This window comes from Polypterus senegalus, chromosome 4 (genome assembly GCF_016835505.1).
Source record: "Polypterus senegalus isolate Bchr_013 chromosome 4, ASM1683550v1, whole genome shotgun sequence".
Classification (NCBI taxonomy): Eukaryota; Metazoa; Chordata; class Cladistia; order Polypteriformes; family Polypteridae; genus Polypterus; species Polypterus senegalus.
Genome location: NC_053157.1, coordinates 78,579,948 through 78,724,126, shown reverse-complemented (window position 1 = coordinate 78,724,126; position 144,179 = coordinate 78,579,948). Strand labels below are relative to the sequence as shown.

General features: G+C 37.2%; 1 protein-coding gene across 2 annotated transcripts; it reads left to right on the top strand.

Annotated features, from left to right (window-relative positions):
- Positions 1–77,847: 77,847 nt before the first annotated feature.
- LOC120527471 (macrophage scavenger receptor types I and II-like) lies at positions 77,848–135,759 on the top strand. Of its 2 annotated transcripts, XM_039750911.1 has the most exons (12): positions 77,848–77,932; positions 89,272–89,399; positions 99,016–99,129; positions 100,125–100,264; positions 112,416–112,602; positions 116,176–116,247; positions 117,714–117,740; positions 119,846–119,890; positions 120,961–120,981; positions 127,062–127,082; positions 129,700–129,879; positions 135,264–135,759. In XM_039750911.1, exons 2-12 carry the CDS (start codon positions 89,285–89,287, stop codon positions 135,395–135,397), a joined length of 1,056 nt encoding a protein of 351 aa, XP_039606845.1. In that variant the 5' UTR covers positions 77,848–77,932; positions 89,272–89,284; the 3' UTR covers positions 135,398–135,759. The 2 variants fall into 2 exon arrangements, with proteins under 2 accessions (XP_039606845.1, XP_039606846.1); XM_039750912.1 differs by lacking the exon at positions 89,272–89,399 and having other exon boundaries at positions 77,891–77,932.
- The last annotated feature ends 8,420 nt before the right edge of the window (positions 135,760–144,179 follow it).

The following is a 144,179-nucleotide window of genomic DNA, read 5'->3' as shown; positions in this document are numbered from 1 at the left end:
AGCTTACAAGCCGTGGGACCTCTAAAAACAGGTAATATAACGTGTAAAAAGTATTTGCTATCTTTTGCCCTATGTGTACCTTCAACGCCTTTCCTCATATTTGCATGTGTGAACGTCTCTTAAATGGTGCTTCCTCTCTCGATGGTGTTCCAGTAAACCCTGCTTCTCAGACTCTGTCATCATTTTTGAGGCACCTTTCTCACCTCTTGTCAGGTTTTAAACTTTCTGTCTTTGAAAACAACTCTATCAGGAAGATATATCTTTACTCCTCCTCGTGCTTCTTACATTTGCAGTTCCTGTTTTGTCGTGTAACCAAAGCCAAATTGACCAATCAGATACCCTAGTGTTTTATTATATAGTAGATGTTCTGTATCCTTCAGGAGGCAACTCATCTGACCTCCAGGCATGGCTACATATTGCACTAATTAAAATAAGACTACAATCTATGACACTGTTGATTTCCAAATGAGAAATATCACCTCCAATTTTGAGATCATGGCATTCTACAAAGTCCCATGTACCTACCACTGAAGGTGAACAGTAGGCAGTTGCCCCAAGTGGAGGAAAACAAGAACTGTATGACTTATGCATGAATGAGAGTAGAAGAGTATGGTATTAAAATCCAAATATTTGCAATTTTACAAACATTGTACCAGTATGTGGGGGTTACACAGGAGCCAAATCAAAAGAACATGTGCTGATTTACAGTCTTCATTTTCACTTAACCATCCTGTATTGACTGTTGTGATCTGCTTGTGTCCATGAACACCAAACCTGCAAGATCATGAAGAGATTCCTTTAAAATTGAAGTGTTTATTTTTCAAAAAGGAAAATTCAAGAACAAGTAAGGAAAAATATCCCCAAAGGGTCTACCTAAAAGGAAACAACAAAATCAAATCTGTTAACCAGAGCCAAAATTTAAAAATTAGAAGGATCAGAACAAGTTCTTAAAAAAGTAAAAAAAAAAAAAAAGCAGTATTCAAATGGGAGTAACAAATAAGGACTTAGCAGTCTGACTTTCAGCTGCAGTATCAGTGATGCATCAACTGCCACCCAGTCTTCCTGAGGCTCAACATGCAGAGAATAAGATAAAACATAATGAAATACATAATTAACATAATACAATGTATTTTTATTTTTATTCAATGAGTATCATTTCAAAGAAAACCGCATATTCAGTAACATAAATTACAATATAATGCTTAAATACCACTAAATTAATTTAAAGAAAAGAAATTTGAGCCAGGAATAAAACCCTGGCCCTACCTTACTATTGATGAGCTTAAGACAGTAACTGAAAGAATGAAGTTACAATAACAAGTGCCAAAATGAGGTTCCTCCAAAGGATTCCCTGGCTCACACTGTGTACAGTGAGGAGCTCAGCAATACTGGATGACCTTGGAGTAAATTCACTAATTTTGTGGATCAACAGGATCACCTTGGTTTGCTTTTGGCATGCAGGAAGAATACTGCCTGGATACCTCCCTCAAGCGGTATATGTACACAGTACATCCCACTGGCAAATCCAGAGCACACTGTTGACAGAGAATGCCTGGGTATTCTTCAAGAAGGACACGAGGAAGTAGCTGGGGATATGGAGGCTTGGTCAACCCAGATTAGTATATATACAGCATTGTACTGTACATTAGCATCAGCAAGAAAAGCAGAATGAAAATAATGATAAAGATAAGTGATGTAATTACTCACTAAAGCCAAAACATGCCTTTGATTAAAAAATAAGAAACTTTGCCTTACTAAAATATCCCATCAAATAGTATAGTGAAAACAAGAAATGGCTTCCCGTAGTGCATAATGAGTTCTAATGAGTATTCTAGTAATTTTTTAAAAGCCAGTTAGCAAATGACGGATTTGAAGGAGATTTCTATACAACCTGCAATACAGTATATGGTTGCGTTTACATCTTCATTGCAGTATTTCTGAAAAAAACATGTTTTGACGTTTCCCACTGCGCATTCAGATGGACTGCATCATTAACGTGCGCAGTAGGCTTTTCAATTTGGAGGCCAGTATGTTGAACAGTTCAATCAGAATGGCAACATAATTGTGATAATTAGAATATACTACTAAATAGTTTTACCTGTGTTATGAATGTATTTTAACAAAAAGGCTCCTTATTAACATTTTTAAAAGCATTGTTAATTCTTAGTAAAAAGGATCCTTTCAAAAGAACTCAAGCCAATGTATATAATTAATTTGTGTAAAAACTGATGTTAAAAAATCAATATATTCTTAAACAGCGTTCTACAGTTTTAAGTACAATTGTTATGCAATGTAATTATACACTACTTATTTAATTGTGCAAAAATGTATTTTAATGTTGTCTCATTTGATATTCTATGAACATTTCTTTTCAAGTTGCTTATAATAATCATCTGGCACCAAGAATGAAAGCAACAAAAGGGAGTAATGTCAAATCAGCAGGTATGGAGAGAGTAACAGAAGGAGCAGATGATATCAACACTGTGTGAATGGCACAATCACAGGTACAACAGATGGTGTATGAACAGCGGGTACATGGCCTTGCAGCATGTTGGTCAGAAGACGTCACAGCAGTACAGAGAGGAAAATCTAAAGCACGGAGACCACATTTTTAACACCTGATGCCTAACCCATTGTGACTTGAAATTTTAATAAAGTATTACTTATACAATCTGATTATATCAGAAATAAAAGGATTGTGTTTCAAGTTTTTTTTTATACTTGACATTTAGTTAGATATGATAATTTGCAAGATAATGAATTCTTTATAGTAAAAAATTGCATTTGGTGTTAAAGCCCAGTGAGGAAAAAATAATTAAAAATGTCCTGCTGGGTTTATTAAAGAATAAGTCCAACATGGGTCCAACTGCTGTTAATGAACAATTTAAATTACTTTTTGATGCCTTAATTTTTCTCCCTTGAACAGTTATACAAAATGCTAGAATATCAGGTCATAAAATGCTTTCAGGATCTTTTAGAAAACACCAGAACAGATCATTCAGCCCAATGTATGTTATTAAGTCATGTTAAGCATACTATCTCTGAAAAATATTAATTTTCAGTTTTGCACTAAACAGTTATGTATATATATAAAACAGAGCTTTACATATGTATTTATTTTGGAAAGCTCTGTAATTTCTTCCACATTTATATTTGCCTAATTTTCAGCTCTGCACTTTATCCTCATCCTATAAATTATTTTAAAGTAACCACCGACATAAAGGCACTGATATAATTCTGTCATTTATTCTCATACTCTGCAGTTTCTTTCACTGAAATTAACCCATTTGTTCAGTTTTTTTTTCTCCTACCTCATGCACTTCATTTCCAGAGTATGGCCAACTGCCTTATTTCTTAGTTGTTTTTACATTATGGTCATTCTGCCTTATGAAGTTACACAATTAGCATAACTATTCCAGGCAAGTTATTCACAAATTAAGATATATTTGACATAGTGGTGAAATGTTTAGAATTATATTAATTTCTGCATTAATCTGACCAAAAGAACACACCCTGGGTAATTTGTGATATGTTCTTTACCAGAGTACTAATTGGTGTTTCTGGTTAAAAAGAAAATACACACACACACACACACACACAAACATATCTAAGTGTGTGTTTTATTGAACATATTGATCAAATAAAAAGTGTCACAATATCTAGGATAATATGCTTAATAAAAGAAGTATGTTGTGTCAAATAGTGCAGTTAATGACATGACAATCAGATGTGAATCTGAGGAGACTCTCCCATAAAAAATTACCCGCTTGTCAACATCAGTGCCAGTTCAACGCCCACAAAGGTTTGTGGCTGTGAAGTACATCCCAATTAAAGGAGGTTCTTAAGGATCTTTGAAACTGAGCTGTCAGTGTCATGAGACTTGAAAGGGTTATAATGCCGTTTACAAAGCTTTTGGCCTCCATTGATCCATTGCCAAGCAGACAATAAAGAAATGGAGGAAATTTAGCCTCATTGCTGCTCTTCCCAGAGGTTGTTATCCATCATAACCATCCCCAAAGGCAAAGTGTTCAATAATCCATGAGTTCACAAAGAACCCTATAGGGTGATGAATAAAGACATGCTTTTATGATTTACTTCTGGTGAGTAGGCAAAATATAAAAGTAAAATAAACTATTAACTAAGACATTTAGCTATTAAAAATAGATTAAATGCAGAAGACATTTCCAAACAAATCAATCAACTAGATAAACTTAACAAAGCAAGTGTTGATAATAATTTAACAGAGAAGGAACATAATTACAAACAATAAATGATAACTAATGTAATACTAAATAAATTAAACAACACTAAAATCTATCTAAAATTAATAGGAAAACTGAACAAAAACTACCTAAACTGTAATACAAAATTTATCACAAAAGCACCAAAACCACTATACAAAAGGAGTTTCACAACAAAATTAATTATTAGCTACAATATGAAGTTTTAAGGGGAGCAGGATAAAAAAAATACCTTAGAAATATGATAACCATGTGTTATGATTTTCTGTTATGACTTGAACTTCTTTCTATTTTTTCTTGGGTTTCTTGAAGCTGGAAAACAAATCTTGATATCATTTTTGGGGTTGTGACACTCTCAGAAATTAAATCAAATCACAATACATTAGCAAAAACAAGTTTCCCCTTCCAATGATCACTTCTTAATCAAGTGACAGGCTTCACCAAATATTGTAGAGTGTGAGGTTTGATGTAAAGCAAAATTCTCTCCATGTGGGTTTATTACAACCTATTCCTGGCCCTTGATTTCCATAGAAGACTCTCTCAAGTTCATTATAAATCTCTCTTCCTCACAAGGGTATATAACTATTTAATTGATAATCGATTGCTTCTCTAAGTATGTACATTTCATTCTGTTTAAGAAAACCTCTGTCAGCTGAATTAGCAAAATTTTCTCTTACCAATATTGTATGTTTATATGAATTTCCAACCTTTATTACTAAACATTGAGTTCCTTAGTTTCTCATATATAAACGTCTATGCATTAAAGTGTGTGTGTCTATCTGTCTGGCCCGGAAGTGTGAGGCAGCCAGGAAGTGCAAGACTACAGCATAAAGCTCAAACAGCCGGCAAGGTGGCGCCAAGTTAACAAGTCAGAAGAAGAAAGAAGTATGAGGCTACAGCATGAAGCTGAAAGAAAGCAACTCCATCTCCAAAGTGAAACTGCTGATGAAAGACAAACGAGAGAGAAACTTGCTTAGCCTCTGATAGACAAGTGGTGGGGGAGGGGGTGTGTGTGAGCACATCCACAAAACGAAACCGCAGACTCTGCATTTCAATTTTTTTTCTAAGGATTTCAATAGTTTCTAGGAGCTCTGGCTTTTTGCAGTCCGTTTTCTGGCACAACATTATATCCTTCAGCATGTAAGCAGATGGCGAGCGGGACCAGTTTCCAAGTTTTATAGTCCATGTTACTCTAAGAAAACTCCTCTTCCAGGGTTTTAATGGATGGGTGTAAGGAATACTGAATTCGGTCCACTTTGTATTATCTGAGCTGGGGTTTAGGGGTTGAGTATCTTTTACATTGGAAGGGGTAAGACTCTGACAGCTGCTCATGGGTCCATTGCAGTGACATTCATGTGTCTTATTTAGTTTCATGATTTCATTAATGATACCCCAGCAAGCCTGATGGGTGTATTCAGAGACCACACCATAGAGAGAAGTGTGTACATTGTAACAGGTACACACTATGTAAATGTAGGTAGGATGATCCTTGTGTGTGTGTGAACTGTTAACATTTGAATCTGATGATTGCATACAGCACTGAACTTACTGCTCTATATTATTCTTTCCTCTGCATGTCCTGGAGTACAAAAGAAACAGCACACAGCAACATGTGGGGACTGGCAAGATCGAGGGAAAAAAACATGTGGCCACTGATTACAAACCACAAGATGTTATGTGAATGAATATGAATAATATGAATAATGTTGCATCCGTACCACAAAGTTTTCTGAAATGTACTATACAGGTCATAAAACAAATAATTCCAAATATCATATATACCTATGTCTCTGGTTTTTTTTTGACATCATAGACCATAAGGTGCATACTAATTCAGCGTGAGCAGGAATACTCAAAACTGAATAAAAAAAATCAAGTGATAGTGAGATACGAAGAAGGCAGCTTTTATCCCTCCAGATGAAAGAATGTCCAGTTCCATTGTCTCAAAACACCACTCACATCTGCAGTTATTCCCAGTTTCAAATACAAACTAACAGTGTCAGGTCCCTTAGTATGTATCGTGATCGTGATTTAGAAAGAATAAGAGTGAAAAAAAACAGTAACTTTTACAAGTCCTATAAATGTACACCGTGTGCAAACCAAGCGTATGTGTGTACTGTATAATATTAACAATAAGAGCAACGCACTACTGAAAACGGCAAAGAGTGAGTCGAGATCGAACTGGGGACTCTTGATTACAAGTCAGCCAATCTTACTGCTAGGCCACAAAAGCTGTTGTCTTTTCCTTGAACCTTTTGTGAAAGTGTTTACTTGATCTTTCAGGCTTCATACATTATATAGTTTATGCCTACATTTTGTCATTTACTACTAAAATATGAAAAATTTTTCTGTTTTACAAATGTGTTTACACAGATTACTGTAGAAACGGAACACACATGAAATGAGTGTGTTCCAAATAACGATCTATTATTTCCACTCTAAAACCCCACTTCACTCCCAGATAACCAATCAAGGCATGAGCTGGGAGAAGTTTGTGCACGTACTAAGTCAGTGGGGGGATGGAACAGCTGGCTGTTTACAGCTTGTCTTTATCGGCACATTTAGAGGACAAAAGACACTTGCGGAGAGGTGTGAACGGATTTAAGGTGGGCTGGATCTACAAGTTTTTTCGTAGACTCTGGTAATTCTAGTGTTAATGCATTCTCATCTAGGCATTAGTTCCATGTTTTTTCAATTACTGTACATTCTGATGGTAGCCAGTTATATGCTGTGACACTCAAGTTTTTGCCTACTTGTAACCCTTGCCATTACTTTTTTTAAAATATTATTATATAAATCTACTTGCCTGACTCTGTTATCCTCTACATGCAAGGTATTATTTTGTTTCCTACTAAGATTTGTCATTTAAAGTTAATATCTAACAGTTGCTATTTAAAAAATTAAAATGACAAAAATTAAACCAAATCACAATATAGCTTTCAAATACATAAATATAAGGGTTCTCCCAATATAATAAATAATCTTCATGTTAAGCATTTGAGTATTATTTTTTTTCTTATATAAAAAAATTACAACCTTAAAGCTAATATACTTGCATAGAGATATTTATCCCAAATGATCCATTAAGCATCATGGATGGAATATGGCACATTTCTCTATTATTGAAAATAATTTTCTTAAATTTAATGTATTTTTTTTTCTTAACATGTGGCAAAAAATCTATTAGACCATTAGATACACTGCCATCTACACATTTAATAAGGCTTAGTGTAATTTAAAGTTGACAAGAAATAAAGAACATGAGAAATGAGTTCACATGCCAGCTTACCCTTGTCTTAATTATCATGCTATGTGTTGTATCTTTTTTCCAATATTCTGACAGCATATTCATTTTAAAATAAATCAATATCTTTTGTCACATATAACTGAAAAAGCACTGAAGATAAAACAATATATACAGTATACACATTTTATTTAGTAATGACATGTGCTTTGCTTGAATTTCAGATACTCATTCCATGATGATATTCCATGATATCTACTAAAAATATTTTTGATAATTGTTTGCATTACTAATGGCAGGTTTTGGTAGGTGATTTTGTTTTGCATAAAGTAAAATGTTACAAACATGAACATTACATCTTTTCATCTTGAACAAGGAAGTCTAAAATTCAGATCCAATCTTGAAGGTCTTAACCATGAGCTTTAAAGGAAACATGTGCATTCATGACTCAACTCCTTGAGATCAGATATACTGTAATAATAATAATGATAATAACAATAATACATTTTATTTATTTGTAGGCGCCTTTCTAAACTCTCAAGGACACCGAACAATAGATAAAACACAGATTTAAAACAAAAATAAAATACAAAATTTAAAGCTAGACAGAGCAACTATAATCAAAGAGAAAAAGCAGTCTTAAACAAATGAGTTTTAAGTTTAGATTTGAAAGGTGAAAATGATTCAATATTTCTAAGTTCAGATAGTAGTGAGTTCCAGAGCTGGGGAGTAGAGCAACTGAATGCTCTGCTCCCCATAGTGGTAAGTCGGACGAAGGGGACAGTCAGGTGGATGGAGGAAGAAAATCTGAGGGTGCGGGAGGGAATGACAACATGGAGGAGGTCGGACAGATAAGAAGGGGCAAGTCTGTGGATAGCATTAAAAGTTAACAGGAGAATTTTGAATTGAATGTGGAACTTAACTGGAAGCCAGTGAAGCTGCTGCAAGACAGGAGTGATAGGGTTCTAGTAATAATGCTTGCAGCTGAATTCTGGACCAGTTGAAGCTTATAGAGGGATTTGCGAGAAAGACCAAAGAAGAGGGAATTGCAATAATGCAGACGAGAAGTGACAAGGTTATGAACAAGGATAGCAGCTGTGTGTGGGGAGTGAGGGAGGGGCGAATACAATTAATGTTACGCAAGTGGAAATATGCAGACCGGGAGATGTTATTGATGTGGGAATGAAAGGATAAAGTACTGTCAAGGATGACACCCAGACTCTTAACCTGTGGGGAAGGGGAGACAGAGGAATTATCAATCACAAATGAAAAATGATCAGTTTTGGATAATGTTGATTTTGTACCAATGAGGAGAACCTAAGTTTTGTCACTATGTAATTTAAGAAAATTTGAAGAAAACCATGATTTGATTTCTGCTATGCAATCAGTAAGTGAGGAGGGTGGAAAGGAAGCAGTAGGTTTGCTAGTGAGATAGAGCTGGGTGTCATCAACATAACAGTGGAAGCTAATGTTATATTTATGAAAGATATTGTAAAGGGGAAGGAGGTAAATAATGAAAAGGAGGGGCCCCAGGACCGAGCCATGGGGCATACCTGATATAACAGCGGTGGGTTGGGATATGAAAGTTTTAAGCTGAACAAACTGAGTGCGGCCTGAGAGGTAGGATCTGAACCAATCGAGTGGAGTGTGGGTAATGCCAATCGAACATAATCTATAGAGAAGAGTAGTGTGACAAATAGTGTCAAAGGCTGCACTCAGATCAAGGAGGATGAAAATAGTAATTAAACTAAAATCAGCTGCCATAAGGAGGTCATTAGTAATTTTTACAAGTGCCATTTCTGTACTGTTGAGGGGACGAAACTGTTCATACAGATTATTTTGAGATAAATGAGAATGGAGTTGAATAGTTACTATTTTTCAAGAATTTTGGAAATGAAGGGTAGGTTAGAAATAGGACGAAAATTACTGAAATTATTCGGATCGGCACCATGACTTTTCAGTATTGGGGTTATTGCAGCAGTTTTAAAAGATGAAGGAACAGTACCAGTAGTGAAAGAAGAGTGGATTATAGCAGAAATAAGAGGCACCAGAGAGGGGAGGCAGGCTTTGACCAGAACTGTAGGGAGGGGATCCAGTTGACAGTTGACATCTGAGATTTCTGAAAAAGCAGGAAGCTGAAAAGAGGACAATGAGTGAGTTGGTGGGTGAAATTCAAATTAAGTACTGGAGGAATCTGTACAGAGAGATTGATGAATCTTTTGGATTTTTTCTTTAAAAAAGGACATAAGGGAATTGCAAGATTCAGTTGAGTAAAGGTGAGAAGGTAAAGAATCCTGGGGTTTTGTGATATTATTAAGTAGTAAAAACAATGACTTGGTGTTGCCTGTATTGGAAGAAGTAATGTGAGTGTAATAGTTAGATTTAGTTTGGGCAATACAGACCTTGTAATAATGGCTTTTGTACATCTCTTTGTGAAGATAGAGTCCAGTTTTTTTATATAACCATTCAAGCTGCCGGCCTTTGGCTTTCAAAAGCTGAAGTTCAGGTGTGAACCAGGGAGCAGTAAAGGAGAAAGAAACAGATCTAGTTTTTAATGGAGCAACAGAATTAAGAATACCATTAAGTCCAGTGTTATAGTGTGAGACCAGTTCTTCAGTAGTGGATACATTATGAATATCCATAAGAGAATCAATACTAGAGGAAAGAGAGTTTAAGTTAATATTCTTAATATTATGGAAAGACATGAGATGGGAAAGCTTAGTGTTGGACATTGTTTAACATTGAATGAAATAAGAAAATGATCAGTTATGGGGAGTTCATCTGCAGTACAATCAAGCGGGCTAACTGCAGAACAGCAAATTAAGTCCAAGATGCTGGGGACTCACTTAAGGTAGTAAAGGTCGGAAAGGAGTTGGAGAGTCGACTTAAGGGTGTGGTTGAAAAGGAGCCTTTGTAGCTACTGAGATTATACTGGACCCTGAAGAGTACTATATTATTATTAGACTGTTTAATATTTGTCTTATAGTAATATGTATTTGGCTCTATTATAATTCTTATATTGCTGGGCACTATCTAAGCAAAGGGAGTTTGGTTATGTAATATTTATTTGTAAGTTCTCTTTAAGAAGTATCATTAAAGAGTCACTCAAAACACCTCATTCTTTGAGGAGAAGTCATGTCCATGTAAAATCAAATTGATGTTTTGCTTTAGGCAGCTTGCATATTCTAATAATTCATTTTCTATTCTATCCCATCTTTATCAATTCAGTTATACCACATTTTCCACGTAACACCCCTCAGTAAGAAGAGAGAGTGTTTAGTGATTTTCAAATCTGTAGTTCATACGCATTGTCAATTTCTAAATATAATGTGAATAAAAGCATGTACTGCATAGTTGATTATACTTTCTTTCAAATAGAATTAGAGCCATCTACAGTCTGCATGAGTCTCGAGACGTCTGTGTTTGTTAGTGAGACACAAAATATCTACAGTCCAACTGCTTGTTTCACCATGGAGGTGAAAAGATACTTTGTGGGTTTATACAGAGGTTCACATGAAGTGAAGTACTGGCAAGAAGTCTGTTGTATTTTACAGTAAATCCATGCATTAATAAAGACAGATACCAATGCAGCAATTGATCAAACTTGCATTTTTCCTTTTTTTATTTACTGGTGATTTACAAGTCCTAGCAAAAATGTGTGCCTTAATACCAAGATGCAAGCACATCACATATTCTATGCAATTGTTTTGTAACATAAAATAGTCCTTATATGTAGTCTTGTAACATATACATAGCAAAGTCACAGCTGGATGAGCACATCTGGACCCAAACTTTTCAAAAAAGCAACTGACTTTTCCAGCAACTTTGACTCCTTATGAATTATCTTCTCAAATATGTTGGACACAACAGAATAAATGATTTCTGTAAATATAATTAATGAAATACTGAGCTGTTTTCCTTTCTGCATTCCAAACCCATCTTCCAGTCACAGAAGCACAATCCTAGTTACTAACACATTTAACGTTTCCCCTGCCTATAATGAATCAACTGTATATTGAATCATTTCAAAGTCAAACATAAATCTCCAAAGCATAATGTTTGAGACAATAACTTTTTATTTGTTGTTTTTTTTGATAAAACTAACCATAACTATTACAAATTTTGTTCCTTTTTCTGTTTTCTCACCAAAACCTTTCATAACTATACAAACAATACACATAAATAATGCATATAAAATTAAGTTAAAATAAAAACAGTGTCAAAATGTATTAACACACAAACTGAGAAGCACTTGATTTTAATTGCGATCAAAAAAAGCTCGTACTTAGTGACAGAACGTATTGTTAAAGGCACACACTCTCCATCCTGAGAGAAAGAAAACTTATAGCACAGTCCTCACAATTTTACATCTTCCTTGATTTTTGACCTTTTATTTAATTGTCAATGGCAGAGAAATTAAGTAATTTAAAGCAAATGAAAAGTATATAGTAGTCATTCAATAATTAAAAGTTCCCTTAAAAATGTTTGAACATACAATGTATGTGGTAAAAACTCAATGAAGTTGGATTCATGAAAACTGATGAAAAGTAACATGACACTGAGGAATTATAATTCAAAACAACAGAAAAAAATAATTATGATTTTCTAAAATTACACCATAAATGTAGACATTTCAGTATATAATTTATGAGAGCATGTGAATGCATTATATCAAGCTAAGAATGAACTAAACCTTATGTTATACCAAACGGCACCTCAAATGCCTAACAAATAATGTAATGAAATGTCTTACTGTCGTGCTGTATGTTTGAAAAGCACAAATTGGCTGAAATTATTTCTAGTGCCTAAACAAAGGCTCATTATTCCTATCAGTAATCAGTCAACCTTCTTATGAAACCCTTTCTCCTATCGTCATGTCGTCCTCTGACCAGGTCCACAAAAATTAACGTGACACGTGCGCGAGTTGCAGTACCAGCAAAAAGTCGGTGGGCACAATGTGATAAAAGTTGGAATGTGACGTCAGAGTCTCTGTTTACTATCTACATGTGACAGAAAGTCACTATGCAGATCCTATGGAATCAATATGCGCACTTTGATGTTTGATGAATGGTTCTATGTGGTGAAGCAAAATGCTGACATACAGATGCATTCGTGGTGCTTTTATATTCAAGTGTTGCATATTCCCGATCGTAATGGCACGATATATTTTTAAAGTCTCACAAACCATCTTTTGTGTCTTCTTTTTTTTCTGGGGCTTCCTCCTTACCTGACAGTCGCGGCAAGCAGCAATAGATCACCACACAGAACACATTAAATGTATGGTATTCCAACTCTCTGCACATTTAGAATCCTTAGATTTATACTTGACATCACTTTAAAGATGAAATGCATTAAAGTATGTATATTACTTTTGACAGATAAATCGTTAACTTTGTTTAAATAATGAATACTGTTAAATTACACATATGGTTGTGGCACGGTAGTTTGCATGTTTTCCTGCTGGGTTTCCACAGTGTGCTCCAGTTTCCTTCCAAAGATATGCAGATTTGGTGACACTAAAATGACGCCAGTGTATGTGAGTGCTTGTATTCACCTTGTGATGAGCTGATGCCCTGTCCAGGGATTGTTTCTGCTTCGTGCCCAATGCTTGCTGGAATGGACACATCCCTGGATTGATGGATTTAATCATTAAACATCCTTTTCAAAAATATTATTGTAAGGTGTCATCAGAATTTAATGGGTGTTCCAGGCAATTCACAACGTAGCAAATCCAAACCTGTTCTCACCGTGATAATATCTTGCACTGCCACCTGGTGGATTCTTCCAGATTTACGTAAAGTACGTGTGCAAGTATAAACAGTAAAATGTTTGCGTAACAGGAGTGCCCGCTGCAGCATGCGTCGCGTGAAGTATAAACCCGGCCTTATTCATTAGCTAATCCTGATTGTAACCACCACATAGTTAATCAAAGTGTATGTATAAATATTTATTCTTTGTCTTGCTGCTAGACTGGCCAATAGAGTTCTCTTTATCAATGCACTATTATCCCTGTGAACAATTGCCAACTATTAGTAGCACACACACTGTCATCCCTGAGTTTATGTGCATCTAGTGATGGAGGGCAGTTGTTTAAACAGTGAGATAGGAGAGTTGAATATGGACTATCATATTATAATGTGTGTGATGAAGAAAGCAATTTATTGTGTGATAATAGTGACAGGACAACAACACCAAGAATCAAAAAGCACATGCAACTCCAGCTCCACATAATTCAATACAGTTAAAATCATATTTGCTAAGGACAGCATTTTGAGGAACAAACTTGGTCAAACACAGAAAACATGAAGAATCCCACGTTGTTTTGTCCATTGAAACTGGCATGTCTGCAAGACTATATGATGCACAATTATTCAGATAATTTCACAGCCTCAAATTTAACATGTGCTACACCAGTACATTTAATGGTGGGACTAAAGTAAAGTGAACTGTGCAATAGACAAAGTTCTTTTTTTTTTTTTTCCTGAATTAGGCTACTTCAGCCATTTATTATCTGCTGTATTCCAGTTAAAAGGAAAATGTTTTCCAGAACAGAAATAATGTAGAAATAAACACTTGTATAAAAAGACATAACTATAATAACCATTGTACAATGATATCTTCTACAAAAAGTCTGTGGTTACAAAGAAAAGGAAAAGTTTTTTTGCTGCAAGAGAAACATGATGACTGTTATTACAAGAGGGAGAATAGGCTAATATGATTTTAGCTTAACAAATACACAAAAAAGAAAGTTTGTAACACAACAGAATTTAACAATGCAGTTGAAATTCAAGTTATCAAACATAGTGAAATAATCTAATAAGATATTTAAAGAATACTATGTCTTCACAAACATTGGAGTGCAACAATGGTTAGGTTCATGCGAAAGAGTATTATGATAAAGTAGAAATGATGCTGCGCAAACCAAAGTTCATAGAAAAGCTGTACAAACTATTAAGTTTTAACAAAACACAAGATGGTCTAAATTCCTTACAAAGTTGTAAAAAAATCTCAGATTCCTGTCCATTGGAATTTTATAAATAGCTGTCTGTTACATTAACTCAGTTAAGCTAGCTATGCTTACATCCATTATCAAAACATCTTTAGTGTAATATATGCCTGTCCAGTATGTGAGCATTTAGAGGTTTAGACAGAGTTGAGTGGGGATATCTCTATACTGTACTACACAATATGTTTTGATATAATAATTATAGCTAAACCTCTGTTCATTAAATGAATAAATTCTGAATATTTCACTTAAGAACATGGAACCCTACTGGGCTGCCCATTATCACCAATGCCTCTTGCAACTGCTATTGAAATCCTAGCAATCTGTCTCTCCAACAGTCAGAGATAAAGGAGATATGAAGGAGAAGACTTGAGCAAAAAGTATCTGTCTGTCTATGCAAGTAATGGTGAACCTATGTCATTCGCGTCAAATCTGGCATGCCATGACATTTTGGGTCACATGCCAGCATTCATCAAGACCCAAGTTACCAAGGAAGCTGAACAAACAAAAATATAAGAAATTTGAGACCCTGCACCACCCAGAGTTTAAAATGGATTCTCACCATCCATATCAGCACATCATATGTCAATCAGCAACTTCAGTCTCCAAAATGAGCGCACTATCAGCGTTTGGGTGAAATCAGCTTTTACATTTGTTGCTCATATAAAGTGCATTGAATTATTTTGAGCCAGGAACCAGTTCAACAACTACGGAAGTTCTGAATCACACAATGAAAAAACAATATGAGATAACCCTTATTTCACACGTATCCAGTACATATTATGTTTGTGATATTTTCACATACCTACAGGATATGTACGAGATAAGGGTTATCCCATAATGTTTTTTCATTGTGTGGTTCAGAGCTTCTGTAAATAACACTGCTGCAGAATGTAAGGAAGTTATTAACCTCAAAGACCATTTCGGTATACTGTCTCGATAAGAGTCTGCAAAGGGCAGTGCTGACATTGTTTTCCCTCCATGGTTACACTTTTGCATAGGGCAAGTAGTCTTCATTTCTAGGCATGTGCTGTTTTTTGCATTTACATTTTAACTGTCCTTCTTAATCCCTCCTAAAACTGGCCTATTTTCCACATTATACTTTTGCAAGACCTTATTTTGAGTCCTAAACAAAATTAAAATGGACAAAAAAAAACGACTGACAGATGAAGTTAGTGCTGCTTGCTTTGGCTTGAAGTGCACAAAGTATCTTCCATCAATGTCAAACTTATCTATTAAAACTCAGCAACAGGCCCATCATTAAGTGATGTCAAATTAAATGCAATTTGTTCAATTTTTTCAGTTCACTTCAAAATTACTATTAAAAATAGGGTAATATTTTAGTGCACTATTATAAGAACAATTATCAGAGTGCTTATGATTTTCTCTTTTGTAAGTCACTGATTTTTCTTTTACTTTTATAATATCAAGCACCACAGATGATTAGGCTGTATTTCTTTAAGTAAATGAATATGTAAAGAATTGTTTCTATTTTGTTTAGCAGAGCAACACACCAGCAGATTCAAGTTATGCATTTTCAGAATTTTTGATACACGATCTCAAAAGGTTCACCATCACTGGTCTATGCTCTTAATATTACAGATCCATATTCATCTTTGTCACTTTTATTAGGTTTATGGGACAAACTTCCCAGTGAATTATTGAGCAGACTAAACTAAATAGTCTAAAGTAAATTATTTTTGCTTATCTTTTGAGAACAGTTCAAATAACAAGGGATTATGTTGTAGTTACAAGAATTTTTTTTTTTATTTCTGCAATATGTTTATCGCTAGTGATAAGCAGATAAAGCTTTGTGAAACTTTTGTGGCTTCTTCCTGATTGTGCCCAAAAAAGATCCAAAGCTTTGGAGCTTCAAAGCCATGAGCACAGTGTTGGTTTGCAGAAACTATAGCACCATGAGTTTGAGACAGCGAAGTTGCAGGCATAGAGCCCTTTATTGATAGCATGGTTTCAGTTCGGTGGATGCACTAAAACCTAAGAACGCATTTTTGTTTGTATGATAATCAAGTTCTTATTAAATTGCGACAATAAGTGTACATTTCTATGTGTGACAATTTCCATCCATCCATTATCCAACCCGCTATATCCTAACTACAGTGTCACGGGGGTCAGCTGTAGCCAATCCCAGCCAACACAGGGCGCAAGGCAGGAAACAAACCCTGGGCAGGGCGCCAGCCCACCACAGGTGTGACAATTTTCTACAATAAAATAATTTTGTTGCCATGTGGAATATGACTATGTTTCATAATTGTGTGACAACTTCTTCATTTGAAAGAAGTTTTGCTTTGAGCCACAAGGTGAAATATGACCATTTTCTCATCAGAGTTTGGGAAATAATTGTAGGCAAAGAAAAATCATAAAAGGGTATAGGGATTTTTTTTTTTTTATGGAACAGGGAGAAGTCAAAGGAAGTGTAAAAAGGGGTTTATCAATTTTGCTTGTGAAATGGAGAAGATTTCTAATTATTTTAATTTAAATACAGTATTTGCTCCACTGAGCTGGGTTTGAAGCAACATCTTCTCTTGCTCACAATTTTGCCAAACATTCATATGATGCCAAGAATGCCTGGTGTACAGTGATATTGAATGGCATCCAGAAAAAGTTAGGGACAAACTGCCTTGTTGGAGACCTAGTAGTTTAGTGGTTCCTCTGACCATGCAAATACAGTATATGTGTATGGATCTTTTAAATACCTAGACAGACTGGAGGAAATATTGCAATTTAATTAGATCCACTGTTATTCAGCCACAGACAATAATCACTTAACATACTTTACCTCCAGACCACAGTGACACTAGCTGTTCTAATGGATACTAGGATTTTTGTCCTACTGATGAGCTGAGGACACTTGTGTTGTTGGTGGTACTACTGCCTGTGATTTTGCAGGTATGAAGTTGGCATATTCTCTCGTCAATGTTTCCCCTGCTACCTGTGCACAACTGACATTACATAAACCCAGTTCTTTAGATCTAAGGTCTATTTGTGTAGCCAAAGATGAGGCAGTCATATTCTCTATTGCTGAATACTTTTCAGTAAAATTGTTTTTGACATTATTGGCCTATTTGACACAAATTTCACATCTGATGACCATGCAATGTCTAGCTATATGATGTTTCGGCAAATTCACAAGAGTTATAACCTTTGACTCCAGTGCAAATTAAGCAGGTTTAGACTGGAGACTATATCTGCTGTACAGTTTATGACCAGGCTCCTCTCCTTGCCTTGTATTCCAAAAGCTTTAATTAGTCTGTTTCTGATGTGTGTGGTTTTGGGAGAGCTTTATCCCCCCAAAAGAAAAGTGAACAGTTTCACCTCCTCTATTATGAAGTGGCATGTCACAGTCAGGTAAGCATCTATGTTTAGGGAGGAAACTTAGGCTGACTGCTGAGACATTATGTACCTTGTTGAAGCTAATTAGACAGCATGGGGACCCTCAGCCCCAAAGAAGGCACTCGGAGTCTCAGGACAGGCATCAGAATCAAGCTTTATTATGTGATGCACACATGGTCCCAGTTCAGATGAACTGAGCCCCAAGTATTCAGTGAGCTTCAGATTTATTATAATTCTTATCACAAAATATCCCCTCTTCACACAATTTTCCATCATCTGCTTTACAGAGTTTCTAATAATAATGACCTTGTTCAGCACCTTTTTTCATACCACTCACCAGGTGTTGCAGACTTTCTCATTACAATGTACCCTTCACTATCTGTTTCATTAAAATCCCTTTGGCTCAAAGGATGTATTTGCCACCTGGAGGTCAGCATCACCTAATCACTCCTCCCTAATCCTGAGCCGTTAAAGATTGAGGGCCTTTGGTTAATTAGTTCTCACCACCACTTTGGACTCGGTAGAACCCACCTGTGAAAACTGGACTGTTTAATTAATAATTCAATTAATGTTTACTTGTTGACTAGCATCTCTTAAGGCTGACATAATAGACAGCCGTGCCAGTTAGGTAGCAGCACACAGCATCACAGATAGCTTGGCATGGTGCCTCCTGACTATGTGAAAAAAGTACAAGTCCTTAATAATTAATTCTTCCATGGTTTAAAACTGGTTTGATATAGTCTTCTGTATTATTATTATTATTATTCATAAAGAGGCAAAAACATATAAACTTAAATGTTGCGCCTTTAACCTACAGTATACAGTGGTGTGAAAAACTATTTGCCCCCTTTCTGATGTCTTATTCTTTTGTATGTTTGTCACACAAAATGTTTCTGATCATCAAACACATTTAACCATTAGTCAAATATAACACAAGTAAACACAAAATGCAGTTTTTAAATGATGGTTTTTATTATTTAAGGAGAAAAAAAATCCAAACCTACATGGCCCTGTGTGAAAAAGTAATTGCCCCCTTGTTAAAAAATAACCTAACTATGGTGTATCGCACCTGAGTTCAATTTCCGTAGCCACCCCCAGGCCTGATTACTGCCACACCTGTTTCAATCAAGAAATCACTTAAATAGGAGCTGCCTGACACAGAGAAGTAGACCAAAAGCACCTCAAAAGCTAGACATCATGCCAAGATCCAAAGAAATTCAGGAACAAATGAGAACAGAAGTAATTGAGATCTATCAGTCTGGTAAAGGTTATAAAGCCATTTCTAAAGCTTTGGGACTCCAGCGAACCACAGTGAGAGCCATTATCCACAAATGGCAAAAACATGGAACAGTGGTGAACCTTCCCAGGAGTGGCCGGCCGACCAAAATTACCCCAAGAGCGCAGACACGACACATCCGAGAGGTCACAAAAGACCCCAGGATAACATCTAAAGAACTGCAGGCCTCACTTGCCTCAATTAAGGTCAGTGTTCATGACTCCACCATAAGAAAGAGACTGGGCAAAAATTTCCAAGACGCAAACCACTGTTAAGCAAAAAGAACATTAGGGCTCGTCTCAATTTTGCTAAGAAACATCTCAATGATTGCCAAGACTTTTGGGAAAATACCTTGTGGACTGATGAGACAAAAGTTGAACTTTTTGGAAGGCAAATGTCCCGTTACATCTGGCTTAAAAGGAACACAGCATTTCAGAAAAAGAACATCATACCAACAGTAAAATATGGTGGTGGTAGTGTGATGGTCTGGGGTTGTTTTGCTGCTTCAGGACCTGGAAGGCTTGCTGTGATAGATGGAACCATGAATTCTACTGTCTACCAAAAAATCCTGAAGGAGAATGTCCGGCCATCTGTTCGTCAACTCAAGCTGAAGCGATCTTGGGTGCTGCAACAGGACAATGACCCAAAACACACCAGCAAATCCACCTCTGAATGGCTGAAGAAAAACAAAATGAAGACTTTGGAGTGGCCTAGTCAAAGTCCTGACCTGAATCCAATTGAGATGCTATGGCATGACCTTAAAAAGGCGGTTCATGCTAGAAAACCCTCAAATAAAGCTGAATTACAACAATTCTGCAAAGATGAGTGGGCCAAAATTCCTCCAGAGCGCTGTAAAAGACTCATTGCAAGTTATCGCAAACGCTTGATTGCAGTTATTGCTGCTAAGGGTGGCCCAACCAGTTATTAGGATCAGGGGGCAATTACTTTTTCACACAGGGCCATGTAGGTTTGGATTTTCTTTTCTCCCTAAATAATAAAAACCATCATTTAAAAACTGCATTTTGTGTTTACTTGTGTTATATTTGACTAATGATTAAATGTATTTGATAATCAGAAACATTTTGTGTGACAAACATGCAAAAGAATAAGAAATCAGGAAGGGGGCAAATAGTTTTTCACACCACTGTATGTATATGCGCTAATAAGAAAGCTTGCCTATAATGTTCCCATAATTAAGCCTTGAATGCTAAGAGAAGCTTGTTTAATCTATATCAGGCAGAAGACCCAGCACCTGTGTTACCAAAACAAAATCTAGCTGCATGTTTGCTCACTTCCTTCAAAGAGCACAACATCCTCGATTCACAGAAATTCAAAACAGAGCAGGTAAAGGAGCAGGTAAGCCACTCTTTTATACCAAAATCAATTGTGGCCTTTCTTAATTAACTCCTTCATGGTCTAAGACTAACTGTAACTCTTACTATATTACCATGCACCAGGTTATAATGCTCATTTTCACATATGCTCTTGATTCTCTATGAATATATCTAAATAATCAAATTTAAGAATATTCTTTTCTATAAACTCAGCCATGGCTTTCTCTTTGGTGGCATGTGCTTCTGCCATATCACTGTCTTCATGACTTTTTTTACGAGAGATGGTGTAAGTCTTGCCCAATTGCTTAGCAAATGCCATTGAAACCTTAATTTTCCACTATTAACAATAGCTGGGAGTTCATTACAATTATATTCAGTAAGCTGTTGTTTCCTGAATACTGTAAGAGATGTCACTATATAATCCTGTAACATATAATGTATTTATGACAGTGCTATTATGCATACTGACACGAGAAGAGAATAATAAGAATAATACAAAATAAAACAAACAGAAAAATTAAAGCTTGTACAAAGTTGCTGTAACCCAAGTAAAGGTATTGCTATAAAGTACAAAGGAAAGATTACAGAAATAAATAAATAAGCCAGAAGTTAAAAAAGGTTTAAAATTAAAGTACTTGAAAATATTTTAGAAATGGAGAATGTGTCAGAGTCTCTCATGACTTAGAGACAGAGTTTCATAGATAAAAAGGGCAGCTTTTGAGAATCCCTGTAAGCCAAAATTTGGTGCTTAGGACTGAGTGAAACAGGACAGAAGGTTAGCACCCACTTGTTGAAGAAAGCATAGAATAATGATAACAATAAAAACATAATTATAACGGTCAACTGACAGAGGTCCTGCACACCCTTCATCATTGTCTTTGGGTTAGGAAGTTACTTGATTATCATTTCTGGCATGAAGATGCCTCAAGATTGATGAGATGTTATTATTGTTTGCCAATTCATGAAGACACTGAACCATAAAATAATAGCAATCAATGAAATGTGACCCTGAACAGGATAAAACAGATAAGAATTCAAAATACCCTACTACTATTAATGGAAAGTTGTAGGATCCACAAAAAAATTGTATAGTATTTACCTTACTGGGGAAAACAGTTTGAAATATCCCAACACTCTTGATCACTTCTTTCAACCTTGGGACTCCATGTTCATTTAGTATTGGCTATGTGTAAAATACAACCAGTGGTTTCACATCCCCTTTTATATGTTGTGGGGTATGGATTAGCCCAAAACTTCAGAACATTCAGGTAGTTTCCGATGATGCAGTGAAGTTTGAAGAATTGGATTTAATTAGTCACGTGATAACGGGAATTTGATACAAGTTTCAACATACAGTACTATGTCAAGGCAGTGTGCTTCACAAAAGTGATAATGAGCCTTGATACCTCAGTGTCAAGCATCCTAATCCCTAAATATTACTTCATCTGGATATACTGTATCTTTGAGAAATAGGGTCGGTTTTTCGATAGCAAACAGTGAATCTTACTTGTGTTCTTTTCATTAGTCTCTCACCAAGCTCATCTATTTTTCAAAGGCTTGGTAGAATATTGGGGAAAAGCAGGAATCTATGACCCGTGAAAGAAAACTCCACTTCAAAAAGCCTTCTCTTTAAGAGGTATGATTAACTCACATTTTGGTGAAAGCAGAATTTTAAAACATTAGAAACAATGATAATTAAAGTATAAAATGCTGAATTTTTGGAAATTGTAGTAAATGAAGTAGCATAAAGTGCACAAGAAAATTAAGGTGCAGTCTGTAGACACAAAACTTAATGGAACTAAAAAGTAAAAAGACCACTGCATTTGATTAAATTGTTGATGGTAACAATGGACGATAATTGCAGAGTAGTCAGTACTCATTATGGCAGTCCGATTAGTTGGTGTCAGGGAAAATGAACTGACTGCAGCAGAGCTGTCTCATATTTGTAATCAGTCAGTGCTACCACCTGACTGATAAACACTTGTGATGCATCTTGTGTAGCTCCTGGCCACTTCCAAACATCAATCAATTCTCCTATGATTTGCACATTAAGGGAAGGAAAGCCATCTATTTTCCAGACCCACGTATCCAGAACAGGAACACGATAAAATCTCAGAAAACTTAAGGCCCAAGGCATGGAAAATTCATGGACAAGGTGTCAATTTGTTGCAGGGAAAGAAATTCTTTCCTTCAATCAAAAAATCAAGGTTCATCAGTAAGGGTTCTAATCCCAATTCAACTGGGATTCGAGCAGACTACTTTAGTGTTAAAGTAACCATTTAAGAGTTGGCCCATATTTATACTTGAAATATTTATTTTCTACTATTTCATTGTGTACAAAAACATTCCTTGACAGATGGCCATGTTATATTACAGATGATATAGGTTAGTGGCACATAAAACCTCAGCAGGTCCTCTCAGCAATTTATTATCGCAGCTGCATGTTCACCTTAAAACCCCAAAAAACTCCAGAGTTCATTTTGAGTGTCCTCTATTCTCCTGCATCCCTCACACAGATTATTACAGCACTGTTAAGCTAAATTTAGCTGTAACCTTAAAGCACAAAGAATGTCAATGAATTCCAAATGTATAATCACTGCATTTTTTAATTAAATTAATGTTTATCCATAAAATATGATTCTATAATATGGTGCGTTGCCGCTCAGGGCATTTGAAAGCTCTGATATCTGAGTGGCTTATACAAGAACTACTCATTCCTAGTGTACCTCATAGTATTGTTAAAAGAATAGGCAGAGAATTAAATGGTAGTGACATGGAAAGAACTGTACAGATTAAGATATAAATGATTGTGTGTGAATATCCCAGTTGATCAGGAGTTTATGTAATACTCAAACCAGCCCATCTGTCACCAACAACCATGCCACGTTCAAAGTCACTTAAATCACCTTTCTTACCCATTCTGATACTTCAGCAGGTTGTCTTGACAATGTGATTGGCTGATTGCTGCCATGTGATTGGCTGATTAGATATTTACATTAACAAACAGTTGAACAGGTGTACCTAATAAAGTGGTGGGTGAGTGTACAGTTTATGCATATACTGTATGTCTGAATCCCTTCATATATTTTTTGAGAATGGAGAATTAAACAAGCAAGGCAGAAACAAACTATGAATGAAACACCATCATGTTCACTTAAAAATATTTTCATGTAAATCTTGTCAACTTAAACCCACCAAGCATGTGAAAATAAAATGGAGTAATGTGTCATGAACAACACATCCCGTCCTCCACAGAGAGTGAACAAGTCAGACAAAGCAAAAAAAAAAGTTATTTCCGTTATCTAACTGTTTTGTCTGTTTACTGTATATTGTAATAGATTTAATACAATCCCAGTTTGAAATTGTATTTTGTTCATGACACCTGTTAATTTCATGGTGCTTAGGGTTAGGCAGTATCTTTGTTCAGGTCAGATCACTGATTTCATTGAGTAACAACAAATTTCATCCCAGTCATATGACCAGACCACAAATGTCTAAACCCACAAAGATCTGATGCTATAATTCTACTAAAAGAAGAAAGCAGAATTAAAGAGACTTCTACTTTATAAAAGTAAACCTCTTTGGTCTAACAGTTTTAACTGTGTGATAGCAAAGCTGAATATTGGACCAAACTGCCTTTTCAGTGACCTGCATGTACAGTTTACCATACCACACTTTGCATATAGTTTGCTGAGAACTGTGTAACTGGGAAGACTTTAAGTAATACATTTAATGACTCAGTCAGCATACAGTTCACTGTTACTGCTGTTTAAATTATGTGCACACAACCTTTTAATAATGATACCCTCCACTCGCACGCCTGTTCATTTAGGCTCCTGCTGTTTAACTTTTGGTAACACTGTAGTGTACAGTATGTATGGTTGGTTTGACAAAACTTTTTAAACAAAATAGGACAGGTTCACTACAACTTGGCTCAAGAAAAGAGTCACATGTTAGGTTTATTTATTACCATACCAAGTAATAACTTGTTGATAAAATGAAAGCAATTTTCCACAGATATATTTGTTTCAAAGGATCTATTGTTATTAGATCCTGTACTGGACAATAGAAATCCATATATATTAACAAGGGTATATACTATATCAGTCCCTAGTATCTATCGATGGAAGGAGAAATGATGGGGCACCAATCCAGTCATCCCCATTTAACTGAAACAGATGAACAAACACGATGGCACCAAAATAAGTGAAAAAATATGTTTGTTGGCTTTGGAACCTTCATTGCTATACAGCCTCTTAATTTCACAGTGAGAAGGATCTCCATTCTGTGGTGCATTCTCATATCAAGTGATGCCTCCTTCCGGGAACCGCAGGATATGTAGTGTAGGGTCTGGAAAGGGTGTAGTCAATTGTCCTCACTAGGTGTCTTCTCGGCACTATGGAGGGAATAAAATAGGATAAGGATAGCGCCAGCACCCACTTTTGGCCCAGACTGGTGGTATTTACTTCAGAAGTACCTGGAGGATGATCCACAAATACAAATGTATGACCTGTAAAAACGATCTATACTATGGTACACACAGACATCAGCTATGAACTCCTCTATGGCTTTCCACAAAGGTAAGCCAAATAGTTAAGAAAGCATCATAATTTATTTAGACTTTCAAAAAGCATTTGATACGCTCCTACACTGAAGATTAATTATGAACCAAGAAGCTGTTGACATCAGACATAACTTACAAGACTGGATCTCAAGTTGACTAACCAGCAGGAGGAAAAGAACACAGATAAGAATGCTCTGCTCGAAGTGTGGTCATCAGTGGAATTCTTTTAGGGATCTGTTCTTGAACTACTACTTATTCTCATTTACATTAATGACATAGATGCTACTGTAGTTAGTAAACTTGTGAAACTGGCAGGTAATACTAAAACTGAAGTGACAGCAGATACTGAGGAGGCAACAAAAATAATTGAAAAATATGCTGACAGTCTTCAGAACTGGATAAACACTTAAAACATGCAGTTTAACATAAAGAAATGCAAAATGTTGTTTATTGGATGAAGGAACGTCACTTTTAAATACAAGATCAGAGTTACTATTATACAAGAGGCACCCTCTAAATGGGAAGTAGGGGTTGATATTGAAAAAACAGTTTTATTGTTTAAGAAACATGCAAAAACGGTTAAAAAAGCAAATAAAATGTTAGGTTATATCATAAAAACATTTGCATATAAATTGAAGGATATTATGCTTAGACTACTCAATGCACTAACAAAACCACACCTAGAGTATTGTGTGCTGTTCTGGTCACCACACTGCAAAGAAGACATTAGCAGCACTTGAAGCTGTGCAGAGGAGAGCAACAAACTACAGAGTCCCTGACTCAAAACCTTTAAGAAGTATCTGGGTGAGATACTGAAGCAGCGTAGCTACAGTATTTGTTAAACATACAAGCTTCCCATCTCTTCTTGTCATATTTCCTGTCTCCCTGCAACACCTATGGTCCCCATCAGGGCTGTGTTGCCGGACTACATCTCCCAGTATTCCCTGCTGATTCCCAAATGGGCAACAATACAGAGGCTCCTGCCATCTAGCATTCTGGGGGAATAACACATCCCCTGCAGTGTCTTCTGGTGGGCTCTCCATCCATTCACCCCAGCCATCACTTTCGGGCCTGGCTCCTTCCTTTCTCCTGGTCAGGATACCCATCTGTCTGCTCGGAGACTCCGGTACAGGTAAGGAACCATTCTCTTCTCTTGTCAGGATGCCTGTTCAACCCCTGTAGCAATTAGAACACATTGTGTGGTGCATGCTATTAATGGTGCTGTATAAAATAAAACTGATTTATTTATAGATACAGAAGGAAGAACAACACATTTTACTTGATACCAGATTGGTTAGGATTAGAAATAAAATGTGCTATATATAGCTCCATGATCTACCTTATTTGCATGTTTTTGTACCTTATTGTCTGTTGTTAGCAATGTAATTAACTGTAAAAGGGTGGCTTCGTTATGAATACTTCTAAAGTTATTATTATTTCTGGGCTGACATCTTTATCCAACGCAACTTACAACATATGAGACTTACAATTGGTTACATTTCTTCTGTTTTTCAAGTCAAAGGCCAGGCAGGTGACAGGACTTGCTCATGGTTACACAGTGTCACTATTCGGATTTAAACCTACAACCTAATGCTTTGAAGTCTTATGCCTTAACCACTATGCCGCACTGCATGATTGTTTAAATTAAAATTGTATCATGATTGTATTTCTTTGGCATCCACTTAACACATTCTTCATCAGTATACTCTGACTAAAATAAATATGACTGTCCTTGGGGAAAAATTCCTCTAACTCGTAACAGAAGTCACAAACAGATTTTGTTTATCTGTGCTACAATAAAAGAGTTCTTAGAGAACTTAAAGACTTGCTTCACATAACCTGTTGGTCATTTTAATGATATGTCAGGTGGTGTCATCCTCATAATGTTTTCATTTTGTTATTTAAAAGCACAGGGGTAAATTAACAAAGCTAAATTTATGTACACTGTTATTTTGGGTTTACCCAAGTTTTAGGACTTGCATTAATGAATGATACTGTATGTCTTTGAAAGTGATATACTGTGGCATGTATAGATTTTCCAGTTCTGTTAACATTATTCAGCTATAGACCATTGGGTTACATTATGCACCCTTTAAGTCTCAACACAACATACAACTAAATAACTGGATTCAAAACTGCATGTACAGTAACTATCAATTACAAAAATTCCTCAAGGTAAGAAAATATCTATGAATTTGAGTAAACTGTTTCTTTAAGGAAGTTTAACTTTAAAAAAAACCAAACTTTTTAGTATTAAGTTCCTTTTTCAATTCCTTATTTTGCCTTGTGGTAATATGTCCTTACAGCTATTTGCAGTTATTTACAAAACTGAGGTTTTAGTCAATAATGCAGATATTATGCGGTATAACATCACAGAACAAATCATATTAAAGAGCATGGTGGTAGTGTGGCACAGATCTTAAGCTTTTGGACTGCAAATTGCGAGAATTCAAATCCTGCTACTGATACTGTGTGATTACTGTGTGGGGAAGCTCTCCTAACAGAGCTGAACACAATCAGATACAGTGGCAACATTTGACTTTGGAACGTACCTACCTTCTGCTTGGCCTGAGATACCTTTTAAACTTTTTACATTTTGGAAAAAAATTAATAACAGCTACATCCTCGCTCCTGATAGCAAAACCAAAAAATATTGTATATGAAGAGGCTCTTGGATATGATATGAAAGCTATCAATATAAATTCTTCTCAATACAAATTTTTTTTTTTTAATAGATTTTTAAAGTTTCACCTGTTTCACTACTATGCGGGCAGAGCCGCAGGGGACAGGTAGTATTATATACTTTACCTTGGGTGCTCAGTGCTGTATTGGTATCCACAAACTTGTAATTGAATGATTTCAGAAAGGTGACAAATGGACAAATAATGATGTTGAATTAGGCTTTTCAGTGGCCATGTTCATTTTTTATACACCACTGATGTTGGACAAAGTGGCCATTGTCCCATTTTGCTAAGCAAATGAACCTTGATCCAATCACCAGACGCTACAGCTTTCTTTAAAATTGATTGTATGCATATCTTTTGTCTCTTTTGTGCAGAATGTTGGCCACCATTTGCTGCGGAGCAAAATGCTCCTAAACCGTCTTTAACCTTAAAGCTATTCTCCATAGGACCTTAGACCTGGATGTCCTGAACATGACGTATGAGCTACTTTTCCAAGCCAAACTCTGTGCCAGTGGCTGAGCCCAGTCTGGAGAGACTGAGAAGCAGCATTACCCCAAAAGCTGTGTTTATGTGTGACATGTTGATTATCAACTCTTAAAATGCTCAGCATGAATGAGGTTTCCCAGTAATGTATTGTACCTAGTGCTTCAATGTCAGACTCTGTCTTCCACTGACCCAGTGGATGAAATAAGAGGATTTAAGAAACTAATGGACAGATGTATTAGCAGGTAGATGTTCTCCCACAATAAGAGACAAATAATGGTATCTACAGTGCCATAATAACCCTCATATTGCTTTTGCTTGAAACAAAATGTATGAAACATAGACAAATTATGTTTTGTATTTTATATGTGGATTCGATTAGTTCTTTGATTTTAATTGTGGGCAAGTTAGCAAAAACAAGCTTATGTTTAATTTATCCAGTTTCTCATTGTAAATATTTGTATGGCTTATCAAAATTATTATTTAAATTATGCATCTGTTCTCTTTCTCTTCTTTTGTCTCCTCTCTTTCCTTGTATAAGCACTGATACTAGTCCTTAATTAGTCAAGCATCTGTCCTAGTTATTAAATAACTGAATGAACACAATTTAAATAGAGGATGAAATGCATATTGGCAACATGACATCCACAGAAAAATATTTTGCTGTACATATAATACAACGAATATCCCTTGTTCAGCATAAGAAAGTTCAGAGAAAGTAAAAAACAGGGACTTCTCTTTTGGCAACATTTCATGTAAGGAAAACAAGAATAATGGGTGTGGTAAAGAAATGAAACTCTGCTAAGAATAATAAAAAAACTGTAGGTCCGTCTACTCAAAGGAAGAGTTGCTAGTCAAGGCGTTAAATATAGCAAACCCAAATTTGACCTATTCACGCACATTTTAATAATTTTGTTATCCATATTCATAATTTCTTTTATAAATTCCACATTCAATAATGTATCATTGGCTCTCAGCAACAATCTCATTCCATTCAACGCTTATAATCAATTGCAGAATAAGGAGGAAAACTCATAAGCAAGAATCAACCCTAGAAAAAGCTCAACAGTAAATGACACATTTTAAAATTAAATTTAAATTATTTTTTTCTTATTGTCAATATATACAATTGCACAATCTTGAGTCATTCAAAGTCATGCAGCTGGGCAGCCTGAGTCAGATTTCCTGGATCTGACCCAGCATTAAACACGCAAATGCTTTTCATGACTTCCCAGTTTTTCAGTGAAAAAATACATTGTAAGTTAAATCCATTAATTCACTTTTTAAACATTTTTTGCAAGATTGCCCAAAAGCATTTTTAACCTTATCGTGAACATTTTATTTCAACATTATGTGTAAATGTTTTACTAGTAATGAAATTCTAAACTGAGACAGCCTAAACCAAAGCATTAAGAGCTTTACACCAGAGTGTTAACAAATTGTTATTTCTGTATTTTAAAATGTCTTTATGGTTTATGACTTAAAAGATTTAGATATAGTATTTTTATATTTTTTTGTATAGTTGGAGTGCAAAAAAGTTAAATGAGTTGCTCAGAATAATAGTGCAAGCTGATAGCAGAAATTGAAGCAGTAACTTAAAATACACTGCCTTTACACTTTAGTGTCTGAGAAACATTCAATATGTAACAGTCTATCTCACGCTTACCTAAACAGTAAATATCTTGTCCTTCACCTCTTATTTATTGGTTGTTGTTGCTGTTTTCTTGCATTTCACATCTGGAATAAACAAAGTACATGCATACATTTTCATACTAGCTTCTTCCAGTGGGCACAATGCTTTTGCTGGTAGCCCTGGGTACAGGACACTCAACAGCCTAGGATAGGGCCCCATAGCTAGTCTCCCACACCAAACATACACCTAAGCCAATGTTTGTCAGCCACTTTTCGAAGGTGGCTATCTCTAGGTTGCAAGCACGTGAGACTTGTTCAGAGTATAATCCACCCTCTTCCATCAAAGGGATTTACAGAGCTGTGTGAGATTTTTCAATCCTGTTTGTAATCATGCTTGTTACCCCAAATGCTTGTGTCAACCTCCTCCACCCCCTCCTAAGACCTCTCTTTGATTTTATTTCTCATTTGTGATAGTACTTGTTTCTGTGTATATTGGTGATTGAAGCAAGTGGGATTAGAAATGGGATAAAAAATATTACAGTGCTGTCAATCCCTTTGGTAGATGGTGGGTCAGGGAGGATTATCCTAACAAGTCTGTTAGGAGGGGTTCCTAACTTGAAACTTCGAGAGACACTGATACACATAAGAAATGTTGGCGGTACTCTTAAGTTGCAATTGAAAGAGCACTGCTCAGAAAACTAGCTTTGGGTGAACGTGCAGCAGACAATCGACCAGGTATGGTAATTGAACCCTTGAGACTTGAACTGTAAAAACTGCCATTTGGTAGTTATGTAAGTCATATTAAATGCTTGCCTATATATTAGTGCATAGTCTATGGGAGGTTCTTATAACCACCGCAAGTTGAGCTGAACTGGTATATTCTAACTATTCCTTGACTCTCTGACTATAGATTAGTCTCAGTTAGTGACCTGCCTTGCTGTGTGTAATGCATGGAGGGCACACAAATTTAGAGAAGAGACATTTGTTCCATTTTTTTTTTGTCTTTTACTCTACATGTGTAACAACCTTTTTCTCTTTTCTTGTATGGACTGTTTGCTTTGAATTTTCACTAAATCTTTTAAAACGAACTTTGATTTGACCCGTACTTGATCCTGCCTTACACACCAGCAGCTACAGTTATACTATGAGCAGTTCTTACAAATCAAGCATACAACAACAACAACAACATTTATTTATATAGCACATTTTCATACAAACAGTAGCTCAAAGTGCTTTACATAATAAAGAATAGAAAAATAAAAGACACAATAAGAAAACAAAATGAATCAACATTAATTAACATCGAATAAGAGTAAGGTTCAATGGCCAGGGGGGACAGAAAAAACAAAAACTCCAGATGGCTGGAGAAAAAATAAAAGCATAGTATCAAGTCCTTCAGCAAACATGTCATTCTTTAATAGAGTCAAAACAGTGATCAGAATCTTGACCCAGGGTTTTCATATTTCTTATCACTAGAATTCTGTAACTTTTCTAGGACATCCTTGACCATATATATACATTCTTTTTGAAAAGGAAAATATTTCCCTAGCATAAACTTCAAGTTTTATTGTGCATTAACCAAAAAATCCCAATGGACTCTCACAGAAGCTTGTGCATAATGGAGCATAAAGATGAGCAGTCCTACACCCAATTTATTTCTTGCCTTTAACACACAGCAATGACTTGTAGTATGAATGACCAATAATAGACAACTATACATCATTGAAATGCCCTGAACCTCAACTATCCAGAGGTAATAATCCTTTCACTTCTGTGACGTGCTGCTCAACTCAGCATATAAGAATACAAATCACATATTTCTCTAATGAGAGCTGCAAACATGGTAATCCATGATTTAATTGAAGAAGACACCCTTCTGTGCATAGATATACCATTATTGCTTTTAATTGACTTGTGGGATTGTTGAAACACAAACAAATAATTTTGAAATATGGCAGTGTCCCACTGATTGGACACCTCGTACATAAGTGGCAACTTAATGTGACTTATTTTTCTTATTTATTATTTCAGAAGTTGGATAAGATTGCTCTGATGATTCTTTCCAGCAGTATGGGATCTTTGACTGCATTGTGAGGAGGAACAACCAGCACTCCATACGGTTAGCATACCTTTTTAAATATGTCCCTTCTTACCTGTCTGATGCAGTTCTGTCTGTAGACCATAACAACAGTGAGCTCAGAAACCAAACTGGCAGGAGGTCTGGTAGTTTTTCAGGTTTTGCATATATATATTTAGCTCAATGTGAGTCCCTGAGGGTGTAAGGAGCAGTTCTCCTACACATATAGCAATATTAATTAATTATAAAATCAAGGGGGGAACTTGATAAATTGAGGAACAGTTTTCCTAATTAAATTGGTATTAGATAAGGGAGACTAGGTCAAAAACAAAGTGCAGGTCAAAATAATGTATTAGGCATTGGTAAGTCATGTCCTGCTGAACAGATGGCTAAAAAATATGGGCCAGATGTTTATGATTTTAATAAGAAATGGCACAAAAAGACTGCAGGACCAATGAGGTGGCTGGTGAAAGGTAGTTTTAACTGGGACAGATGGAGTAATTTACAAGATATATTGTCCAAAGATAAAAAGTCTTGAATTAAACAAAGTGAATATAATGCTTGGAAAAGTGAATTGAATTGCAAACATGAAAAATCAATTATGGCTAGTAAATTGCAAAATCAAAAGAAGGAAATGCAAAAGATAGAACAAAATGTTTGGGAACAGGAGCATAAGCAGTTGGAGAAGCTCCCCAATACAAATTATGTGGCAGTTCCACAGGCAAAATCTTTATACCCTCAAATCCCTAATTCTTCCAGCAAAACTGGAATTCGAATTGCAACCAGGAAGATGATGAATGACCACCTGATCTGTCACCTTTTCCTCATTATCAAAATCAGTAGGCCGCTGCTGCCATCCATGTCCCAGCACAACCTTTTGTTAGCCAGTATGCAGTTGCAGATAAAGTTACTTCCACTACGGAAGATCAAGATTTATTAGGGGAAGGTGAAATAGCACTTAAGTGTTCAGAGATGATAAAGGTTCAGGTACTTGCAGATTAGGCAGGGAATTTTCCAATCAGAAGATTTACTACTGGGTGAGTTTTACAATACTGGCGAGAATGTGGTGGTTGAAGTGCACAAACCAAAGAACAATGTAATAGCATTTTTAGAGGTACTAGAAGTAGTTATGCTGTCTCATAGGCCAACACGGGCAGATATGGCAGAATTATTAATAGCTGTTCTAAAACGCGGTGGTTGGAATCAATTAAAGGCAAAATTAGATGAATGGCCAACAGATGCCAAATTGCGGGAATTATTTACTAATGAGAGGTTTACTGAAACCTCTTAAATGTCCGATGAAGATTGACTGACTAACTTCTGTAAGATTTTAGTGAAAGTCCTACATTGTTTTTACAAATTTTAAAATGAAACTCCTTAATGGAGTGGACTCTACTCCACTGATTCAACACTAATTCAGTATACTAAATACTGAATCAAACGTAGCAACAATAATCATATGACTCCGTTTCACCAATCAGACGTAGTCATGCAGTCACATGACCACACAAACTGTGGCAGCATAGCGGCACAAACACTTCACAGACAGCGGAAAGGGAAAGAAAGAATACTTGAAAAATGGCAGAGTCAGCTGGCTCCAATGCTAAAACTGAATAGGATGACTTTTTAGTCATGCAGGGCTCCTGTTCACTGCTAAACAGTCACAGCTTCACTGCCAGAACCTTGACAGCCAACTCCTGCTGAAGCTTAACCATCACTTCACAGAGTGAAGAACAAGCATGCTTTAAGCAAACATGCACAGACATAGACAGTCATGGTAAAGTGAGACTTCTTGTATGTGCACAAACTGCCTTGTTCTAATGTTATTTTCTGCAAGCTGTGCTATCTGGAGGGCAAGTGAATATGCAGTATTATACTGTCAGGGTACAGGATATCTTATCACTGTAAGTACTTTGCACTGTTCAGACATACATGTTACCTACTGTAGGTATCGGCTTCAATAGCTTTGTTGTGAAAAACTGAGATTTTGAATTTTGAGTTATTTGTGCATCTTTATTTTGTAAAGATGATATTTATTTTTACTCTTTTTTATTTTATTATTCGGAAATAGCAGAATTTTCATGTTATTTTATATTTTTGTCTGTCTTATTACAGTTCTAGAAAATAAATAATTTATTATGATCAAACAGTTACTCAGTACTTGAGTAGTTTTTTCACCACATACTTTTTTACTCTTACTTGAGTCATTTTTTGGATGACTACTTTTTACTTGTATTTGAGTAATATTATTTTGAAGTAACGCTCCTCTTACCTGAGTACAATTTTTGGCTACTCTACCCACCTCTGCCAGAGTGTATTGCCACTTTTCTAAACATACCTCAGCCAATAACTCATAAACAAATGTGTAAGTTTTAGGGGATGTATAGTTACTGCAAACAGTGGGCAGTTAGAATATTGTCAAGCTTCAATGGCAGAGTTGCATGAGAGAAAGGAAGACAAGACCAGGTTTCCAAAAATAACTTTATTGATGAGAAGGCTGGAACAGTTCCATGGCTTTCTTCAGAGTAGTTTTTACTTCAGCACACAAGAAAAGAGCAATGACTAGGGCATTTGACCTGCTTTAGCTCTGTTCCTCAGATTAAAAGAGCACAAGGTCTTCTACCTTGAACATGTTCAGTAGCCTAGAAACACTGGCTAAGGCAGACACAGTCTAGAGAAGAGAGGAAGGAGCAAAAGGGCAGGGGCAGTTCAGGTGTTCTAAACATCGTGCGACATACATGTTACACATTGAAAGGTGTAGCTGATATTGCCGAGGGCAAGTTAAGAGAGTATTTGTTTCCCATTGAAATACTGTCTGAAAGAGTGTCAGCGCGCAGCTAAAAGAGTGTCAGCATGCAGCCGATATCAGGGAGGAATGCGTAACAGACCAGCTACCGAGCTGTCTTTGCATAGCTGCCACCGTTAGAGACAGCAAATAGGCAGTGACAGTGGTCACAATATACATTAATAGTATGGCTGTATGACATTGCTAAACATTCCACTCCTGACCCTATACAATGTCACAGGAAAGGTTTTGTTAAATAAAACTGCTTCTTCCTCAAGCTCCTGCCTTTGGTCTTCCTAACTTTCAAAAACAATTCTTTTCATTTTGGCACAAGACACAGAGATTTTCAGAAGCTTTACTTGCTCAGGAACTAATTCAAGGTCATCCACTTGCTAACTACTCAAAATTGTTAGATCTAGTAGCAGCAGCACCTCCGGCCTTATAGCCTGCACAGCTCTTACTGTTTGTGTATAATGTCACATGTTTGGTTCCCCATGGTGTGACTAAAGCACTTGACAGCTTCTAATTAAATATAAATAGTCCATTTTAGGCGCTCCTAATGTTAAGGTCCAGCATTGTTCTCAGTTAAATTTTACTACACTTTTACATTCAGCACTTGAAGGAGAGGTGGACTGAAGACTCTAATGAATGTAACTAAGTGATTTTTCAGATTGCTTCCCCTCATGCAGATCACTGAGAAACACCATTGTTGGATGTTCAGCCCTGATTGTTCCAAATTTATCATGGGACATCTATAAAAAGAGAGAAAGCTTACCCCTATTAAGCAAACCTAGTTTATCCCTGATTTTGCTACAAAGGCCTGCAAAACGTTTACTAAGTGTGTAATGGCACTATTACAAATAAAGTGGCCAAGATCTAGGAACAGACTTGAAATGGCAATATGTTTTATGTTAAAATTTTAACATTTTAAGAATTTGGCTCTTATCAAAGTCATTTAGGTCTTTACACCTGTCTATATCTTCAGCATTCAACACATCGTCTACTAGTTTCTAATGTCAGCTTACTCTTTAATACAGTATATCTCTGCCATTAATATTTGCCACTGTTATGAGAGAGTCATCGTAATTTGCTTGATAAGGGAGTGGTCATAAGGTTTTGTCTGATCAGTGTAGTACTTAATGAACATATATAAGATATGTAACATTACTGTTGTTATGTCAAGGTGCAGTTGGGAAGTCAAAAAAGAATAAAAGACAACCTAAACTGACAGAATTGCAATATGCATGAATCTCCAGGGTCAGAATACACTAAAAAGGATCATCTAATCATTACTGGTAGTGCTTTGGAATCTCACAAGATGTATTTTGGTAGTTAGTGAACTCAAATGGTGGGAGTCAAAGCAACCTCAGATACAAAGTTAAATGTTTATTTTTAGACTGTATCATAGAACATATGTTTTTACAACAATGAGACCTCTTCTTTTCTGTCCCAGGTGGGCCTTGACCCTACTATTTCCCCGACTTCATCTAGGAGAGTACCCCAGGTTAAGTCAAGTCAGTTTATTCTCATATTGTACATATGTAATAGAGAGATATGTCGATAGACAAAAAAGAACAATTACACTTTTTTTTAAATGTTATTTATAGTTAGTTTTGTGTTTACTTAGTGAATCTTTAAGTTAGGATTGTTAATGGAATGAATTTGAGTGTTCAGATCACTTTTGCAAAACAAACTTAACAGGTTATATTAATGTCAAATGCTTATAAGATAAATTTTCATGCCATTATGTTTTTTAAGTAATTCAATTTACAGTTCCTTGGTTCCACAGGCTTGCGGTTGAATAGCAGGCCAAACAGATAACCAGGGAATTCTGGACTGTTATAGAAATATGGGATATACAGCTGGAATGTTTTCGTATGTATTTTAAGTTTGCTGTTGTTATTATTTGTAATAATAAATATATTTTGTGTTGATTATTGCATATTGTTTGTTATTTGTCTATTTATGAATTTAAGTTTATTAAATGAAGTTTTTGAAATATAACAGATTATGGTTAAAAGAAGGTCATATTTAAACCCTGTGTCTCCTCCATTTAAGGAGGACTGTTGCGTAGCAGAAGAACAATAAAATTATGGATTGGGATTCTAGAATAGCTTGACATATATATATATATATATATATATATATATATATATATATATACTGTATGTGTATATATACAATTTCTTTAGATTAAAAGTTGTGTAAATAAGTAAATAAATATTAAAATATATTTAAGTGTTCAGTACATATTCAATGGAAACTAATTGATAGCAACAAATACATGGAATGTTTATTAATAATTAAATATCTAAAAATTGTTTTTCAGTTTGTATAGACTACTATAGCTAAGCTGGTAATTTTGTAGTGTTCTGTGAGAGAAGAAAACACACCAGGCAATGTTTACTTGATGCAGGGGAACAAAACAACTGAACTTCATTAAACACAACATACTATATACACAACTCTAGGACATCTGACCTCATCACCCCGCTACCTGCCATCTATCATAATGCAGTGCGTGTGAATTATTTTCTTCCTCCAGTCAGTATATAGCCCCCACAGAATTCACATGCACAGGCATTGTTAGCTTGATTGAGTGCTATAGGCAGGGTTGGGACAGGACCTGGAGAACTAACATCCACATGCTCAGTAAGTACATAAGTGTGTCAGGGGCAGCAGGAGTCAGGTCACAAGCAGTGTCCAGAACTGAGTTGAAATCCTGAGTCAGATCTGTGTGCACAGGCTTGAGGCGATCAACTGAGACTGTCTGCTTTTTGCCCATATGTCAAGCATGAAAGTTGTCTTCTCTTTTCCAGGACTCAGAAAGGACTGTCATAAGGTGGTTTCAGAAGCTTGGCAGCACTGTCATCCAATTGCATCTCTGACAACTGCAGATTGGTTTCTGCTGATTTAAGGGCCTGGATGTCCGAGTCCTTAGCTTGGTCAGCCATCATCTGGCACCAATGTGTATGACAGCAACTGTGTCCCGGGAGAGATAGTCAGTAGAAATGTAGTGTTCAACACCATGCTTGGTTTCTGTTGTGGAAAAAGTGGATTTGTATAGCTGGGGGAAATAGTTGAGTAGGCGGCAAACTTACAACCTGCAGTCATCACATTGTACAGGGAAGAGGTTGTGACACTGCTGAGTGTGCAGGAGAGAGTGGCAAAGTCCTTTACATCCATAAGGCAACTATTCTTAACATCAACCAACAACTCTTTCCCTTACACAGGAAGTCGGCACCCAGCAGTGGCCTGGCCACCTTGGCCAAGACAAATATCCAACAAAAAATCTTCCATTGAAAGGTAAATTGGCACATCTTGTTGCAAAGGTGGTGATTTTAGTGCCATTAGCAGCCTCCAGAATGGGCCCTTCTCTCCCTGAGTCTACAATGGTAGGCAATGTAGGTAGTACCTTCTCTTGTGCACCAGTATCACACTAAAACGTCGGCCAGACTGCGCATCTGTTATGAAGATCAGTTGGCCTGCAGGGTCCAATAAGATAGTGTTTACTGACCCAAGTGGCTGAACTTACAAGGTGGACAGCGTTTCTTTGTTTTCTTGCCAAATTGGGTGTGATAAAAACACAGACCAGTTGTTGGGATCGAGGTAGGAGGAGGATGAGCAGATTGAGCTGTGGGCTTGCTAAGAGTACTGATGAGTTTTGCAGGAGACAGACAGCTCTGCGAAGCAGAGTTCAGGCTTTCGGTCGTTTTGGCAAACTCTCAGTAGTTAGTTCCAGACACATTGGCTAGGGTGGTGTGCATTTGTTCCAGCATCTGTTGCAGAAGTTGTTCTCTAAATATATACACAAGGTTGTGGCTGCCTAGCAAAGCTAACATATGGTCCATCAATGTGGAGGGTTTCACATCTCTGAGGCCTGGCATTGAAAGCAGTCACTATTCCCACTCTGACACCATGAGGCCGTACATCTGTAAAAAGGTATTTCTTTAAAGTTACATATTTGTATGCGTCTAGGGGATTTTCAAGCAGACTCAACACCCAGGACACTGCTGACCTGCTGAATGCTGCAACAATGTAGTAATATTTTGTGCCATCTGCAGTAATATCCTGTATCACGAACTGTGCCTCTTGAGTGAACCATGCCACGGCTTGTTGTTTCCAAAGCTGTCGCAACTTTAACTCCACTGCGTTGGTAGACATGTCTAGTGTAACTCTGGATTTGTTCGAGAGCGTTGGGGTCACCACTGTAGTACTCTGTGAGAGACAAAAAAATGCCGGGCAATGTTTTCTTGATGCAGGGTAACAAAACTAGAGAGCCTTATTGAACACAATACACTATATACAGAACTGTCGCACCTCTGCCCTCATCATGCAGCTACCTCCCACCCTGCAGTGCGTGTGAATTATGTAACACCTCCAGCCACTACAAATTTCATAATTCCAGACCAATTTAACTCGTCATAAAAAAATCTGAAAATGTTTCTCAATGCTTTTTATGTACTTTTGACAAAGAGTGTATGACTGCTTCAGGTTTTTTTAGAGGTTTCAGTTTAATCGTACTGGGTGGGTCAGGGTACTAAAGGGAAGAGCAAGTGCAAATATTGTTCAGTGTTCCATGACTTCATTTCTCCCACTTTAAACAGTGGATATAACTCAGTTTACATGGCTTATATACACATCATGCTCCATCCTGAAGCAGAATAGTGTTAAGTGTCAAAATGACACAGTTAGTGGCTAATGCTTTAAAGTTTCGAAATCATGGGCATGAATTCTAGCCCAATCAATTGTTTTTGTGGAGTAAACCCTTCCTGTGACATTATGGATGCCCTTGAGCTTTCACCCGCATTCATTGATGCTTACACTGATTAACTTAGCACATTTTTGGAAAATGTAAAGAAAGCTCATGTGGACAAAAAATGGAGACATCACTCAAGCAGCGATTCAGGTGGGAATTCAAACCTGACTTTCTGAGCTATGAAGCAGCAGCTTTAATTATAGCACCACAATGCCGCCCTTAATTATTCCTGGTCAGTTGATTTGTGGAGTGTGCACTCTTCCCAAGACATCAGTGGATGTCCTTGAACTCTCAGTGAGGCAACTTTAACGCAACCACATTATGGACATGCAAACTTCACTTATGCAGTGGTTTGGGCCAGTATTTAAGCCTGTCTTGAGCTGTGAAGCAGCAGCCCTAATCATGGTACCACAGTGTTCCCATTAATTCGGTTACAGAAAATACAGAATTCTTAATCCCTCAATAAGTAAGCAGCAATGAATTAAGTAAAAAAATAAATATTCTTAAACCTAAATTGGGCTAAAGGCTTTTCAAATATTTTGTATTTGAACAATTTTTCTCAATTAAAGAAGGACATTTTTCTGGAGTTAAAGTCAAGCGGATGCATTGAAAGTGCACATGTATCGGATCAATTCCCACCCTCTTTTCATGTAGGATACTTCTGCCTTGATTGACATTTACAGTGTCTGCCACCAATTTATCAATTTTACAGCCTTATTAAGACAGCATCATTTTAAAGACATGCTTGGTGAGCGGGCAACACATCAATTTCAGCAAATGTTCAATTCCTTGCTGGATGAGGGAAGCCTTAACTAGTAAATCCTTTTGAAAGTCAAATAATATGTAATCGGAGCAACTCTTTTCTGTGTATTCTATTGGATGGTCTTGTAGTTTTCTCTTAATTATAATTATTTACGGAAATTAAAATGATACCTTGAACCAATGAATTATTCATAATCCTTAAAAGTTAAATAATCTTGGCATGCTGCCTATGACCTCAAGTTTATATAGTTTCTTCAACCACTGCAGTGGTGATGGAGGTCATTCAGGGTAAAAGCATCCACTAAAGAAATAATAGAACAACAGCACTGCCTAATAGGTAGAAATATAGCCAAGACAGAATTCCAGTACACCCTTCTTTTTATTCAGTGTTGTTATCCATTTATCAGTTAAAGAGCATTGTGTCGAAAAAGAACACAAGACGAGCCAATACTAAGTAAGATACATTTCCCTTATTCACACAAATATGACACAATTGTACAGTTACCAATAAACCTATCATGCATATTTTTGCTATGTGGGGGGTAATCTGAGCAACTGTGCAGCACACAGGCAGTGATAGGGGCTGGAATGTACCAAGGTTTTAGGGTATATAAGGAACCAGAGCTAAACACTGCACCACTGTTTCACTTTCCATTATTGAAGTTTGGGTGAAGACATCCATCATTTATTCTTGGAAAAAAAATCAATATTTTATGTTGGAAGGTCACTGTATTTGATCCATCTATTGATTTCCAATTATCTCTATACAAGTATAGGTTCACGGGATTGGAGCATTTTCTAGCAAGATCAAAAGCAAGACAGGAACAAACCCTGAAGTGGCATTAGTCTGTATCAGTGTACTTTTATGCACATGCTCAAATTAGGCCAATATATAATTATCAAAGATTTAACGTGTCTTGGAAAAACTGGAAGAATGCAGAGAACAGCTTATGAAGATATTCACTCTCCACATAGTCAATGACTTGGCCAAGATTCAAAAGCAGGTAGCTTGATCTGTGAAGCAACTTTGTTAACCTCTGAGCAACCATGCCACAGCTACAAATGAGTTTGTGAATACATCTGCTGTTGCTACTAGACACATCATCAGTGGTGTCCCTTGAATTATTAGGTTTTTCAGGTCTTTGGACATCATGCACCATCATCCAGGTTACCCAACTGGGGCTGATTAGATCCCAGCTTGAGTCCAGTTGGTGTACTTGCTTCTTGACCCCAACTCTATCCTTTCTTGTGCCACAGCCATCAAGTGGCTCCCTCTGCCACTTTGGTGGGCTTATATATGGCTCTCCTTCTCTTGATCTCTACTATGTCCAGATGAATAAGTCAGGGAGTAGTCTGCAAAGCCCCGGCATCCAAACTCTACTGGGAGGCATCTGGCTTTCCACCCACCTAGTGGTATTGTCTGATTTGTCCCACATATTTAGTAAGCTTCCTCTCAGAGGCCTCTTCTAGATGTTTTTTCCTGTGGGACTGTGAGCTCTAACATCACCATTTGCTTGGCTGCCTCAGATAAGATGTCAAGGTCTGGTGGCAAGTTAGTGACAGTGATGTCGCTGGGGAACTTCAGCTTTTGTTTGAGGTCCTGCAGTGACTAACTGTCAGTCTCATCCTAAGCTCAAGAGGGATGCTGATGTTTTCTGTATGTTTTTTGGCTGCTCGCCTGCTCTCACAAATGCCATTTTCATCTTAGAAGAGTGGGCATGCTTGGCTGTAGCAATTCCTACACTGATAGTTTCAGCTACAGCCTTCAGAACTTAGTCATACTGCCATATATAACATCTCTTGCCGTGTGCTTTGGAGCAGCTGCTGAGAATGTGTTCCAGCGTCTTTTTCTTGGAGCAAAGTGGGCAGACAGGAGACTCTGCTTTGCCCCCTATATGAAAGTTTGACAAAGTGGGCAGAACATGACACACTGCCATGATGAGCAATTTTATTCTGTGTGGTTCAGATTGCCCTATCTCAGCACAGGCAACCCTCATCTTGACTGCTGTCTTCCATCTAGTCCACACTTCTTATTGTCTTATCATGACTGTCCTGTATGATCTTTCCTCCTCAACTGCTGCTTTCACTTTCTGCTCCACATGCTGCAGTTCCTCCCTCCCCTTGATAATTCTGATGTAGGTGGTCTCAAAGGAACATGGGCCAGCTTGACTTTGTCACTACCCCAGCTAGCTTCTGGTGCCTCATTTTTGCCTCAGCCTGCATAACTGCTTCTCCTCTGCCCTCCATTTGCTTCCTGTTTTTACTATTATTCTAGCTGTGACTACCTCTAGATGATTTGAGTGCCTCTACTAAAATACACAGTAATACTGTATATACACATAAAATGCTGAACACATATCAGAGTCTCCTTGATACTACTATCCAGGACACAGAGCTCCTTAAGACACCATATATGACTATTATACACAATCTATTGGTACATCTTCCTGGACTCTGGTTTACAATATTTTCAAGTATAGTAAAGTGGTCAAACTCAATCTAGTTGTGAGGTGATAAGTGAATATGTGCACTTCTAATGATTGTTGGCTGTAGGATTGGACATGTAAGAGATTTGTTTTTTTGTCAGCCAGTGGAAGTAGATCTTGGACAGCAGTTCTATTCAGCACTAGCAAAATACCTGCGCTTCACAGCGGCAAAGTACTGCCTTAAAAGTTTTATTAAGAAGAAATTTAAATCTTTTACCAATAATTATTTGTTAAGGATCTCTTTGTATACCACATTGTGAGTTCGGCCCTCCGGTTGTAATATGACCAAGCTGTGTGCTGAGCTTACTCTTAAGCATGCAATGTACAGTTGGCCATGTGAACAGTAATCTTGTTTCAAATCTCACAGCTTGGATTGCTGCTGTCATAATCGGTTTGAATTTCATGGTTTGTTTCAATTACGACAGTATTTATAGGACTTGTGTTGAAGAGACATTCGGCATCTGTCAAGCGCTGTAAGTATACACCCAGTTTTATCGATAACTTCACATCCAGCTTTTGAGAGTTTAAACATTCATAAACATCAAAGTGTCCACTATTGAAATTGTCACCTGTGAATCTAAGATGTTGAAGAGGCATTGGCGGTTGTCCAAAGGTGTAAAATATTTAGCCATTTCGGTACACCTGAAAGCGACAGCCATCAACTCACATGCAGATGCATAGGTGAAGGGCTTAACCATTTCATTCTTATAGTGCTCCTGTGTAGTATAATTATCTCCTGTACCGTCATCAGTCCACACCTTGAACCTGTCCCAGTCATTCAATACATAAGACACAAAGTTCCTCCAGATATCAAGAGTGAGCCTGATATGGCCGTGAAATATGTAACAAAGAGAATGGAAAAGGTAGGTGCCATCTCTAGGCATGGAAACCACTCGGTAAGTTACAGTTCTTTGATCGATGGTGATTACCTCGATAGACATGTTAATGCCTATGTAATGTTAATGTTAATACGGTTGGAATGGTAAAGGAAATGGGTACCTGAACAATGTAAAGTAAGTCTAAAATACCCACACAATAACTATAATCGTAATAAATGAACAATAAAACAGCGGAGAAGCCATGGATTAAATAAAAAGGCTGTAGTTATCAGCAGGGAGACGTGAATCCCGTGGCGAAGCAAGGAAGGGAATGTAGAGACTGGAGCGACGGACAGCCTTATATAGGCAGGCAGCCAATAACGTGGGAGGCGTTTGAATGGGGGACCCAACGCCGCCTCACACGGTGACCGAGCTGCAGGCTATGGACGTATATATGTATGTAAGTAGGAGTCAGTTAGCGTTGGGAACCCGCGTATCAAATTTCTTGAAGATGGGCCCATAAGTAACAAAGACCGTTGAAAAGTTCAATATGGCGGCCAACAGTGGCGTCATATCACCGAAATAAGTACGTATATCGATTTCGGTTAGTGCAGGGAAGCCGCCTACCAAATTTCGTGAAGATGGGGCCATGAATAAGAAAGTTCAACATGGCGGACGTTGTTAACCGTTATGACCGTTAACGCCTAGAATTTCAAAATGAAACCTGCTTAACTTTTGTAAGTAAGCTGTAAGGAATGAGCCTGCCAAATTTCAGCCTTCTACCTACACGGGAAGTTGGAGAATTAGTGACATTTGGAAAATTCAGTATGGCGGCCGACAGTGGCGTCATACCACCGAAATAAGTACGTATATCGATTTTGGTTAGTGCAGGGAAGCCGCCTACCAAATTTCGTGAAGATGGGGCCATGAATAAGAAAGTTCAACATGGCGGACGTAGTTGACCGTTATGTGTAGAATTTCAAAATGAAACCTGCTTAACTTTTGTAAGTAAGCTGTAAGGAATAAGCCTGCCAAATTTCAGCCTTTTACCTACACAGGAAGTTGGAGAATTAGTGATGAGTCAGTGAGTAAGTCAGTGAGGGCTTTGCCTTTTATTAGTATAGATTAGAATGTAAGATTACATTGCATGGCAAACAAAATGTACAAGTAGTAGCAATACCTAGAAATGCATGTCCCAGTCAAGCTAATTGTATCCTCCCAGAAAGTGAAAGATTAGGGTCGGGTATAATGTCATTTGGGCAACAAGCTTAGATCCAAACATACTACACCTTGGCAACTAAAATGGACTCTTGGAACATGCAACATGACATCTCTGGCAGGCAAGTAACTAAATCTCATGACTAGATATTCTAGGACTCCCATCTACAGTCAGCACTGGCTCTGTAACCAGAGTTCTTGATCAATGAAGATTTCTTTACTACTTTAGACTTTCCTAACAGGATGCTAGGTATGTATGGGGATACTCACAAGCTTGTGATAGGCTTGATCACAGGATTTTGGGAGTCTAATAACTAACTAGAGCAATTTGATCTTTGTATAGGATAGTTATAAAAAGAGAGCACTTACTTGCAGAAAAGGTGAGAAGGCTTCTGGAGCATATGGCTGTGGTGGTGGTATTGAGGCACACCACTGGTAGAAACGTTGTTGGCAGTTTTGACATGATTAAGGAGGCCCATCATTGATGTTAATACATAAGCACTGGCTTATGTAAGCACAGGGAAGAAGAAAAAAAATGAAAGCAATGTCAGGAAGCTGCCTGAATTTGAAGGTGCATACACGTGAAAGTGTATGTATGCCAGCAGCCATGCATGTACACGAGAGCGAATGAGATGCCCGAAATACAGGATGACTTCTGCCTAGATCAAGACTACAAGGGTTGGAATGTCCCAAGCGGTGTCACTGACAGGTTGGTGCCGGGCCGGAGTTAATGATTGGCCACGTAGTTCGACTTGGCAGATAAAACTGAGAAGTACCCTGTAGGGGTCGTCTTTTGACCATCTGGCTTTGGACAGGGAAGGTACCTTAGCGATTGTAATAGAGTGATTCTTTTGAGCAATCCTGTATATAGTTGCTTTTTTTTTTTCATAGATTTTCTTGTGTTTTGTGCTTGTGCCATTTTGTTCCCTTTGATTATGATGACTGCTTTGTCTGTCGTCTTGAATTTTGTCCTGGGAGAAGTAGGAAGAAGACAAGTTGTCTAATCGTGTGTTTTTGTTATTTTTCAAAAGAGCATAGACAACAAAGGAGATCATTGGAAAGGTCCATAGCAACCTGTTTATGGGGAGTGATATACAGGCAATGCACACATTTGAATTTTATGTGCTGATCATTCAGATTTCTAGGGACAAAAGTGATGTTCTTAAAAATCAGGTCCCAATCAAGAAGAACAAACAGTGATAAATCACATTCCCAGACTGACTAAATGGGTAAAGACTTGGAGATAGCCTTACATAAAAAGGAATAAGTAGCAAAGACAGTTTTGTTCTATGAGGACAGGGAATGAGAAAAAATTAAAAGAGGATGAGAGGAGAGTGGAAAAGATGGAGAAATTCCACAAGACCTGTCTGGAGTTAGAGATAGAAGAAACAATGAAGATGATGAAATAGAAAATATGGACCTCAGCTACTGAAACGTTCTAAGCCCTGAGCTATCAAAAATATCACCATGGGTGACAATGCCATGCTCTGCTAAGCCCGGGAACAAACAGAAACTTTCATTTTGCAGCTGGCTATGTTAAGAATCCCACAGTAAAGCAGCACAAAATTCATTGATCACTTTAATTTAGTATTTAAAAAAGTAACTATAGTGACATTACTAATGGCAATTCTTTTTAAAACCATACTAATTCAGTAATATTTAATAAACTGTTCAGAAACTTCCTTAATCCAGTTCAGCTGGTTGTCATATACTATCTGGTCAGCATCACATGCAAGACTGAAAATCACAGAGGACAAGGTCCTGGGGCCTGATGCATAACGCCGTACGAAGAATTCACACTATAACATTGCATACAAACAAAAAGCGGAAATGTGCTTACGCACAAAAAATTCCAGATGCATAAATCTGTGCATTCGCCAACTTCCATGTTCTTCTGCTACATAAATCCTGGTCAGCGTGAAAAGTACCTCATGTGCCTGCTGTTCCACCCCATCTCCTCCCAGAATTACACCTCTTTGAATATGCAAATCAATATAAATAGCCCTTAAGCTCAGCGTTCTTTGAAAAGGCAATGGCAAAAGCACGGGGAGGAAATAGAAGAATTTCAGCGAATACCAAGTGGAGGGAAGGAAAAACATACTATTTGTTGGTTTAAACAGTGGTTTAAAAGGGAGTTGATCGAGTGACATAGAGTGTCGGAGAAACTCGAAAGCTCAAGTTCACAAAGTCGCACAGTGCCCAAAATAAAAAAGAAGTTGTCAGATATCAAAGTCGGCGTGAAAAGTAGAGTCGTAGCTCACCGTCTGAGTGTCATATGAAAGCTTATTAGGGTACAGAGAAAAAAAAAAAGGCACACAGTGGGAAAAAATCACAAAATGTCAACTTTCCACTTCCACTTTCCAATTCGAAATTTCCACTTTAATCACGTAGTTCATTTTGTCATTAAAGTAGAACAGTTTCTACTTTAGTAGTAGTTTCTCAAATTCCATCGTAACTAAAGTAGTATGTTAAATGCTTTGTTTTGTATTTGATCTTCAATGTGGAAACGTTCATACGCAACATTTTTGTGCGTACACACTGTTTATACATGAGGCCCCTGGTTTGTCACAGAGCAATACTTATATATACACCATCATACAGGTCAGTTTATAAATGTAAATGAACCTAAACCACATGTTTTTGGAGCTGTTAAAATAAGTACCAAGAGGAAAACCCAAGTCGATGCAGGGTGAATATGTAATCTCCATATAGCTTGTTGTTATCAATGTGCGTTTACCTATGGAATTTCTTTGTTTGTAAACTCATATGCTTCAATGTAAGGGATAAACAGTCATAACTTATTGCTTTTTCATCTATTTCTTATCTTTGCACTGTTAGTTTGCAAAAACCAAGTCAGTGCTTGACTGTCTGAGTAAGCTTATAATTAACTTTTTTTTGGATATGCTATTAATAATAATGGTATGGCATTTTCATCACTTGGCAGTGTCTGTGTTCTCTGTATTCATAGCATTAGTACCATTCCAAAAACTCATTTTGACATCTTTTTATAATATACTGCATTTTATAGTTTGTTTTTTTATTGTATGATATTTAAATTGCAAATTAATATACTGCTTTATTATCGGTGGATATTATTTTATTTTAGATCTGACCCTAACACATTGCTTCAGTTGTAAAATAATTTTTCAGGGTTAGCTGATTAGCAATGAGACCAGCTGTTTCAGATTTTTTTTTAATATGCTGAAATCTGTAAAGCTTTTTCAAAACTTTTCAGTTTTCATGTTTCACATCTGTTCCTTCCTTTGACTGGAATTTGTCTTATTAATATCATGAGTTTGAATCCAAACTAATAACTTTTTTTAAGTTATAAATATATTATTTATAAGGAAACACAAATGGAAATGGGGATAGCAAGACTTTTGAGATGAAGGTGGGACTGCACCAGAGAGCCACTCTAGTGCATTGTGTTTTCTGAATGCGTAGGGAGTTCTTGACCAACCAGGATCCTGTATTGATAGCAAAAATGAACTAGAATTGAAAAAGTAGGTATTGAAATAGAGAGCTAGCTTGGAAGGTAAAAACCTCATAGTATATGCAGGAAAGACCAAAGTTATTGTTGAAGATGTTCAAGGCCATGTGGCATGTATGAAAAAGGTTTTGGGAGAAACTCAATACAGTGCACAAGTTATTGGAAGTGAATGCACAAAAGATGAAGTGGTTTGAAGTACCATCTACCAGCAGCAAGTACACCTTTTTTGTGCAAAGTGTGTAAGAGGGTGCTGACTTAGCAAGTGTAAATTAAGATATCAGCAATGGATCTCAAACAATGATAAGGGGTGAGGCAGGTCCTTGATTAAAAAGCTTGCATTTATTTGAGCACGCTTTTGTAATGCAATTTTTATGTATTTTGGGTACCAAATGGCAAGTTTTTTATACAGCAGAAATTGATATTAAGTTTTAAAGACACTGAAGAAGAGTTTTTATCTAGCATTTATCTAGCAGATTAGCCATTTTTCATATTTTAGATAAATACAACTTTTATGATCTGTAAGTATCACAAAGGCATGTTCTGCACCTTCTTTCTAGATTTGCCATTCTTTGTGTGCTGTACTTATGACAATCAACTCTTAAATCCCTGCATCATAGCTGTATTCTATTGTTGTGTGCTTTTTTTTTTTGAAAAGTAAACACATGGGTTATGTTTCCTTGTATTAGTGAACATTACTTTAGCCCAACCACAACATATGATATCACCACCTCTAAAATGTTTTAAAACTGTGCTGTAAGAAACACAGTAATTCTTTAAATTTCTAAAAGGCCATTTTATACTTCTGATGTCCATAAATATTATTTGAAAAGTCCTTTTGTGTGGGCAGTGATTAGAGCATATTTCTGCACAGGAATTCTTTATAAAACTAATATAACAGCAAATCCAATGGACCCTTGAAGTTGGTGTTTTCCAACTTCAGATTGCCTGGTGTGACAGATGTCCAGGGCCCTTGCCCCACTGGGACGCTGGAAGATGGGAAAGACCGGGAAAAGGGCAATATCTTCCCTGGACCTCCCTGGATTACACAGAGGGACGTGGCCACCACCAGGGGGTGCCTGGACAGCTCAGAAACTGTGGTCTGCAGCACTTCCGCCACACCCAGAAGTCCTGCCAGAAGAGAAGCTGAACTCGCTTGCAGCACTTCTGCCACAGTCGGAAGTGCTGCCAGATGTTAATTAGAGAGCACCTGGAGCACTTCCGGCTGCTGTATAAAAGAGACCGCCTTACTCCACTCAGGGGATAGAGTTGGGTGGAAGAGGACAGAGCTTGTGAGGGAGAGGCGGCAGAAGAGAGAGCGAGAAAGACCTTTATTATTGTGGTATTTATGTGCACTGTGGTGGGGGTTTTAAATAAATGTGTGTTTTGGGACATTCTGTGTCTGCCTGTTTGTGTCCGGGTCCAAATCCTCCACACTGGATTTCCGTTTGATGCATGCTCATGTCCATCTGAGTAATATATTATCTGAAAAATACTGAAAACTAATAACATATGTAAGTTATACTTTCCGGTTTTACAAAAAAATTATTTTGTCTAAAGATATAACAATACCTCATAAGCATATTGCACATGTATATCAAAATCTTTAGAAAATATCAGAAAGTCATCTAGGTAAATGAGGACATAAAGTCCTAAACAAATGACATGAAGAAAGCTGGGCTATAGCTTAACTATTATTCAAAATGCCCCGTTAAGGTTTTAAATGTTGCTCTCGACTTGTCTCCCTTTCTAATATGAATCACAACATAAACATTCCTTAAATTTAGCTTGGTGAAAGCTGTTGATCGTGTAGCCCCATCTACTGTAGTATAAATGAAATCAAGGGAGGGGATAATTATTCTTAACAGTTGTTTCATTCAGTTCCTTGTAGTCAATGCACAGCTGCAGGGAACCATCTATTTTCTTTGTATAGAAGAAACAAACCCCTATGGGACTGTTAAAAGGTTAAATAAATCAATTTTTCTGATTTTCTCTGATGTAATAGCCCTTAGCACTCTTGACAAACAATATGCAGCCAGCCCGCCTTATCCACAGGTTTGGCATCAGTGGTTTTGAACCACCTCTGATTCTAATTTATATTATAAAAAAATCTAGAATATTCTTGAAAAAAAAATTTTAATTTCCCACATGCAGTGCTGCATATGAAATATGCACAAGAAACAATATACATAGCCTGATGCTGCTGAGGCACAGCGTACTCAAGCTCAGCCAAATCTCAGTCCCACTGTATCAGCCCTTGTGTTCGCTTCGTGTGCACAATCATCTTTATGCTTTAATATAGTCTGAGCATTCATGGTTTCTGTACATTCACAGGGTGTTCTAGAACCATATACTGACAGATAAGGAGGAACAACCTGTATTCTTCCTGTAGGCAGGGAAGCTCCAAGTAAGGGGTTTATAATATAGTCAAAACTCAGTAGTTGAGCTAGTTAGTTGGAAGGTCTGAGAAGTTGCATTGGAGCCTCTGAGCACTCAGGGATACATACGCAGCGCAGGGCACCAATGATGGCCCTTCTTAGTTTCTGGAAAGTGATTTCAGAGTTTGGCAGGGAGTGTCTAGAGAAGCGTTTTTAAACCTGCTTCATGCCAGAGGGTTCAATGTATCTGAATTCAGGAGGAGAGTTTGAGATTAAGATGAATTGGTAAATGATGGAAAGGGTCATAACAGAGAGAGCAAGAGAGAAAAGTAAAAACAAAACTGGGCAGATAGGCCACATTACTCAGTAAGAGTTAGTTTTGTCTGTTTTTAGGTATTTGGAGTTCTTCATATTACTCTCTGCCTTAATGCTTTCTCGATGAGAGCAGATTATCCAAACCTAGTCACTCAGTATATAAACTGGATATTTTCAAGCATTCAATGAAACATTTCTTAGATAAAATTACACTATTTGACAAAAGCAACTTTTGAAAATACTACATTTACCTTGTTGCCTTACTCAGCCCAGGAAACATCCAAATACATCCCACTATCTACTATATGGAATACTTCATAAGCAAAATTAAGAGAAGCTACAACACCTTTAATAACATTACAGTGAAAAATCCAAAGCAAACATATTAAGAAGTTTAAATGGTAAATGTTTTAGATATTAGAGAAAGCATATATCAATTACAGTAATATTCTCACTCTGCATCCACTTTTGACAAAAAAGATTAATTTCTTTGACTTTCTTCATAGGTCACATCATTAATCGCTGTATTAGCATTGACTCCTTGCGCTGACTCACCTGCTGAAGGACAATACTGTATATGTAAGAAGAAACAGCAAAAGACCATCACAGGACACTTATGTTGAAAGTTATTAAAGTGTGATGATTCCATTTCAGGTGCCTTCAGTTGTATATTATGCTTAAAAATGTTACAGATTTATTTACAGTATAATATAGCTACAGTGTAATTCAAATAGCAGTACATCTATTGGTGTTCTAATCCTATTTACAGACAGTGCATTTAATATTCAGGATATGTAATACCACATTTACAGATTGACAAGCACAGGCAGATCAAATGAATCCTAACAGAAATTAATTTAGGACTTGCCATATAGAATATTAATTAAAAAACAGAAGACCTGTAATTATTCAAATGTGTTTCACTTCTTCTGTGGCATCTACTTTCAATTAAAATATAAAGGCACTTTCTCTGTAGTGCAGATTTTCTTATAATAATTACATGCCAGTTTTTGGAAAGCTGGAGAACAAAACCCTAAATGGGAAACAAATGGATAGTGAAAACAAATGGATTGTGGTTAAATTAGTTTTAAAAAAAAACTCCTGATACATGAGGGTCTTACTGAAAATCATTATTCATCCTTGTACTGAGCCTGCAGCTTTACAGTTGTTGGGAGCCTGCAGCATTGGATGCAAGGCAAGAACCATTCCAGTCCATTATGGGGTTTAAATATCATTATGTGATGTAAAATATTATAAACACTACTCTTAACCTTCTAAATTAATTTTAGGTGATCTACATCTACAGCTTTTATTATATAATATGTTAAACATTTATTCAGCTTTAAAAACAAGTGGTTTCTTACATCTGTAATCAATCATTGTTCTCTTCTGAGTTGAAGAAGGTATCATTTTAATAATATTTTTAATTGATGTCTTCCAGTGGTAGTGGCATTTGTTCTGACATTATTTAACTTGAAAATATTCTAAATTGGGTTTAGAAAATGGATGGAAGTATAGATGGCAAAACCATAAGAGAAATCATAAAACCTATTTATTTTGTAATTCTGCTAAATGTATTTTTTAATTCATATTTAAAAAAAGCCAATTCTAATACATTTCATAAACAATTACAGTATTGTAAGTGTAAAACCCTAACCCTACGCCTAATCCTAACACTTCAGATATGCACCACTGTTTTGTCTGGGTAGAGTATTATATTGCTCTTAATTTCCCCTATTGTATTATTAATATGTAGCCTCTGTCAGAACGCCTCAGATCTCACAGACTTACACCACTGTTTATAAGGTATTATAGTATACAACTTCTCACCTTCCCTCCTACATCTATAACCTCAGGCAATTTGGTTTAGTAAAAGACAAGCAGGAGTTAAGTTACAATTTAAACAATATATTATTAATAATATTTATAAATAGTAACAATATGCAAAGTACATTTGAATATTGGTAACCATACAACCTGATGAATGGTGATGTGTAGTTTCAGGCTGCACACAGACTTGTTAGTTTCTTAAAATGTCTTTAGTTAAGGCATCATTTGTGGTCAGCTTTCTTCAGAACAGCCCACATGCCTGCCTCAATATGGCTGCCGAGCGGTGCTCTTTATTGTTTTGTCCTTTTTAGTTCATGGTGTGAGATGGTCGTTCATCAGTTTGGTAAAAGAGAGAGAGAGAGCTGGGTACAACAAGCAAATTTATAGGTTTTCTGAATGCTTCTCACTAATGTAACCCTAATATTACATTGCTTTGCCTGAGTTACAAATAAAGACATACAAAATATTAATCTACTTGTATGCAAACTTTCACATCACAACAACCACATTCAAATACATCCTTCTTTCTTCTAAATAAGGTTACATCCATCCTACTATGTCTTAATTTAAAAATGGTGTTTTTAGATGAAAATAGTCTTGATCCATTCAGTGTTTCCCCGTTGTTTATGCAACTATCTGCTCCTGTGCTAAGATGGGTGAAAATGTATTACATTGATGTTTGCCTACACTGGGCATGCACGCATCGGTGAAAACAGAAAGAGGAAGTGCCCTCCTTGAAGTGACAGTTGCAACATTGGTCATGAGAATTATCATAAAATTGTAGTGACCAGTAAATTGTTTGCTTTTTGTTGCACATATGCATTTGCAGCATTCAAAGTGTACACAAAGCAATTCATGTGCATACATGTAAGAAACACAAGTGCCATGGAAAGCAACTGTTCTTTGTTTACTATGTTGTAACATGTTTTTCATTGTGAATGGTGAACAATCAGGAATGAGACATTATAATAAACAGGATCCAATCAGGGAAGGACTATTTTATAAGCACAAAACAATCAGAATGCAATTACAGTCTGCTTTTTCAAAATTCTATGATTTCACACATCCATACTGCAACACTGAGCTGGCACTTTCACAAGTATTTGGGTCTGGAAAGCATTTTCAAAAGTCTTCATTTTTGAGGGTTAAAAATATAGGGTTAGTGTTGTCAAAAGGTAAAAACTGAGACTAAATGTCTGCTTTTTTAAATGAAAACATAATAGTGTGCATATAGCATAATTCTGATCTGGGCCATGGACAGGAGAATTCAAAGGTCTACGCCATAGGTCTTTTATTTCAGTTAAGAAGTTTAACAAATAATAACTGCCATTTCCCTTGCCTTTAATGACAAGAGGAAATTAAGTCAATGATCATTTATCGTTTACCTATAGTTAGAATAAGTGTCATACAGGAAAACATACTGATGCATTAATAGAGCAAATGTGGGCTTATTGCAAAATATTTTTTGTAATAGTCTGGCAACAGCGAAGATAAATATCTTAAAAAAAGCCTAATATAGCCCTTAATTGTTCATTTGAAATATTAACATAACATCATTATACATCATTATTACATACCCCAATAAACTAAGGTGCTCCAAGGAGCTGCATGCTGGATTAACAGATAATGTTACACTCTTGTATGATGTTGTAATTGAAGAATACTACATATGATTCATGACTCCTGATTCTTTTAATTTATAATGACAACGGCAGTGCTAAATAAAAGATGATCTAATAATGAAATAATTAATACTAACATACAACTCAAATTAACAAAATTGAAATGAAGTATCAGCCTTTTTGCCTAATGCTTTTATCTGCTAGAGCAAGTGCTGCATCACTCAGAGACCTTCCTGAGCCATGCTGGACTCTCTGGGTTTCTAGGTTTCCTTTCCTGGGCATGTCCTGGGTGTTTGTACTGCCATTGCCTAACTGTGGACACAAAAGGATAAAGCTTGAGGGATCTGCTTTGTTTCTTTCATATAGGATTCCAGAAACATGTTAGAGGTGTACACTGTATATATTGAATTTAGGTCTCCATTAATGGTGATTGAGTGATTATGCAAATGAAAGTTTTCTCACGTGGCTCAAGGCTAAAATAGTAATTGTGAAACTGATGTTACTTATATAACAAGACTGGTTCTATTGAGTTGAAGTAATCCCCTATTATAGTTTAAAATTACTTTCACAATGTAGCCATGTTTTAATTCATCCACTAAGTTACAATTTATTTCCTCTTAATCTAATAGTTTATTTAAATTATTTGAAAAAGCTTAAACAATATTGAAGGTCTTATTTCATACCTGATAGTCTAATACTTTGTTGCACATCTTTGACAACTATTAGCTGTGTGGTGTATCAATAAACCATTAGCGGTTTCCACTTACTCATGACACATTTTCTCAAACATCTCAGAAAGTGAAACCTTTTGGAGATGATCAATTTCTGATTTTTGCATTAAAAGTGCACATATGGCAGTATCAAGAAATCTGTGTCATTTCTTTTCATACATTATATGTTCCACTTATTCTACATTCCTGTGGCATATTCTAATGTTCACCTATTTGTAAAATGGTCTGTTATATAACTTGCTACCGACCTTTAGACAATATGCTATGTGTAAACGACTGATAAGAGGTACTTTTTGATAATTTCAGCTCCATTTTGCATTTGTTTTAATCCATTTTCAAAGAAATGTAAAATAATTTCAGTAAATATGTGCTGTAAATTTGACATATTTCCCTTCTTTAAACTAACACCATGTCTTATCTGCGTTTGTTAGGGCTAGTATTCACTGCAGTGACAGTCTACGTTCAATTGTGACTGTGGACCTTTCAATTCTCAGATCCTTAAATTGTACAGTATGATCTTTTCCATCATGTAAATTGGCTAATTAACATTTACCACTTTAGTAATTTAATAAAAAAAAACACAGTTTTATTATACTGCTTTACATATTAGAAAGCAGAGCCTTTAATGCAAATTGCTTGTAGCTGTCCTACACAAGAGGTACTCAAACAGCAGGAGTCACTCTTAAGTGATACATTTAAATCAATTATGATTCACATTGACAAAAGAGCCCCAGGAGATAAATATTTGATTAAGTAAAGGCATAGCATGCCACATATTTAATTTTTTTTAAGCATTTATGAAGTGTAATTAAGAAAAATTATTTTTAATAGTAGCCCATGAAATATATTGGCTTAGGATCTCAAGTGATGAGGAAGCTGCTTGACAGAGTGTAATGCTAGATTAAATGTAAATCGGGTAGGCAAGACCCTCGTAATACGAATATAAGGTATAGCAAACAGTGTTTTTTGTTTGTTTTTTTTATGATCAAATGAAAAATAGAAATAATGACACCAATAGTTTTCTCAAAACTACAGTCAAAAGAAAACAATTGTAAAGGCAGTAATAACAATAATACTGTATTACATCCCCACCCATACACAATATTTTCCATGTTAAAAAGGTAAAAAGAAAATGGCCTGATCAAACATTTAAGAAGCAGGAAGAGGAAATCAACAGCAGCCACAGGCCACCAGCTTCACAGCATTTCTACCACAGCATGCCATTTTGTAACATACGAAGTGGATGACCCATTAATCGCCACCACTGAGAGTTCAAGGAGAGTAAGATTGTAAAATGAGGCTTACCAAGATGCAAAGCAGATAGAAACATCAGATTTCCAATGTGAAGGTATTTGCAGCTATTGAACATACAGTAGACAAAACATATTCTGTTGGACAGAAGTGAGATAGAGACACAAGAAAGACACAGGAGGTCCAGTAAAAGAAAAATCTCAGGAAGGGAAGTGATATTAAAGTAAACAATCAATGTAAGGAAAGACAACCACAACTTTAAGGCTGGGGGTCACTCTGAGAATATGTATTAAAAAGTACCCAGGATGTTTAGCAAGGACAATAGGAATCACTGGATAGACCAATGACAAAAAATTTTCAGGGAGTACTATAAGCATAGTGAAAAATCCTGAATTGAATGTTTTGAAGATTGGGGTGCTTAGATGTAAATAAACTACTACTAAAAATAGATTTCCAGGAAAGTGGGACTGTTAATGGAAGGTCCTGCTGCCAAACGGAAACAACTGGTTGACAGGAGGCCTTTCACAAACAAGTAAATAGAGATGCCACATCTCAACACAGAATGATAGAGAGTGAAGTAGAGCAACTATTAGGCTTAATTGAGAAAATAAAAGAAAAAACAAAAGATTAAGACCTGAAGGTGCACACACTTCAAATTTGTTTTCTTAGTTCAAAATATTATCTTATTTTTTGCATTTGACTTGATTTTTCTATCACACCCAATCCATACAATAATGCACTATGCAACACAAGGATAAAAGTTATTATCATTCTCCCAACAGCCCCAAACAATGAATTTAGCAAAAATACACTTACTGTAGATTGTCACACATGTGCACCTAGGAACCACCTTCCTAGCTCAGAAAAGGATTCCGGGGCAAGTAGGGGTGCTGTGGCTAACAATGTCTTCTCTTTTACCTCAGTCCAGATCCAAAGTCCAAAGAGGTTGCCTAGCACCCCCTATGCTTCTCCCAGACATGATACGCCCCTTCCAGCAGAGCTACCATAAAAGCAGATGCAACCCGAAGAATGATGTCAGAATATGCCAGAGAATCGCTGTGGACAGAGCACCCAACAGGGCTTTGTTTTCACTTTCCAGATAGCAATATTAGAAGAGCCCTTTTATGTTGTGCCTGTGACATTGCAACAACAACAACATTTATTTATATAGCAGATTTTCATACAAATGAAATGAAGAAAGAAAAGTTTTTTACAAAAATAAGATTAGACGATACTAAATAATAAAGAATAAAATAAGGTCCGATAACCAGGAGGACAGAGAAAACAAAACAAACAAAAAAAATCTACAGGGGTTCCAAGACATTTTATCTAACATAAATGATCTAAATCAGACTTTATGGTTTTCAGGCTTCATGTGAAATAATTTGATGATAGTGGTCATGTGGATCTCTGGCCTTCAATCCATCAATGTAGGGCCTGCATGGTGCCTTGATCAGGTGGTGGAGGTGGTGCAGATCGCTACCACAGAAAAACGGAAAAAAACAGGAGAGAAAAGTAAGGATTTCAAAGCCATGAAGAAAATGATAATTCACTGCATATATGGTTTGTCAAGGGTACACTAAAATGTAGCTATTAGAAAGCCATGTTAAAATAATGGATTTTTAGCAGTTTTTTTAAAATGCTCCACCGTATTAGCCTGGCGAATTTCTATCAGTAAGCTATTCCAGATTTTAGGTGCATAACAGCAGAAGGCTGCCTCACCACTTCTTTTAAATTTAGCTCTTGGAATTAAAAGCAGACCCTCATTTGAAGATCTAAGATTATGATTTGGAGTTTAATGTGAAAGGCATTCCAAAATATAGGACTGAGCGAGATTATTTAAGGCTTTGTAAGCCATAAGCAGTATTTTAAAGTCTGAATGGCACAGTTAACCAATGTAACAATATTAAAACTGCAGAGAAGTGCTCAGATTTTATTTTCCTAGTTAAGATTCTAGCAGCTACATTCTGCACTAGTTGCAACTGATTTTTGTATTTTTGGGTAGTCCTGAAAGGAGTGCATTACAGTAATCTAGTCAACTAAAAACAAAAGTGTGAACCAATTTTTCAGCATCTTGCAAAGTTTTAAAAGAACTAACTATTGCTATATTCTTTAAGTGAAAAAATGCTGTCCTGGGCGTATGCACAGAAATGTTGCCTAAGAACGTTTCCAAGTTAAAATCGCGACGTATAAAACCTAAACTTGGCGTAAAGCCATGCACATTTCCACGATACCTTATACCCTGGCATACGCAAGTTCTCCGCTCAGCTTTGCAGACTGGCGGCACCCAGTGTCAAAGGAGTGCTACAGTTCCTGTGTGGTTACCCATTCTTTTTCAGATCCACATCCCTGACGCGGCTTTATAAATACACTGAAATGAACCGCATATTGTTTATTAATTTAATGCATCTGATTGTAATTAACCAGTAACAATATAATGGTCCACAGAATGGTCAAACTATTCTAAATACCATAGCTGCTTTAGCATTGTTCCTCTCACTGCACCTTCTTCTTCTTTCAGCTGCTCCCATTAGGGGTTTTCCATATTACTCTCACTGCACCACTCAGAGTATTTATATCACTGTATCTGAGTGGGGAATCAAAGATCTACAGAAGCTGAGAAAGAGAATTATCGGTATACAGCATCAAGCACACGCTGCCTCAGCCATACTGTCTATTGAACTGCTTTCACATGGCAAACGTTTCAAAGCCTTTCCTGTACGGACCTCGCGGTTCAGAAAGAGTTTCATCCCAAGAACTATAAACACACTCAATCAAGTGCTCCTTGTAGAACTGTTTGTACTTATAAGTCGAATTTCCTCACTGTAAACTTGCACTACAGTTATAATATTGCACAACCTGAGCCAGTTTATAAAGCGCGTATTTACATATGATGACAATATCATTTTTAAGATGAAATGCAGCAAAATATGTTTATTATATTATACAGGTAAAACTTTAACTTCATTTAAATAATCTATATTGTTAATAATTAAACATGTGAGGACACGGTACCGCAGTGCTAGCTAGGAGCTTGCGCTCCGTTATCGGATTGTTCCTGCCTCGCGCTGTATTCTTACTGGGACTGGCGTGACACTGGAAGGATAGATGGATAGAATAATTAAACAAGTACTACGAAGATATTTCAATGTTCCTTAAAAGTTTTGAAGAATCAGCGTTTTAAGTTTACAGATGGCTTAACGTCTATTACAGAGCTAATTGTGTGGCGATTGGGTACTTGGGGAAAGAAAAGTAAGGACAGGAACTGGGGGTTAGTATGTTTGAAAGAAACAGTACTGCTGCAATAAATCATTTCATCGATCGTCACAGTAAGCATCTTGCGTGAAACATGAACAATCACTGTGCCACCGTGTTCCCATGTTTAATAACATGCTTTAACTCCTTTCATCATGAAAATTATATCACGTATACATCTCAGTATTTTAATTATTCAGAGAGCTGTAATATCACGAATATAATGGATCCTGTGTCCTGTCGGAGGAAGAGAAAGCGGGTTTAAGAAGCACGTAGTGATTCACACACATAGAGCATGTAAAAGATCAAATACAAAACAAAGCATTTAACGTGCTACTTTAGTTACGATGCGAATTGAGAAACTAATAAATTAAACAATTTTAAGGTGAAGTTTATGATGTTCTACTTTAATGACAAGTGGAAATTTTGAGATTAAAGTTGACATTTCATGCTTTTTCCCACTGTGTGCCTATTTTTTTATTTGTCTGTACCCTAATAAGCTTTCATATGACACTCAGACGGTGGGCTACAACTCGCCTTTTCACAGTGACTTTGATATCTGACAACTTTTTTATTTTGGGCACTGTGCAACTTTGTGAACTTGAGCTTTTGAGTTTCTCTGATACTCAGTCACTCGATCAACTTCCTTTTGTTGTTTATATCACTGTTTAAACCAAAAAATAGTACGTTTTTCCTTGCCTCAACTTGGTATTTGCTGAAATTCTTATATTTTCCCCCGAGTTTTTCCCATTGTCTTTTTACAGAATGCTGAGCTTAAGGGCTATTTATATTGATTTGCATATTCAAAGAGGTGTAATTCTGGGAGGAGTTTGGGCGGGACAGCAGGCACGTGCATGAGCGTTACTTGTCATGCTGACCGGGATTTATATAGTGGGAGAAAGTGGAAGTTGGGGAATGCACAGATTTATGCATCTCTATCTATCTATCTATCTGGATTTTTTAGTGCATAAACACATTTCGGCTTTTGTGCTTAAGTCATGTTATAGTGTGAATTTTATGCATGGCGTTATGCATGAGGCCCCTGGTAATCTGATTAATATGTGAAATTTAGGTCAGAGTCAATAGTTACCCCTAAATTCTTTACCTCCTTCTTGACTTTTAAGCTAAATGGATCAAGTTTATTTCAAATACCCTCACTATATTCATTTTTCCCAAAAAATAAGATTTCTGTTTTCTCCTTATTTAGTTTGAGAAAATTACTACTCATCCACTCAGAAACACAAGTACTGTAATACATTGTGTCAGTGAACTAAGAGAGTCGGGGTCATCAGACACTATTGATAAATATACGGGTTTGATTTATTTTATGAACTTATTAAAAGGTGTGACAGGGTTGGTGTCCCAATATTTCTTTTTTTGCTGTGGGTCTCTAGCTCGATCACAACTTCTGTAAATTAAATTAGTCCCTGAGTCCCTGGTTTTGCCATTGAATGAATGGAAGCTGGAAATGTTCATGAATTACTCCATTTCTGGATTAGAGAGAGAAGTGTCTTTTAAATTAAGTTGGGGTGCGTGAGACTTGCTGTATGACAGGAAATCAAGGGCAAGATGAGGGGCAGTACAGAGGCTTTATGATCAAGATTCTTATAGAAATTAGAAATAGGACTTGATGAGAGGTGCTGGGCTTCGCAGCATACACAGTAGAGTAAGTAATACCAATGTCCAAAAGTAGCTTTAAGCAAATACATGGAGAAACAACACACAGAGAAGAAATCAGATGTTCATGAGAAAAAAAAGCAGAGTCACCGGAGTAACGAATTACTATTTCTGTTTATATTCAGCTTTGGAAAAAGGAGCAAATAAGTCAAAACAGTTATTATTCAAAGTGAAATAACAAGAATGTTCTCAGAATTGGCTTGCATATAGGCTTCGCTTCCCATTATTGATCTGCTTGAAAAAAATGCTCTACCTTTTCTCTAATATATTGTTCAATTAAATCAGGTATGCATAAAATTTCTATTAATTTTTCTACAATTTTAAGTACTTTTCCGTGACAAGTAAAGAATATAATGAAAGTGGAATAGGATGAAGAGAAATTCTAAAATATGACACAAATCATTTGTGGTTGGGATAACAAAATATGAACAGGCAAAAAACGTATTCTAATAATATGGCATGCTTTCTTGTACCTCATTACATTTTATCTCATGTCTAAATAATTAAATAAAGTTTATTAATGCATAAGTAAAATGTTTGTTTAGTAAACTTTGTATGAAATGTTTAATTAGATTGCTTTATTTTCATACATAAAGTCAGTATAGAAAAGAACTGGTTGGAGGTAGCCTCATTATGTCATTGAAACACTGAAGTCAACAACTGTTTATAGTCTTTTAAAAGCAGCATGTTTTTAGCCGAACCACTAGGGGATAGCATTAGGAGCAAAATAAAGTGCATTCTGGGAAGAGGCCCTAAATTATCTACTATTAAAAGAAAGCAGCATAAATCAGAAGATAACTGTCTATTATGTAATATTTTAGTAGATTAGGGATGCAAGAAGGAGCATTTTAAGTTGCTCCTGAGGGATATTAGATGTAACCTTAACACCAATCGATTTTCACATGATGGCTGTAAAAACTAAATTATTAAGCAAAAGAACGATTAGCAGACTACAAGACGAAGCCTGGCTCTGTACACAGATAGGTAATTTTTTGTGTCCTTGTTGAATATCGATTATCTGTAGACTGTGCATGACTAAATTCACTTTGTACACCTAATTAAAACCTGATAACCAGCTTACACTATATATAAGGAATGTGTCTCTATTAAAATGAGAAAATACTGAAAAATCATGTTTTCGTGAAATAACTAATTAGTTTTCAGGAAAAAAATAACACTAATACTTTAATGATCAGTTATTCCCCAGTACTATTTGTTATGTTTATATCTGTGAGAAGAAAGAGTTGTATTTTTTAGAAGCACAATGAAGTTAAAAAAATATAATTGAATTATTTAACTGTAGATTGTAACAGGCAAAAAGTAAATTAAATAAAATTGAATTGAAAACAAAAGCTGATAACTGTTTTTTAATCACTTTTGATCACTCATTTATTGTCAACTTATTTTTATACACGTATCTAGATCAAAGTTCTAAGACCTTGGTATGAAAAATTTCAAATATTGTGTTATACTCACATTCTACAACTATTAAACATGGCTGAGTTAGAATATGTTAAATTTCAAAAACAATTATTGATCAATAAATAAATGCACATACAGGATTAAATGATCCACAGTATTAGGCATAGAATTTTATTTTAAATAGCTCAAACATGCATTTTATGGTATCTTGTTTAGATTTTGAAATATCTTAAAATAACAATCATGACATTTTTAAGATATTTTAAATACATTTTGAGGTATCTGAAATAAATTTTCTAATATTTTAAAATACCTTGCAGTACATTTCAAAATATCTTAAAATTATTTCATGTGCACTTCAAGGCATCTCAAATGCATTGCAAAATACCTACAAATGACAACAATTAATATTGAAAACGCAGGAGAATTTACAGGTATCTTACAATGCATGTATTGTATCTCCAAATTCAAGGGGAATCTGTTTAAAATATTTTGGAACTGTATGAAATGGCCAGAATGTTATTTCTGACTATCTAAAAATGCATTTAAAATATTTTAAAGTTCTTACCTTGTGTTCAGTCCTTCTGAGACAGACTCCTAGCATCCATGACCGTGGGTTGAATTAAGAAAATGTCTGAGAATCTTAAGTTATGTTCTGTTGAAATGTGTTTTAGATATCACAGAATATGTTATTTTGAAATACATTTGAGATACCTTAAAATGCATTTAAGAAATATTGAAACATATATTTTTTATAAATCTAGAATTTATCTAAATATATTAAAAAAGTCATCGTAAGATGCTGTAAAATGTATCTGTTAATTTGGCCTACTGTTCATACTGTGTTAAAACTATTTTTAAAAAGTTTGCCATTTTTGATATATGGGACACAGGATCTGTGTCAATACTCAAATTGTTTTTTCATCTAGATTTGTAATTATTTATATTTGTAGTCTTTGTTCTTTATTTTTGAAGTAATGTACAATGTGTAAAAAGCCATTTTGGTTGGTCAATATTATACTTAACAATTTTCATCACAATTTTAAGAAAATAACAAAGCCATATCTGCTATAGCAGTCCTCTTGAATATTTACAACAGGAAGGACAAAAGAGCATTTTGTACCATTGATACCTTTAGATAACATGTCCTTATTCAAGGTCTAATATGTGGAACTTGACCCGGACACAGAAAGGCAGACACATTGTAATCACCCCACAAACGTTTATTATAGTGCTCCATTATTTACACAAGTGCCACAGTCCCCAATAGTCCCCAAAGTCCTGGCCAACACACGCAATGCCTTCACTTTCTCTTCAGGCCGCCTCCTGATCTCCTCCCAGACATCGTCCTGCTTCCACCCGACTCAAGTCCTTGAATGAAGGGAGGCGGCCCCTTTTATATGCACCCGGATGTGCTCCAGGTGCTTCCCGGCAATCTTCCACCGGACTCGCCAGTGTGGCGGAAGTGCCGGATGTGTACCCGGAAGCACTCTGGGTGTTCCTGCTCCTCTTCCCCCCATAATTTTGTCATACTACGCAGATATGAATGACCTATCTGCTTATATTTTATGAGTTTTACAAAGATTAAAAGAAGCCTTTGTTAAGGTTTTGTTACATAAGCATAAAAGAGCAATACGTTCATTTTTGCAGTACCTAAACTAAAGTGTTACCAAGAATCCTTAGTAATGTTTATTGTACTAATGTTACTCACAGGGGCATTGCTAGCTTTAGCACTTATTAGGGGCCTAGACCCCACTTTCTGATAAAACGGAGGGAAAAGTATTGGGGACTCCCCTTGTGGTTTTAATGATATTGATGATCTGCATAAACATTTTATAGACAGTTATTTTGGTATCAGCGCTTCTGATAGTGTCTCCTGGGGCAGAAAGCAACCATGCACCCTCCATAGCAACACCATTAAACCAAACAATCATAACTTTATTGAAGGATACACTTTTGTACAGGCAATAGATTTAAAAACAGATTTAGTTTAGTGATCCAATTCTGTAATTAAAAGTGACTAATGATCACATTATGTATAAGACACTATATACTGTATATTGATCCAGAAATAATTCTATTTAAGGTAGGTTAATAAAATAACATGCTTGTTTTACCAATGGTAGCGTCAGGCTGTTGTACTGTGCACATATAATGAACCATTCATGTTTTTTCAAGCATCAGGTACTCCATTTAAAAACACTTTGTACTTTCTCTTTCATCATGTCACTGGATGTGACAAGTGGTCCGTGGCGTTATGCAGGGTATTAATTAAATAATTTCATCCCAGAGAGTGCAGGCTCCAATTAGGTGTGGGTGTGTGCGAGCGCACTTTGCTCCAGGGATGTTTAGGGTTCTTGGCTGTTTGTGCACACACGTGTAAAGGCGAGCGGATCAGTCAGGTTTCTCATTTATACCTTAGAAGTAGCGGTGTATCACACCTGCACTCAATCACGCCAATATAAGAGGAGTCTGTATGGCAGAGGGGATGAGGAATGACACAGAAAGAAAAGAGAACGAAAAGGAAGAACAGAAAAAAGAATGAAAAGGAGAAAGAAAGATGAATGTTAAAGGAAAAATAGCAAAAACAAGAATGAGAGGTATGATTGAGAGAGCCTGTACATAAGAAGAACTACGGTGGTTGTGAGAGAGCCTCAAGGTGTGGAGTATGGGGCTGAAGATGGGTGCTCTTATTGAACAATGCTTGGGAGTTGGAGCAAGCCGACATGTGGTGACTTGCATGGACGCTGAGGGATTTGTAACGGGAGGCATGTATGTGGCCATGGATGCAGCAGGCATCTCTTTTTACTGCACGGTCTGGCCAGGATGAATGGAGGAGACACCAGGTTTTATAGGGGAGCACTAGGGTTCATATTATGAAGCAAGAATTGTCCCTAAATGTTAACCTTGTTTTTATTAGATTTATTTATTTAAAGAAGATTGTGGTTGCACTGCACTTTACTTGAATAATGTTTGATTTCTAATGGATTTTAAAGAAAGTACTAACACTTTTGCACCTACCCCTTGCTGTAAGTATGTGTCCTCATTTGCCCAGCTTATCTTGGTTCATTGCTATCGACGGTTCCAGGTTGAAGAGGCTCCCAGTAGTGACAAGGAAGAATGGAGCTGACCCAAACTGTCACACTGCTGCATTTCACTCTACAATATAATTTTTGTTTAAGTTTTTTGTTCCAGCTCTGAATTGTAGGTTAATGCCTTCCCAGTTTCATTTTATATTTCATTGAGCACTTAACATTATCCTCTTTAATAAAACCCCAGTGTGCGTCCAGGTGACAGACACACAGGCGCGCGTGAGACAGACACACACACAAAGACAGACACAGAGGCGCGCGCGAGACACTCACACAGACGCGTGCGAGACATACACACACAGGCGCGCGAGAGACATACACACAGGCATGCGAGAGACACATACACACAGGCACGCGCGAGACAGACAGACACACACACACAACCGCTAGACAGACACACACACACAGGTGTGCGAGAGAGAGACAGACAGACACATACACACAGGCGAGAGAGACACACACACACACAGAGGCGCGTGCTTAACACTAGAATTACCAGAGCCTACGAGAAAACTCGTAATTCCGTCCCACCTTAAATTGCTTCTTAAATCCCTTCACACCTCTCCGCCAGCGTCCTTTGTGCTCTAAGGGCTCATTTATACTTCACGCTCAGAACGCGTACGCGCCCGCATCATGGCTGCCACGCGTTCCCAGCGTTCATTTCACGCATCCTCTGAGCAGGTCCTCAGAAATTAACGCGACGCGTGCGCGAGTTGCAGTACCAGCAAAAAGTCGGGGGGCGCAGTGTGCTAAAAGTCGGAACGTGACGTCAGAGTCTGTTTACTATCTACATGTGACAGCAAGCCTCTATGGAGATCCTTCGGGGATCGATGTGCGCACTTTGCTGTTTGATGAATGCCTCAAATACAGCGCTATACATTATGTAGCCGATGTGAAGTTGCAAAAAAAAAAATAGATGGCACAAAAGATGGTATGTGAGACTTTTAAAATGTATCGTGTCATTTATATTATTTATTTATATTTTATGTCTTTTTTATCTTTTAATTTTTGAAACTTAACATCAGCAACATAATGTATAGCGTTATATTTGACCCACTGAGAAAAAAATAAAGGACACGGTGAAAACGTGTATTTTGTGATTAAAGTGGAAATTTTGGCTTTAATCTCGAAATGTCTACTTTAACCTCGTAGTTTACTTTATCATTAAAGCAGACGGTCGTAAACGTCATCCCAGTTTTTAATCGCTACGAGCTTCTTGGACCTGACAGCAGGTAAAGTAAAACAATAAAAAATAGATGGCACAAAAGATGGTATGTGAGACTTTTAAAATGTATTGTGTCTTACGATCGGGAATATGTGACACTTGAATATAAAAGCACCACGAATGCATCTGTATGTCAGCATTTTGCTTCAGCAGCGGAAAGCAGCAATAGATCGCCAAACAGAACAAATTAAATGTAAGATATTCCAACTCTCTGCACATTTAGAATCTTTAGATTTATACTTGATATTACTTTAATGATGAAATGCATTAAAATGTGTATGTTAAATTTTACATATAATTTCGTTTAAATAATGAATACTGTTAATAAATACACACATGGGGGAATAATTACACACATGGGGTGTCACGGTGGTGGAGCGATAGCACTGGTGTCTCGCAGGGAGTTATGTTGCTGGTATTCCACACTGTGCTCCGGTTTCCTTCCAAAGATATGCAGATTTGGGGATTTGGTGCCGCTAAAATGACGCTAGTGTATGTGTGTGCTTGTATTCACCTTGCGATGAGCTGAGGCCTCGTCAAAGGACTGTTTCTCACTCGTGCCCAATGCTTCCTGGAAAGGACACATACATCCCTGGATTTATGGATTTAATCAATAAACATCCTTTTCAGAGATATTGCGGTAAGGTGTTATCAGAATTTAATAGGTGTTCTAGGCAATTCACAACACAGAGAAGCCGAACATGTTCTCACCACAATAATATCTCGCACTGCCACCTGGTGGATTCGTCCAGATTTACGTAAAGAACGCGCGCAAGTATAAACACTACAACGCTTGCGTAGCAGGAGCGTCCGCTGCAGCATGCGTCGCGTCACGTGAAGTATAAATGAGCCCTAAATGTGCTGATAAAGAGAAGCTAGGAGTAGCCGGCTATTCCATCCCCCCACCAATTTAGAACGTGCACGAACTTCTCTCAGCTCATGCCTTGTTTGAGTATCTGGGAGTGAAGTGGAGTTTTAGAGTGGAAATAATAGATCGTTATTTGGAACACACGCACTTCATGTCTCTTCCGTTTCTACAGTAATCTGTGTCAACACATTGTTAAAACAGAAACTTTTTTTTATATTCTAGTAGTAGATGACAAAATCTAGGCATAAACTATATAATGTATGAAGCCTGAAGTCCAAATACCAAAGAAACATTTTCACAAAAGGTTCAAATATAACACAATTGCACTTTTATTCAAAAATATAACTGCAGAAACAAAAAGCCGCCTTAACATGCGACATTGATAGCCATTTATTATAACTTCCTCCGTGGTGCAATAGAATCAGTACTTGCCTTGGAATCAAAAGGTTGCGAGTTTGATCCTGCACCACTCCGTTTTGAGAAGTAAACTGCTCTTAGTCTTACTATTTTAGAATAAAAGTATACATTTGATTTCAGTCTGTAACAGCCGGTGCAATTTATGATCTTTGTAAAGGTTAGCTTTTTTTTTAAATTCACTTTTCATTCTCTCAGTCGCGTTCAGAATCAATCCATACAACCCCATCTGACACGGTTGTTTTCACTAATGACGCGCTATAGCTCTGCAGTGTACCACGATGCATACTAAAGCCCCCCCCAACCGGGTTCTGACACACAAATGCTGGCGAAGCTGCCTTCTTCGTATCTCACCGTCACTTGATTTTCTTTTTATTCAGTTTTATTGAGTGTTCCTGCTAGTCCCCACATGTTGCTGTATGCTGTTTCTTTTGTACTCCAGGACATGCAGAGGAAAGAATGGTAAAGAGCAGTAATTTCGGCGCTATATGCAATCATCAGACACTCCCCATCTGCCCATGTCGCTTAAACACAGGAACATATGTTGGTGTAAAAGTATAACAAAAGTGCACTTTTATTCAAGTGCACTTTTTCCATCGCCTTTTCCTGTAAGAAGCAATGTACAGTACACACTTCTATCTATGCTGTGGTTTCTATTACACACCTGAAAGAAAGACACAATATATGTGAAAATATCATCGCACTAATGCAATATTATTTGAAAACGAACAGCATCAGATCGGGTGTGAATTTATGCAGGAACTGGGAATTCTCTGATGTGGTTCCTTCCCCCAGGGAAGAAAGTACAGTGTCAGGTGCTCATTCAGTTTAATAGGTACCATAGCACAGATAGGTGTGTGCACTGCAACAAATACACGTGTCGTAAATGTAGGAAGGACGGTCCTTGGGTGTATGGGAACTGTTAATATTTGAATGTGATGATTTTATATAGCACGAAATGAAAATCAGCACTTCTTAGCATTGCACCATGCAAGCTGTCGTATCAATCGTCTACTGTAACTTGCTTTCTTTTTTCTTCGGTTATACAGGTATTCTTGAATAAAAGTGCACTTGTTTTGTTTGCGAAATGAAGTGTCTGCGTGCACTTTTCGTGGCATTACGTGTATTTTTGAGCATGCCCGTTTGAGCATGCTCAAAAGGAACATAAGTTGGTGTAAAAGTATAACAAAACAACGGGCAGATGGGGAGTGTCTGATGATTGCATATAGCGCCGAACTTACTGCTCTTTACCATTCTCTCCTCTGCATGCCCTGGAGTACAAAAGAAACAGAATACAGACGCGCTATAGCTCTGCGTTGTACCACGATGCATACTAACGCACAGCGTTGGCGAAGCTGCCTTCTTCATATCTCACCGTCACTTGATTTTCTTTTTATTCAGTTTTATTGAGTGTTCCTGCCAGTCAATTATACGTGTATTTTTTGAGGCATGCCCGTTTCAGCATGCTGAAACACAGGAACATATGTTGGTGTAAAAGTATAACAAAACAACGGGCAGATGGGGAGTGTCTGATTATTGCATATAGCGCCGAAGTTACTGCTCTTTACTATTCTCTCCTCTGCATGTCCTGGAGTACAAAAGAAACAGCATACAGCAACATGCGGGGACTGGCAGGAACACTCAATAAAACTGAATAAAAAGAAAATCAAGTGACGGTGAGATGCGAAGAAGGCAGCTTCGCCAGCGTTTGTGTGTCAGCAACCTGCCTTTGCTTTACTGCAGAGCTATAGCGTGTCTTTATGTGAAAACAGCCGTGTCAGATGGGGTTGTATGGATTGATACTGAACGCGACTGAGGGAATGAAAAGTGAATAATAAAAAAAAAAAAGGCTAACCTTTACAGGATCATAAATTGCACCGGCTGTTACAGACCAAAATCAAATGTATGCTTTTATTCTAAAATAGTAAGACTAAGAGCAGTTTACTTCTCAAAACGGAGTGGTGCAGGATCAAACTCGCAACCTTTTGATTCCCAAACAGGAACTGATTCTATTGAACCACGGAGGCAACTATAATAAACAGCTGTCAATGTCGCTTGTTAAGGCGGCATTTTGTTTCTGCGGTTATATTTTTGAATAAAAGCGCAATTGTTGTGTTATATTTGAACCTTTTTCTTTGATATTTGGACTTCAGGCTTCATACATTATATAGTTTATGCCTACATTTTGTCATCTACTACTAGAATAGAAAAAACATTTTTGTTTTAACAATGTGTTTACACAGATTACTGTAGAAACGGAACAGACATGAAATGCATGTGTTCCAAATAACGATCTATTATTTCCACTCTAAAACTCCACTTTACTCCCAGATACTCAATCAAGGCATGTGCTGGAAGAAGTTCATGCACGTTCTAAATTGGTGGGGGGATGGAATAGCCGGCTACTCCTAGCTTCTTTTTATCAGCACATTTAGAGGACAAAGGACGCTGGCGGAGAGGGGTGAAGGGATTTAAGAAGCGATTTAAGGTGGGACGGAATTACGAGTTTTTTCGTAGGCTCTGGTAATTCTAGTGTTAAGAGAGACACACACACAGGCGTGCGCATGCATTGTTGCAATGTTACTTTTGTTGGTTGTTTATTAAAGTACGGATTTTTCAAATGTTCATTTTTTCCCCTGTGCTTAAAACTCATTAAAAAAAGTGTTTTTAGTGACCGGGTCGTAAGGCTATAGCGCGAACTACTGTGTTAGTTTTCTCTGTTGTTCAAGGTTTTCTTAGTGTTATTCATTGTTTTTACGAAGGGAAGTCAAAAAGTAAAGGGATTTTTTTAATTTCTCTTCTCAGAGTTTGGCAACACTGGTCGTATCCAACGCTGGCATATATATATATATATATATATATATATATATATATATGCCAGCAACACTCATGACAATGACAAAACAATTACATTGTCAATCATGTTACGTTATTATTAAAATGTTTCCTTTTCTTTTTACTTCTCGCTGCCAAGCGGGTATTTTGCTATATATATATATATATATATATATATATATATATATATATATATATATATATATATATATATATATATATATAAATAGATAGATATGACAACAACACTCATATCAATGACCAAATAATTACATTAACAATCAGTTACGTTATTTTTCAAATTTTTCCTTTTCTTTTTCATAACTTCTTTAACACTCTACTTCTCCGCTGCGAAGTTCATATGGTCTGGAATGGATTAATTGTATTTACATACAATCCTATGGGTGAAATTACTTTGATTCACGACCAGGTTACAACCAGAGTTTTGGAACAAATTATGGTTGTGAACCGAGGTTCCACTGTATTACTGTCAGACAAAATTACAGGCATTTTACAGAAATACAAACAAGTATTACTGAGAGAGAAAATGAAAGGCACACAATACAGTGACGCATATTACAGCCACATACAAGGTCCCTTGCCATTTAATATAGACTGCTCCTACTAATGTTTATGCACTACTGTTCTAGCGCCCGTTACTGTAATGGGCTTAATGTCTATAATATATACATATATATATATATATATATATATATATATATTTCATCGTTATAAAATTCCAAATGTTTGTCTCAGGTACTCTACTGATTAACCCTTTCTTGTATGTGTCCCATGGATGATGGAAAGGGGACATTCTGTTTACATTCCCAAACCATCTCAGCTGATTCCATTTAACCTGGAGAAGGAGAGAAATTATTTTTAGGTTCCTTTTGTATTTTTGAGTTTCTTAATCTATTGCAAACAGTACCCCAACAACCCTGCAGAGAAACCTCATTTTGACTACTTACATTAGCTATTTCATTCTTTGCAGAGCTTGTAAGGACTGTTGAGGGTAGGAGATTAGATTGGCCAATAAACTGAACACTTCATCCAAAGACTTAGGTCTGCCTTAAAAAATACAGCCTGGGAAATCACTACACTGATTCATTGGTCAATCTAATAATCACCTCTTCTCTGAAGGAAATATTGAGATAATTGAACTTCTCCAATTGAGGCAGCTGCTTACCCCTTACCCAAAAAGATCAAGATATTTAGATGCAAACCTTTCCAGTGCACACCAGACATGGGAGTCTTATGAGGCCAAGAGAACAACATCATCTGCAAATAGTGCAGGATCAATTCCCAAGATGGATTACATGTTGATAAACAAATTATGCATTATTGTAATCATGTTACTGATAAATGGCTTGAGGTCTTGACAGTTTACAACCAGCATTTTGACAGAAGATTTGAACGAGAACAAGTGAAAAGTTAAACTAACAAGAGTGCAATATGCACGCTTTGAGGCAACTCAAGCCCCTTCTTCAGGCAAGAATGAAAACAAGAAAGTGAATTTCTGACTAACAGCTGAGTAATAAAATATACAGAGATCAGAGGGGAATCAAATTATCAAAATATGGTGTTTCCCCTATAACTGAAATAGGAGCGTTATTTTCTAATGCATTTAAAACTGTTCCTCAAGAACTGGCCTGAAATAGAAAACCTCTTCATTTTATTACACAGACATGATAAGTATGTCATAGTGATAGAAACTTGAAATAACTTCCATCTTTCTTTTTAAATAATTTTCAGTGTACGCAGCAAAACTAGTGGCACAATTTGTTCATTTAAGAGCATTCTACATGGCTTAGTACTGGGACTTAAAAATATTAGAGCTTTGGGTAGAGCTTGAATTGTGTTTTGTTAAGTTTTTGTCTCTTCCTTTGTTATAAAGACAGAAAGGGTACTGCACACATTAGAAATCTGGAACTTAAATACTGCAAAGTGTACATTATTTTTGCATGATACAGTCTTCTTTTGGCTGCTCCAGTTAGGGGTCGCCACAGCAGATCATCTTCTTCCATACCTTTCTGTCCCCTGCATCTTGTTCTGTTGTACCCATCACCTGCATGTCCTTTTTGTCTCCATACTTTGCTTTTTGCTGTCATTGTGATATAATCTTTATCTGTCCATTAGACTTTTTTCCAGAATTTTGCAACTGTAATCTGTTATCTGTAACACATCCACATCTGCCTCCTGAAGACTGTTATTGGTCTGTTGGACAGGTTTTTGAGGATTTTTCTTCACCATTGCTCAGATTCATCGGTCATCGGCAGTGGTGGTCTTCTATAGCCTACCGGTTCCTTTGTGAATACTGAGCTCACCAGTGTGTTGTTTCTTCTTAATGATATTCCAGACAGTTGACTTAGGTAATCCTAAATTTTTACCGATGTCTCAAATGGTTTTATTCTTGGTTTTCAGTCTCATAATGGCTTCTTTGACCTTCACTGGCATAGCTTCTGTCCTCATGTTGAACAATGAGAGCTACAGACTTTAAATGTAGTTTATAAGTAGAAGCAAGACTAGCAGACTTATGGCTGCACTAAAGAAGCAGTGAAACACACCTGAGTAATCACAAACATCTGACATCATTTGTTCCAAAAATTTTGGCGGCCTGAATTTTTTATATAAAAAATGTTGTAATTTCTACATCCTGTGAGCAAAATATAAGCAAATAAATTCTGCAATGTGCACTTTAATCATGCCTGAATTGTTTAATTTGTAACTTTAAACTGTGGAGCATAGAGGTAAACTGAGAAAAAAATGTGTCTTTGTCCCAAACATTACAGAGCGCACTAAACTTCAGTTTATTCCACATAATACAGAGAAATATAAAACTTAAATGCAAAAATACACTCAAAAATAAAATTTATTTTACTGTTGCTATATAGTGGATTCAGAAAGTATTTAAGCCCCTACACCTTCTGTACACGGTATTCTGCTGTAGATTTGATTTTAAATTGATTAATATGCCATTTTCACACATTAATCTACACTCAAAAACATATAATGACAAATTGAAAATGTTTTCAGAAAGCTTTGCATATTTATTAAAAATCAAAAGAGGAAATCTCATCATCCTATATATATTCAGACCCATATTTCATTACCTTGTAGAAGCCCCCTTTGCAGAATTTTTAACTTCGAGTCTACTTGGACAAGTCTCAACTATTTTTGCTCACCTGGATTTGGGCAGTTTATACTATTCTTCCTGGAAAACCCTCTTAACCTACGTTAGACTGAAGAATCTCGAAACTGCCATCTTCAGGTTTCTCAAGAGAACTGCCAAGAGTCATTAACAAAATTATAAAAATATTATCAGAACCAAATGCTAAGGCTATGTACTATCAAGAAGTGGAAAGCTATATGTTGTTAAGCAGAATATATCACAATATGAGCTCAAGACTAATGTTGTTCAAGGTTTAAATCTGTAATCTCGGACAGTGAGCTAAAGCATGGGACTTAGCTTTATCACAGTGCCTTCCTAGTGTGTCACATACTTGGGTGACATTTCTTAGCAAATGGTGTAGTCCTTCCTAGAATTTCACCAACAAAATGCTACGACTCTACAAAGGGACTGTGATGCACTTAAAAATAAATAAAGAACATACTGATAATATCTTTCCAAAAAAAATTAAAACACATATATAGGGCCTTATATATAAACGGTGCATAAGCAGAAAAAAATTGCATTTGCCCGTTTACACGCACACTTTGAGATGTATAAAAACTACATTTGGCGCAAAGCCACTCACATTTTCATGGCAGCCTCACACCATGCATACCCACTTTTTTGCTTGGTTTTGCAAACTGGTGGTACCCAGCGTCAAAGCAGTCCTACTGTTTCTGTGGTCATTTTAGATTCACATCCATGGTGCGAACTGTATCAAATACACATAAATAATTGCATATCATTTACAAATTTAATTCACTTAATTGTAATCATTCTGTAACAATATAATGGTTCACAGAATGACCAAACTATTTCAAATACCATAGCTGCTTTAGTGTTGTTAGAAGACATCAAAAATGGAAGAATTAGAGGACAGTGCATATTTATAGATGACGATGACCGACTTCTAAGTCAATTTCGATTTCCAAGAGCTTTCCTGTTAGAGCTTTGCGCTGAACTGGCATTGGCCCTACAAAGTCAAACTTTAAGGAATTGTGCTCTACCTGCTTATTTGTAAGTTCTGTCCACTCTCTGAACAGTTCAACGTGAACTTGCTGACAATTGGGTATTTCACAAATATCACTCACTCACGCCATGCCAGCTGTATAGGATGGTATTATCTGCTTGTCATCCAGATATATAAGATTTTCTTTCAATGTGGTTGAACTGGGAAACATCAATACGCAATTCACCGTAACGTCCGGTTTTCCAGATGTAATCAGTGCAGTCAACTGGGTGCACATTGCTATTGCAATGGCACTGAACAAATTACATCAGCCAGGGATGAATCACCAAAAGAATGTGTTGGCATTACATCATGTACAGCGGAAGAGCCTATAGAAATGCCAACTCCACACAGTTCCAGTTGCCTTTTCCAACTAGTGGAGCAAAAGACAAGCAGTCCTTCTAAGGATAACGAGTCACCTCAAAGAGCCATGTAAAGAGCAGAGAATCTGTCTGTTGCAGCACTTGGTACTGATGCTACACTTATAAAGGCGCCTTCAGAAAATGAACTTGCTTATGTAAATAGAAAGCATTTCCACGCTATTAATGTGCTGCTCTATAGTGCACAGAAAGTGTTGTGTATTGTACAACTAAGTAGAGTTCTGCATAATGTGGCACACAATTGTGGCTACCACTTACCTGAAGAGATGCGATTTGATGAACCTGAACCACCAAATGATCAGCCCAATCAGACAGCTTTACAATTTGGTTGGAATGTAATTGGCAGAATGTAAAAACAGGTAATCAGATGCAGCATTTATTTTTTAACTATTTAATTTGTGGTCAATATCACACAGTACAGCCCTTATATTCCTTAGTTCATTGGCCACATCTCTTACAGCATCCACTATTGCATTTTGTGACTCCAGAAGGGTGTCCATCAGCACACAACCAGATGGTCACCCAGCAGTTTTCGAGGCAGAGGTGTGTGCACATCCATGCATCTGAATATGTATTGGTCACAGCAGCAGCTGGAGTCGCTTCCTCAACACGGGGGTCAGTTTTTGTAATATTGTCTGAAACAGAATTAAAGCATTTCACGTTGACTTTGATATCTAACCACTTCTTTTTTTTATTTTGGTCACTGTGCGACTTTCTGAACTTTCGAGTGTCTCCACCACTCTTTATCACTTTATAACTTCCTTTTGTTGCTTATACCTTCGCATTTGCTGAAATTCTTCTTTTTTCCAAGTGCTTTTGCCATTGTCTTTTAACAAAGCACTGAGTAGAAGGGGCTATTTATAATGATTTGCATATTCAAATGCCTGGGGCTGAAGGCATGTGCATGTGCGTTACCTTTCATGCTCATTGGGATTTATAAAAGGGACGTGCATGGAACTTGACGTACACACAGTTTTATGCTTCTGGATTTATTTTCATGTTTTGTCCATGTGCCATGTTTTAGTGTGAATTCTACACATTGCATTACACATGAGGTCCATAGTCTTTTTCCTTGACAGTGCAACCTTAAGAATATTCACAACAAATAAACATAAAAAATGTAACCAAGACACAAAGAAATTCAGCAAAATGTCACAGGTTTATTGATTTTTTAACACTTTTATTGACCATATCACTCTATTCATATGCATATTGCACTCCATGAAATTTGACCTTTATCAGTGTAAACATGGATGAGGGCTACAAGCCTTTGAGGAAGTCATATGAAATATTTTAGGTCTTTTTTTTTGTTTTGGCTCCAGGAATCTTCATGCATGAGACTGAGTGGTAGCTGTGCTATGAATGAAAAGTAATAAGTATTGAGGTGCTCTTAACAAGCTGCTCTTGAGGTTATGTAAGGCATCTCATACTAAGCAGGTGTTGCTGGATTTTGAATGCATCTATTAATCTGCAGGCACTTCTAGGTGAACTGAGAACAACAAAATACAAAACAGAAAAAACAGTCTTGTGACTCATTGTAACTGTGAACTGAATTTGCAAAAATAGACTTTCATTTCGAAACACATTTCTACTTTCGTTCAGAGTTGGTTCCTGCTTTATCCATGCATCTTCAGAATCGGTATTTAAGACTGCTTCCTCACATTTCCAGAGTTTTGGGTTCTCCATATGTTTGTATGGATTTACCCATGGGGACTCTTGTTTTCCTCCCTCATCACAAAACATGTGTGTATTAAGTTAATTGGTGATTCTATTTTGACCATTTGTCAGAGTGTGTGGGTGTTCATTAGTGTGTCCTGAAGTGAATTGGTACCAGGTCCATGTTTGGTTTTTGCCTTGCTCCAATGGTACTACTACAGTCATTAGCTCATATGACCCTGAAATATAGAAGCAAATTTAAAAAATGGAAAAGTGGTTGGATGTTTCAGAATTAAAATCTTTTCAAAGCTCTCTGTAACAAACCAGAAACAGTACTTGCAAAAACAAAATGCATTCATTGAAAAAATGCATCTGTTGTTCTTTTCTGTCACATTTAAAATATAGTAAATGACCTAGTATGAGTGTCATTTAATATATTTTGTAACACCACCTTTCAACTTTTTACTTGAAAAAAATCCAGCAATGCGTAATTAGCAATTTCCTGAATCTTGTTCTTCAGTATAAATAGAACATCCTTTCTACTCTTAAAACTAGTTGTCATAAGAACTACAGAAACTGAAACTGAGATACTTCAGGTAAGCTAGTTTGTAATATTTTGTACTACATGGTGCTTAGATTGTTTTAAATTGTGTTTTCTTATTTTAAACATTTTGCAAACCTACAAAACAGTAGCATTTAATTTAAATAAAAATGCATTTTGTTAAAACATTTTCATGTTTCCTTGATTGTTAAGTGAAAAGATAGGAATGTAGCTTTTAGGTAACTAGAACTAGAAGTATGTAAAATTACTTAAAATTTTCTCATTGATACTGCTTTACTGTTCTATTATTCTATTCTATTATTTTAAAATGCAGTTGTTTTACTGTTAAAAAAATAAGACATCACAAAAAGGAAATTGTAACATGGGGATGGCCAGTTGTCTAATAAGTGGATCAATTCACAAAATGTGTTCATTTTATTTTAAGGTCTTTATTAGCTATTTTTATGAATTTTGTAAAGATGAATGGTTTGTAAACGAACAGAAGATGTATGTTTGTGTTTGGAAATCATTTGTGACCGTTTATAAAACCATAAGGATGAAAAAACAACTGGACATTATTATTACAAAAAAAAACAACCTCAAAATGTGAGTTAATGAAGATTAAAATCAACGAAAATGAAATTGATGAATCTTTCCTGAAATGTATAGTACATTTTATAGTTAGTGAGCATACATTTATTTCATATTATTATTATTTAAGTCAAACAGAAGATATTTATGTGGTACAAATGAGTCTGATAACAAAAGGGTTTATATGTGTGACTCAAAATTGGTTTTAAAAATATTAGAATAAAAAATAAATATGCTGTGCTGCTGTTCAAATCAACCATTTCAAAGAAGTATTAATGAAAAGCACTCATTATTCTCATATTGTTAACTAACACTGGGAACAAAAACCGAGTGTGTGTTGTAACAGGAAGAGTGACATTGTGATAAAACACCCCTGTTGTCCGTGTCATATATTCTAAGGAGAGATCAAATTTGTACATAAACAAGTCAGACATTTTAAAAATGCTAAAAAATATATATATTGGGGTCAGTGAGATTGCTCAACCTGTGCAATATTGATAATTATGGATTTTTTTTTCTTCAAAAGCCTTTAGTCAACTGTGTTTAAACTTTTTCAGGTTTATTATCCATCACATGATTTGTTTCAACACCTCTACTGCTTCCTAGTCTGTTGTAGTCACTTCCAACATCTTTTTTCTGTTATGCAGATTAATGTAAGCTTTAAAATGTATGTAGACATTTTTAACTTATCAAAAAAAAATTCTTATCTTCTGAATATTAGGTCTCTAAAACCCATTTCTTCTAAAATCATGACTGCATTTAGCACTAGTACTCCTCTTTATGGATTAAGATAAAATCTGCACATTATGAAACTGTAGTGTTTAAATTATGAACTATGTCTTAATCTGACCATAAATCACTAGCAAATTAACTTTTCTTTTTTCTGTTGCGTAATGGGGACTTGAGAGAAACTCTGTAAGCCAATTATACATTAACCTTTGTGCTTTTTAAAACATATTTATCATATACTAGCCATGCTACCTGTCAGAGATATTTTTAATATTTTTAAATTGTTCTATCTCTTGCCCTATATGCATTTTCAGTGGCTTTCCTCTGTATTCACGTGTGTATGAATGTTTCTTCACCAGCACTCCCTCTCTCTCAAGCGTTTTCCCATAAAGCAGGCTTCTCAAATTCTATTATAATTTTCAAGGCAGTCTTCTCATCTTCTGGCTGCTTTTATACTTGCCATTTTTGAAGGTGACTCTCTGCATGCATCTCATGCCACTTCTCCTCCTCATGTGTCTCACACTTCCTCTTTCATTGAGTCACCAATCACACAAAAGCCAAACTGACCAATCAGGTTGCTTAGAGGGACAGGAAAAAGACTTAATAATGTTTTATTATATAGTAAATAGATAGTTCAATAACATACTCAAAAAATGACTTAAATACTGTATGTATCACCACAGTTCAACTCCACTGTCAATGCTTGATAAAACAAATTAATTTAATATAAGAAAAATCTATAATTTTATTTTGGCAATATACACCTGAATAACTTAGATACTCTTCACTAGCTTTAAAGCATCTGCAGTTAATACCCAACTTGATGAGGTTTTCAGCAGTATACCTACATTATGTACAAAATAAGTCTTCAATTGAAATGGTCTAATTTTTATTCTGAGAAAAATGCATTCTTCTGACAGATACAATTTTTAATAGCAACATGCATTAAGAAATGTCAAAATACATTTCACATCCTTTGTTACAAGTCATCCAGTTCAAAAGTTGGTCACCCTTTAGTTTAGGTGTCTACTCTAATGATGCTGTCAAAGGTCTCCATGTTATAAAACCTAAACACTATAGTAGTAGAGGTTAAATTAAAAACATTTATTCTGTACACAGTATTTTATAGATGTAGAGAAGTTGGAATGAGCTGGTATCCCATCCAGAAAAGGCTGCCCCATTACTATTGCTGTTGCTGGCTTAAGCTTATCAGAATGAGTTACAAATATGGACATAATGATATGAATCAGGAAGAATGCAGAGTAAAGTATTTTAAAAATAATTCACATTTCAAATCATTATTTATCCCCTCTTGGAATCATGACTGTGGCATGGTGGAAGAACATTTGTGCCTCTGTGATCCTTAAAGCTTCTGAATCCTGGCAGGATTTGCTTTAGATAATTAGTTAAAGATGAGAGAGGTTAGACAAAGAAAGATCTAAAAGTTAACTCTCCTAAATTTAGGGTGGTAAATCTCAGAGAAATAATAGGTGGTAGCCTATGCTACTTGTGAGACCCATAGGCAGTTGAAAGAATACTCACAAGTCCTCTGGTGCATAGGGTACAACTGAAGCCTTAGATTAGATTAAGCAGGTTTGTACATTTTATGTTTGTAAACCAATCAATAATAAGGTTCCATGTGTTTTTACTTTCTACTGAAAAAGTTGAAGGTCTAAATGTTGTAACAAAAAGGCGCTATATAGGCGCCTGACCTGACAGAGAAAGACACAGAGGCACGTCTAAAACCAACAAGATTTTTATTTTTCTTCACCCGTGACACACAGGCAATACACACTCCCAAGCAGCAATCACAACAGCACCAAACACTCTTCTCCTTTACCACCACTCCTCCACAAGCGTAGTCCTCCTCCTCCCGACCCTGGCTCCTCGAGTGTTGGTGGCTGGGCCCTTTTATAACCCACCCGGAAGTTTTCCAGGTGATTAACCACCTGGTCCTAATTGCACTTCCGGGTGGGGCTGAAGACTCATTCAGCCGGGCTGTTGGAAGCGGACAACCCCCCCTAGCGGCGACCCTGGGCCCCAACCAAGTTGTGGAGGACTCCCTCTTCCATGGAGCCCTGCGGGTGGTTGGGGAATCACCGTCGGCCACGGAGGCTGCCACCAAGCGTCATGGGGGTGGAATTAGACTGTCCATGGCGGCTTCACCGGAACATAAGCAGCAGGGGCGTCCCTGCCGGGCATGGGACCCGGCTGTCCTTCACAGTTCCCCTCCCTCTGATGAGGCTTGTGGGGCTCATCGGAATGCCCCACGAGGGCCAGTCCTCTCCAGGACAGGGAGTCAATATCCTTGGCTCTGCGGCTGTGCCCTGTAAAAACATAACGAACAGGTCTGGGGGTGCTGCCCCGACGTCCCTGCCACTCGGACGTCCTCTCTGGACAACATCTCCAGACATGGCCACCGTGGCCACAGTTAAAACACAACTAACCCCCTGCAGCTCGACCCTTGTGGGAACGGGGAGGGCTTGTGACGTTTCTGCCCCTCCGCAGCATAGCCCTCCTGCTCCGTCACACCAGCGGGCCTACACCGCATCTTGTTAGGAGTTCCCAACCTCTTTGTCCAGGTCCTCCTCTTCCTCTGGGGTGCACTGATGGTCTGGGTCCCCTTATGGGAAGAAGGGAGACCCTGTGCCATCTTGACCCCTTTAGACGACCGTGAGACCGGCACCGGCAGACGGGACGGAGTTGTTTGGCAGCCGACATCCACCAGCTGCCTCTCCACACAGTCCTCTGCCACAGTGTCACTACACGCGGCGGCGTCTTCTGTAGTGGGCAGTGCAGCCTGGCAAGCAGCACTGATCATAACTGCAGCTGTTGCGCTCCGCCCCCTTTCCTCTATGGCCCAGGCTTCACCTACCTGAACCGTTGTGTCCTGCAGGCAGGAGGCTGACACCCCTCTTGTCTCCAGCCATTTAACGACGGCCGCCATCGGGGCGCCGATCTTCCTGTTCAAGTCCTCTTTCATCTCCTGCAGGACCTGAAAAACTTTAACTAAGGACTGCAGGGGAAGAAGAACATGTGTCAACTCCTCTACAGCCCAAGAAAAGTTAATACTTTCAGTAGGAGGTGGACTTGGGCTCCCCTCGTCCCCTCCCGTCGACCACGAGCCATCGAGGCACTGCGGGACCTCCGCAGGCCCTTTTGGGTGATCAAGAGGCTCGGGGAGAAGGTCCGTTGCCCCTGCCTGTACTTTACTCAGCGGGCAATTGACACACTCCCCTTTACCTGCTCTGGAGAGCAGCTCCTGCTCCTGTAGCTTAGACACCGCATCAGGAAGCTCATCCGGGCTCTCCTCCTCCAGCTGATTACTCGGGCCAAAGGGAGGACACAACCCAGCCTCACTCTCTCCACCCTCACGCCACAAGTAGACACCATCTGCCCACCAACAGGTAGTTTGTCCCTCGGGGTCTAGGAGGTAGGCTGACGCGAATGTGGAAAACCCTTCCCGCAGCCCTTCACCCTTGGGCTCGTCACCTACCTCCGGCTGCAGCTCGTGGTGCTGGTTGGCAGGGCGGCGTCTGGCTTCTGTGTCCGACCGGCTTTCTTTTTCCCCATGGCGTGGTGTCTGTAAGAGTCCTTTGGCGGCCTCAGTTGTGCTGTGCTGCGCTGGCTTGCTTGCAGCTGCGAGCGCGCTCTCCCAGCACTGTGCTGCGCATGTCGGCCGGCAAGTCCTGCAGGCGCGTACCTCGCGCTGCGGCATCGTTGGCGGGCTTTCGTCGGGAGCATGCCCCGCGCTGAAGTCCAAAGGGCACTTTCAGTGCTGTACTCAGCTAAAGCACACTCTCTGCCTCGGAAGTGCGCTCTGCGCTGCAGTGCTGTGTGCGCTCTCCGCACTGAGCTATACGTGCCTCTGGGTGCTGTGCCGGGCTGTTATACAAATTTTTATGCAGGTCCCGGTCCAAATGGACGGGCCGGAATCTTGCCAGCTACACCAGTGTAACAAAAAGCTGCTATATAGGCGCCTGACCCAACACAGAAAGACACAGAGGCACATCTAAAAAAAACAAGATTTTTATTTTTCTTCACCCGTGGGCACACGTCTTCCCCGTGACTCACAGGCATTACACAGTCCCAAGCAGCAATCACAACAGCACCAAACACTCTTCTCCTTTACCACCACTCCTCCACAAGCGTAGTCCCCCTGCTCCCGACCCTGGCTCCTCGAGTGTTGGTGGCTGGGCCCTTTTATAGCCCACCCAGAAGCGTTCCAGGTGATTAACCACCTGGTCCTAATTACACTTCCGTGTGGGGCTGAAGACTCATCCAGCCGGGCTGTTGGAAGCAGACAGCCCCCCCTAGTGGCCACCCTGGGCCCCAACCAAGCTGTGGAGGACTCCATCTCCCATGGAGCCCTGCGGGTGGTTGGGGAATCACCGTCGGCAAGGGATGCTGCCACCAAGCGTCCCGGGAGAGGTATTGGACTGCCCATGGCGGCTTCCCCGGAACATAAGCAGCAGGGGCGTCCCTGCCGGGCATGGGACCCGGCTGTCCTTCACAATATCAATAACTGTCTTTTTTTTGCTGTCATCCAGTCTAAGGTTACAAAGGTATGATCACTTTAAGGATTAGTTTGGTACTTTTCAAGTCAAAGTTATTTCTTCACAAATGCCGTGTATAACATATGCATTTTCTATAAATATTTAAAAACATACCGATCCTAGTGCTTTACATTGTAGATCATGATGCAAGGAATAAAGGTTTAAAATTGTATCAAATACATCTGTTTCTCAAGCCAAGACTTCTCAAGTATTGTGCCATGTCTTGCAATTACACACACATTGTAAAATAGTTTATAAATGTTTCTGAACAAAATAACACCAATATTATGAGATTCAGCCATTTCAAAACACCAGCCATGCATGATAGCTCAGTACTAAACCCCTCCTGAAAAACCAATTCACAGTAAACCTTTCCTGCCACGTGGTTGGTTTTGTTTTGATTTACTTATATATATACAGTATCTATACTAATAAAAGACAAAGCCCTCACTGACTGACTGACTGACTCACTCACTCACTCACTCACTGACTCACTCATCACTAATTCTACAACTTCCTGTATACGTAGAAGGCTGAAATTTGGCAGGCTCATCCCTTACTGCTTACTTACAAAAGCTGGCCAGGTTTCATTTCGAAATTCTACGCATAATGGTCATAACTGGAACCTACTTTCGTCCATATACTGTAATAGCCTGCAGCTTGGTCGCACGTAATTGAGTGCCTGCCCATATAAGGTAAATATTCGCAGGTGAAGGGCTGTGCTTAGCATATTCATAAGTGCAGCTACTGCAGAAACCCTCCCTCAGCAAAAGTGCGAGAGAAACTTTTAAGTGCCAGGTCTGAGCTAAAATTAAATAAAGCCGTGGACATCACAAGATCGCACAAGATATTTGCGAGATACAAGTTTAATGAGAAGACGCAGGGTATAAAGCCTCGATGCTAAAGACCTGGCGAAGTCATGCCTTCTCTGCTGACCTAAAAAAATATCTGAATCACAAACTGATGTTAATTATATTTTGTCCATGAATACTTATTAAATAATTCCAAATAGTCTGTTCGCTTCCTTTCATAGCTTTTCCGATGGTTGTGCTGCTTCCAGACATGTATTTTCGTATTAAAGCATTTAACCAATCACATTTCAGCCATCATTTGTTGCCAGGCAGAGAGGCCTTCACAATCCGTTGTGCAGGCCCTTTAACACAGAATAAATGTCGATTAAACTGTTGCTTCAACCAATCAGATTTTGAGTTGGTGGTAGTAGGGCCCTCTAGCAGGCGTACGGCAACGTCACTGTATTCAGACCCATTGATTAGATAGAAGCCGATATGAGGAACTCTACGAGGCCACTGAATGCACCGCAAGCACTCCTCGCGTCCTCGCGCACACTACGGCCAAATCCATGGCAGTATTCTGGACAATATTATTTGCCAGACACAGACTAAATTTCAAGACCACGAAAACCTGATGTTTGTCATGCTCCTCGAGCCCCAGAAGTTTCGAGAATACAAGAAAAATTTAACGCATGCAGCCTTCTCCAGTTTAACACAACAGCCACGGAGCGGTTTTTGATCTGTCTCGGCTAAAAACAGAACTGACTGTAATGTATGCCATGCGTGATTTGGCAGGAAAATCTCCCACCAATCTCCTTGACTTCCTTCATCAGAAAAATCTGAATGAGAGCTTGGGGCGGCTGTTCACATTGGTATATTTGGCGGTGACCATTCCCGTGTACAATGCTTCTGTCGAGCGGACATTTTCAGCCCTAAAGCGAATTAAAACTTATGCAAGAAATACGACAGGGCAGGTTCGACTTTCAGCATTAGCTTCGATGACGATAGAAAGGGACTTTTTGATGGAACTGAAGCGCACGGATAATCTGTATGACAGAGTAATTGACCTGTTTTTGAGGAAAGAGAGGAGGATGGATTTTGTTTACAAATAATCCGAATTTTTGGTGAGTAAAATGTTGCGATTTTCCTAAATAATATTGCAAGTTTATGTGTTATTATTGATGTTTTTTATGTGTGTCGCGGCTGTAGCTGCAGTAGAAAGGAACTTGTTCACCCCTCGTTTGTCTATTCAATAAAGGCATTTATTGTGGCTAAAGGAGTTATCTATTTATATGCAGCGCTCTTTATACTGTATTTCTGCATATTAAGATGGTTTTTATAACCATAAATTAGTTTTTGAGGGGCGGGTTGATTCAGATGGAGCACTACTGAAGGTCTAGGTGTGAGATGCATGGTCCACCACTGAACCAGATGATACGTAAATTTGATGAACATTACAACCCGAAAATAAACAAAACTGTAGAGAGGTTCAGATTATACTTCTCCCAGTGCGTCTCTCTAAATCCTATTGTTACACTTTCTACGTGCACTGAACCGTCCTTATTACGAAGTCTTCCTTGCTTTACCGCTGGCTGCTTCTTTCCATTCACCTTCCTAGCTCTTTATTTAAACAGTTTTCCTTCTCACTTTTCCGCTCCTTCGCTGTCTTCTCCCTTTTCATTCAAAATACGCGCCTGCTTGCCTTTTTACAGTCAGCTCCTCTTACCTCACACCATGGTACGTTTAGCACAAGTTAATACCGAGAATGTCTATTAAACACCTTACATTCACAAGTAGCGATTTGCGTAGTGAACACTTCGATGAATGAAACCTGTTATGTTTACAATGGTTGACAAACACGGAATTTAACTTCATAACAACACGTCCTCCAAAAATGAACCTGATTGAAAGAAATGATAATAATCAAATCCTTGATGACAGTAACACTCATAACAGTGACAAAACAATTACATTGACAATCAGGTTATGTTATTTTTAAAATGTTTCCTTTTCTTTTTCATAACTTCTTTAACACACTACTTCTCCGCTGCAAAGCACGGGTATTTTGCTAGTATTTAATAAATCACACAAAGTGAATAGAAAGTGCATACTTAACATAAGAAAAATACTACCAGGAATATGTGACAAAATTATTATTTCCAGATCTTTTTTGTTGTCACAAACATGTGTTGGAAATGTGGAAAGTGCGGATCAATGCTCGGCAACTGCCTTGACTTGTAAAATGGACGTAATCTGATAAGTCTTTACGCTTTTCCTCTATGACCCATATCTGACAATATAACACAAATTTGCTTTTGAATAAAATCTCATGTGGCAAATCCATATATACTATGTTTCCAAAAAAATAACTTCAACGTGAAAATATCAAACTTATTTTTAAGTAATGAGTGAGTCAAATGATTTCAATTTGATGTAGAATGGGACAGACATGGTGTTGGAAGAAATGACTGTGAGAACCAAATGAAGTTTGAAGTGATTACAATGACCTTTTGACTTTTTCTGTCCTATTTCTAACTTCTTGGAGATCTTCCAGAATTGAGATTTGCAGCATGGAAGTCAGAACAGATTAATTTCAATACAAAAGAGATGAAGGCAAACATAAAGGCATGGAGCCAAATGGTGGACAATGCTGATCATAATGGTAACTCTATTACCCATCTGCTTTGTAGATACAAATAGGACACGACGGGATATTGAGGCCTAGCAATGGGATAACCAAAATCTACAAGCATGCACTCGCCCAACAGAAAGGATTAACAGTTTCAGTCTTGAAAAATACCAGAAAGGAAGAGCAGAAAAATGCAGAATCCCTGGCCCTCAATACAAAAAAAATGGATTCTTTATATAGAAAGATTTTATTTACAAAATTCAATCAAAAAAAATCCAAAACAATAACAAAAGCAAATATAGGTTCAAATGTTATGCCTAAACAAGGCAAACTAAACCAATCCATGAAAATAATTTTAATCTTTAAAAAAGCTGAAGTCCATAACTAGATGAGGTGATAAAAAAACAAACAAACAAATAAGAAATTACAAAGATCAAGAATATAAAATCCTGCAAAAGAGTTAATTAACTAAAGTCACAGTCTACTGTATTAACTACCAGCTTATACTGTATTAAGTTGAGGATGGTCAAACACCTGTGGATTTAGAAGGCCATGTCTCCCAGCAAGCTCACAAAGGACAAGGAATATGAATACGCGCATTGAAATACAAAATAAATACATACTCATACCTTCACAAAATGCTAAAATATAAGAAGACGGGACACAACCAAAACATTTTCAGATACATACTGTAATCCACAAAAGAATGTACATTGAAAGATTAAGACTTGTAATATTTTGTTTCTAATGGTATAATAAATATGCTCTAGAATTTTTCTGGTTAGGAAGACAGAAGTTTCAAGTTAAGTTAGTTTTGATCATGGCTCCAGGAGGTTCTACCATATTACTTGCTGATTAGCAACTGCAAGTAAGAATTTCACTGTATTCTGTACATATGCCAATAATGACGATATAATCTTATGAAAAAGAAATTATGTCTGTCAAAGGTTCAGTGCAGGGCGAGCTTGAACAAAGTGTGCTTCTGATTGATATGCGCCCAACGCCTTGGCCACATCATATAATGGTCAGGTCTCCCGTCCAGAACAGCCCTTATCGGAGACCACCATCAGGAATGGACTAGGTGGTTGGCTCCAGTTTGTGTTGAATTCAGTGGTGCACAAGGTCACGGGTGAAACCCCTGCATTGTTAACTTCAGGCAGGCAGTTTATTGGTCCACTTCAAAGGGTACTTGGACATGACCCACGTAAACCAGGCACATCCGTTCATGAACATCTCCAGTCATTGCACCATATTTCACAGAGGGTGAAGGAGAGGATGATGGTGTCCCATTCCAGACAATCTCAATCGTACAACCAGAGGCATAGGCCAGTGCAATTGTCAAGACTCATCCCCTCTGCAAAGCCTCCGACAAAAAGGTCTGATGATTGGGGATTACCAGGGACGAAAAAAGTAGTCACTGTTAACATCTCAAACCTCAAGCCTTGGTTCAGCCGTATACAATGGCCTGGGGGTGGGGAATGTAGCAGTACTACGTATTAATGGACTCAAGGACTCAGTTGTCCAATAAGGGCTGCCCCAAGGTATTGTCCTGATTGGACATCTGAAGCAGGCGTAGTGGTTCAAAATATAGTTAATCCACAAAAATAACAATAATCACTAGAACTCGCCAAAACCATCAAGTCTATGGTAATAGGCAATTGGCGCTGCCCCTAGGGGAACCACCCACAAGACATGCAGAACACAGCAGAAGATACATAAACACATAGAAGTTAAATAGTATGCAGAAAATATATGTAAATAAAACTCATAATGACTCAAAAATATAAAAATAACAAGAATAAAACACATAAACCCCTGTAAAACCAAAACAAACGGTCCACTGTGAAGTGACTGATTCACATTGGAACAATTGCATTTCATAGAGAATCTAATAAAGGTAGCTCAAAACTGTTGGTAGCTATTGGGAAATCTTATCTCCACTCATTCTACAACCATCATTACCCTCACAAGGAAAAAGCATTAAGAAGAAATTAAATTATATTTATCAGGAGTGTGTATAAACGACCAAACAAATAACATGAGTGTGCACATATGTGTTATTATGGTATGTCCTTAATATAATTTTCTCAAATTTTAGATTGTTATGCACAATGGCAAAATGGGAAAAAGTTACAGAGGATAATCACCCAATTTCATTTATGGACAGTGTAGAGAGCGCAAGAAATTCTGTTAACTTTGATGAAGACATAAAACAAGCGACATTTGGTAAGTAACCAAAAATAACAAAAAAGTAAGGGTGAGCTGTGAAGAATGTAACAACAAGTTGTTTAAGGTTTTGAAATTGTAAAACAGTATGATTACATGTTGTTAAATACTTAATACAAATTAAGTATGCAAAATATTATTGTGAATAAATAAATATCAAAGTTAATGTTTCCTTTGTAATTTTATCTTGCTTCATTAAATACCCCTAAAACTAGATAATGCTGAGAAATAGAACTCTTATAGAAACTACTTTGTTTCTTTTAAAAGTTTTCAGTATGTACCATACCTTTTTCCTAACAGCCCATATTTACTTTCAAGGTTCACAAAAAATAGTTTCCACTTTTGTGCTTCCTTTTAAAATAGTGCCCAGCTGAGACCAGGAAAAATGATAATCTTCTTATATAATACACTACCGTGGATGTCCGTTTGTCTGTCCAGGATTTTAAATCACCTGTAGCTCGCAAACCGTTTGAACTATTGACCTGAAATGTGTTACACATATACTACGTGACATCTACTATCCACTTTCAGGGTGATGATTGACCTCCAAGGTTATTCCTCTTTTTATTTTTATTTTGTTGTAGAATCAACTCTCAGCATGCACCGCATGGCCGGCATTCTAATCCCTACCACCTTTGCCGTCACATCCCCTACCTCGTCATATCTTAATCATTCTTGAGGCAGAGTGAAGGCTTAAGTGCCAGATTAAGTGAAAAAATAAGGAAAACGTACTAAGTAATTGCAGCACAAAAACTGACTTAATCTGTTTTAATACGAAAAGATGCAGACGAAAGAAGAGAAGAATCGGGCTGCTAGGGTGGAGAAAAGAACAGCTGCTCAGGATGCAGTAAGCGCACCAGCTTCTGAGCAAACAAATGCTAAATATGCAAGGAAGAGTATGAAAACTATGAATACTCAAGTCAAATGTATTCATTGCGTGTAGTGGACCGTTACTGGTATATAATATATAACAAAAATGTACTGTATTTGAGGTTAGTAGTTAATCATGACAGTTCATCAAAATGCCCAAGGCACTGTACATTTGTCTTTTTTCTCTTCTCATTAAGTACTTAGTCTAGAAGTTTGAATAACGTTATATCACATCCCTAGTTTGGCTTGTGCCTGTTGCAACAGAGGAACCAGCTTTGGATGTTTGCAACCTTATAACAGAAAAATTAGTTCAGATAATGGATTGATGGGGTCCAGAAGATACAGCATATACATAACGATATACGTAATGAAACAGGTAAAAAAACATAAACTACATACTCAGAGGTGGCCTTAGGGGTGTGCGGGGCCTAGGGCTGATCAACCCCACGTGGGGCTGGTTACATCAAATGCTGTTAGCGGTGTGTGTGGACTTTGTAAACTTGTGTGTGAATTTAATAAAAATAAGGTTAACATACATCGGATTTTCTCATTACAGCATTCAGTGAAATGTTTGCAAGATAACAATCAGACTTTATCAAAATTTAAAGATATAATCTATTAAAAAAGTACAATTCATAATTCATGACGATACCACGACAATGCAAAATGCAATGTGGTCTTTTCTAGAAAAGTACCCAAATTGCAAGTATACTCTAAGACTCGATATGCATGATGTCATAGTCATAACTCATGTTGATGTCATGTCAGCCGGTTATCATTAGCGATATATGTTTTTGTGCCTTAATATTCAGACTATGTAATGTTTTCAAAGACGCACGTGTATTTAATTCGATCTTAAAGAGGGATTTTAAAAGGGTTCCTCTTAGAAGCATCTCAAATATATATACTGGAGAATATAACTTGGCAAATCCGTTCAGACAGGACACTGGGACCTCAAAAGCCATTGTCCACCTTTTGGCTCCAGCCCTTTACATTTACCACCACTATACACTCACCTAAAGGATTATTAGGAACACCTGTTCAATTTCTCATTAATGCAATTATCTAATCAACCAATCACATGGCAGTTGCGTCAATGCATTTAGGGGTGTGGTCCTGGTCAAGACAATCTCCTGAACTCCAAACTGAATGTCAGAATGGGAAAGAAAGGTGATTTAAGCAATTTTGACCGTGGCATGGTTGTTGGTGCCAGACGGTCCGGTTTGAGTATTTCACAATCTGCTCAGTTACTGGGATTTTCACGCACAACCATTTCTAGGGTTTACAAAAAATGGTGTGAAAAGGGAAAAACATCCAGTATGTGGCAGTCCTGTGGGCGAAAATGCCTTGTTGATGCTAGAGGTCAGAGGAGAATGGGCCGACTAATTCAAGCTGATAGAAGAGCAACTTTGACTGAAATAACCACTCGTTACAACCGAGGTATGCAGCAAAGCATTTGTGAAGCCACAACACGCACAACCTTGAGGCGGATGGGCTACAACAGCAGAAGACCCCACCGGGTACCACTCATCTCCACTACAAATAGGAAAAAGAGGCTACAATTTGCAAAAGCTCACCAAAATTGGGCAGTTGAAGACTGGAAAAATGTTGCCTGGTCTGATGAGTCTCGATTTCTGTTGAGACATTCAAATGGTAGAGTCAGAATTTGGTGTAAACAGAATGAGAACATGTATCCATCATGCCTTGTTACCACTGTGCAGGCTGGTGGTGTAATGGTGTGGGGATGCTTTCTTGGCACACTTTAGGCCCCTTAGTGCCAATTGGGCATCGTTTAAATGCCACGGGCTACCTGAGCATTGTTTCTGACCATGTCCATCCCTTCATGACCACCATGTACCCATCCTCTGATGGCTACTTCCAGCAGGATAATGCACCATGTCACAAAGATCGAATCATTTCAAATTGGTTTCTTGAACATGACAAAGAGTTCACTGTACTAAAATGGCGCCCACAGTCACCAGATCTCAACCCAATAGATCATCTTTGGGATGTGGTGGAACAGGAGGTTTGTGCCCTGGATGTGCATCCCACAAATCTCCATCAACTGCAAGATGCTATCCTATCAATATGGGCCAACATTTCTAAAGAATGCTTTCAGCACCTTGAATCAATGCCATGTAGAATTAAGGCAGTTCTGAAGGCGAAAGGGGTGAAACACCGTTTTAGTATGGTGTTCCTAATAATCCTTTAGGTGAGTGTATTTGTACTGAAAATAATCTATTCTGATTTCAATGCTGCAAATTTCAATTAAGAAGTACTAGAAGATCTACTGTATAAGTTAGAGTTAGGATGTCTTAGAGAAGTGTGAGACATTATCTTTTTACGACCCTTGCTTCCTTCAAAGACAGGTAAAAGAATAACTTAAACATATTTGCAGTCTCTTGCCCGATGTGCACTTTCAGCTACTTTCCTCCGTATTTGTGTATGGGTGAATGTTTCTTCACCGTCACTTGCTTTCTTGAGCTCATTGCCATAAACCCTTCTTCTCTGACTCTTTTCGCGACTGTCCATCTTTGAAGACGTCTCTCAGCATAGCTCCCATGCCGCTTCTCCTTCTTGTGTTTCTCAAATTTGCACTTCCTCTTTCGTTGCATCACCAAAACCAAACTGACCCCTCTCATTAAAGCCACACTGACCAATCAGATTTCTCAGGGGGACTAGACACACAGGCTTTAATGCTTTATTATATAGTAGATACATTGAGCTGATGCCTGGCTTACTCCTTTAAAATAATAAATCATCTGGTATTTGTGTTATTGTTTCGGAGGGGCTATTAAAATAATTGTGTTGTTTGTTTTCTGTTATGTTTGCAAAATTACACTATATCTTTGGAAGTCAGTAGTTTTGCTGTGACTATGTTTGTCATGTGAACATCATGGATCAGGCTCTAAAGAGCCTATAATTTTCTCTTATTATTATAAACCTTTACTTGTAGGTTTAAAACCAAAGGTCAAGTCTCAATTATAATTGTTCTTAGTGGTCATGTCATTCTTTCAATGTGTGCACAACAATGAAGGTCTCATTCAGAGCCTTACACAATCTCATTTTCTTTATGGTTTTATAGTTTGCGACATACTGTATTATACAAAATCTAGGGTCATATGGAAAATACTGGTTATACAATAATAAAATTCAAAGTATATTTCGAAATGATTACATCATAATATACTGTACCTTATGTAATTTATATCAATGCACTACAAGAGAAAACAATAAGCACTGCTTATTTTCTAGGTGTATTCTAATGGTTTTTGGCAAAACTTAAACAGGTACTTTTTTGTATTAACAATTTAGAACTGGTTTCCTAAACTTCTTTTTTCTTGCAACCCACTCTACTTCTTCTTAGTGTCTTCAAGAGCCATTCCATGACAGCTGTCAGATTGCGGGGAGGTGGGGTAGTCCCTCTTGGAGAATCACATGTCTATGTCATGGGGGAGCAATGTAGTTTGATTTAACAACTTACAGCAAGCCATCATGACCCACTTTGCAAACCGTGTGCAACCCATTCTCATTACATACAATGATGAGTCGCACCCCTACGTGATCTAACTCATTTCGCACAACTCATTTCGAGTCATGACCCAGAGTTTAAGAAATTGTGATTGATAGAATTGAAGTGTAGGGTACTATCCAAGATCTCCAACACTCCAAGGGAGCACTGAATATTGTCTGTAGCATATGTATAGTGATAATCGTTATACAATTTCTCTGCCTTAAATAATTTTTTTTCTGATCTGCAGATTTGGCTCATTGTTAGTTCTGAATGTTAGAGAATCTGTTGGGTTAATTATTCTTTAATTTTTTTTGCTGTATATGAAATTCTTTATTATTTCAGATCATGTTTTGAGTTTACCACATCAGCATTTTGTTTTTTCATATGTGCTGTCATTCTGTGGTTTGGCTAATTCTAATTCTATGGACTGTTTCTAAGGGAAGTCATGTTTGTGTTTTATAAACCAACTTGGCAGGTTTTTCAGTTTCCATGTAACCTAAAAAACTGTAATGGTGTTCAATGTGTTTATAGTATCTAGTATATAGTATTCCTTTCTGAACAGTTTTGGTTTATGATTTGGACTTTTTAATTAGTGTTATAGGTTCTATTGGTTGCAGCCTCTGCGTACTTGCTGTGCCTACCACTATTTATAGTCTCACCCGTCTCCTGATCCGTAACTTTTCTTCTCATCTGTATATTTAATGCCAGACCCAATATTAAGTAATTGTGTGTTAGGCTTTAGATGTTGGTGTTTTTCTAACTTTAAGTTTTGTTTTCATTTTTTTTATTTGCTTTCCTTAGCCTAGTTTTGTTTATTGACTTTTACTGTTTTTATTGTATTTATCTTGCCATCAGCTTACTTAACCTCTGTATCTCAAAAGAAAAGAAGAGAATAAGAGTTTGAGACTGAACAAAGAAAAACATTGTTTTTATTTTGTTGGCTAGATTATAATAAAAGGTCTAATTACTATGAACAGCTCCTTTTGTTAATTTTTAAGTGTGTTTTCTAGTAGGAAGGATGTTAATTTTGACATGTTTTTGGACCCATGAAATTAAATGATGAACCCCATTGTTCAATTAGAAAGTTTTAACCTATTTACTTCTGTTTTTTGCTGCAATTTTGTTTTGACCATGGGTGCCACCATTTTTGGAATAGTTTGCAGTTTAGTTACCATAATATCATTTCCCATCATGCACCGGGACTGTGACATGTCACAATATCACTCTGATTGAATGAAGGTCACTGTGTGCATTCCCAAATTATATGAAAAAAAATAAGTAAAAGGCTATTCATAATATCAGGTATGTTCCCACTGAGCTTAAAATTATCCACCCTAGTAGAAACAACACGTAAACGTAAAATATGCAGGGGCTACAAAAAAGAAATTATTTTGAAGTTAGAGACCTTAGAAAAAAGAGGAAATGTGTAGTCAGTCAGTTGCAAAATATAAAGCAAGGCAACCTTTCTGGCCTTGCAAATTTTTGTTTAGGAGACCTGAAGAATTGACAAGCTTTTGACAGTTCCACTATTAGTTTTTATAGTATATTGAGCATTAAACATCTGCCAATACAATGACTAAAAGATTATTTTATTGATTCCAATCAGATAAATTATGCGGGAAAACTTGTAGTTAGACCTACTTTATGAGATACTGTAAATTGCATTCTGAATGAATTCTGTAACGGCAGATTGTAGCATGCAACCTGAGGTGTAGATGGGAAATGGCGTTAAGTAGTTTCTCTTATTTATTAATAGAGACATGCTAATAGGTAATCAAATAACAGCTAATTTATCAACTGTTTATTAATAATAATATGTTAAATAATACTTTTCAGATGGCTCTAGATATGGCTCTAGATACATTCAGAAAATCATATCTGAGGAAAAAAACAGCATTTAGGTTCTTGTGTCTTTGATGTTGGTTGACATAAATGGAAGAAACACATTTAAAAGGACCAAGTCTTGCATATCAAAGATTTAGAGTGCAATCGTTTGCATAAGAATTGTTTGCATATTTAATAAAGCAACCAAAATGGGTGGGAGAAGTAACAGTGGCTGCATTTGTCCAAATTTGCAAAGGTTCTACATCTTTAACTTACTTCATAGAATAATTCAGGCAATAATGTGATGCTTGTTCAAAAAATTCCATAGTCCAAAGATCTTTAAAAGTTTTAGTAAAGATCAAAGCAAGACAATTCACACAAAAATATCACAAAAAAAGAAAAGTTTTGTTTAAGGCTTAGGTATCCTTACAGTTCTCTATATTAGATATTGTCAAACTTTCAAATGTTTATACTGTAAGAACACTAGAAAGCACTGTCGCTCCTCTAACCCGACAGACAAACATCCAGGACACCAGATAAAAATACAAAAAGGTGTTTTAATTCTTTCCTTTTCTGTAATAGTGCTGCTGAGCACCCCAATCACCATATACAGGCAAGTAATAATAATAGTAATAATAAATACAATAATTATTTACAATTCTCTCCTCCACACCTTCCAGCAAGCTCTGTCATCTACCTCCCAACTCTGGCTCACTTACTGGATTCCCAACAGTCCTTTATATAGTCCTTGACCCGGAAGTGCTTTCGTTCTTCCTCTCACATGACTTACCAGCACTTCCAGGTCAGATGGATGGCTTGGGTTTTCTTCAGCCTGGAAGTACTTCAGGGTTTCCATCCCCATGACTTGGGAGTTCTTCCGGGATATATGGAAAGTAAAAATTCCTGCAGCATTTTCTGGCAGCACCCACTGTATCCAGCAGGACCGTGAAGCCGAACTCCAGATTCCATGGTGCCCTGCAGGAATCTGGGGCATCGCTATGCTGCAGGAAAACCGCCATCTAGCGTCCTGGGGGAGACAGTGTCGGAAGGTAGCTGCCTTCCCCCATCCTCGCATTCTTTGGGCGTCCCGGCCTTCCATCACAATACGTTCATTAAAACTTTATAAAAGGATCAGGTGATGGTCAGAAAACTGCATGACAATGTTCTATTTGTAAGCTAATCAAACAGCTCATGCTTCCAGCAGAAAGACTGTTTCCTAACTGGCTTAATTAACACTGTGTTTTTACAGGAATAGCTTAAATAGTTCCATTTCATGTTATTTTACAGGGAATAAAAGATTATACTATAATCTAAGTAACTATGTGAAACTGATATCCTATTCATGTAGCAGACATATGTGAATTTAACATTAACATTAACTTTCTAAGTTTGGCAATAACCTAATTTTTTTTTTCTTCTCCCCATTTCTGCTGCTGAACTCACTGTGCTTGGTTTTTAATTTTCCTTCAAAACTGGAAAAACCAAGTGAGTATTCAAATCAATATTTAAAGTTTTATTATGGTGATATAGTATTTTTGCTTTATATTTAAACATTATTTGGTACATTTTTTTCTAATTATGGGATATAACCAGAAGTTAAGTTATTTTTTTTTTATGCCAGTGGTTGTAAAGTGAACAAAAGTTTTTTTCTATAAAGTATGTAATTGGAGACTATTATTTTTAAAATATGTCAAAACAATGGAAGTAATATATATATATACTGTATATAATGTATGGCTTTTACTCAGAAGGCTATGTAGGCACAAAATGAAAGGTCTTTCATTAATTGACTTCAGGATTCAAGAATACAAGAGACAACTTTTACCCTAATATTAATTAACAGTGGATTGTTTCTCATAAAACACACATATTCCATTAAATCACAAATGACTGAGGATGAATATTTTTCCTTCCTCCGTAATGCCCTAAAATCTGAAGGGTCTCTTTAAACTCTTTTTAATAAATCATGAGTATTCTAGGTTCTCTGTCTTACAGAGAAGCATTTTCTTTTCTTTTTAAAGTTCACACTGCTTTCTATGCTCACTGTGCTTCTACTTCTGTGAAGCAGCTTAATTACAGCACATTTTACTAGATTTTGCAATGCACTGCATCACCAGAGATAGAATAAAATATCTTCTGTATGTTGCAGACAATGAACACTGGCCACATGTACTGTTCTCCAAGATTTCATAAGCTTGTTTAAAGCAGAGTGTTTGGTTTTTAGTTTTTCAAGAAAGTCTGGTGTGCTAAATTTGAAACAGGTGTATCATTTAGGGTGGCACGGTGGCGCAGTGGGTAGAGCTGCTGCCTTGCAGTTAGGAGACCCGGTTTCGCTTCCCTGTGTGGAGTTTGCATGCTCTCCCCGTATTTGCGTGAGTTTCCTCTGGGTACTCCAGTTTCCTCCCACAGTCCAAAGACATGCAGGTTAGGTGCATTGGCAATCCTAAATTTTCCCTAGTGTGTGTGTGTGTGCGTGTGCCCTGCGGTGGGCTGGTGCCCTGCCCGGGATTTATCCCCTGCCTTGCACCCTGTGTTGACTGGGATTGGCTCCAGCAGACCCCCATGACCCTGTAGTTAGCATATAGAGGTTTGGATAATGGATGGATGGATGTATCTTGGGATTCACCACATTTTCCAAGTATGTTTGATGACAAAAACTCTATACAAGTCAACTCTGGTGTTACATGCAGCTTTGAAAGAGAATAGTGTAGTACCATCTTCACTAATAAAGTCACAACAGCATTCTTAAAATCACAAGGATTTACAGTTCTTGCACAAGTATAAAAGAATGAAAGCACATAATTATAGATGTATAAAGAGATCAAAAAACATACAGTATGTTAAAATTGTGTATGATGTCTACCAGCAAATGTTGATATCAAAGTGGACTATATACTTACACTAACCACTTTGTTATGAGTTAGCATTTAAAATGCATTTTCTGCTTTAAATGAATGTTTACATGAATTAACATTTTTCTAAACCAACTAAAGAAACATTACCAGCTCATCCACTGCTGAACAATTTGTTCTTCACTTGGTCTACCATGCCTAAATTAACAAACTAAAATCAAATGATTGCAGATCTTTAAATGTTATAGTACTGCACATTATCCACTTCATTGTTTTAGAGTAAGAAAAAAAAATTGTACATCTCTGGAAAATTGTACAGTTACTGAACAATGAAAAAACATCCAGGAGATGATTAATAGAGTCTAATGTTAATCTATAGTCATTCATTTTCTCCCATGAATCCAACTATCTCTACATTTCCAGAACCAATTGCTCCAGTTCATAGTTGAAGAAAATCAGAACAGCATTGTGAAATGAATGAATTGATAGCATAGACACCTTGTTTTCTCTTGAATTATATTAACATTATTTTCTTTGTGATCCTTAGATAAAACAGCTCAACATAAAATGAATGCTGAAATTCACAAAAAGCTGAGATTGATCACGATTGCGCTTATTGTGTTGTTTTTGTTGGTTCTCTTTACCATAATATATGTCATTCATTCATCAGGTAAGACCAAAAAAAGGAATGTAGAACTGGCATCAAGTAATCTAATGAACTTTCTTTTGTCACTTGTTTCTCATTGTTAATTCACAGCTGGTTAAGAAAACAAGAATGTGTTAAAATCTGCTCATGTAGCTAAACATGCAAATAATGACAAAAGTAAGTTAATAAAAATTAAGCCTAAAAAAAAAATTAGACCGTGTTAGCACCAATAATTGGAACCAAATAGTTGGACAAATTGGCTGTAATGAAAATTTGCACTTAATCAAGGGTCAAAAGTAATAATTCCTTGTATAGAAAGTAACTAAATTTTGTTACACATTCATGCTAGATATTGCAATGAATACTTGGTTTTAATAAACCCTTATCCAAGTTTAAGTATAAGGACTTACTTTTAAAAAATATATATATTTGATTCAAATATATGCTTTAAATTTTTAAAAAACATTTTACAATAATGTCTGAAACATGATTAATAAAATTCATGGTTTTGGAACATAATACTTTAAAAATGCATAAAAATCATAGATTTGTATGCCATTAAATCTACAGTATCTTCAATTTTGTAGTACTGTTTCTATTTTCGGCATTAAAGTTTTTATAAAAGTTCTTGTTTTTTTAAAAAATAAAAATAAAATACTATCCCATCAAATTTGATTTTCAAACAACTCTTCATGGGACAATATCTTATAAACAAGACAATGAGACTGACAATCTTGAAACTGTTTCCAAATGTAATAGGCTGAAATCTTTTTAAATGCATCAAGTCATTAAGATGTAATTGACTTTTACAATCATTTCAATAGTTCTTTCTTATTTCTATAAATATGATAGTTGTAAACAGTTATTACTTTAATCATTTAAAGCTAATTGAGCACATTTTATTTTGTTCTTTTGCATATATCTATAAATGGCAGCACAACATAACATAATACTTCCAAGTAAAAGGTTCTGAATTTAATTTTTGTTCTAATTTTTTCCATGAAATTTTTCACATGTAGTGTCTTTAAACAAAACAATGGAAATGCAGGAGAAAACAGAGAAATTAATACAACAGTATAAACCCAGCTTTGAAAATAAAGTAGTCCGGGAGGAGAACAAAAGTCATGCCAGTGTTCACTTGTATTCACAGTTAGAAAAGGTATGTATAATCTTTAATAATACCACATGAAATTTAACAAGTTGCAGATTTTAATAACATTTCTATGTTATCTAAATAGTTGACAATTGTTACAGAATGTGCAAAAAGTACAACTTCAGAAAACTGACAAAAAAACAACAAAAAAATCATATGAAAAGCCCTGATTTGCTCTATTGCTAATCTGAAAAAGGGATTTAATTATGAACATTCTATGGTGAATTTAGAAGACATTCATCAATCCACACCTTCCCAGTTACCTTGAGCAGCCAACCATATTCACTTTTGAATAGAACCACTAAAACAAACTAAAGGAAAAATGCATATAAAATAAACTAGACAAAATGATAAAGTTTTAAAACTTTAAAAATGGGAACCTGGCAAATGACCTGAAAAACTGGCAAACATAGCATTACGTGGGTCTGCTTTAGAAAGTGGGGGAAAATGGCTACCATGACGTCATATGCTGACTCACCTGCCTTCACCACACAGCATCTAATATACTCATATTCTTATGATGTTATGTTGTAGCCCCTGCTTTTGATCCCTGAAATAATATAAGATTACCAGCCAAACACCTTAACTTGAAAATTTTTCCAGGGGTGTTGTACAATGGCTGACAATGCCACTGAAAAAAATGAATTCTTTAGCTCAATAACTAATACTAGTAGTACAGTAGTACAGTATGTCCGACATGTAATATGGATTAAATGATGAACTCGGAGGAATATGTAATGTGAAAGAATAATTTTGCATAATGTCAATGGCAACACAACATGACATAATACTTCCAAGTACGTAAAAGGTTCTGAATTTAATTTTTGTCCTCAGTTTTTCCATGAAATGTTCACCTGTAGTGTCTTTAAACAAAACAATGGAAATGCAGAGTACAGAGGATTTCTGCATTTTTCCCAGTTGATTCCGGGGTTCTTCAGGCATGTGTTCTTGCTCCTACTCTTTTCAATGCTTGTATGGACTGGGTGTTGGGCAAGGTCATGGGCTCCAGTGGCTGTGGGGCATCTGTTGGTGAAGAAAGATTCACGGATCTTGACTTTATTGACGATGCTGTGATTTTCGCGGAGTCATTGGTGGCTCTGATCGGGGCGCTCGAGAGATTGAGTGATTGGGCTTGCGAGTGTCCTGGATAAAAACCAAGATCCAGGCCTTTAATAACCTCTTGGACACAGCCATCAGCAGTGTGTTTGTTTGCAGAGAGAGTGTTGACGTTTTTGTTGAGAGGTTTACTAACCTTGGCAGTGACATTCATGTCTCTAGTGACTCCTATGAAGTCAGTAGATGGGTTGAGAGAGCATGGGGGTCATGAGGTCGCTGGAAAGGAGTGTGTGGCGCTCCTGATATCTATGCAAAAGGACGAAGGTCCAAGTCTTTAGAGTCCTGGTGCTTCCTGTCTTGCTATATACTTGTGAGACATGGACGCTATCCAGTGACCTGAGACGAAGACTGGACTCCTTTGGCACTGTGTCTCTCCTGAAAATCCTTGGGTACCGTTGGTTTGACTTTGTGTCGAATGAGCGGTTGCTCATGGACTCCCAAATGAGAAACATTACCTGCATTGTGATGGGGGCATCAGTTATTGCACTACAGCCATGTGGCGCATTTTCCCAAGGGTGATCTGGCTCGTAAGATCCTCATTACTGGGGACCCGAGTGGCTGGACCAGACCAAGGAGCAGCCCACGTAACACCTGGCTGCAGCAGATAGAGGGTCATTTCCAGAGGGTTGGACTGGACAGCGTGTTTGCCTGAGAGGTTGCAAACCAGGATCCAGAGTTGTTTCATTGTGTAGTGGGTGTAGCAACGCACAGTACCAGTGCATGCTCCCCAACTTGACTTGACTTGAATGTCAATGGTCAATTAACCCAACACAATAATAAGCTCTCTTTTGAGAAGATTTCTGCACACATGCACACCAAAGCATGTTCAAGCAGATGTGTTTTGCAGAAATTACCATACCCATGCAAATACAGTGGAGTAGGACTTTTCACAGGTTTTATTCAAAAACAAGCTGCCTTCTATATTTTGGAACCAATTTATACATTTTTTGTGTGTCATCAAAAATGTTTTGACACTTGAATGAAGCTTTCAATTCCAATTCTGAAAATTCTATGTTCTTTATTGAGATAAAGACCTGCGTTGCCAAATTCACTCAAAAAAAATAAACAATAGGGATAATACATTCAAATATTGTATGTCATTTATGCTAATTCAATTTCAAATAAACAAATTTTACATACAACGACCATTCTATTTTTGCATGAAGAACTGTCTCCTGTAGTTGACAACATTTTGCAGTGTGCTCAAAAGGAAACCCTGTCCCCAATTTTTGTATGGTTGCAAAAAAACTAAACAATTTTATTATATATACAGTATGTGAAGAAGGGGTCTGAACGCACCCCAAGGAGATGTGGTCGCTACTCTGAAATCCTTTCTTAAAAGGTGATACAAAGGTAAACAAATGCTGTTGTTTTTTTTTTACCTACTGTTTGCTCGATCAGCTGCTGACTTGCTGCTGCTGCCATGCTGTGTGATCTGTATCTTGCACAGTGCATCGAACATTTAAAAGCCTGTACAGCAGCTGTCCTACTCTTTGTCTTTAATTTCCAGCCCTGGGCGTGGTTCAATCTCTTGGCACAAAGTCTCGTTTTGCTGGAAGTAAATTCTTGACATTTTTTAGTTTATAATTTAAAATTCGAATAAGAATCTGAAAATCTAACAACATCACATTAAAGTTCAATAACTTCTGAAAAGAATGATACCAAACATATACAGGTATATGTAGGTTTTAAAATAAGCCCGATTTAAAGCATGACAAAAAAAGTGACATAAAATTGTTGCACAAAATCGTTGCACTTTTAGGCTTAGTATTTATATATATATATATATATATATATATATATATATATATATACAGGGTATACTGTATACGTATATATATATAGATACACACACATACAAGTAGTCCCCAAGTTATGAACATCCGACCTACGACTTACGAACGGGGCTGCAGCTGTGATGCATGCACCTCAGTAACTGCCACTCCGTCATCTTCGGCTTTGGGACGCTGCCAGCAGTGGCTGGACGGAGGCTGGAGGGGGGCAATTTCGCTGCTCGCGCAGTGTAGTGTCCCTCGGGCGAATCCCGGTGGCAAGAAGTGACCCATGGTCCATAGTCACTGGGGCCACAGCTATTGCTCGTGTGCAGGAGGAAGGCTTGATGGGGTGGTTCGCTGCCCGCCCACTACGCTGCTGCAGCTACTGCTTCTGACTGGATGCAGGCTGGATGAAGCGGAGGTGGGCGTTTCACTGTCCGTCCACCACACACGGCTTCCCCGTTCATTCTCCGTGGACGGCTGGAAATGCTGCAAGTGGTGACCCGGTTGTGGCTGAACGGAGGCTATAGAGGGTGAATGGGGCAGCGGGGGATAGCGTTGTATTGTGCATCAGGTGGTTGCCTGTTGAATGGGGGCGGTTGTTGGTGATTCACTAATGCCTTTGGCAGCACTGTGTTCGTTCTGAACCACCCCTCGCCACCCCCATTCATTCTCAAAAGCAAGCATGCTTGTACTGTTACACACATAGCAGGAAGTTGTGTCTTGTCAGTACATCAGACGTGTTGACAACTGGTGCCTCCCTGCTGTGATAGTGTGTACAGTGCTGTGCAGAAGAGCACATCTTAACCTTTTTTCTTCACCCTTCAAGAATGTCTCTGAAACACAAATCTGATGCAAGTGCTGGTGATACAGTAAAAAATAGTAAAACCATCACCATTGAAAATAAAGTAGAAATAATAAAAAGGTCAGAGAAACTGACTGAAACTTCATCATTCATTGGCACATTGGCAGAGCACTTGGTTACAGTCAGTCAACAATAGCATTTATTAAAATAATGCACCTGTTCCGACTTACATTCAAATTCAACTTAAGTACAAACCTATAGTCCCTATCTCGTACATAACCCGGGGACTGCCTGTATATATATATCTATACTAATAAAAGGCAAAGCCCTCACTGACTGACTGACTCACTGACTCACTCACTTACTCATCACTAATTCTCCAACTTCCCGTGTAGGTGGAAGGCTGAAATTTGGCATGCTCATTCCTTACAGCTTACTTACAAAAGTTAAATTTGTTAAGTTAAATTTGGTAGGCGGCTTCCCTGCACTAACCGAAACCGATGTACATACTTATTTCGGTGGTATGACACCGAACAACTTTCCAACAGTCTTTGTTACTTATGGGCCCATCTTCAAGAGATTTGGTACGCGGGTTCCCAACACTAACTGAATCCTACTTACGTACATATATAAGTTCATAGCCTGCAGCTTGGTCACTGTGTGAGACGCCATTGGGTCCCTCATCCTCACGCCTCCCACGTTGTTGGCTGCCTGCCTATATAAGGCCGTCCGTCGCTCCGGCCTCTTCATTCCCTTCCTTTCTTCTCCATGGGATTCACGTCTGCCTGTTGATAACTGCAGCTTTTTTATTTAATCTACGGTTCTCCACTGTTTTATTCTTCGTTTATTACGATTATAGTTATTGTGTGCGTATTTTAGACTTACTTTATATTGTTCAGGTACTCATTTCCTTTATTGTTCCAACTGTACCCCCATTAACATGTCTATCGAGGTGATCACCATCGATCAAAGAACTGTCACTTACCGAGTGGTTTCCATGTCCAGAGATGGCACCTGCTTTTTCCATTCTCTGTGTTACATATTGCACAGCCATATCAGGCTCACTCTTGATATCCAGAGGAACATTGTCTCTTATGTATCGTATGACTGAGACAAGTTCAAGGTGTGGACTGATGATGGTACAGAAGATAATTATACTACACAGGAGCACTATAACAGTGAAATGCTTAAGCCCTTCACCTATGGTTCTGCATGTGAGTTGATGGCTACCGCTGAATTGTTCGATTGTCGCTTTCAAGTGTACTGAAATGGCCAAATATTTTACACCTTTGGACAACCGCCAATGCCTCTTAAACATCTTAGATTCACAGGTGACAATTTCAGTAGTGGACACTTTGATGTTTATGAATGTTTAAACTCTCAAAAGCTGGATGTGAAGTTATCGATGAAACCGGTTGTATGCTTACAACTCTTGACAGATGCAGAATGTCACTTCAACACAAGTCCTACAAATACTGTCGTAATTGAAACAAACCATGAAACTCAAACCGATTATGACAGCAGCAATCTAAGTTGTGAGATTTGAGGAACACGTGCACAGCTTGGTCATATTACAACCGGAGGGCCGAACTGACAACGTGGTATACAAAGAGATCCTGAACAAATAATTATTGGTATTTTTTCCCTCAGTTTAAAAAGATTTACTTTTCTTCTTAATAAAAATTTTAAGGCAGTACTTTGCTGCTGCAAAGCGCGGGTATTTTGCTAGAATATATATATATATATATATATATATATATATATATATATATATTAAATGCTGTAGAATTTTTTGATGTTGATTTGTCATTTTTTTTTAGTACATCTTAAACCTCAAACACATCTCTTTATTTTTTTCCCATACAACATGGCATTTCATTCTAAGACAAAGAAGCAATTATAGTTATCATAAATTTATGTGTTTACCTGACACAATAATGAACAGGGACAAATATGTATTTAGTAATTTTTTAATCCATACAAGGCAGACAGCTAAGATAAAAACACATATTAAAATTTAAGTAGTGTTACATGCACCCATTAATTAAATGTCACTTGAAAGTCCAATAAGTGTGCTTAATGTGCTGAGTTGATTCAACTGAAGGTGTTTTAATTAATAAGGCTTACTGTAGCTTTTGACTTTAGTTTGGTTAGTAACATGAAACTTTTTCATGTTAACATTTTGAATTAACTTTAAAGTGTATGCTTTATAAACATATTTTTTCTGTTATACTTTAAGTAGAAATTCCCTTGTTGAATTTACTTTTAAACTGAAAGACTACATTTCCTTTATTTTCTTAAATAAATCCAATATATAATTATTTTTTACTGCACAAGATAAAAAACAAAAAAGTAAAGGCTATTCAGCTATAAAACTTGACACAAAGCTACAGTAATTTTATTAAAATGTTATTAATATAGCCATTGATTTTCTTACCACAGAAAGTCAAAATTGGCAGCAATAAAGAGATAGACAGAACCAGTAGGAAAAGAGACTCCCTTCAAGTGTAAGACATATGCAAAGCAATTTACAAACTATTTAGGTGACTTGATATTCCTCATCTGTGTGATAATTTACTAAGAGGAAAATGAAAACCCCACTCAGATTTCTCCAAATTGTGTACCCCATGTCTAATTGGGCATCACATAAAGATGTACTTTTAACTTTACTCTGCTTTCACTTGAATGGAAGAATCCAAATAATTACCAACAGTCACTGAAAGAAATAAGTACTAAGCTGTTACATGATGGACTCTAATCTTCAAAGGATTTTCAAATCACTACTGGCTTGAACATAAGTTAGTGCATCTGTTTCACCAATGTACAGGACACTGACATTTTTAAATTGTCAGAAAAATTCTATAAATATGAGAAAGATGGTCATTTGCTTAAAACACCGTAATAATAGTCTCCCTAAATAGAGTGATTTAGATGCAGTGAGTGTAAGTATGCAAATACTATTAATAAAAAGGGGGTGAATTAAAGTCTCTCATATGGTTTGTTTTCATTTAGAGAATTAGCAAAAAGCTTTCTCATATAGGGTGGCATGGTGGTGCAGTGGCAGTGCTGCTTCCTCACAGTATGGAGACCAGGGTTTGAGTCCTGGGCCCTTCATCTATAGAGTTTGCAGGTTCTCCACATGTGTGCCTAGGTATCCACCGGGTACTTCAGTTTCCTCCCACATTCCAAAGACATGCAGGTTAATACTACAGACATAATTCTACTGTAATACTATTACAGACATGCTAATACTAAATAAGTATTAGTGTGTGTGTATTTGCCCTGTGATGGACTGGTGTCCTGTTCAAGGTTTGTTACTGCCTTGTGCCCTGCGCTAGCTGGGATAGACCCCAGCACACCTTGCATCCCTATTCAGGACTAAGCAGGATAAAAAATGACTCACTGTCTTTTCTTATGCAATTTACCAAATTTCATACAGAAAGGTACATAAATTAGAAGCATGAACAATACCATCCATCCATCTTCTAACCCACTGAATCTAAATACAGGGGTCTGCTGGAGCCAATCCCAGGGCAGGAAACAATCCCGACAGGGTGCCAACCCACCGCAGAACACACACAAACACCAAGCACACACTGGGGCCAACTTAGAATCACCAATCCACCTAACCTGCATGTCTTTGGATTGTGGGAGGAAACCCACGTAGACACCATATAAACTCCACGCAGGGAGGACCCGGGAAGCGAACCCAGGTCTCCTAACTGCGAGGCAGCAGCGCTACCACTGCACCACCCTGAACTATACCAAAATCATTTAATTGAGGTCAAATGTGAAAAGCTTTTCAATTTAGGTCAGACATGTTTTCTTAATTTATTTGTCTTCTAAGGCTTTTGGCTAGTTTTGGTTGCAATTGTGCCCATACATGGTATTTTAGCAGTTAATGGCAATTATCTTGGTAGCCTTTTAAAATGCATATGAGGTGTAAAATTAATTTTTACAATTTTTGTCTTATTAAAAAAATTCCCTACCAGCCACAGATCTACCGTTTCTAAAAGTATTTTTTAAACAGAAATAGGATGTCTGTTGTTTAATGACTTAAATAAAATAACTTTTTTTTATAAAAAAACAAAAAGAAGAAACAAGCAGAATGATGCTGCTGTAGTTCTGTTTAACTTAAGTGAAATGATGACTGAACATAAAAGGGTCACACAGTTTTATACAAAGTGATTGATGCTTTAAAATTATGATAGCAATTGGACAGTTATTTGACAAGTACCATTTATTTTAAAGAATTATGATGTTTTACATATGGGAAAGTGAATACAAGACATACTTACTATGTAATAATTACAATATATATTTGTATTATAATAAAACAACAATAAGAAAAACTTAATAGTCCATTGAAATACCGTACTTTCAAATTAAGTGCCACCTCAAGTTTTATTATAAAGCAATCAAAATTACAATAAATTACAGTTCACACATCTACAGAAAGTTATCACAAACACAAACATGAAAAATATGTTTTCTTAACTTGTTAAATTTGAAGAGTAAACCACCACAGCTACAATGTATTTCTTGCTCTTCCTTCCATTGTTTCCATGCCGGTGACATTGTTTTGATGTCATAATATAATGGCTGCTTAATTTGAAATCGATCCTGATGAATAACGGATCGCTAAGAGCAGTTGCTTTTGTTCTATTGGTTAGAAAAGCTTCCATTACAAAGCTGCCTTGTGTGAACTGTGCTCTGCTCTTTGACCTTTCCTGACTTTCACAGAGAAGTCAGTACTGAAGGAGTGCTGAACATCACATATTTTAATTACTAGCAAAATACCCGCGCTTCGCAGCGGAGAAGTAGTGTGTTAAAGAAGTCATGAAAAAGAAAATGAAACATTTTAAAAATAACGTAACATGATTGTCAATGTAATTGTTTTGTCACTGTTATGAGTGTTGCTGTCATCAAGTATTTGATTATCATTATTTCTTTCAATCAGGTTCGTATTTGGAGGATGTGTTCAAGTTACATTTCGTGTTTGTCAACCGTTGTAAAGATAACAGGTTTCATTCATCGAAGTGGTCACTACCCAAATTGGTACTCGTGAATCTAAGATGTTTAACAGGCATTCCTGGTATTAAGTTGTGGATTTGCTTGCGAATATTTAGCAGCAGGATGTCTATGAACTTGTGGATTTTTCTGCGAGTATTTGGCAGCAGCGTCACAAAGTTGTTTTCGTCTAGCTGCATCAGAAAATGTAGCACAACAACTGACACGCCTCCTTTTTACTGTTTACTCACAGCTTGGATTGCTGCTATCATAATCGGTTTGACTTTCGTGGTTTGTTTCAATTACGTTAGTATTTGCAGGACTTGTGTTAAAGTAATATTTGGCTTCTGTCAAGTGTTGTAAGCATACAACCCGGCTTCATCGATAACTTCGCATCCAGCTTTTGAGAGTTGAAACATTCATAAACATCAAAGTGTCCACTACTCATATCGTCACCTGTGAATCTAAGATGTTTAAGAGGCATTGGCAATTCTCCAAAGGTGTAAAATATTTGGCCATTTCGGTACAGTTGAAAGTGACAACCGAACAATTCAGCGGCAGCCATCAAATCACATGTAGAAGCATAGGTGAAGTGCTTAAGCATTTCACTCTTATAGTGCCCCTGTGTAGTATAATTATCTCCTGTACCGTCATCAGTCCACACCTTGAACTTGTCCCAGTAATTCAATACATAAGAGACAATGTTCCTCTGGATATCAAGATTGAGCCTGATATGTCAGTGCAATATGTAACACAGAGAATGGAAAAGGCAGGCGGCATTTCTGGGCATGGAAACCACTCAGTAAGTGACAGTTTTTTTATTGATGGTGATCACCTCGATAGACATCTCACCACCCAAATCGCAACTCATGAATCTAAGATGTTTAACAAGCGGTTATTAATAACCGGTATTAACTTGTGGATTTGCCTGTGAATATTTAGCGGCAGCTTGTCTATGAACTTGTGGAATTGCCTGTGAGTATTTAGTGACAGCGTCTCTATGAACTTGTCAATTAGCCTGCTAGTATTTAGCGGCAGTGTCTCTATGAAGTTGTGGATTTGCCTGCGAGTATTTAGCAACAGCGTGTCTATTACCTTGTGGATTCTTCTTTGAGTATTTGGCAGCAGCGTCACGAAATTGTTTCTGTCTAGCTGCATCAGAAAATGTAGCATGACGTCTGACATGCCTCCTTTTTACTGTTTTCTCACAGCTGCTGCTGACGGACGGCCTTATATGGGCAGGCAGTCAATTACGTGAAGGTATGGGGATAGGGGATGCAATATAGGCAGGCAGCCAACTACGTGGGAGGTGTGGTGATGGGGGACGCAACTCCGCCTCACACGGCAACCGAGCTGTAGGCTATGGACGTATATATGTACATAAGTAGGATTCAGTTATGACCGTTACGAGTAGAATTTCAAAATAAAACCTGCTTAAGTTTTGTAAGTAAGCTGTAAGGAATGAGCCTGCCAAATTTCAGCCTTCTACCTACACGGGAATTTGGAGAATTAGTGAGTGAGTGAGTGAGTGAGTGAGTGAGCCAGTCAGTCAGTCAGTCAGTCAAGGCTTTGCCTTTTATTAGTATAGATTACTGTATTGAGTGAGTTTTTTTAATGTGTTTCAAGAAAGTATTATGTATATATGTTTTCTTGCTGTACTGATGGCAAGAATGGAAATATTATTCTGTTGCCTTTGTGACATAATAAAGACTGTTTACATATAAGCAAAGCAATAATTCCATAAAATTATTTATACTCGAGTCCATCCATCCTCACATACATCCACACATTTCAAACTCGCCAAATCCTGTTAAAAGATACTGTTCAAAGATACAGGGACCAACACCTGTGCCAGCAGGCCTGGTCTGCCAGAATACCCTGTATATTGTGTTAATTTAATTTCCCTTTAACAAAGAGATTAAAATCAACATGATTTTTCACAAAGAGCATTTTCAAGATGTTCCTTTGGAATTATAAATAAATAGAAGATTATTTTGTTAATACTAGGAAACATACAAAGAAATGATTTTCACTACCCGTTAGAAAAATAAATTCTTCTCACTTGTATATTTCCTTATGCTAAAGACAGTGTGCTGACTCTTTCACACTGTAAATTTCATTTTTTGTAACATATACACTAGGGGTAATGATCCCATTCAGGGAATTTCATTTACCATATATACTCACGTATAAGTTGGGTCTTGAAACCCAAAAAATCAATCATAAAATCTGTCCCAGACCTTAACACTCGTTCAAAAATGCGATACTTAATTTTTTTTGCCTCCTCCAATCTCGCATAAGTTTCTCAGACACATTGAATTTTGTTTCAGCAGCACAGTTACCAATTACTTTCACTACTTCAATGACGTTTAATTTAAAATTAGCTTCATATTTTCTTCTGATCGAACGCTCCATCGCAGATAAGGGATGTTCTTATGGTAAAGGTGTATGAGGGTGTGAGATACAAAAAACACAAATCAGTACAAACGTTGCTTTGGAATAGATCAGATATTACTGTGTGGTCAAGTAGGCACAATAGAGAGCGAGATGTTAGGAGCATGCACTAATACAGCACAGTGCCACATCAACATAGAAAAAAAGTCAGTGTGCTCTGTGGTTACTGTTTAAGGTGGGCATTAGCATATCATAATTCCTTGTACCAATAGTGTGAGTTTTCTGCATTTGACTTATATGACTGACATTATAAAATGACAGAAATTATACTGTAAAATCAATTCCCAACTTATCCACAAGTATATACAGTACTTTTAGTGCCAGCTATCCTAGCAACTTTTAAAAGTGGCATACAGTAGTTTTCATCAAAAGCCACAGTGCTATGCACCATCACTTACTTAGCATCTATGTAGATCATTTTTAAATGAATTATAAACTGTCAAAGTGAAAATGTATAGTGAGCACTTGTAATGCTTTGAATTTTCACAGATACAGTGCAATTCAACTCTAACATAAACTGAGCTCCTACACATAAACAAACACAAAGTAATATAATTAGCTTGAAAGTGTTTTTATCTTAAAAAATAAAATAAAAGAACTATTCACAAAGGTCAAATGAGTTAAAATGAGGGTATTTACCCATATAACATCATTATTGGCATTGGTAGGTTTTGGTCGGCTCTTTACCTTAAATAACGTTTTCCATTATAATATGCTTACCATTAGTCCACAAATTAAAATGAAGATTAGAATATGAACTAAAAACTATGCTTGTTACAAGCCTTTTCATATTTCTCTGGGTAAGAAATTTAAATTTAGTTGCTTGAACTATTCTATAAAACTAGTGGTCTATTTAGGCCGTTTTAAAAATGGAAAATGTCTAAACACATGCTTTTAGAATTAAAATAAAAAAAATAGAAAAAATCAGAGTAACTTTTGTTAAAATCTGAATGTATGTTCACATTTTGAATTAAGTAAAATACAATATTTTCAACAGAATATTTCTTGGCTGACAGCAAATTTACAAAATGTGTCTATGGCGATCAATTTACTGACAGAGGAGCAAGCCTATATTACTTTGAAACTGAATAGAGAACTTGCTATTCTAAATAATATTACTGAAGACCTAAGATTGAAAGAATGGGAGCATTCTCAGACTCTAAAGGACATAAAGGCGATTGAAGGTATGTCTTTGTTCATATATATAAAATATTTGCTGTATATAGTGGAATCATTCTTGTGATTATAATATATCGACTGGAAATGATAATGGTGCTAAAAAAGCAATTTTGAAGTACCTAATTTTGGCCTAATCTAACAAGAAACATAAATGGTAATTTTATTGTGATGTATGTTTGTGAGGTTTTCACATGCATTATTAAATGTAGCCTGAAAAATACATTAGTTGAATACATTTCCCAATGTTACTCATAGACTATTAAATTTTCACAATCTTTTCTCTTCTGATGATCGCTGTTCTTTAAAGTTAGTGTGCTACATGACCTTCTTTATAATGTCTTTCATTCAATTACAGTATGAAATGCAATGTTTTGGTGAGCTCAAAATCCTTTCGAAAAAGAGATTTAATAATAAGTCATGTTGTTGCCAGGCAGCATGGTGGCACAGTGGTAGCGTTGCTGTCTCGCAGTTAGTATGCCAGGGTTCGCTTCCTGGGTCCTCCCTCTGTGGAGTTTCCATTTTCTCCCTGTGTCTGTGTGGGTTTCCTCTGGGTACTCTGGTTTCCACCCACAGTCCAAAGACATGCAGGTTAGGTGGATTGGCTATTCTAAATTGTCCCTAGTTTGTGCTTGGTGTGTGGGTGTCCTGTGGTGGGTTGGCGCCCTGCCTGTGATTGGTTCCTGCCTTGCGCCCTGTGATGGCAGGGATTGGCTCCAGCAGACCCCCGTGACCCTGTGTTTGGATAAAATGGATGGATGGATGTTGTTGCCATCTTTTGTATTTTTTTTTCCTGTCCTACTTTTGCTGTTAAACTATAGTGACTATATGCCTCAGGTTTACTCCACAAACCTGCATCGGGAGGTTTTCAAAAATGATTCTAAATGACTTTCAGTTAAGTGAAACATAATACATCAATGACTGAATATGACCATTTCTCAATTAAGGACTCTGTAAAATTTAACTGGGAGCATGCAGTATAAGATCACAAAGTAGTAATACATATTATTACATGTTAGGTAAAACAAGTTAGAAAATGTACGCATTGAGAAATTTTCAGGTGCGTTTAGAGAGTTTTGAATGCATTCAAAAATGATCCGTATTCCTATTCATAAAAATGCTTTTATTGCAGCCCAAATACTGAGAATATGTTTATTCATTATATGCCTAGCAACTTATAGAACCATACTTAAGAAGCATTTTCTTCTATTTTTTTTTTCAAAATGAATAAAATGACTTTTTTTCCCTTGCCTGTATTTTTTACTTCTATGGCTACAAAGATCATTTAACATACTATAACTGTTAAAGACTTCAAGCAGCAGGAGATCTGAGTTAGTATTTCAGAGATTTATGCACGTTGCTGATGTGACAGTTTCAGTCCGTACAGAAGCACTGATAGCATTTCAATAACTTGTACTGGAGATATTTTTTGTAATCAGAAGTGACTATCAGACATGTAAAAGAGGAAAATGACCTCACTTAAGGTAAATTTGAAATAATTGGTTAATCAATAACTGAGGAAGCAAAGAGTGTTCTGTTTCAAGATCAATGATTTCAAAAATTCACCAGTAGTTTTTAAATTTCAAAGACAATAATGTAGGTGCTTTGTATTTTATGCAAACACTAAAAAAGAGTCTACTATTTTCCATGCTCTGTTCATCTGATCTGGTAGATTGAAGATAAATGATGTAGAAAATTCACTACTGCTTTTTAAATGAGTGTTTTTAAAAATTACAATTTCTTTTATAGTATGCTGAATTTGAGATATACAACAAAAATGTAACTTTTCTAAAAGAAATTCCTTGATTAATACGTGTACTAAATTTCAAATAAATGTGAGTTGGCTTATTTGATACATACAGACAAAACAATAACATTTTGCATTTTATATAAACGCACCTAAACCAGACATATGAAAATATGTAACGCATTACATTTGTGCACACATGGAAGATGCAGCACATTTCTATAAAAAAGTATATTAATAGGTGTGACTGTCCAGGTTGTATACACATTCCCTGGTTGCTTCCGGGAGCTTTGCCAAACCCGAAACAGTCAATAATCATGTGCCGAGATGAGCCGGGCAAATGAGGACAAACACTGTCTGCTAGGGGTTGGTGCAAGAAAGTGTCAGGTGCTGTTATTTAACATCAAATCCAAATCAATCAGTGTCCAATAAAAATCCATGTGAAAGTGGAGGTTAAAAGTCCGCAATAAACAATCCGTTAAAAAGTGAGGTTAAAATCCAAGAGACAGTTCCTTTAAAAAAATCACGAACACCACTGCTTCCCTCTAAAATATGGCATCTCCTCCACTTATCCTCTCTGGACCTCACAGTAAGAGGAAACGCCTGCTGACAAGTGCAGTCAATAGTCTATTCCTGACTCAAGTCCCCAGTTGCTGAGCTCTCAGCAACGTTGTGGGACTGCACCGAGCCACACACTTCTCCCGTCACCTGTGCCTTGGTGTCTGCAGAAGACACCTCACATTGGGTCCCTCCTACTCCCTGAAGAGGCCCTAAGGCTCACACCTGACCACTTGCCTCCGTTCCCTTCCACATGGGTTCTCTCACTCCTGTCTCTCTTTCTTTTCTTTCTTTGCTTTTTTCACTTTAACCTCCACTCTTTTACTTTCCTTCTTCTCTTCTTTCATTTTCCTTTTTCTCCTCCTATCTGTCAGGCAGGCTCCTCTTATAATAACTTGATTGAGTGCAGGTTTGATACACCACTCCCTCTGAGGTAAGAATGAGGCACCTGAATGATGCTTGCATTTTCACATGTATGCATGATCAGCCAGGCACCCCAACCATCCCTGGAGTGGTGCCAGCTTGTGCATACCTGCCCCCATTCTGAGCCTGCACACTCTTGGGCATGATTATTTATTTACAACTTGCACAACGCCATGGACTACTTATCACAATAAGACAGTTATTTTACCAATAATCAGGGTCACAGGGGTCTGCTGGAGCCAATCCCAGCCAACACAGGGCGCAAGGCTGGAAACAATCCCCGGGCAGGGCGCCAGCCCACCAAAGAGCATGCACACACACACACACACCAAGCACACAATAGGGACAAGCTAGAATCACCAATGCACCTAACCTGCATGTCTTTGAACTGTGGGAGCAAATCGAAGCACCCGGAGGGAACCCATGCAGACACAGGGAGAACATGCAAACTCCACGCAGTGAGGACCCGGGTCTCCTAACTGCGAGGCAGCAGTGCTACCCATTGCACCACCGTGCCGTCCATGCCAGTTAACATTCAATGTTAAACTTCTTCACACATTTTCCCAAAAAAGACTATTTTTATTATTCCCTGAAATTACTTTTGTTCTTCACAAAAACCCAACAATTTGCTTTATGTGTCCATGTGCAAGTGCCCATGAAGTAACATCACCCACAATTGCTGCTTCAGCAACAAACAACAGCCAAAACACCAACAAAACAAAAGAACTGAAGACTAAGTAAACAATAATATTAAAAAAAACAATTGTATTCACTGATTTGAAAAGACAGTGACAATATATTAAATCAGTGAATACCACCATTGTGAAACCTGGTAATAACTGTCTATCTGCAGGTCCTCCAGGCCCAAAAGGAGAGAAAGGGGACAGAGGAGACAGAGGTTTGCCTGGAGCCATGGGACCCCCAGGTATGAAAATGCCATTTTTATTAACATGGTATCCTGAATACAATAACATTTGCTGCTTGTGCTCCATACATATTATGTAGAGAAATTAAAATGATGTATTCAAGGATTCCTTTTTTTAATTTTCACCTAGAAAATTGTATGATTTATTTCATTATATTATTTAAAAATTTAGATTTTATCAAACCATTGTAACCGTTTTTAATATGGATAACTAGATAATAACAAAATATATATTACACTGAATAGTTTAAGCATGTGTGCCATTTAAGTATTTTTTTCAGAAGTAAAGTTAATGTCCTTGCAAAACACTTCATTTTTTGTGTTTTATATTAATAAAACATATACAGTCTTTTATCTGTTTAGCATTTCATTGTAGGCATCAGAAAAAAAAATAACGTTGGAGAGTTCATATAAAATGGTATTGCATGACTTTGAATGAATAATCCTGATTTAATTTTCAGCACAACAGACATGTAACACTTTCTGTTTGAGCCAAATTAATACTCAGATTCAGTTACAAAAAAAAACCTATGCAGAAAATCCTTTTGCATTTAAAATTATTAACTCTATTTTTACTTTGAATTCTTAGTAGGGGAATATTTGGAGGGAGGTGCTGTAGGTAACACAGCTGAACTTAAATAGGGGCTTCCTGATACTTTTTGTTGCTTTATCTCCCCCCATTTTATTGTAGTTTGTATAAATGCAAAAAAGAAAGTTTCATCATTATAATATACATACTAAAATGATACAAATAAATTTTGGGATGGGAGCAGAGCAATTTCACGTACAAGTGAAACAAGTGACTTGATTTTATGTAAAGCCAGTTTTAACCAATTTACCATGCATCTGCAAGAAAAAAAAATTTATTTCATGATGAAAAATTTAAAGAATGTTTGAAGCCCAATATCTGTGGATTTTTAATTTTGCAGTAAGGCTGTATTTCTAACTATAAAAGTATTTGTCTATTTTCTTCCTTTATATATCGATGGTCTGGACTTTGTTCAAAGGTCAAATTGCATTGCTAGCTTAAAAATGCAGAATTTGTGTATCATTTTAGGTTCTCAGTTTCCAACTGTTTGTGACAACACATAGTGTTTCTAGTCTCATCTTGTCAGTTTTTCTAGTGTGCTTTAGTGTGTTCTGCCATTGTCTTTTAATGCAGTTTAGTTTCTGAATATATGTGGTGCAAGTCAGCTAAATGTGTAATGCACAGAAAAGCATTTTGTAGAAATTAATTATAAAAGTGTACATTTTTGTATATTTGTTATTTTATCAAACGAATAGTGTGTGGAGACCAGAGCACAGCTGATAGTATAATACATATTTAAATGGCATGTATTGTTATAGTATGTACACATTTTCTTCATAAACCTAATGATGGATTTTAATATAAATGATTTTTTTTCTTGTTTAGTAGGAAATCACTTTACTAAAATACTGTATGTTGTTGCTGTTTTGTTTTTAAGGTAGTAAAGGTGATCCTGGACCTCCAGGTAAAGACATAAAAATAAAATGTTTATTATTAGAATGATATTATTATTAAGTCGGCACTTATAGTGATTTTAGAGTATTTTCCTAGAAATCAGAACATTTCTTCTGCATAATATTAATACTAATATTTTGAATATTAATATTGTGAACACCCTGATTTGCAAACAGTTTCAAGTGATTTGTCAGTGTCAATTTATTTATATAGCACCTTTAAAACAACATAGGAATGCTGTGGCCAAAGTGGCTTACAATAAAAGAAGAAAAAAACATACAATTAACATAAACAGAAATAAAATAAATGAACATAAATAAAAAAAATAATAAATAGAAGTAAGATTACATAATCTCTATGAGGAAACCAACAGTATTACTGAAGGTCACAGAAAGCAAGTTAATAGAAATGAGTCTTTAATCTTGTTTTGAACCATTCAATTGTAGACGACTCCTTTATGTAATGAGGTAAAGAGTTCCACAGGCGAGGAGCAGCAGCAGAAAAAGTTTAGTTTAGTTTTACACTTAGTACGAGGAACAACAAGAGACAACTGACCAGAAGATCTAAGCCATCTGGATGGCTGGTGTAATGCACACAATTCAGATTGTAAAGGTTTAAAAAATAGATAAAAAATTTTAAAATCAATTTGAAAACTGACAGGTAGCCAGTGTAAAGAAGCTAATATTGGAGAAACAGAATCATACTTTCTTGCCCCAACCAGATAGTGAGCGGCAGCATTCTGGACCAACTGCAACCTGTGTATCAGGGATTTGCTAATCTCAGAATACAGCGAGCTGCAGTAATCAAGGCAAGGAAACATAAAAGCATGAATAGCTTTATCAAGATCTCTAGAAGATAAAAAAGGCTTGTTCTTACCTAAAAGACAAAGCTGGAAAAAGCAACTCTTGACTGCAGAATGAATCTGTTTCTCAAAAGAGAGGTTACTGTCAAAAATAACAGCAAGATTACTATTGCTATTGTCTTTCAATTTACTTTTTTTACATTTCCTTTTCACATTGAACAGATGTTTGGCAAAAAAGATGTATTTTGTTTTAGGAATCTATATTGAAAAATGCTATAATCAAACATGCATATCAAAATTATATTTATTTTACCTTTCTTAAAAACTGTGTGATGAACCGAAAAAATGTTGATCCTACCATTGTCACAACACTAAGAGGAAAAAGGAGTTGTCTGTGATAGTGGATAAAATAAGATAAGATCCGATAAGAAAAAATAAGACACGATAAGATTTGAACAACGGCTACTTCAAATGAGGCACGTGTTCAAATTAAAAGGAGTGGGAATTAAGGGAGAGTGTGTAGTTGGACACAAAATTAGCTTAAACACAAACTGCAAAGTGTTTCCCAGTTAGGTTGCAGAGAAGGATATCTGCCTAGTAGTCAACTAACACTGTCAGAGTATCAATGAATCTTGGCAAGTTTGTTTATAAGTGGGAACAGTAACGTTACTAATGTGCCATTTATGGTGACGTCATCAGCATGTTACACCACGAGCAACAAAACTTAAACACACCAAAGGAAAGAAGGAAATAGCCAAGTAAACAAGTAAAATAATGTGGAAATGTACCAGACACTCTGACAGGTGATTCAAAGGTAGTTATTTAGTGCCGGATTCCAGTGTGGAAAGACTCTCAAGTGTTTCACAGTGATAAACACAGAAATAAATAATCTAGTCCATGTGGCTCTAAAGTGGCATCCTTTTCCAGAGACAGAATGGGACTATCTAAGGAGAGTGGTAGAAAGAGATAAATGCCAAATAATCAATGGCAGTAATATTATGAAAAGAAGAAAAAAAGAAGGGCAAAGTTTGAGTATCGACAAAGCAAGTCAGCTGACTTCACTGCTCCACAAAGAACTTCACAATTGTTTAACTGAAAGGGTGAAGGCCTGAATTTCAAATAATATGTATTTCTATTACAGCTTTATACAACGTTCAATTTTATAATTTCTTGGAGGCCAAGAATAAAAAATCAATTTTATATCCAAATTTAAAAGTTAATAAAATGTTTTTTGCTGCAGTGATTTTTTGTAGATTTCTTCTTCTGTGTGTATGTTCTGAAAATTTGTCAAAAAATTATAATTATTTATTTAGGTCCTCCTGGAATGAAAGGAGAAAAGGGGGCCCCATGTATTAATGGTAAGTTTACAGAAATCATTAATGAGTATTTTATAGGAGCTCTACTATGCATCCAATTGGCATAGCATCTGTAGTTGATTTCATTATGTTGGCAAGCTCCATTTCTGCAGTAGCCCCCTGTAGAATAAGTGGTTTCATGTAAATGGATCAATGAACTTCACAAATGTTTGTTTACGTTTTTAGATTATGTACAGTACTCCTTAACAAGCATTTCTTTAAGTTTTTCTTTTGATTTAGAGTTACTAATGATTATAGTTACACAGAAGCTATTTAAGGCTATTTAGCCCATATTGCCAGTTAAGTTAATATCCTCTCTCTTCTCTACATAATTGTGCTTTATTTCTAAAGTCAATGATTTTTATCCCTTGTCAAGGGTTTATCCCTTGATTTTTCCATAGGGGGTTCTTTAATGTTTTTTAAGCTCTTATATTTTAAAATTGTATTATTGTCAGTTTCTTACATAATTTGATAAAAATGGAAACTGCCTTCTACCACAAGAATTTCCACACAACACTAGATTTAGTTTATTTAATAAAAGATGAACAATTAAAGAGCAGATTTTATGCAATTAATCTCTGTTTTAATAACAGTAATTGTGAAATGAACTGTAAAAATATGCTTTCATATGTATATATACACAGTATATTCAATATCAAATGTTTTTTTCATTTGAAAAAGCAATATTTTCACAGTATTTTTATATGCTGCAAAATCAAAGCATATCTCTGATTTTGGTATCTGAAAAGTCTGTGCATAATATTAGTTGATAATATTTTGTATGTTTTCTACTTTATATACTTTTTGGAATTAGTTGGTGGTCTGACATCCTAAATAAAGATTTAATTGGTCAATTAGGCAGAAACTGATCTGAAAATCCCTACCATATGTTCTTAGGCAATTCTTATGGTTTCCTGGCAGGCATGGGCTACAGATGACCTATTTGCTCCAATATAATATAAAATGTCTATTCAATTACCATAGTGGTTATGTGTGCACCATTTTAAAAATACAATCCCCATTACTGATGTTTTAAAATTCATTTTTGTAATATGTCTTTTCATTTTTTTAAGGGAATTCATCAGATACATCAGGTAAGAAAGCAATCAAAAAATTATAAAGTCTCTTTCTGCTTTGTCATTTTATCATTTTTATCATTGTTACCATTAGTAAGGATCAGGCTTTTTTTTTTGGGCATACCAATCATTGATTTCATTTTACTAAAATTGACCGATTTCAATTTGTTTTGTTTAGTCTCTAACATTTGTTCTCTACTAAGCTCCTGCATAACCAGCCAAATGAACTTTTCTTCATTATTAAAGTGGAAGTTTAATAATTCACAGTCAGACGACAGGTGTTATGTGTTTGTTCATTTTTTAACAAAATTATATTCTGTAGTTTTCTTCTAGAGTGATCATAAAAAAATTCTGAAATAAATAAAATCCCCTTAAAACTTTTTTAAACTAATAAACATGCATGAAAATATTTATCCATAATACACATGCCATAAAAGAAAATTAAATTTCTTGCCATAATTACTAGCCATGTGTTTATCAAGAACATACATGCTATAAGCCTATTTATTAAGCAGCAAGGGCAAATTCTTATTTATCGTTTCTAACTAAAAATGTAATCTGCTGTACTAAACACAAGCTTGTGCTAGATTCACACTCAAGCAAGGAGTGTTCATTTTAATTACGGGTCTGCAAACATTCTCTATTAACTTCTACTGGACACAGCTCTCTTTTCTTAATCTCCGCCGTTCCTCTCCATGCATGGCATGACTTCTCAGATTTTCTTTTCTCAGTTTATTACTCCAATTTCAGAGTATCACTGATTATAAGTTAAAATTGACACATTCTTCACCCTGTTAAAGATGAGAATAAAAAGGATTTTGGACAATCCAAGATGAGAATAAAAGCTCCACTTCAATTATTGTTAGAAAAATGAGAAATTAAATGGTGCTTAGTAAATTTAGTTACTTTAAGTTAAAAAGTATTCCAGTTTAGTTTATCAAAATCATTTTGTGGGATTTTGGATTAATTATATAGCATAGCATTCTAAAACCTGCTTAATACAATTTCAGGTGACTGTGGTCCATGCCCATCCTGCCTGGAAAAAGTTTTGGCACCGCTCACACATCCATTCAGGGCCAATTTAGAGACAAGGCTGCACATATTTAGGGATACCAGAATACCTGGAGAACAAACCACATAAACATAATGCAGATTCCAAACGTTCAATGACTCGGCTTAGGATTTGAATCTAGAGTGACCGATTCTTTGAAGCAGCAGCACTACCCACAATACCTAACACTACCCACCTGACTTTGGCTTAATAACTGCAATACTTTGAATAAAAGTCGAATCTGTGGTGGAACACTTTAGAATAATGCACAGTTGATTTTTCCCAATCATATCAGGCTTTAGAATACACTGTACCTACAGCATTCTGATTTTACTTGCTAACCAAAGGCTATTTCAATTGCATCCATGTAGTAAATTCATTTCGTATCATATGAAGTTTATGTAGAAGTGCAGACTGAAAATGTTCAATATATAATAAGATTTGACAGCAGCATTCCCATTTGTCCTTCAAAAGGTTCTATATTAATTTACAAACTATTCTGTGTCCGCATGAATAATTGTTTTTAGGCTCAATGACATTTTTCCTTTGGCACAATCTTTAGTAAAGAAATCATATATGGTATATCCTCATAAGTGAAACTAATGAAAACAAATTTGTGAATTGATTTTTGCAACACAACTTAATTTCTTCATAGTATTTCTATTGACCTTTACTTTAACACTGCTTCTTTTCATTTAGTACAACTACATTTTGTTCAATATACATCACTTTCATAATATATTTTTATATGATATTGTCCCATCAGAATATGACAGTTAGGCAATCCTTTTAAGAGGGTTCACGTGTTATATAAAACCATGCCATTCTGAAATAAGCAATGAGCCTCATGAGCCACAGTCTTTAAACCTTTATGAAAATGTTATTGTTTACTGCAGAAATTACACACATATTGCAGAATATATAAATAAATTATTTTAAAATATGTATTTTTGGATTGTAATTGAAAAGATTCAATAATCTTCAGTGCGCATTTAGTAATTCAGCATTTTGATAAGGTACATGCTGATTTACATGGGAAAAGTAATTACTAGGGGAAAAAATAATTTGATCATTCAGGTCTTCACCTATACACCAGTTGGCAGCACCTCTGGGTAATGCCACCGCAGTGGGTACCCACAGGGCATGATGGAAACTGTAGTGCTTTGGGTGAGTCTTGTTGGCTTCCATGGGTGCTGCCAGATGGCTCTGAGAGGATTTGTGAGCCCTACCTTTTTGAGATCCTGGGGTATCTGAAAGCACTTCCAAGCCACAGCATCAGGACACCGGAACTTCTTTCGGGGTTTGTATAAAAGGAGCAGCCTCGCTTCAGTGAGGGAGCCAGAGTTAGGAGAAGGAGGACAAAGCTTGCTATGAGGAGTGGGATTGGCTGAGTGAGGAAGATGACAATAGAAAGTTTCAGAGTTTTAGAGTGCTTGGTGCATTGAACTGGACTGTGGTTGTGCTGTGGGAAACACTACTTGAGGGAAGAGTTTCCTTTGAATAAAAGCCTTTCTGTTGGCAACTTGTGTCCAAGTCTGTTTGTGTTTGGGTGTTTGGGGAGCTGCAGTGCCCCCTGATGGCCACACAGTGTTGTTTAAATTTTTAGGTACATTTTAAGCCATTCAGAAAATGGTGGAACCACTGTTTAATTATACACACACACACACGTTTTACATACATACACATTTATACACATTGTGACAGATAGGGGGCGCTGTTGTCCCCTTGAACCCTCAGATCAGACGCCAGACACCAGATAAAAGTCAAATAATTGAATTTATTCAGACAACATAGTGCACAAAGCACCCTCCACTCCACAATACTCATAAATTATAACAATAATACTAACATAATCAATCCTCCACACCCAGACTCGTTGTTCCCTTCCTCCCAACTCAGCTCGCCCGTCTGGGATCTCTCATGGTCTTTTATAGTCCTTGACCCGGAAGTGTTTCTTTCTGTCTGTCCATGTGACTGGTAAAACTTTTTTTCTTCAACCCATTTCTTCTGTCCACGTGACTGGAATGTACTTTTGGGCAGTAGGGAAAATAGTCCTTGATCCTCCCTGCAGCTTCCTCTAGCAGTCCCCATGGTATCCAGCAGGGCTGTGAATAAACAATCGATTGTCCATGATTCCCTTCTGGCATTCGGGGCACCTCCATGCTGCAAGGAGGGCTCCATCTGGCGGCCTGGGGGTATTGGCCTGGATGAATGGCCGGCCATATACCACAACATATATATGCATAGAGGTCTGTTCTCAATCTGATATTTGGTTGGTTACCTACCAGGTAAAACTTGTGGTTGGTTGGCCGACATCCGCCACGCCCTCTCAGTTGTGAGAAGTAGATCATTGACATGATTTATAGTACCTGCCAAATAGGCTATGCATGTAATACTCCGATCTACACCCTGTCAAGTAAGTGAACAAGCTATCGTGGCACAATATCTTAGGATTTGCCTTGGGCGCTGAAGTCAGAGGTTTGATCCCTGTAAGGGGAAGCAAAACTGTGTACACCCCACAAGCCGCAATTAGAATTTTAGATTGTGGTAGAAAAACAGCAGAATGAAAATGAACAAAAAAAAAAAACTGCATATAATAAAAATCAAGAGCAAACAGAATTGTCCAATAAATGAAAAAGAGAAAAATATCCATCTAATATAATAGTATCCATCTAAAGAACGCAAACTCTTCTTTCTAGTGTACAAAAGACCACAGCCACATGCATTAAGGAGCTATCATGACTGGATCATTCACAAATGACTCATCCTTTCTAACTCTCCCTGTGTTCCTTCAGTGGAACTGCTAAAATGGCACCACAGCAGTTCTCCTATTGAATGGAAAGTAATTTAGGACTTAGGCTATAGCAATATTAAATACAGTGGAACCTCGAGATACAAGTTTAATTCGTTCCAGCACTGAGCTCGTATAGTGAATTTCTCATATCTAGAACAAACTTCCCCATTGAATATAATGGAAATCCAGTTAATCCGTTCCGCACCCCCAAAAATATCAACATAAAAATCAATTTTCCTAACAAATAACACTGATAAATAATATATACTGTAGTTTACCTTTAATAAATAACACTGCTAAATAATATAACTGTAGTTTACCTTTATGAAGAGTCCTGGCTGGCTTGAGGGAGATGATAGAGAGGAGGGGAGGAGGAAACAGGTTACTGTGGGGAAGGAGAGTCCCCCTCTGATTCAGGAAGGCTCTCTCTTCTTGGGAATTTTACCCCACTGGAAGAAGGTTCTGGGTCAGAATCACTTAACTTTCTTTTAGTTGCAGGTTGCTTTACCAAAAACTTATCTAATGACACTTGCTTCTGTCTTCGTTTTAAGATGCCCCTAAAATGCGACACTACATTGTCATTACACAAGTTCATAGTGCTCACACACACTGCTTTATTAGGGTGATTTTCTTCAAAGAAAGTTTTTACTTCATCCCACTTTGCCAACACTTCTTTAATCTTACTGTTGAACGGCCGTAAGTCTTCACCAGTTCCGTCACTCTTACACCACGCTCATGTTTATCTATGATTTCTTTCTTAATTTCAACAGCCATGGCTTCCTTTTTTGTCTTTGCAGCACTATCTAAGGCAACAATCTTCTTGAGAGGCATCGTGGAATAATTATTTTCACGTTAAATGCAAAAAAAACAATGAAATCACAAGCGCACAAACGCGTAGATCCTCACGCTACGGGAGAACAAGGAACCCTGAGTGAGCTGACGGGTAGGCAGCGTCAGCTGGGGTGAATCCCTGAGTCGAGGCGGATCGGGAAACGCGTCACGCATACCCACAGCCTGGCTCGTGGCTCGTTACGTGAGCCAATGCTCGTATTTAGATCCGAATTTTTCGCTCATACTTTCCTCGTATCTGGAATTTCTCGTATACAGAGCTGTTTGTATCTCGAGCTTCCACTGTATTGTGTTTTTCTTATTTATTCATGTACTTAGCAGTTACAGTATCTATATAAATGTATGTGGAATAAATAACATAGATCCTCTTAATGCAAGCAATTTGTATATTCCTAATTAGAAAGGGTGGCACAGGGCATAGGGCCAAGAAAGGCTCTTACAGAGAGAGGATAGCATGTCTTGGAGGCTACAGTGCATCTTATGATGCCAGCAAAGAAGCTCCAAAGTGTGTCATGCACTCTGTACAGCATGTACTGGATACCTAAGAAGTGACAGAGACTTGCACACTGAAAAATTAGATAAAAGAGCAGAACCATCCTGCCTTTTTGACAGGGTAAATGTACAAACTACCACTACACATAATGGATCTTTAATGGCATTTTATGGTCCTTTACTGAGTTGTGTGGTTCCACATAGAACTATTGCTTGACAAGCCACCATTTAATTCCGGGAAGTGTTCTTTGCGCTTTGAAAAAAATGTCATAATATGCAGAAGAAACCTGAAATCCTTAATGTATGGTTGGCTATCTAGCAGGAAATTTAACAGATTAAGAAAACCTGCATTCCCGTAGCAAGTCTTTTTAAAGTAAGGACTCATTGGTATGTAACAAATTTATTCTCATCTGTTCATGGATATTTACTGTATGGAATGTGTTTCAGATATAAACTAGGTTCTCTCTGGAACCCTCATTTTTATGGGTCTTTTTGGAACCAAAAATGGTTTCCCTATGGCATTGCTCTGAAGAACCACTCAAGCACATTTATCTTTAAGATTGTACTTGGGCTAGAATTTGAACCTATGAATTTACGTTTCAATCCCTGTAATTCTGCAGTAATTTTAATACCCCTTTTTTATACTTATGCTCTGTATTTATCATTAATACTAAACAATTCACTGTCAGATATGCAATTAATTACTGCTTTAGTGAGGTAATACTATCTTTAAATTCATACAAATATCAGTTCTTTAGTGTAAAGTATTTTTTCTAAATAACAAAGACTGATTGTAAGACTTAAAATTTAAACTGAGAAATGTAATCTTTAAATAGCAATATTTAATAGTGATATTAATGTTATTAATAGATGAGTGATATGGGCTCTAATGATCTTTCCATTTTCCCTAAGGCAATTCAACAACTCCTGAAGGTAAGAGAAATCAAAACCATTGCCATGAGAAACTTTAAAGTAACAATAGCTATAGAAAATGTATTAATTTACATGTTTAGAATTCTACTACAGAATGTTTACCCATCCATCCATTATCCAATCCCGCTACATCCTAACTACAGGGTCACGGGGGTCTGCTGGAGCCAAACCCAGCCAACATAGGGTGCAAGACAGGAAACAAACCACCGCAGGGCAGAATGTTTATCTTATTTTATATATTTCCAAACATATGCATTACAGGAGAAATGTTATAACAATGTACTGCACATTATTATGTGGGTAGATGGGCATTGCAAAAGAGTTGGTTAGTGATACTTTTAGTGGTTGAGATCTCATCATAGTGGAAGACTGAGCAAGGAAGACTGCTTCTCAGGTCCATGAGTTCACCCAGTACACTGGGTGGCGGCATCCCTCTGGTATGGCTGCATTTTGGATACCCATAGAAACGTGAAATTTAAGATTTAAGCAATAAGATTTGAGTCAAGCATTTTTTATTATTAGGTGTAATAGATTACAAATATTTTTTATTAGGTATATTGGATTGACACATATAGGGATGTTGTTTCAAATTTATACTAACTTCTGTCAAATAAAGCAGGCTTAATACATTTTAGAACTGAATCACAATCCTATTTGTAACATTTAAAAGTTGCCATACTACTGCATTATGGTCCAAATCCCGGGGTTAAAGTATCATAGAGAGAGAGAGGTTGGGCAGGGCTGGATGCAGATTATGTCATACCCAGGACGAAGTAATTGCAGGTTAAGGGTCTCTGGCATTTCCCATCACTGTTAAATTCTCTATTTAACAACTTTGCATGTACTGAAACACATTCGATCACAATCACACTTGTCCCTACAGTAAGAAGCATCATGTAGGTTGCTAAATATATTATACTTTACCTTTTTTTAAGTCAAAACTAATAAACCCTATGATGCATCAATAAGATCTCTGCTTAAAAGTCATAAAGGTGATATTCCAGAGTTAGGCTCTGTTAATCAAATGAGATTAAAAAAACATCCATGTGGCATATGTTTTGGCAAAAGAAATGTGTTGGCTATATTTCTTGTGCAGGTGAGAATCCTAATTTTGGCTGTTGGCAGGTTAGTTCACTTAGACAGTCTTCTCTTTTGGCTTACCCATTAAATTTTTATGTACTGTAGAAATATGGACATTGCCAATCTGTCAATATCTGTGGCAGCAAAAGGTCCGCCTTTATGTAATGCGGTAATTATATGAAGTGGTAATTCTGCTTGAATGTTTCTGAATAAACTGAGCAATACATTGAGTTTAATTGCGGAGACATTTTCACAACATATTCTCCACGTATATCGCTTAGCTGGATAGTACTGTCAGCTATACCTTATGGATACTTCCATTGTCATTTGATCTTTACATACCAAATATAAAATACAGATTGTTTTGCATGTTTTGTATTATGCTCAATTGCAGGATTAAGTCGCACTTTGCAGAACACAGAAGTGTACTTCTCAGAACTGTAATTTGCATGTGCTGCTGGCTGAATGGTTGGCTCAGTGGTACAATGGAAAGTGATGCTATCTCACAGCTCTAGGGTGGTTTGACTACTATTTGTGTGGAATCTGTACATTTTCCCTGTGTCATCTGGGTTTTCTCCACCCACTTCTATTGCCTTACAAATTTCAAAAATATATATTGTGAGAAGTTCAGCCTGGACACAAACAGACTGACACCGGCAGTTCTAAAATCATACACATTTAATAAAGACCAAGTCCCACACACACACAGTGCTTCCCGCACCAAACACCCTTACTCGGGACTTTCAATGTCCATGGGCCGCCTCTCTTCCTTCCAGTGGAGCTTCGTCCTACTCCAGCACCCGACTCCCGCTCCTTGAGTGTAGGAAGGTGGCCCCTTTTATAATCACCCGTGTCTGGCCCTCAGCCTCCTGACTGAATATGTATAAAGTTAAACTGTATCTGAATTGATTGTGGGTGTGGATGACATTTTAAAATAACTTTCATTAATAAATCATTTAAAGTGCTGTTATCATTTAATGTTAATGTTTAAGAAAGTTGTAGTTCATATAGATTCAAATAGTTTTAATTTTCATTAAATATTAATTCAAATATTGTTAACTCATATAATACATCTTTACATACAATATATTAATCAATTGTGAATCTGGAAAGTTATTATATAGTGTTTCCTGTATGTGTTCATGAATTTTTCCATGTAACTGACTAGAATTCTTTTCAAGGTAAATTCCTTGATGATTTGCACCCAGTGCTAGCAGAATAATTCCAACTTCAAGCTGCAATGTGCAAAGCACTTTTAGAAAGCTGATGGATCAGTGAATCTATGTACAGTATGTTGCCTGTGTCACTTTCAGTTCTCATTCACTAATATTTTTAGACTTGTTGCTCTTAAAATATTTGGCAGCATGATGTCTGAGCTTTTATTTTTATAAAAATGAGTTTTCATTATTTGAGTACTTCCAGTGTCCACTGTAATATATGGAAGTGATATCTTTTTACAATGAATCAACATATTTTTCGAAATATGCATTAATGAATGTGTAATACAGCATGTATATTTATTATTTGTGTTAATCAGAAAACATTCGTCTTGTCAATGGATTAACACCAAATCAGGGAAGAGTGGAAGTACTTCACAATGGAATATGGGGAACTATTTGTGATGATAAATGGGATATTAATGATGGAAGGGTTGTCTGCAAAATGCTTGGATACCAAACAGCTGTTAGAGTTGTCCAGAATGCTTATTTTGGAAGAGGTAATTATAAATGATTTTTTTTTAATTTTTAGTTTTATTTTAGAATTTAATTCTCTGTTTTCCTCAGAGTTTATAGTAGCTTGACAAATTGGGCATTAGGATTTTATTTTGAAAATAGGAAAGGGAAAACACTTATTTATTAAAAACATAATTTGTTCAAATGATTGTTATTACCCATTAAACAAATTATTGTCCCAACTACTAGAAACACTGAATACACTAGTCTTGTGGTGTGTCTTTGGTAATAACAACCTAAACAGAGTGTAGATTTTAAATTTCAAAAAATGGTCAAATGGCCAAAAATCCAAACATTTGCTTTAGGTAATGCTACATTATTGATGTGTTTCTAAAAGTGCACCTTACAGTCAATCCGGAAAGTATTCACAGCGCATCACTTTTTCCACATTTTGTTATGTTACAGCCTTATTCCAAAATGGATTAAATTCATTTTTTCCTCAGAATTCTACACACAACACCCCATAATGACAACGTGAAAAAAGTTTACTTGAGATTTTTGCAAATTTATTAAAAATAAAAAAATTGAGAAAGCACATGTACATAAGTATTCACAGCCTTTGCCATGAAGCTCAAAATTGAGCTCAGGTGCATCCTGTTTCCCCTGATCATCCTTGAGATGTTTCTGCAGCTTAATTGGAGTCCACCTGTGGTAAATTCAGTTGATTGGACATGATATGGAAAGGCACACACCTGTCTATATAATGTCCCACAGTTGACAGTTCATGTCAGAGCACAAACCAAGCATGAAGTCAAAGGAATTGTCTGTAGACCTCCGAGACAGGATTGTCTCGAAGCACAAATCTGGGGAAGGTTACAGAAAAATTTCTGCTTCTTTGAAGGTCCCAGTGAACATAGTGGCCTCCATCATCTGTAAGTGGAAGAAGTTCGAAACCACCAGGGGCCTCATGTATAACGTTGTGTGTAGAACTCGCACTATAACATGCACAAAAGCCGGAATGTGCTTACGCACAGAAAAATCCAGATGCAGGAATCTGTGCATACTCCAACTTCCACGTTCTTCCGCTACATAAATCTCGATCAGCGTGAAAAGTAACGCTCGTGCACGCGCTTTATGTAACGCCCCAACTCCTCCCAGAATTATGCCTTATTGAATATGCAAATGAATATAAATCGCCCTTAAGCTCAGCCTTCTGTGAAAAGACAATGGGAAAAGCACGGGGGAAAATATAAGAATTTCAGCGAATACCAAGTGGAGGCAAAGGAAAAACATACTATTTTTTCAAATAAACCGTAGTATAATCAACAAAATGAAGTTGATCGAGTGACATAGCGTGTTGGAGAAACTTGAAAGGTCACGTTCACAAAATCGCACAGTGCCGAAAATAAAAAAGAAGTCACATATCAAAGTCGCCATGAAAAGGCGAGTTGTAGCCCACTGTCTGAGTGTCATATGAAAGCTTATTAGGGTACAGAGAAAAAAAGGCACACAGTGGGGAAAAAGCAGGAAATGTCAACTTCAATCTCGACATTTCCACTCTAATCATGTAGTTTATTTTGTCATTAAAGTAGAACATCATAAACTTCATCTTAAAATCGTTTAATTAACCAGTTTCTCAAATCACATCGTAATTAAAGTAGCACGTTAAATGCTTTGTTTTGTATTTGATCTTCTATGTGCTTTATGTGTGTGAATCACTACTTGCTTCTTAAACTGGCTCTCTTCCTCCAACTGGACACAGAATCCATTACATTTGTGATATTACAGCTCTCTGAATAACTAAAATACTGACATGTATACGTGATATCATTTTTTTGATGATAGGAGTTAAAGCACGTTACTAAACATGAGTTTCATGGCGCAGTGATTGTGTGTGACCTTTGATGAAATAATTTATTGCAGCATTACTCAGGGGTGGCTCTAAGGTTATGGTGGGACTGGGCAGAGGAAGAATCGGTGGCTCCTTCACCTGCCAATGTCAGTAAGGTTGCTTATGCACGGTGGATAGCCACGTCCGTTGCAGACACTGCATAGCCGCCTCGTGCTCATGACACAAGCATTTAACTTTTGCCAAAATTTGTTGCTGCGTTTTTAGCTGTGTTGTTATTTTCTCTTTCTGTTTTATATTTAATATATATTGGCGTAGCCGCCACTACAGTCCTTGCATTTCTTTCCCCAAATACCCAATCACCACACAATCAGCTCTGTAATAGAAGTTAAGCCATCTGTAAGCTTAGAGCGCCGATTCTTCAAAACGTTTAAGGAACATTGAAATATCTTCATAGTACATGTTTAATTATTTTATCCTTCACGACACTCCCAGTGAAGAATATAGACTATTTAAATGAAGTTAAAGTTTTATCTGTATAATATAATAAACATATTTTGCTGCATTTCACCTTAAAAATGATATTGTCATCATATGTAAATACGCGCTTTATAAAGTGGCTCAGGTTGTGTGATATTATAACTGTAGTGCAAGTTTACAGTGGGGTGATTGTACTTATAAGTACAAACAGTTCTACAAGGTGCAATTGATTAAGTGCATTTAAAGATCTTGGAATGAAACTGTTTCTGAACCGCAAGGTCGTACAGGAAAGGCTTTGAAACGTTTTGCCGTGGCTGAGACAGTGTGTCCTTGAAGCTGTACACCGATAATTCTCTTTCCAATCAGCTGCTGCTGTGATTCACACTCAGATACAGTGATATAAATACTCCGAGTGGTGCAGTGAGACTAATATGGAAAAAGATGATCCGCTGTGGCAACTCCTAATGGGAGGAGCTGAAAGAAGAAGAAGAAGAAGAAGAAGAAGAAGAAGGTGCAGTTAGAGTAACAATGCTAAAGCAGTTATGGTATTTGGAATACTATGGCTATTCCCTGGACCATTATATTGTTACAAGTTAATTACAATCAGATGCATTACACTAATAAACAATATGCAGTTAGTTTCAGTGTATTTATAAAACTGCATCAGGAAAATAAGGTGTAACCACACAGGAACAGTAGCACTGCTTTGACGCTGGGTGCCGCCAGTCTGCAAAACTGAGCGGAGAACTTGCGTACGACAAGGTATGAGGTACCGTGGAAAAGTGCGTGGCTTTACGCCAAGTGTAGGTTTTATACCTCGCGATTTGAACGTGGAAAAGTTCTTATGCAACATTTCTGTGCGTATGCACTGTTTATACATGAGGCCCCAGGACTCTTTCTAGAGCTGGCCAGCCATCCAAACTGAGCGATCGGGGGAGAAGGGCCTTAGTCAGGGAGGAGACCAGGAACCCAATGGTCACTCTGTCAGAGCTCCAGAGGTCCTCTGTGGAGAGAGTTGAACCTTCCAGAAGGACAACCATCTCTGCAGCAATCCACCAATCAGGCCTGTATGGTAGAGTGACCAGACAGAAGCCACTCCTTAGTAAAAGGCACATGGCAGCCCACCTGGAGTTTGCCAAAAGGCACCTGAAGGACTCTCAGACCATGAGAAACAAAATTCTCTGGTCTAATGAGACAAAGATCATGTTTGGAGGAAACCAGGCACCGCTCATCACCAGACCAATACCATCCCTACAGTGAAGCATGGTGGTGGCAGCATCATGCTGTGGGGATGTTTTTCAGCGGCAGGAACTGGGAGACTAGTTAGGATAAAGGGAAAGATGACTGCAGCAATGTAAAGAGACATCCTGGATGAAAACTTGCTCCAGAGCGTTCTTGACCTCAGACTGGGGCGACGGTTCATCTTTCAGCAGGACAACAACCCTAAGCACACAGCCAAGATATCAAAGGAGTGGCTTCAGGACAACTCTGTGAATGTCCTTGAGTGGCCCAGCCAGAGCCCAGACTTGAATCTGATTGAACATCTCTGGAGAGATCTTAAAATGACTGTGCACCGACGCTTCCCATCCAACCTGATGGAGCTTGGCCAAGGATAGGTGTGCCAAGCTTGTGGCATCATATTCAAAAAGACTTGAGGCTGTAATTGCTGCCAAAGGTGCATCGACAGAGTATTGAGCAAAGGCTGTGAATACTTATGTACATGTGATTTCTCAGTTTTTTTATTTTTAATAAATTTGCAAAAAACTCAAGTAAACTTTTTCCACATTGTCATTATGGGGTGTTGTGTGTAGAATTCTGAGGAAAAAAATTTTTTTTTATCCATAATAAGGCTGTAACATAACAAAATGTGGAAAAAGTGATGCACTATGAATACTTTCTGGATGTACTGTACATTCATAGAATTCAACCCCCTGTCGTTGTATTCTAAAACAGAAGACCCTTATGTAATCCTTGTGGCTTCTTTGAAGACATAAAATGGAGGCAGAAATGAAGATCTATGATCTTAGAAAATTTAAGGTCAAGACTAATTGAATACCTCTACATCATCTTACCTCAACCTAGAAATTACAGCTGATCATGGCAGATCAAATGTCAATGGCAATTACCTTAATATTATTTAATTATCCATTTATATGTTTGTTGCTTCTTCATTTATGTTACTGACCATCCCCAGGGACCCCCATGGCTGCATCTTTTTATTTCAACAAGTCTCACAATCAGTGTATAATTCTTACATTTAATTGATATCATTATTTAGTAACCTGTCCTACCAATTCTTCTAAGAAATGTATATGTCTGCGCCCTTTGCCATAGCTTGCAATGTGTATGTTTCTTTCGCCACTTTCTTTGTAATTTACCCTTTTTGCTACAGTGTATTCAAATGCTGATTATTAGCACTTAGCACTATAGACAGAGGTGCAGAAATCATTTAATGCTGAAGGAGAGCACTTACTTCAGTGAGGTTTTCACATGGCTGCTCATTAAGAAACATGCCTTACCAAAGAGCCAACAAGTGAATGTAAATGAAGTAATCTCTTTCCCTTAACATTAGGTGTTGTCAGCATTCGGGTACAATTAAGGGAGTGAACTCTAAAGAAAAGGATGCATTATAAAGGAAGTGGCATTTCAGATTTTGTAAAAAATACAGATATTTTAGAATCTCTTAGAGAAAGAGAAAAAAGAAAACATTTTAATAAACTAGGGGATAAATTAAAAGTAAGAATGAGCACACTGATTGTGAAATTGGTTAGTATAAAACATGTACTAACCATGGGGGATCCTCCAGAAACAGAGCTGATAACCACTGATTTTGGTAATTCTGTTAAGCTGAATGCAATTTCAGCTCACCAGTTGAAAAGCTATTTATTACTATGAAATAGTAATAGTATGAATAGTGTTATTACTATGAAAAGACTTAGTTTTTTGTGACCCTGAACCGGATATGCTGCTTAAAAACAAATTGAAGGATAGATTATTATAATAAAAATGCAGATGTCAGATTTATTAAAATGAATAAAAGAGATAAAAAAAAATCTGTGAGGTTTACATGCTGATGTAAGTCTGTCATTTCTCATATAGGTACTGGCCAAATTTGGATGGATGAAGTTGCATGTAATGGATATGAGACTACAATTTTTGCTTGTGCATTTCTAGGGTGGGGTAAGAACAACTGCCAGCACAATGAGGATGCAGGAGTAGTTTGCTCAACTTAAGACTCATTATTATTTGGTTTAAATATTTTTAGTGGCAATATATGTTAAAGTTCACAGATTTCCTTAATCTGATCTTAATGACAAAAATTAATCTTATAAAGTTTTTGCCAACAACTTAACAAAATGGTTTTATGAGGCTAAACTTGTAATTTACATTTGCAGTTTATTCAGATGGGATTGTCAATAAAATATTTCATCTTCAGTTTTTATATTATGTTGGACATTAATTATTAGTTGCAAAGTATAATGATTACCCAAATATTATAATTAGCATTACTGTATGTAAGAATAACAATGGTATGTACTGCATTTTGAATGAAAAACAAACTAAAATGAAATAAATCCTTTTTTATTCAATTATATACTCTCTTTTAAAAACTCTTGTTTGCTTTTAAATAAGTCTATGGTTATAGTATTATCAGTCAGTAATGAAAATATATGAAATGTCAATACAAGCCAGAGTGAATGCTGGGGTAGCATGTCCTAAATGCAAACAAGCAAACATTTTCCTGATGGAACATCTAGGAAGTCCATTTAGTCTTAAGGAAAAAAAAATACTGAAGTGCAAACTCTTTTCTGGTAACCTTATATGCTAGTTAGAGTACTTGTCTACTTCATAATAACATGCTAAAGTCTGTGTGTGTGTTCGGCCAGTCTGAGCAGTCTGATTGGTCAGATTAGCTTTGATGATGTGATTGAAAGTAGAACTGCAAGTGTAAGATACACAAACATGAGTAAAAGCTTAGGAGACAGGAACAGGACAGGAAGTATAAAACTGGACAGGAGGTGAGCAAGGCACCTCAAAATGACAGAGTTTCAGAAGCAGCCTTTACAGGAATGTACTTGAGAGTGGGAGCACCAGCCAAGAGAGGTTGAGATACATGAGGATACTGAGAAAGTTATGAAATATTGTTAAATGTTTTCTTTTACATGTCTTTGACAGGTAATTTGGGTAGGTTTCAATAATATAATTATTATGACATTTGACTTTCAAACAAGATTTAAATTGCCTTTTTCCAGTGCTTAGTTGGAGATCTAGAGAAAGGCATTTTGAAATCCACGGTCCTGAACTGGATCAATGGTTCTGGAAATGGATGGATGTATAGAATACTATTAAGAACCCAAGTGCCAAGAACTTTAAAAATGTAATACAAAATTGGCCATAGAGTGTGTGTGCATGTGAGTGTGTTGACACTGCACTTGACTGCCGCCATGTCCAGGGATTGTTCCTGCCTTGTGCCCTATGCTTGCTGGGTTAGGCTCCAGCTCACCTACAACCCAGCTCTGGATTAAGTGGGCTTGGAAAACTGTATAGTATGGTATGGTATGTATATACGTATAGATATTGAAGTGATTAAACGACAGCAAATTGTGACATTAATGAATAATTAAAAGTATCTGTCCTATAGCCCGCTCTCTGGCGTCATAAGGCATGCTGCAAAAATTAAAATGACTACCTCCTTTCTCTTTACTCTCAAACTTGAATTTATCAACACATATACCCCTCTTCTATTAACTAGTCCCTCTTGTTTTATGTCTTTTTTATGTATTTGGTAGCTTGATGGCTGTCTCTCCCTTTCTTCCTTTGCTTTCTTATATGTGGTCCTATTTTTCTTCTGAACAGTGATTAAGCAACCTGGAACCTGGTCTAAACAATGTTTGTTCCCTGCCATGCAGGTGGCAACAAATTTTCTTTATATTTCCCATCCCGAATCCCAAGAAATTGCATGTGAATGTGTGTATTAAATGTAGTTATACAGCTATGTTATATGGGTTGGAGACGGTGGCACCGACCAAAAAGCAGGAGACAGAGCTGGAGGTGGCAGAGTTAAAGATGTTAAGATTTGCACTGGGCATGACAAGGATGGATAGGATTAGAAATGAGTACATTAGATGGTCAGCTCAAGTTGGATGTTTGGGAGAGAAAAGTCAGAGAGGCAAGATTGCGTCGGTTTGGACATGTGCAGAGGAGAGATGCTGAGAATATTGGGAGAAGGATGTTAAGGATAGAGCTGCCAGGCAAGAGGAAAAGAGGAAGGCCTAAGTGAAGGTTTATGGATGTGGTGAAAGAGGACATGCAGGTGATGGGTGTAACAGAACATGATGCAGAGGACAGAAAGATATGGAAGAAGATGATCCACTGTGGCAACCCCTAATGTGAGGAACAGAAAGAAGAAGAAGATATTTGTAAATGTGTACAGTGGCATGTTACAATCTACTGGAAATTGTGCTATATACTAAAAATGAGTTAAACTGAGGAGAATAGGAGAAAGTACAAAGTACCCAAAAGTAAACTCTTTTTGTACATATATATATTGTGGTGCACATACATTTTCAAATGTAACATAATTAAAATAAAACTGAGTTGAACTGAGAAGAAAGCACAATGCACATAACAGTCATTTTTTTAATCTTTTAATTCAACAATGTTAGATGAAAGCCTAGGCATCTTTAGCGTTTACAGAAAGAGACTTCACAATTCAGGTTATGTTTTGTTTTGTCATCACTATCTACTGGTAAAGGAAAATCATAAAATTGTACCTGAATAAGAAACTGTTATAAAAAAAAATTATTTAACAATTGGGAAATAATTTTGCATGATTGAATTGGAGATTGAATTACTCTTAAATTATTTATCGAGAAGATGTTTCACTCTAACAACTGATTATACTCTTCTTACACAGCGATATAAAAACTGAGGTAAAAATCCATGCCTGACTAGATGGGTTCTGTTGGTTTTAGCACTTCTTCTTCCATCTGGCCTTTAATAATCTAAGGCAGATATGCTGTCCTCCCTTTCAGGGCTACTATTTGGAAGTTACTTTATTCACTGAATGTACAAAAATATTGAAGAGACTGTAAAGAAAGCAGTGAATATCTTATCTAAACAGAACCGTACACAAGCTACCTTTCTTGCCTGTACATTGTCCACATGCACAGCAACGCTACTTCACAGCTCTCACTCTCATTTAACACTAAAACTGCACAATTAAAAAAGCAGTAGAAAAAAGTGTAGGCTTTCAGAAACTATTAGAACTATTGAAATTTTTAAAAGATGCTGCAGGCCTCTAATTGTTTTGTTGTGCAGGTGAAGAATACTTTTCTCTGTATAACAGAGGTCCAACCCTGAGACAGCTAAGGCATAGCCAGTAGATGAACATGAAATGGGAGTGAACTCTGCCAACTACTGACCGAGTCTGAGGGATTGCTGCTAAAAAGTGAACAGGCATTTTTAATTCTATCCTGTTCCAGTGGTGTATTTATTATAGATGCTAAAGAATTCTTTTATCTTTTATTTCTTGAGTTCTATTGCAAGCTGAAATAAAGATTAGGCAACACATTATGTTCAGCAATCTTAAATATGCAATATACAGTATGCTCATGTATGCAACATATAGATACGCTTGTAAATGTTTTTTCTTGTGGTTTTTAAAGCTGCTGACACAAAATATTTTTGTAAATGATTAGTGAGGGAATAAAATTGATGTTAAATTCTAATGTCTTCTATCTTTACTGTGGGAAGGATAACATATTAATGATGTCTTACAATTAAAAGATTTCTAATCTGCTATTCTTTGTTTCAGAGTTGTAGCTTGGAATGAGAAGTCAAGCAAAATTACACCTTTTATTGGCTAACATGATACAACATCCTAGTACTACAGAAGTATAGCTTTTAAAAATATTTTTTACATTTGATGCGCAGGCAGGATGAATGACATAATCTAAATCAAAAGTGACGAAGGTTAAGCCGAAAGCCTTGTGGCGTACAGTCCATAAACCCATACGTCAATAGTTAGAATGCTGAATTCTTACCACTAGACCACCAGAAAAGAGGATCAACATGACAATGATAGTAGAACACAAAGTACAAAAGTTAAATGAAACAGACTTCTTCTGAGGCAATCGTAAAATATTGCCATTATTATTAAAAAAACAACATGAGCAGTTTTGCCAGCAGCACTAAATGGAATATGAAGATCAAAAATAATATTTCTTCTGCCTTGACTTAAAGCTTGAGACCAACCATTTTTATATTTTCAGGAGCATCATTCCAGACTTTAGGCATCCAATTTCAGCAATATTACTTAATGTTGAAATTTTAAGATTGTGTAACTATAGTGCTTTGTATTGATAACTTAAATAAATGATGGCAATATCATGTTGCATCCTGGCTGGGGTGAATCCTGGCGGCTGAGGTACTGTTGAGGTTAATGGAGAGAGCAGAGAGTGGGCCAGAGGACTTCCACAAGGGAAATGATTGAAGCTAGAAGGAAGAAATGGGGTGGTAACCTGAAAGGAGAAGCTGGAAATGTAGGTTTCTGGATGGTTCAGTAAACGACAAGAAGGTGTGGTATATAAGGGTGAGATATGAGCAGCAGGGAGAAATGGAGGAGTCTGTGTAGGGAACCAGGGTTTTTTAACAGCATCTCTCATGGACTTAATGAGAGGTTTACCGGTAATTGTTCAACTTCTTTGTGGCTTTACATTCATGTCTTTTTTTCTTACACTATTAAGAGTAAATTGTTTTTGCAATCACCTCATTGTCTTGCTGTGTCTTTATTCCAAACCTGCTATGTGTAGGTCACTACAATATTATCAAATTCATTAATAGTTCATCAAAATTAACATTTTGAAACTGACTCAACTAAACTCTAAAGTAAACTGGAAGCCATTGAACAAGACTTACATGTATAGTATACAATTTTAGTTATTATCCTTGCTTCTGTGAATTTAGCTTGAGTAGCAGAAAGATTTGATTAGCCTGAAAGAGTTATAAAGTTATGATGTCTGCTTGATTCAGATACATTGCTCAGGGAAAGTCCTACATATTAATAAAGTGCCTTAGTTTTGCAAATTTTAATATTGCAAAACTGAGACAGCAGGTTTTTATCTACAGTGATTTGAAAATGTGATAACATTTTGTAGCATTGCCACATAAAAAAAGTATATATTTTTCTTTTCTTCTTTTCTCTATGTAAAATCCCGTTGTCAAAAAAAAAAAAAAATATACGGAAGATAAGATAGGCGGGTTAGATAGAGAAGACCTTTTGGGAGGTACAGGGCTGTTATTTACAATTTCCGGGAGTGCCATGGAAACAGACGCACTATTTAAATAGAGGCGGGAAAAGGCAGGAGGAAGAGAAAGAAAAGACAGCCCGAGTTTTATGGCGAAGGAGTCCAGGACAAAGATTTGTTTTCGGGGAGGACCACAAGTCATCTGCAGTCTGGGGTAGCCACCTCGAAGTTTCCGGATACACTGAGGATACCAGGAAAAAGATCGAAAACAGTGTGAGCTGTAAATCTTTTTATTCTGGGATTGGCATGCCTGATGAACTGGACTATGGAGAAATAGTAAAACAAGAAAAACACTAAATCAAATGGATAGAGGGGAAAGTCTTGGAAATATAATTTCATGCTTTGTGTTCATAGTATATATTGGAAGTGGGGGTGTTTTAAAAGTGTATTAATTATAGTTTTTTGTTTTTACATTTTTTTCTCTGTGTGGGTTTGTTAATATCGTCTTTATTATTATAAATCACCTTTCGGCGCTGTGGGAAGGGGATAAAGGCAGTTTGAAGTTGTCCTGCAATCTTCAGTTAAACTTAGTAAAGTGTAGCGGAAAAAAATCGTTACAGAGTGGTGCCCTCTCTGAGAAGAACTGCAGCCATAGCCTTTTCTGTTTTACCCCTGTTACTTGTTATATCGTTAGCAATGTCCTTAGTGCAGCCAGGGCAGGCAAACACGGAGCCGATTTCCTCGCTGTGTGAAGAAATGCTATGGTGCAACAGCCCAATCAATCAATTTCGGGACTTTGCTTACGACTATCGAGTGCTGTGCTTGAAGTGGAGACCGGAGATGCAGGAGGAAGAAATAGTGCGACGTTTGCTTAATGCATGAGTTGAGAGGAGTGGTAACTACGGTGGACAGGCTGGTAAAGGTAGGCCCGTTGGTGGAGCGGGATTGGGCTTCATCAAAGGATTACTGGAACAAGGTACATTCTAGTAAAAAAAAGCCTCCACCTTCCAAATCCGCTAAAATAAGAAGCTGCCAGGCAGATGTTGGACTCACCGTTTTCTCCTCTTTGACACCCCTATTAGTGGTTCCCGTACAGGTAAGGGGTTGGATACTAGATGCTGTGGTGGATACGGGAAGCCAATATACCTTGATACAGAAGAGCTGGTGGAATAAATTGGCCCAGCCCCAGGAAAAGCTGCAGCCGCCTCGGGGAACAATTTCATTTTGGCGGATGGAACCAAACATCGGGCCATAGGCAAGGTTCAGTGGGAGCTCCAGTTACATTCATCAACCTGGAGGACAGAGATCTATGTAATGGAAGATATGTACCTGACAATCCCAATCATTTTGGGGTTGGACTTAGCCACGGCTATCCATATGGTTGCATATTTTCAACCTCGGAGATATATGGTGTTCGGGGGTGGAGAGCATTCCTTTTTATCCAAGGCCCATGAAGAGCTTCAAGGGGTTTACTTGGGTTTCTATGCAGTAGAGATTAAGGACTCCAAGGGCACTGAGGCGGCAAGCACTCTGGAACAACCTGAGGGGGTAATAGCTTTGCTGGGACAATGGCCAAATGTATGGATGGAAAGCCTGGGACAGACCTCTGTTATGTTTCATGACATCCACACTATAGATGAGGTGCCAGTCAGACACCGCACATACCAGGTTTCTCCTCAGAAGAAGGAAATTATAAAGAAGCACATCAACAAAATGCTTGTAGATGGAATTATTGAGCCTTCAGCATCATCTTGGGCTGCTCCGGTGGTCTTAGTAAGAAAACCTGATGGGTCTTTCCGGTTTTGTTTAGACTTCAGAGGCCTGAATGCGAAAACTCACCTTGATGCTTATCCCATGCCTCAGATACATGATATATTGGAGTCACTGCCTGGTGCTACCATTTTCAGCACATTGGATATGTGTAGTGGATATTGGCAGGTACGAATGGAAGAAGACAGCAAGCACAAAACAGCAGTTATGACCCCTGAGGGTTTGTTCCAGTTCTGGGTCATGCCTTTTGGCCACTTTCCAACGTCTTATGGAGCATGTACTGGGAGGATTAATAGGTGAACTCTGTTTTGTTTACATTGATGATATTATTGTCTACTCCCCCACTTTAGAACAGCACCTGAGGGACTTGAACACTGTCTTCCAGAGGCTCCAGCAGGCACAGCTTACTCTAAATGTAAATAAATGTCACCTTGCTCAACCTTACCTCCATTTTTTGGGCCACATAGTGTCAGCAAAAGGAGTTGAAGTAGACCCAGAAAAGACCACTGCTATACAGAACTACCCTACGCCTATGGACCTCAAGAGTTTGTAGCGGTTCCTAGGATAGGTATGGTGGTACCATAAGTTCATTCCACACCTTGCTGACCTAGCGGCCCCCCTTAACCATCTAAAGAAAAAGAATGTGCCCTGGAAATGGACCACTGAATGCCAAAAGGCGGTTGATCAACTAAAGGTGGCTCTTCAATCTCCAACCATCTTAGCTCAACCAGATCCCACACTGCCTTTCCAAGTCCAGACTGACGCCAGCAACCTTGGCCTTGGTGCTGATTTATCTCAGAAGAAGGATGGACTAGAGAGAGTGATCGCTTTTGCGTCACGAATTCTACGTGGTGCCGAAGTAAATTTTTCTACCTCTGAGAAAGAGTGTTTGGCGGTAGTATGTGCAGTGGAGAATTGGCATCATTTTTTGGAGGGAGTTGAGTTTGAGGTATATACCGATCACAATGCCCTGACCTAGATATTCAATCAGCCCAAAACGTCCTCCCGGTTGACAAGATGGGTTCTACGTCTCCAGGGTGTCACCTTCAAGGTGTTTTACAGGAAAGGATGTGGCAATGTGGTTCCAGATGCATTGTCATGGATTCCAGAATCTACGGGTATGATATGTCTTGCCACAACCCAAAGTCAATGGACGCATTTACCCCTAAGCTTAACAGACTTGGCTAAAGCACAAAAGATGTGCCAGCAGTTTCAGAAGGACTCTAGCAAACAAGGGTTGGGTCGCATTTATTTTGAGGAATTACAAGATTTATTATATCGAGCAGTGCCGGCGAGATTTGGGGGCAATAAACTACAACTTGTGGTCCCTCAAGAATATGTCCCTGTGTTCCTCCAATACTATTATAACAGCCCTTTTGGCGGACACCTGAGTAGATTGAAAACCCTGTTAAGAGTGTTGGAAATGGCATGGTGGCCTTCTGTGCGGAAGGACGTATGGGACCATGTGAAAAGATGTCAGACATGTCAGATGATGAATACTCCACCTGGTAAACCACCTGGAGAGTTACAGTCAACCGTGGTGTCCGAACCTGGAGAGATGTTGGGAGTTGACCTGATGGGACCTTTACCTTCTACTTCCACCAGGAAGACAAAAAAAACCAAAATCTGCACGGGTTCCAAGGCCAAAAGACAGACACGCCCTCACTGGATATTGTACCTAACATAAATGTTTGTAATTCATTTCTCAGGCTTCATATGAGATGATTCTATGAAGTTGGTGTCATGGACAGTACCCACTTTCATTCCATCATCACAGGTGGCTATATGGTGCATTGATCAGGTGGTAGTGGTGCAAAGAATAGTAGAGATTAGCAAAGATTGCAGATTCCTCAAGAATATGATCATTATATGTCCATATAGTCTATTAGGAGTACAACTAAAGTGTAGCTACTCCAAGTCATAACCTTAGATCTTTTAGTGGTGGTCTGCTTATACTTCCAAGTGCCAAGCTTGTTGTTATGCACCTAACATCTGG

What these genes read in the sequence shown, in the direction of transcription:
- LOC120527471 (XM_039750911.1), top strand. Translation starts at nt 89,285, where the DNA reads ATGGCAAAATGGGAAAAAGTTACAGAGGATAATCACCCAATTTCATTT. An exon ending in GAATTCATCAGATACATCAG is followed by an intron (nt 120,982 to 127,061) that starts GTAAGAAAGCAA and finishes ATTTTCCCTAAG; the next exon opens with GCAATTCAACAACTCCTGAA. An exon ending in CAATTCAACAACTCCTGAAG is followed by an intron (nt 127,083 to 129,699) that starts GTAAGAGAAATC and finishes TGTGTTAATCAG; the next exon opens with AAAACATTCGTCTTGTCAAT.